The 144,179-nt window shown below is 45.6% G+C and overlaps 2 protein-coding genes, 1 long non-coding RNA gene and 1 pseudogene across 4 annotated transcripts; all 4 read left to right on the forward strand.

Annotated features, from left to right (window-relative positions):
• The first annotated feature begins 35,156 nt into the window (after nt 1-35,156).
• Nucleotides 35,157-41,160, forward strand: LOC135365926 (uncharacterized; annotated as a pseudogene).
• Nucleotides 41,161-59,455: 18,295 nt separating this feature from the next.
• Nucleotides 59,456-83,332, forward strand: LOC135365927 (N-acetylgalactosamine-6-sulfatase-like). Its single transcript, XM_064598589.1, has 14 exons — nt 59,456-59,639; nt 60,835-60,958; nt 62,330-62,404; nt 62,784-62,886; nt 65,485-65,628; nt 65,960-66,026; nt 68,333-68,460; nt 70,208-70,344; nt 71,157-71,260; nt 74,285-74,433; nt 77,319-77,421; nt 79,119-79,240; nt 80,864-80,981; nt 83,041-83,332. Exons 1-14 carry the CDS (start codon nt 59,532-59,534, stop codon nt 83,125-83,127), a joined length of 1,569 nt encoding a protein of 522 aa, XP_064454659.1. The 5' UTR covers nt 59,456-59,531; the 3' UTR covers nt 83,128-83,332.
• Nucleotides 83,333-89,000: 5,668 nt separating this feature from the next.
• LOC135365928 (uncharacterized) lies at nt 89,001-92,319 on the forward strand. The gene is made up of 3 exons (XR_010414019.1): nt 89,001-89,358; nt 90,483-90,620; nt 92,231-92,319. It is a non-coding gene; the product is annotated as an uncharacterized LOC135365928 (long non-coding RNA).
• A 3,799-nt stretch (nt 92,320-96,118) lies between these two features.
• Nucleotides 96,119-112,981, forward strand: LOC135365929 (acetylcholinesterase-like). 2 transcript variants are annotated; one of them, XM_064598591.1, is made up of 6 exons: nt 96,119-97,145; nt 99,294-100,067; nt 101,936-102,140; nt 106,892-107,074; nt 109,560-109,834; nt 112,693-112,981. In XM_064598591.1, exons 1-6 carry the CDS (start codon nt 96,874-96,876, stop codon nt 112,868-112,870), a joined length of 1,887 nt encoding a protein of 628 aa, XP_064454661.1. In that variant the 5' UTR covers nt 96,119-96,873; the 3' UTR covers nt 112,871-112,981. The 2 variants fall into 2 exon arrangements, with proteins under 2 accessions (XP_064454661.1, XP_064454662.1); XM_064598592.1 differs by lacking the exon at nt 106,892-107,074.
• Nucleotides 112,982-144,179: the final 31,198 nt, after the last annotated feature.

The raw sequence follows: 144,179 nt of genomic DNA on the forward strand, positions 1-144,179 counted from the left end.
CGCCATTTCTTGTGTTCTGTATTTGAAGAAATGACTGTATACAGTGTAGCGGTATTGTCATATGTACCTGACTTCCCGATTATCTTATCAGTTCGCATTTTAAGTGAACCTTTGTGTCATTGTTTTGTATTATTATCACGCACAAGGAGAAACTTTCTAAATATTCGCATGCACCGTTCCAAAAACTATCACAAGGGGTAGCACAAAACCTACAAACAAGCCCCTGCATCTGCGTTAAAATAAACGTCTAAATCGAGGTCAGCTGGAACATTATTGCCCACAATATCGGGGTAACCGTGATATTATCAGAGGTGGCATTTAATGAGAAGGAGGAAAACCTAACAGTTAGAGCGGACGGTTTTCTTTGATATTAACATGACGAGGTTAAGGGTGCAGTCCTTAGGATAATATTAGGTTAATATAAGTCCAAATATAATAAGTCCCAATTAGTGGACGCCATATCCGCTCACCTACGCCCCTGGTCGCAACATATATCGTCTCCATGTGCGTAAAACATACCTTGGTTTTCGTCTAAAATTCAGAACAACAGTTGTTGCGTAAACTGACACATATTTGGGCGCTGCGTCGCAACATTTCCGCGTGTCTCCAAAGCCAGAGATAAAGTTGTTGTTGTTTCTGTGATTGCAAGAGCCATTGCAAGAATGTCAGGAGCCTCGCTTGCTAGCGTTCTCCGCAATACTTCACAAGTGGACAATCTCTCCACATCATTTCCTTTTGGAAACATGATAGAGAGATAACGAAGATGTATATGGGGTGGGGTGGGAGGTCTGGGTGATGTAGACAAAGGCTCGCCAGACTCCGGATCTTGCGGGATGTCTGAAGACAAGTACGGTAAGTGATTTGGTTCATCTGTTAAATTTGACAGCATTCGTTTAACGCACTTTGGGGGCGTCGGTGTCCGCGTCGTGTCACGTTGCACCCCCTCCCCCTTTCCGTTTTTTGCTCCTTTACCGACGCACTAGTTCAGTAGGGAGACGTAGAAGGATTAGAAAACATTTTTAGTAGATTGGGATGCGCTTACGATAACTGTTGGGAAAATATGGCATGCCATACGGGTGACCTTTGAAGTGGCAGGCATCGCTCCTAATACCGCATTTTACAGCTTCCTTTAGGGTATAAATAAATAAATAATTTGGGGTTTACGTCACGAGACAACTGAGATCAAGAGCGACGCCACAGCGTTCGGTCTGTGGATTGCTTTTGCCCACCTGAGGCTTCTTTAACGTGCCATGAAGGCTGATCACACGGCACCCCGTATTTAATGTCCCTCGCGGAAGAAGGCGTGTGTAAGCAACTTGTACCCTGCCACCAAGTTGCTGGCGTCCTCGCCCGGGTTCGAACCCGCGATCTCGGGATCAGAGGGCGCACGCGCTACCGACTGAGCCAGCGAGGCCAGTCCTTGATGGTATAGTTTTTGAAAATAGTCCAAATGCCGGGGATTACGATTACGATTAGAATACACGGCCGCTTGCGGATCTTTATCCAGGATTTACGGACGGCACATTTGTGGTTATTGCTGGAAGTTTTAAGACTGCTTTTTTTTTTTCGATATTTTAAGTGACAGTCATCCCAGCATTCATTCTACTTGTGAAGAGGAATTTGAAGGAAGGATTGCTTTCGTTAATGTTGCCTTACATAGAGGAGCAGACGGTACCTTGAAAATAACAGCGTACATAACATCATGTGACACTCGCCAGGTTTTGTACTACAAGTCGGGACATCCTCTTGATCGGAAGCAGGCAGCATCCCTGTTATTCTGTTTCATAAAGATTACCTCGGATTCTACAGCAAAACAGTTCAGGGCTTTCAGTTCAAATGTTTTATTTTACAGCTTGTACAAAGGCAATGCCATAAATTGGAGCAAACAAAAGGAATACATTATACGGCAAGAATTAAAAGTATCGAGCGCGCCATAGGCGTGGAAACAGAAGAGACGTTGACAAACACAGGATGATATTGGAAACAAAAGCGGTATTGACAATGCCGCAGGGAAGCAAACTGAACTATGCGAACACGCGGTAAAAACTGGTCATACATTAGGTCTCCAGAAATTGTAGCTCGTGAGGGTCGTTGGGGGTTGAGGAAACTTAATCGAGACGAAGGGGGAGCTTCCGCCGTAACGTAGACATCCCTTTTAGCATTCCAAGTATCTTAATTGTAAATAAATTATCACCTCATTTTTCTTACTTCCCGTACCTTCGTGGTGTGCGTTTCATTATCCAATTCAACTATATATATATATATATACTCATGGAACGATGCGGCAGCACCAGAGGACACGTGTTTCGCCGTGTTTGCGGCTCGTCGGCCCTGGGTAGCTGCGCATCGTTCCGAATCGGCAAACCAGGGGTCACTCGCTCGCTGAGTGACCCCTGGTTTGCCAATTCGGAACGATGCGCAGCTACCCAGGGCCGACGAGCCGCAAACACGGCGAAACACGTGTCCTCTGGTGCTGCCGCATCGTTCCATGAGTATCTGTTTCTCTGCGTGCAGCCATAGAAGCCATATTAATCTGTAAGTTTGAATTTCAAACACGTCTAGTATCATTTATTTGTTTCTTTATTGGCTTTTTTTTCTGCATTATATATATATATATATATTATATTAAGTGAGCCAGAGACAGAAGCGGATTTCCGACACTTTTTCTTTGCATTTTATACACATATATATCTATACATGAATATGAATATATATACTTATATAACTGGTTTTTGGCAGGATCGACTTCTTTACAAATCCTCAAATAGAAAATATAACTTGTTTAGTGAAACAATAGCTCATATCAGTGCTCTTTTTAAAGATTACAGAGGAGAGGGTCAGCTGCAGCTTTTTTTCTGAGCAAGTATCAACCTTTTGCTCGTCTTCACTTCCTCAACATTCGATGGCTGCTTGGTCTGCCACGTGTGTCGCTTTCTAGTTGGAGCTAATTACTTAACTGCGTCAGTTATATTTATGTATTCAGTTAATTTCTTATATATTACTTATCATTATATCCATATTGGCGAAATACAAAGACGTCCACAAAAGGAGGTATCAAATTTAAAAGGTTAGGAACATGTGGTTTTAACCAGAAGCTTCCGTGCGGAGTCAGGACTTCATGAGGTCACCTGATGAAGCGCACATTCCGCACAAAAGCTTATAACTAAAACTAGATGCTCCTAACCGTTTGCATTAGACTTGTTATACTTAGAGTTAATTTCCGATCATGTTACTTTTTATTCTTAGCTTTTCAGTCATTACAAAAAGCTATAAACACATATAGCACGCTGGAGGACACTTGATAACGTGTCAAGGAAGTTTAACGACACAAACGTGCTTTTCAGATGTTAAACACACAGGGTAGCCTTCTCTTCGTGCAGGCGAGCGAAATCTGAAAATCAGGTGACTGCGGTATCAGCACACCTTATATTCATATATCGACAAAAATAGAAGTATTCATGTCCCAAGCAGCACAACGTCCTGAAAGTAGAGTGCAATGCGGGTGGACGGGTCGGTGGAAGGCCTCGAACAGACCTGTGAAACTAAGCAATATTGATGAGACACATACCGTCCAACCCCATTGCAGCCGACTTTCAGTACATTCCGCTACTTGGGGTGGGACACAGAAAAAAAACTGATAACGACCGCTCTAAACAAGGAAGAGAGATACGAGGATGGAGTGCGAAAGGGAGATGTAGGGTTTACAAGCACTTCACCGTTTCTCAGTAGAAGATCTGTAGTTGGCAGTGCACTTCCTCGTTCTGTGTTAGACCTTCGTGTTTCGTCCCCGTTCTGATGATCTCATCGATCTTAAGCAGGAGTTAGAACTTGCCGAGGTTCGAACCCCTTTCTTGCTGTCTTCATCTTTTTTCTTTATCTATCAAGTACATCACAAATGAGGTATGAACTGCCACCGAAGCAGCGTATAACGTTACGTGGGCGTTCGGGCGTTTTCGGTTTTAATCGAAAAACATCGAATACAGAGGAACAACATTCCAAGACCATGAGAGATAAATTGCTGCACATATCAAGCAGATTTTCTTTTATTATGCTTCTCTTCTTGGTATTTGCTATGCTTGGATGACCTGCGACCACGTTGAGTGTTCCAGGGTCAATCCTGTTATCCCGGATCGGGTGCCCTGGTCGGAATCTCATTCTTCTGTCATTATAGGTGCCTTAAAGCGCTTGTGAACTTTTTAGGGACGTGACTTCATGTAGAATCTCGGTCACCGGCCATTACTTGTTTAGTAGAGAGGTTACGACAGTACAGTTACGACTTTCCACGATACAGCGGTGTTGTCTTTCCGCGGCACCCAAGGTGGGAAGAAAAACAAAGAAGGCCTTGGACTACGTTTGTGAAAATCAAGATTTTGAACACTCAGGCAAGGAAGATGTTGTCGTATGCAAGTATTGTCTAGTGACAACTAATGTGAGCTGAGGAAGAGGTGCGGTGCGCATATCGGTGTACGTGAATCTGTAGAATCCTCCTAACGAACAAGCTGAACAAACGTAGATGGGTAGAAATCCAGCGAACCGGTAGAGATGTAGGAAGGGAGTTGCCTCAGGACAGAAGCCGCCGATATTTCGAACAGAGACGATTCTTCTTCTCTGTTGGAAATATCGGCGGCTTCTGTCCTGAGGCAACTCCCTTCCTAAAGCTGAACAAACGTTTGCCGGACATTTCTTGCAACACTTACAGAACTCGAGCACTTAGTGAAAGGTTGGAGCTGTTTCTTAGAAGCACTTACATTTGGACATGTTGTTAACATATTCTCGTAGTCAGCAGGTCATTCCTCCTACCAAGCAGCGTTAAACGCGCACAACACTGAAATTACGTTGTAACTGCTATTCCCAGATGACTGTCGGGTAAATCACGCACACGCAAAGAGAAACATAGAAAAATACCGATTTCGCGAAAGTCAATAAACATCGATCATCACACGCCGGATCCGATCAAAAATAGACAGCGACAACGCGGAACCCTAGGTATAAATCGTCCTCCACCGTTAAGCCCGTGGTTGTAAATCGCCAGGTTCCAGAAAGAATGGTGGAGCCTCGTCGAGTCGCCATATTGATTTTACGAGACATATTCTGACAGTAGGTGCGTGATACGCATAAAGCCCCAAACAGCAAAATCTGTTTTTCTGAACTGCTATCGACGGCGTCGAAAAAAAACACGACCAAAGCTAACCACATGAAGGTTCATGGACCGACGAATGGACAGCGTACCTGGCGAACGTTTCCTTGTCCTCTCAAGGAAAGAAACTGTCTTAACATGAGTGCTTTCGAGTGAGATAACGTATTATAACGAACAAGATACTGCAGCATACATACTCACGGAGCCATTTTGTTGTGAATACCGCCATTCATAAGGCACCCAAAATACACGGAGTGAACGCAGCATTCCAGTTGACATCCTCATCAATCTGTTGTACACTTCTCTTTGTGTTTTTTATGTTGGACGCTCACACAAGAAATACGCTTTTACCCCAAGAACACACACGGTACCCAGGATATCCCCACAGTGTCATCGTGTCCTCGATGTGTATCCCCAGAACGTCCTGAAGATGACATTCGCGGACTTTGTGTGCGGTTTCGCGGATGCGGGTACGTTATGTGCCAGTCCCTGTGGGTAGTTAGCGGGTTGAGAAATATTACTTTGTCCAGTTTACCTGCTAGGACGCCCCAAATATTGAGTGACACATTCGTTTTGCTGCTACGGCCGATCCAAGAGGCTGAAGGATATTTGTCAGAAATAAAGGGCAATCCCGCGTAAACCTTCTCTCCCTCGGAATTTTCTGTCTCCGAGAACGTTTATGAGACATTCCGTTCTGATCATGTCGTAAATGTGAACAATTACCTTTAATAAGAACAGTGCCTAAAGAAATCAACTGTCGTGCGCCTGAGGCTTTCATACGCATAATATAGGAATTTAGAGTTCAGTACAGAAAACAAAAGTATTCTGTACATCAGATTTATTTGTCATAACTCTTTTTAGCACATTTATTCTTCAACCGAGTTTACAATACTAAGTATTACGTCCATAATCGACCCCGAGACGGACGGACACAAACAAACAAACGACACGACACCTGCTCGACTGCTTGATTGTAATCTTACATTGATGTTATGTGGGCTTGCAGTCACTAATTCAGGCACATCGAAAACGTTCGGGTCACGTTCAGGCCTCTTTCGGGTCTGGGAAAACGTTCAAATTCGGGTCACCAATTTAACAAATTGCTACCCAAGGAGGCTTGACAGCATAGCCCAAAGAAGGATCGATCGCGTTTTAATCGCGCTGTCAGTCACGCGACAGCCAAAAGGATCATACAGATGGTGATCAGGTCACTACAGAAGTAAAAGCCCCAGTAGTCGAGCAACATGATCGATTTTGCAATGCAAGGACAACACCGTGCAGTACCCGCTACTGTTTTAATTGAAATGCTACTTGGTCTATACTAGCAGAAATGTGCCTTTTTCGTAAGAGAACTGTCCGATCTGTCATCTGAACAGATCGCCCTCAGCGGTGCAGGCTCCGCCGAGGATGTAGGCCCACTTGCATACGTGGCAAGGACGACGGCACTGTGCTCGCAGAGCTGAAATGTCGGCATTCTGCTTAAATAACATAATTTAAATACAAAAGAGCTCTTAACAGAAACGGGTAAGTTCTGTGACTCGTAACACTAAAACCTGGCATACAACCTTATGCATGTGGAACCAGAATCAAAGGGAACCAAAAGAAAAATGCCACCATCGGTGATCAGCCACACCACGCAAGTGGTAATCATGCAGTGTTTCATGAATCTAGACATATTCAGCAACAGCACACACATGCAGCATAGGCATTTTTTAGCATCATCACAAGCTGTACGTCTACGTATACACACATTATAGGCTGCACATGAATGTTTTTCCCCCTCTCTTATCACATTCATAGTTTTTCTCTCTTTGAATCACGATTAAAAGCATCAAAACCCCAGTGCCGGGGAGCTAAAAAGACAGACGCAGACACGTTGCACTGGGCCATGTGGCCCAACTGGGCAACAGCCCAATTTTTAACCCTTTATTCTCTCTTATCAGAAGTATATGCAAGCACAGGATGTATTCAATTTTACGTTGCCACACAGCTCATCCAACAGCTGTATTGGCACCGATGTTATTAGCGAATAAGGGCTGAAGTCTACCAACTATATTCACCGTGAAGTCGCTGCACAGGCTTTACAGGACGCCCAGAGGAAGTTGAATAGAGTAGTAGAGCACTAATGTTGTAATGTTATTGTGTTGTAGATTTATTTGGTAATGTAAAACAAAGTACAAACAGCTGTAGTAGGAACAAAATCGCATGACGACATGGTGCACCAAATGTAGGCTGCTTCATCTTAGAGCTGAACCACAGAGCATTTACTGGAGTTGTTCTTGAACGTTACCCCGGTGAACGATTTTAGAAAACTGCCAAACCATGCTGCAGTTCTGGTGAATTCAACTGGATGTAGTCAACATGAGTAATGATTACAAAATGGGGAACAAAAGGGGCCACCTCTGAAACGCAAGCTAGTTTATTCAGGCTTCCTCCTCAACATCATATTCGTGCATATGATAAAGATAACTGGGAAAAAGAAACTCTTATGAACAATATACAGAGCATGAATGCTATAGGTAGTAGAGGGTTGCAACACAGCATTAGTCGGCTCTGAATAGTGGGTCGCAGTGATGACGCGGTCTCACCTCAGCGGCTTCTGACTCCGTTGAGAAGGTTACATGTAAACATGAAAGCAGCTGTGTGAAGGAAATGTAACGGATGCGTACGAGGGTGCATTAAATATAAACGAGACTTTAATTTTATATATTTTTATTTGTAGTAAGAAATAAACCAAGTGTACATTATTTTTCTATATAATCTCTAGCATTTTGATCCCCTCTTCATCAAAGGAAGTGGGTTGTGTCAGTAGGCCGCTGCGAACGAACTCCTCACTGCGTCGTCGCCGTCGGATCGTTGGCCTCCCAGATTTTCTTTTTGTGGCCAAAACAGTGGAACTTACAAGGCGATAAGTTATATGGAGGGTGTTCGAGTGGAATCCAGCCCATTTCCCTTTAATTTTGCACATGTGACGGCTGCAGTGTGGGGTATGGGGCTGTCGTGGAAGAGAAGCAGTTTACGTGTTGGATGGTCACGCCTTTTGCTGGGATAAGCAAGTTTAACCTCACTCAAAAGCCTCACAGTAATATGCAGTGTTGATGGTGCGACGATCGCCAAGAAATCAATGGGCCAAATGCCGCGTAAAAAAAACAAAAAAAAAAGAAAAAGAGAAAAACCCTGTTGCAAACACATTGCCAGCTGACAGCCGTACCCCGGCTTTGACAGGGGCTTTTGTTTTCAACGTCGTCATGGCCTTCCACAAATTCCTTATACAAGGCAAACAAACGCGGCCCGTGACAGTGTTTGATTCCCGAACTGTGCCGTCCATCTGTGCACAATTTCGGTCGGCTTTACACCCTCACGAGCAAGAAACTATACGTTGCACAATCGATAGGTGTACTTCTTACACTCTCTCATCGCATGACAGTCTACTGTAGAAATGTAATGAGACCGGCCGGCTTCTCACATGACCACCGACTCACTTGTTCCTAGCTAGCCTACTCAGCTACCTAGCTCATGCACAAGCATCGGCGCGCACCAATTGACAGAACACGCGCGACAACAAAAGTCTGCTTTATGCTGCTGCTACTACGTATTACCCGTCTTTAATAAATATTCCGTAAAACTATGGTTTCTAAGAGGCTGATAAGCAAAGTCTATTGTTGCAAAGCAAGAGACTCATTGTTCTGCTTTTATCAACAGTGGATCACTTGAGTGACTAGGCTTGATAATTTGTATTTAGTCCTTTTTCCTCCTCTTCCTTTTTGTTTATGTTCTTTGTTTGTGTTTTGCGCCGTTTAGGTGGATGTTCGTTCTCTGTTACGGACAGGTAAGGGGGTGATGGCAGTGCACTTTTTTTCTAAAGAGCACTGAGCTCTGTATCCAGCACTGCAAGAAATTCAGCGCCCCATTCATAATCGCTAGCATGGAAAATATATGCTACAAATACGAGCACTCGAAGGCACCGCACCGTGTTTCCATTCTTGCCAGCCGATTGTTTTGTACCATCAACAGCGGTCCATCTTGTCATCGGGAAGCATATGGCGTTCGATGCCCCACGAATACTGATATGAATTAGGGCAATCAACCACGGAACATCGCGTCCGGGAAAAGCGCACAACCGCAGATACAGTTAACCACGACCATAACGATGATAGAAGGCAGGAAATCTCTGCATCAAGCCAACGGGAGTAGGATATGGTCAGCTCAAGAAGCCGGCATCTCACACAGTGACCTGGACGCCATTAATTAGCAATTAGAGTAATTTGGGACCCCCCAATAATTTGGTAATTCAGTGAGTCATTACACTAATTAGGGAGCATCGAAGACGTGTCCAGACCACTGTGTGAGTTGCCGGCTACTTGAGCTGATAAAAATAAAAAATAGGTAGACAATAAAATAACAAGATAGAAATAGAGTGGAGAGGAGAAGCTTAGTTGAAGATCAACAACACCATCTTGAAGAAAGCGGTCCGGAACGGCCGCTGACCATCGCCGGGCGACGGAGCACAGAGGCAGGTTGTAAAGCATCTCCAGCTATGGCACAACTTCTGGACATCCTGTGACGTCAGCTGTGACGTCATCATGGCATATCTGGGCAGGTTAGGACAGCTCTGGACATGCAAGAAGAAAAACACTCGGAATACGGAGGCTGGGAAAAAAACATAACATACAAAAAACATACAAACCCTCTTCTCACGAATTCAGCTGCACCATGCGACTTTCTTCCGCGTAAAATCAGTGAAAAAGGGAAAGGACAACAAAAAATTGTGCGCAATTGTGCTTGCATTGCAATGACTTCAAAAACCGAAGCATATGCTAATAAACTAAGAAAGAGACACCCATTTCTGGTCTCAGATAATTATTGCATAATGCTGCATACACAGCCGCATTTCCATTGCGTAAAGAAAGCACAGGGCAAGGGCATACAAATTCCTTTAAGCGAGCAGGGAAAAGGCTTAAGACCTCAGGAATGATCGCAGAGTCACCACACATCGCTACACGGCTAACACACGATAACAACAACACGGTACCAGCTGCGGGTAAAATTGTAACAAGAAAGACACTAATAAACAAGCCCCAACAAGCCATGATGACGTCACAAACCAAGAAAAAGCACACATGCGCGCGCACACACAGCAGCTCAGGAATGCACAAAGAGAGGTGCTCTATAAGAATTTCTCCTCCACGCTCAGTTATCAGCATAACTTAGTTATAACTGCAAACAGCTTACTCCGTCAACATATCGAGCACCCAACAAAATCAAACAAACAACCCCACTTCCACAGATAGAACACTATTCAGCTTTTCCAAGGAGGCTTTCTGCTGCGTAAAAGTCTAGAAAATAAGAAAAGGCCAGTGAAAAATTACACGCACTTTTGCTCGCATAGCTATAGGAGAAGAATAAAATAAAGAGGCACACGCTAATAAACTGCAACAAAGACACCCATTTCTGCTATCAGGTAATTATTGCATCATGCTAAATACACAATTACATTGTCCCTGCGTCAAGAAAGCACAGAAAAAGGGCACACGATTTACGTTAAGCGAGCAGGGAAAGTCACTTTTTCTCGGACAGCTTAATACCATAAAGTCTGAATTTTTGCAAAGAAAACAAAGCTTGAACAGCGCTACGAACGTGACAGACACATACTAACTAACAAACAAACGCTCCTATTCATTTCTACTGATAAAGGCGTGAATCACACTACAAGAACAAAGCACACTGCTTCAGGTAAGCGTATCAAATGCACCGCAACAGGACCGGCGTCAAAGTAAGTCAAACGTCGTCATGCCAGTACTGGACAGCTGTTTCGGCCTTCTTCGGCCTCATCAGCAATACGCAGGCAGGCAACCTTTGAGCGGATGGCGTCAGAAGGCCACGTGGCACGTGATGCCTCCCGTCATGGTGTCATAAGGCACCTCTGAAAGCCCAGTGCAAAGCCAGTCAAGTGTATAAGGGGAAAGAAAATTAGCAGGAGCTCTTTGGCTGCACGTATAGAATATGCTTGTAAGTCAAACGTCGTCATGCCAGTACTGGAGAGCTGTTTCGGCCTTCTTGGGCCTCATCAGCAGTAGCAGGCAGGCAACGTTTGAGCGGATGGCGTCAGAAGGTCACGTGGCACGTGATGCCTCCCGTCAGGCCCAAGAAGGCCGAAACAGCTGCCCAGTACTGGCATGAGTAGTGGATCAGCTCAAGAAGCCGGCAAGTCACACAGTCGCCTGGACGCCATTAATTAGCAATTAGAGAACCAACACCCCCCACCCCCCACAACAATTAGGATCATTCAGGGAGTCATTACACTAATTGGGGACCATCTAAGACGTGTCCAGACCACTGTGTGAGTTGCCGGCTACTTGAGCTGATAAAAAATAAAAAATAGGTAGAAAATAAAATGAAGAGATAGAAATAGAGTGGAGAGGGAGTTTAGTTGAAGATCAACGACGTCATCTTGAAGAAAGCGGCCCGGAACGGCCGCTGACCGTCGCTGGGGAACAGAGCACAGAGGCAGGTTGCACAGCATCGCAGCACCAGTTCCGGACATCCTGTGACGTGAGCTGTGACGTCATCATGACATGTCTGGGCAGGTTAGGACAGCTCTGGACATGCAAGGAGAAAAACACTCGTAATACAGAGGCTGGGAAAGCAAGAGTATGCAAACCATCAATAGCTAACAAGAAAATAGAATGGTTACACAACAAATGATCCCACCACAACAGGAGCGCAGAACGATGCGACTGCTCCATCCTAGAGGCAGGCAGGGAACTGACTCGTAATGGTTTTTTTCTCCTGTATAAAGCCCCGCAGCTGCATCTCCTAGCGGGTACTTACTCAACTAATCTCACAACAAAATTATTAAGAATCACGCCAGCGCTACTCCTGTTCCCAAGGCAGAAGATGATAGAAAATGCCGGGGATGCCCGGACAACAGCAACCAGCACCCGACGTGCACTGGCACGAAAATCGCAAACAAGGCGGGAAGAAAGTTGGCGAAAGCATTAGTTACACAACAAATCACCTCACCACAGCAGGAGCGCAGACCGATGCGACTGCTCTCCGTGACAGCCAGCCAGAAACTGAGCGAGCGCGGGGAGCGCATGTCTGCTTTCCGCGACAGCCGGAGAGAAACTGACTGGGGCGCCGCTCCGCGCTCCTAGCGCCCTCTGGGGCGACCACCTCCGAGAGGCTAAGAGTGAAGAGCATTCCTGCGCCCCCTGCTGGCCGTTCTCATTGGTCGTGAGGCTAAGAGAGAAGAGCATTCCTGCGCCCCCTGCTGGCCGTTCTCATTGATCGTGACGTCATCCTATTGTCTCAGGGCTACCCTGTTTTTTTCCACTAATGCTCCTTTGGTCAATCTACAATGAAGCCACAGTACGACGTCATCATGCACCTGCGTGGCTCAAGGACGCGTACGCTCTAGACAGGGGACCTATTATTTATTGAATCACTATCCCATGATTATTTCCTTTATTCTTCTATAACGACTGAATAGGAGAGCACCATGCATGAAAGCTGATCGTAGGAATTCCAAAGTCTTACTAAATGAGACTTGCAAAAGTATATCCTAACACGTAACTCCATCAACGGCTAATACGAGGACTAGGTACTCAACAAATCAACACAGAGTACGGGTAAACAGGAGCGCAGAACTCAGGGCAACACTATCGTCAAGACAACAATGTTCCTTGTCAAAAAAGAAAAAAAATACAAAACGTCAACACAGGAAAGCATGCATATCGGGGCATGTCAGAACACGTCAGGACAAATTGTACGACTGCTGGGCAACAGAGGAAAATAAACAAACACTTGAACAGAGTGAAAAAGACACTCACCATCATTTTTCCCGTTCACAGAATTCCCTCATTGTAAATCCGCTCGTCACAAAATCCACCTGCATCGTCGAACACCATTCACCAGTGATGAACCACACATCCGCACCCCATCAGAGGCAAACAGAACCCCACCAAAGCTACGCTCTTCCACTGACGGCCGCCATATCAGAGTAAAAGAGGAAAGCGAGTCAAAAACGACATCGCTCGCTCACGTTCATCATTGGTGGGGCCCGGAGGCTCTTCTCCCTGTAGTTGAATAAAGGTAGAGTGTCACATTCATACACGCAATCATCAGAGTTAGGCCTTATCAGATGTTGGCATCAGTGGGTTCCGTAACCAGCGATCCAAAGAAAGTTTAAAAGAAATAAAATATCGCACAGATGGATGCGCATGATATGAGCTTATGGGCATTTCTGCCGCGCCAGAGGCTTCTTTCTAGTATTGTTTGCGGGCTTTCGCCCTCCAGAGGCATGTCACACTCAAGGAAAAAAAAAATTGTACGACTGCTGGGCAACAGAGGAAAACAAACAAACAGTTGAACAGAGTGAAAAAGACACTCACCATCATTTTTCCCGTTCACAGAATTCCCTCGTAAATCCGCTCGTCACAAAATCCACCTGCATCGTCGAACACCATTCACCAGTGATGAACCACACATCCGCACCCCATCAGAGGCAGACAGAACCCCACCAAAGCTACGCTCTTCCACTGACGGCCAACGCCAGGAGCAGAATTTGCGTGTCCAGACCCGTCAGTGTCCAAGAGAGAAGTGAATCCTTGCGCCCCCTGCAGGCCGTTCTCATTGGTCGTGACGTCATCCTATTGTTTCAGGGCTACCCTGTTTTTTTTCCACTAATGCTCCTCTAGACAAGGTCAACCTGAAACAATGGTGTCGTGGTATGACGTCATCATGCAGGTGCGTGGCTCAAGGACGTGTACGCTCTAGATATGGGACCTGTTATTTATTGAATCACTATCTCAAGATTATTTCCTTTATTCTACTATAATGATTGCATAGGGAACTATTGCAGAAAAACACCACAGACAAGAGGAAATTGTAGCATTTCATTCCCAAAGTCTTACTGTACAGGAAAAAAAATGGTTCAGCAAGACATAAAGTCACACACCTGTCCCCCTCGCGGTTACTCTCTGAACTAAATGAATCACAAAATTATTAAGAATAGCTCTACTCCCATTCAAGGCAGCACTATCGTCAAGAATATTCCTTGTACAAAAAGAAAAAACTACATGTAGAGGGAAAGCATGTCAGAACAAGCCCAGGCATGTCAGCGCATGTTTGACAGACAAGGGGGGGGAAGCGAAAACAAACAAAGAAGGAAACCAGCATCAAACTATTTCTAAGCACACGCACTCCTCTTATTCAAAAACAGTGCTCATCATAAATCTGCCCAGGACAATGCACACTATTTTTCTATTGCCACACTTTTTTCCAGTAATGGTCAATGCATTGCTACAGACTGCGTGACGTCATCACATCCTGTCTGAAGAAGACACCGGCAAAGACTCCTATTATTTATTGAATCGCAAGATTATTTCCTTTGTCCTACTCTTAATGACATTGATTCTCTCATTAAAATTCAACAAAAAAGCACCCCGCATATTAACGATTTTCACCCCAAAGGCTCATCATGGTCATTAGAATTACAGTAAACTGCCACTGCTCTTTTAAAATAATAAGTGAGACCACTCAACATCACCTCCAGGCTTATGTAATACATGACCCTTTCTATGCTCATACATTTGTTGTCTGAGGCTACACCTGCGAGCAAAAAGGAGCGAAAGCCGGAGGCAAAGTTCCATTCGCGCATTGCGAGCAAAAAGGCGCGAAAGCACAAGACAGAACGCCTTTACGGGAACACGATGGCATTCCTATACTATATTAATGATTACTGCATTGCAGTTTAGAAAAACTACAACTAAACTATAATTTTAGGAGTCCATTAAAATTCTACTTTCTATGGAAACTATAATTGCCCTATTACTTGGATCGCAATTAATGAAGCGCTCCAATTTTTTCTCTCTTCCCATTTCAGCCTTGTCATGCAGAGAAGCAGACTCACATCCAAAATAATTAATTTACACTGAGGGTGCCGTGCTTCAGGAATTCCTATCCTGCGCTCAGATGCAAGCATTTCTTCACGGATACCTTTAACAGCTGACTTCCTCAACATATCGAACACCCAACAAAATCAAACAAACAACCCCACTTCCACTGGTAGAACACTATTTAGCTTTTACGCAGGAGGCTTTCTTCTACATAAAAAGTAGAGAAAATAAGAAAAGAGCAGCGAAAAATTGCGTGCACTTTTGTTTGACTTAAAAAACCTGAAGCATATGCCAATAAACCAAGAAAAAGACACTCATGTCTGGTATCTGATAATGCCACATACACAGACGCATTGCCCTTGCGTAAAGAAAGCACAGGACAGGGATACACAAATATCCTTAGGTGAAAGGCTTATGACCTCAGGTCACCACACATCGCCACGCGGCTAGCACAACATGACACCAACAACATACTAGCGGCGGGAAGAACTGCAACACTGCTAAACAAGTCCAGACATGCCACGATGACGTCACAAATCAGTGGAAAAAAAGCACACGCATGCACGCACAGAGGACAATGCATTAAACACACGGAGCGCTCACGAATAATCGTAGCGTTACCGCACATTGCTACGAAGCTCAACGTCTAACACAAGACGGCAGCAACAAGATATTAAAGGATAAAAATTGCAACACGACTGAACAAGTCCAGACATGCGACATCGCATACAAAACACTGCTCATCGGGGAAAAGGCCTAAGCCCGCGGCGGATCATCATAGAGCATACACAACTTCATTTTTCTATTTCCCGTAAACTAAACGCGGTCTGCTTGGAAAACGACGTACAAATTTTCTTAAGGAGCAGAGAAATATATCTACTCCGTGCTCAGATACCAGCATTTCTGCTCAAAAATCTGCGAAATTAAGCACTGCTTACTTCGTCAAGATATCGAACAAAATCAAACAAACAACCCCACTTCCACTGGTACAACACTATTCAGCTTTTACGCAGGAGGCTTTGTTCTACATAAAAAGTAGAGAAAATAAGAAAAGAAGAGCAAAAAATTACACGCACATTTGCTTGACTTAAAAAACCTGAAGCATATGCCAATAAACCAAGAAAAAGAGACTCATGTCTGGTATCTGATAGTGCCACATACACAGACGCATTGCCCTTGCGTAAAGAAAGCACAGGACAGGGATACACAAATATCCTTAAGTGAGCAGGGAAAAGGCTTAAGACCTCAGGTCACCACACATCGCCACGCGCCTAGCACAACATGACACCAACAAGATACTAGCAGCGGGTAAAATTGCAACACTGCTAAACAAGCCCCAACATGCCATGATGACGTCGCAAACCAGGAAAAAAAGCACGCGCGCGCACACAGCAGCTCAGGAATGCACAAGGAGAGGTGCTTTATTGGAATTTCTCCTCCACGCTCCTATACCAGCATTTCTGCACAAATACTTATAACTGCATACAGCTTACTCCATCATCATATCGAGTAAAGTGAATACTAGAGGTGTGCGAATAGTGAAATTCTCGAATACGAATAGTAAACGATTACCTGAGGAACGTTCCTCCGAATATCGAATCGAACATCGAATATCTCGGCCCGGCAAAAATGCCTACTGCCGCCTTGACACTGAATTGTCAGGTCCAATAACCTCGCATAAACACTACAAATATGGCACTGTTGCTTGTCAAACATAAGAATGATAAATAAATAGGGCCCTCAGTTTCCTGGGCATATTTCTACGGGAATCGAGGGTAAAAATCAGAATACAATTGAAGATCCACTAAACTGATCAAAAATAGACAAAGGAACTCGAGTCTGTATTATCTTTAAAGAAAATATAACGAAAGCGCACATGAAAAATATGAAATCGGCTAGGTAGCCTACCAGACGTTATGCCTTAAAGTTGGCTGCACGCAATGCGCGGAAGCATGCTGTGAAGCAAATTTGCGGTTTTGCTGGATGCAGATGAAGTCCGATTTCAATTGGAAATCGCGCTAAGGACGTGCCAAACGTGGAATTTTCGCAAAATTAATCCCAATACCTGGAATTCTGTTCATTTTAGTGGGAATGCTGGCGCTTGTGCTCCATTATTCGAAATTTTCGAATTTCTGGATTATCAAATTTTCGAATACGAATAGGGTTCGAATATCAACAATATTCCAACGATATCCGAAATTTCGAATATTCGTACACCTCTAGTGAATACTGACACTCATCAACATATAACAAAAAACAAACAAACAAATCCCGTTCTGATGAACTCTCCTCTGCCGAGCGGCTTTCTCCTGCTCTACCTGGATGCTGACTTTTTCCCCCCTCACCAACATTCTGAGTAAAAGCAGTGAAAGAAGAAAAGAACCGCGAAAAATTACACGCATTTGTGTCACAGGACAGGGATACACAAACTTCCTTAAGTGAGCAGGGAAAAGGCTTAAGTCGTACCGCTCAGGAATAATCGGAGAATCACCGCTTATCGCTAGGCGGATAGCGCTTGAACAGCGCTACGAACGTGACAGATACATACTAACAAACAAACAAACAACAGCAGGACCGGTGTCGGGCACTCATAAAATACCCTGCCCAAAACAAAGACTTCACCAGGTTCGCGAGGCAATTCCATTAAAAACGCTCGTCCTATCCTACGGATAGCAATGCAAACGCGACTGCCCTTATTTTTTTAAACCACTATTTCACGCAATAGTACATAAATGTATCACTCGTGTCACACGAAAAGGCAAACACTTACCTGTCAAGTGGGGTCCCAGCGCGTGCGCGCGCGCACACACACACAGGCACACACACACACGCTAACATTTTCACACTCACAAACACAAAGTCTATTTTCACAACCACATAAATCCATATTATTCCTCAGGTCAATAATTATCCTGCCATCGCCAAAAGACGGCACAGACATGTATGCTTACGCAAGACAATCGGTCCTCGTTCCGGATGTAATAGGATATCGCCACTCGGCCGGCGCGAACCAATAAAGAAAGAAAGGAATGCATGTTCGCTACGAAGAAAACGGTGCCGTGCTTCTACGCAGCGATCAGTATACAGACGCGTAAATGTGAACGTCATTCGCTACACACTGTAGCTCTAATCATTTTTAAACCAAACCAAACCGTGTTCATAGGTCTTCACTAAATAGGTGAGCCGATAATGACTCAAAATAAAATAAAATAAAATAATCATTCCATCATCGCTGGCTGCAAGCTTGGGTACCCAACAGAGCAGCGCGCTCCTATCAACACGCCTTGGGCTGACCTTACACACCCGAAGCCTTTTCTGAATACATTCTGTCGGCGCTGGAATAAAAGATTTATCGCGAGGGTACTACAATGTCAGCTCTGTTGCTGTTTAAGTGATAAAACAGTGCGCCTGCTCGGGGAAACGGATCGCGCGCGTCCAAACCGCGAGAACGGGTCCGCGTTGCGCTCGCGCCGCGGGGAATCGCGCGCGTCACGAGTCCAAACCGCGAGACCGGGCCCGCGCGCGCGCTTCGTGGTTCGGGCGCACTGTTTTATCACTTAAACAGCAACAGAGCTGACATTGTAGTACCCTCGCGATAAATCTTTTATTCCAGCGCCGACAGAATGTATTCAGAAAAGGCTTCGGGTGTGTAAGGTCAGCCCAAGGCGTGTTGATAGGAGCGCGCTGCTCTGTTGGGTACCCAAGCTTGCAGCCAGCGATGATGGAATGATTATTTTATTTTATTTTGATTTTGAGTCATTATCGGCTCACCTATTTAGTGAAGACCTATGAACACGGTTTGGTTTGGTTTAAAAATGATTAGAGCTACAGTGTGTAGCGAATGACGTTCACATTTACGCGTCTGTATACTGATCGCTGCGTAGAAGCACGGCACCGTTTTCTTCGTAGCGAACATGCATTCCTTTCTTTCTTTATTGGTTCGCGCCGGCCGAGTGGCGATATCCTATTACATCCGGAACGAGGACCGATTGTCTTGCGTAAGCATACATGTCTGTGCCGTCTTTTGGCGATGGCAGGATAATTATTGACCTGAGGAATAATATGGATTTATGTGGTTGTGAAAATAGACTTTGTGTTTGTGAGTGTGAAAATGTTAGCGTGTGTGTGTGTGCCTGTGTGTGTGTGCGCGCGCGCACGCGCTGGGACCCCACTTGACAGGTAAGTGTTTGCCTTTTCGTGTGACACGAGTGATACATTTATGTACTATTGCGTGAAATAGTGGTTTAAAAAAATAAGGGCAGTCGCGTTTGCATTGCTATCTGTAGGATAGGACGAGGGTTTTTAATGGAATTGCCTCGCGAACCTGGTGAAGTCTTTGTTTTGGGCAGGGTATTTTATGAGTGCCCGACACCGGTCCTGCTGTTGTTTGTTTGTTTGTTAGTATGTATCTGTCACGTTCGTAGCGCTGTTCAAGCGCTATCCGCCTAGCGATAAGCGGTGATTCTCCGATTATTCCTGAGCGGTACGACTTAAGCCTTTTACCTGCTCACTTAAGGAAGTTTGTGTATCCCTGTCCTGTGACACAAATGCGTGTAATTTTTCGCGGTTCTTTTCTTCTTTCACTGCTTTTACTCAGAATGTTGGTGAGGGGGGAAAAAGTCAGCATCCAGGTAGAGCAGGAGAAAGCCGCTCGGCAGAGGAGAGTTCATCAGAATGGGATTTGTTTGTTTGTTTTTTGTTATATGTTGATGAGTGTCAGTATTCACTAGAGGTGTACGAATATTCGAAATTTCGGATATCGTTGGAATATTGTTGATATTCGAACCCTATTCGTATTCGAAAATTTGATAATCGAGAAATTCGAAAATTTCGAATAATGGAGCACAAGCGCCAGCATTCCCACTAAAATGAACAGAATTCCAGGTATTGGGATTAATTTTGCGAAAATTCCACGTTTGGCACGTCCTTAGCGCGATTTCCAATTGAAATCGGACTTCATCTGCATCCAGCAAAACCGCAAATTTGCTTCACAGCATGCTTCCGCGCATTGCGTGCAGCCAACTTTAAGGCATAACGTCTGGCAGGCTACCTAGCCGATTTCCTATTTTTCATGTGCGCTTTCGTTATATTTTCATTAAAGATAATACAGACTCGAGTTCCTTTGTCTATTTTTGATCAGTTTAGTGGATCTTCAATTGTATTCTGATTTTTACCCTCGATTCCCGTAGAAATATGCCCAGGAAACTGAGGGCCCTATTTATTTATCATTCTTATCTTTGACAAGCAACAGTGCCATATTTGCAGTGTTTATGCGAGGTTATTGGACCTGACAATTCAGTGTCAAGGCGGCAGTAGGCATTTTTGCCGGGCCGAGATATTCGATATTCGATTCGATATTCGGAGGAACGTTCCTCAGGTAATCGTTTACTATTCGTATTCGAGAATTTCACTATTCGCACACCTCTAGTATTCACTTTACTCGATATGATGATGGAGTAAGCTGTATGCAGTTATAAGTATTTGTGCAGAAATGCTGGTATAGGAGCGTGGAGGAGAAATTCCAATAAAGCACCTCTCCTTGTGCATTCCTGAGCTGCTGTGTGCGCGCGCGTGCTTTTTTTCCTGGTTTGCGACGTCATCATGGCATGTTGGGGCTTGTTTAGCAGTGTTGCAATTTTACCCGCTGCTAGTATCTTGTTGGTGTCATGTTGTGCTAGGCGCGTGGCGATGTGTGGTGACCTGAGGTCTTAAGCCTTTTCCCTGCTCACTTAAGGATATTTGTGTATCCCTGTCCTGTGCTTTCTTTACGCAAGGGCAATGCGTCTGTGTATGTGGCACTATCAGATACCAGACATGAGTCTCTTTTTCTTGGTTTATTGGCATATGCTTCAGGTTTTTTAAGTCAAGCAAATGTGCGTGTAATTTTTCGCTCTTCTTTTCTTATTTTCTCTACTTTTTATGTAGAACAAAGCCTCCTGCGTAAAAGCTGAATAGTGTTGTACCAGTGGAAGTGGGGTTGTTTGTTTGATTTTGTTCGATATCTTGACGAAGTAAGCAGTGCTTAATTTCGCAGATTTTTGAGCAGAAATGCTGGTATCTGAGCACGGAGTAGATATATTTCTCTGCTCCTTAAGAAAATTTGTACGTCGTTTTCCAAGCAGACCGCGTTTAGTTTACGGGAAATAGAAAAATGAAGTTGTGTATGCTCTATGATGATCCGCCGCGGGCTTAGGCCTTTTCCCCGATGAGCAGTGTTTTGTATGCGATGTCGCATGTCTGGACTTGTTCAGTCGTGTTGCAATTTTTATCCTTTAATATCTTGTTGCTGCCGTCTTGTGTTAGACGTTGAGCTTCGTAGCAATGTGCGGTAACGCTACGATTATTCCTGAGCGCTCCGTGTGTTTAATGCGTTGTCCTCTGTGCGTGCATGCGTGTGCTTTTTTTCCCCTGATTTGTGACGTCATCGTGGCATGTCTGGACTTGTTTAGCAGTGTTGCAGTTCTTCCCGCCGCTAGTATGTTGTTGGTGTCATGTTGTGCTAGCCGCGTGGCGATGTGTGGTGACCTGAGGTCATAAGCCTTTCACCTAAGGATATTTGTGTATCCCTGTCCTGTGCTTTCTTTACGCAAGGGCAATGCGTCTGTGTATGTGGCATTATCAGATACCAGACATGAGTGTCTTTTTCTTGGTTTATTGGCATATGCTTCAGGTTTTTTAAGTCAAACAAAAGTGCACGCAATTTTTCGCTGCTCTTTTCTTATTTTCTCTACTTTTTATGTAGAAGAAAGCCTCCTGCGTAAAAGCTAAATAGTGTTCTACCAGTGGAAGTGGGGTTGTTGGTTTCATTTTGTTGGGTGTTCGATATGTTGAGGAAGTCAGCTGTTAAAGGTATCCGTGAAGAAATGCTTGCATCTGAGCGCAGGCAAGGAATTCCTGAAGCACGGCACCCTCAGTGTAAATTAATTATTTTGGATGTGAGTCTGCTTCTCTGCATGACAAGGCTGAAATGGGAAGAGAGAAAAAATTGGAGCGCTTCATTAATTGCGATCCAAGTAATAGGGCAATTATAGTTTCCATAGAAAGTAGAATTTTAATGGACTCCTAAAATTATAGTTTAGTTGTAGTTTTTCTAAACTGCAATGCAATAATCATTAATATAGTATAGGAATGCCATCGTGTTCCCGTAAAGACGTTCTGTCTTGTGCTTTCGCGCCTTTTTGCTCGCAATGCGCGAATGGAACTGCCTCCGGCTTTCGTGCATTTTTGCTCGCAGGTGTAGCCTCAGACAACAAATGTATGAGCATAGAAAGGGTCATGTATTACATAAGCCTGGAGGTGATGTTGAGTGGTCTCACTTATTATTTTAAAAGAGCAGTGGCAGTTTACTGTAATTCTAATGACCATGATGAGCCTTTGGGGTGAAAATCGTTAATATGCGGGGTGCTTTTTTGTTGAATTTTAATGAGAGAATCAATGTCATTAAGAGTAGGACAAAGGAAATAATCTTGCGATTCAATAAATAAAAGGAGTCTTTGCCGGTGTCTTCTTCAGACAGGATGTGATGACGTCACGCAGTCTGTAGCAATGCATTGACCATTACTGGAAAAAAGTGTGGCAATAGAAAAATAGTGTGCATTGTCCTGGGCAGATTTATGATGAGCACTGTTTTTGAATAAGAGGAGTGCGTGTGCTTAGAAATAGTCTGATGCTGGTTTCCTTCTTTGTTTGTTTTCGCTTTCCCCCCCCTTGTCTGTCAAACATGCGCTGACATGCCTGGGCTTGTTCTGACATGCTTTCCCTCTACATGTAGTTTTTTCTTTTTGTACAAGGAATATTCTTGACGATAGTGCTGCCTTGAATGGGAGTAGAGCTATTCTTAATAATTTTGTGATTCATTTAGTTCAGAGAGTAACCGCGAGGGGGACAGGTGTGTGACTTTATGTCTTGCTGAACCATTTTTTTTTTCCTGTACAGTAAGACTTTGGGAATGAAATGCTACAATTTCCTCTTGTCTGTGGTGTTTTTCTGCAATAGTTCCCTATGCAATCATTATAGTAGAATAAAGGAAATAATCTTGAGATAGTGATTCAATAAATAACAGGTCCCATATCTAGAGCGTACGCGTCCTTGAGCCACGCACCTGCATGATGACGTCATACCATGAGACCATTGTTTCAGGTTGACCTTGTCTAGAGGAGCATTAGTGAAAAAAAACAGGGTAGCCCTGAAACAATAGGATGACGTCACGACCAATGAGAACGGCCTGCAGGGGGCGCAAGGATTCACTTCTCTCTTGGACACTGACGGGTCTGGACACGCAAATTCTGCTCCTGGCGTTGGCCGTCAGTGGAAGAGCGTAGCTTTGGTGGGGTTCTGTCTGCCTCTGATGGGGTGCGGATGTGTGGTTCATCACTGGTGAATGGTGTTCGACGATGCAGGTGGATTTTGTGACGAGCGGATTTACAATGAGGGAATTCTGTGAACGGGAAAAATGATGGTGAGTGTCTTTTTCACTCTGTTCAAGTGTTTGTTTGTTTTCCTCTGTTGCCCAGCAGTCGTACAATTTGTCCTGACGTGTTCTGACATGCCCCGATATGCATGCTTTCCTGTGTGGACGTTTTGTGTTTTTTTTTCTTTTTTGACAAGGAACATTGTTGTCTTGACGATAGTGCTGCCCTGAGTTCTGCGCCCCTGTTTACCCGTACTCTGTGTTGATTTGTTGACTACCTAGTCCTCTTATTAGCCGTTGATGGAGTTACGTGTTAGGATATTTTATTCTTTTGCAAGTCTCATTTAGTAAGACTTTGGAATTCCTACGATCAGCTTTCATGCATGGTGCTCTTCTCCAATAGTTTCCTATTCAGTCGTTATAGAAGAATAAAGGAAATAACCATGGGATAGTGATTCATTAAATAATAGGTCCCCTGTCTAGACCGTACGCGTCCTTCAGCCACGCAGGTGCATGATGACGTCGTACTGTGGCTTCATTGTAGATTGACCAAAGGAGCATTAGTGGAAAAAAACAGGGTAGCCCTGAGACAATAGGATGACGTCACGACCAATGAGAACGGCCAGCAGGGGGCGCAGGAATGCTCTTCTCTCTTAGCCTCACGACCAATGAGAATGGCCAGCAGGGGGCGCAGGAATGCTCTTCACTCTTAGCCTCTCGGAGGTGGTTGCCCCAGAGGGCGCTAGGAGCGCGGAGCGGCCGCGGAGCGGCGCCCCAGTCAGTTTCTCTCCGGCTGTCGCGGAAAGCAGACATGCGCTCCCCGCGCTCGCTCAGTTTCTGGCTGGCTGTCACGGAGAGCAGTCGCATCGGTCTGCGCTCCTTCTGTGGTGAGGTGATTTGTTGTGTAACTAATGCTTTCGCCAACTTTCTTCCCGCTTTGTTTGCGATTTTCGTGCCAGTGCACGTCGGGTGCTGGTTGCTGTTGTCCGGGCATCCCTGGCATTTTCTATCATCTTCTGCCTTGGGAACAGGAGTAGCGCTGGCGTGATTCTTAATAATTTTGTTGTGAGATTAGTTGAGTAAGTACCCGCTAGGGGATGCAGCTGCCGGGCTTTATACAGGAGAAAAAAACCATTACGAGTCAGTTCTCTGCCTGCCTCTCGGATGGAGCAGTCGCATCGTTCTGCGCTCCTGTTGTGGTGGGATCATTTGTTGTGTAACCATTCTATTTTCTTGTTAGCTATTGATGGTTTGCATACTCTTGCTTTCCCAGCCTCTGTATTACGAGTGTTTTTCTCCTTGCATGTCCAGAGCTGTCCTAACCTGCCCAGACATGTCATGATGACGTCACAGCTGAAGTCACAGGACGTCCGGAACTGGTGCTGCGATGCTTTGCAACCTGCCTCTGCGCTCCGTTCCCCAGCGACGGTCAGCGGCCGTTCCGGGCCGCTTTCTTCAAGATGACGTCGTTGATCTTCAACTAAACTGCTTCTCTCCACTCTATATCTATCTTTTCATTTTATTTTCTACCTATTTTTTATTTTTTATCAGCTCAAGTAGCCGGCAACTCACACAGTGGTCTGGACACGTCTTAGATGGTCCCCAATTAGTGTAATGACTCCCTGAATGATCCTAATTATTGTGGGGGTTCCAAATTTCTCTAATTGCTAATTAATGGCGTCCAGGCGACTGTGTGACTTGCCGGCTTCTTGAGCTGATCCACTACTACTGGCATGACGACGTTTGACTTACAAAAATATGCTATACGTGCAGCAAAAGAGCTCCTGCTAATTTTTTCCCCCTTATACACTTGACTGGCTTTGCACTGGGCTTTCAGAGGTGTCTTACGACACCCTGACGGGAGGAATCACGCGCCACGTGACCTTCTGGCGCCATCCCCTCAAACATTGCCTGCCTGCGTACTGCTGATGAGGCCCAAGAAGGCCGAAACAGCTGTCCAGTACTGGCATGACGACTTGTGACTTACAAACATATGCTATACGTGCAGCCAAAGAGCTCCTGCTAATTTTTTTCCTCTCCAACCTACGGAGGGTCGCATAACAAACAATATATAGTGTCTGATTTTTCTGTGGAAGGGAATCCCAGTACCTTTCGGAGTGGGTTTCTGGGTCTTTATGCTCCGGGCAAGACTTTGTCTCTTTTTATTTCGCCTTCTAGATTTCTGTCATTTTAAATGGTCGAGCTCATTCCCGTTATGGAAAGTACTACACTTTATGCGGCAGTTTGTCAATATGAACTGAAAGTAATCAATCAGTGAAACATAAGTTGTCATGGTTGGGTGTGGTTTCTGACGAAAAGAAATGAGGTGAAATAAAACCATGATGGATTATGTCCCTGCTGTTGTCCTCTAGAGTGCGGCGGGAAGCGCGCAAGGCGCTAGAGCCCAGCTTGCAGAGCAAGGCGCTGTAGCGTCTGTTCTTCAGAGAGGAAGCTGCACGCGGACGAATGAAGCAGGAATAGAGTAGACCACTTGTGTAGCTCTATAGAACCAGTATGTGATTAAGCAACGGCCAAACGTTCCCTTTACACGTGAGCAGTAAAAGTAAGCAAGTCAGAAACGTGAGAAGCGGAGAAGGAGCGCACGCAGGAGGGTTCCTGTTTGATTGGTTTGAAAGTAAATGTAAATGAAGGTAAATGTAGTCCCGCTTACTGGTAGGGCAACTGTGTCATGACACATTACCTTTGTGTTGTGGATTACCGCTGTTGTGAGCTCGGGCAGAGCAGGGCCGGAAGACTTATTTTCGACATGATTCACTCCGATTGCACATCGATTCACGCTTCGAATTCAGTGTGCCGGCAAGGACCGCCGTCTATGTAAGATACTCTTCATTTTGTTGGGCCTCCTTTAAGTGTTCGGCTTCCTTGAAGTGCACGGTTTACGTGATCGCTTGTACTGTGCATGTGAAAAAAAAAACAAAGAAGAAGAGAAAGAGAGATTTTGGGAAGAGAATGTCAATCTCCCTGGCCAATCTCCCTTGCGGATCGCGGCCATCTTCCTGGGGAGAAGAAGAAGAAGAATGTATCAGGACTACACCGCTCCATCATAATGGACGCTACCTACAAGCGTTCATCCATTTCTCCTTTCTTTCGCTAAAGGGTGTACCTGACCATTAAAAACGTGAATGCAGACAGCAGCAGTAAGCTATATCAGCCCGGTAAAAAAAGTTCTATAGGGAAGCGTTGAACCGGTTCGCGATCGGGTTCGAGGCTGCGAACCGGTTATATTTTTGGCATGCCCGAACCGGAATTGGACCGGAACGATTTCCAAGCAATGCGAACCCGAACCGAACCCGTATTTTTGCGGTTCAACACCCTGCAAAGCGACCTCATTTCCTATTCAGGTAACGTGCCCCCTGCATTGTTCTAAATGAGCCTCGACTCCTATCATTACGACACTTGACCCGGGCTTCTCTCTTCTGTCGAAACGCCGTTGGGGCGCCTCTTTTCTTCCTTCCTCCGTGCCGATCAGCAACAAGGCAGCTGCGCAGCCGATAACAGATCTTCCCTGCTTTTGCGTCAGTGGTAACGGTGTTTTCGAAGTGGCGCTTTCGGCGGAGCACGGCTGGTTAAAATTTCCCGACTGAGGCGAAGCCTGCCTGATCGCGTAATGCTACCACCACACTACATCATCGAAAGCCACGAACGCCTGGAACTCATTCACTGCATTTACGGCTTTCGCGACCCTCTCGTTCGCACTGTGCCCCGAACGCCAGGAATGCCGGCACTGCAGGCACTACCGTCATCTGCTTCAAAAACTGATCTGTACTTCTGCTACGTTCACACTACGTGAGTGAACGCCGCGAACGACGCGGATGACGGAAATGCCGGTGAACTTGACACGTTCACACAGCAGTCCGTGAATACCGCGGACGCCGCGTAGGTGCCAAAAGCCGCAGTGCGAGAATTCACGTTGCTTCCACTTTTGACGGGAGTGCCGTGAAAGACGCGAGTCTGGACCAATCAGCGCGCTCTGAAGCGAGAATGCTGGGGCGGGAGAACAGCGGCTTAGACAAGAAACATGGCGGATGTGTAACGTGGTCTACGAAATTCTAATCGAGGCTCTAAGGTAGTGCTTAAAGGGACTATGAAATTTCCCGAACCCCCATACTTTTTTTCGATGGAAACTGTTCTTCCCGCAGAGAAACTCATATGCCACAAATTTTTCCGGACGAAATCGCTCCACTCTGCGAGGAACGCGCGCTGGAAATGTCTCTTCCGCGTTCCTCCTCTCCCGCGCTTATTTCCCTGCCGATGGTGTAACTGTACGGACCGCTCTTCGGTTCCCCGTTACGTCACCGGTGTTGCACAATGGGAAGTAATGCCGCGAGCTCGCGCTGTGGCTGCCGCCACTGCCGAAATCTGCCGATCGCGCGAAAGCTGCTGTCATGGAGATTTCCACTCCCGATGAACGCATACGCGGGATCCTACGGCGCATGCTCCTGGCGGGGTTCCTCGGCTCGGCAACACGTCACGATGACGTGTTGCTGAGCCGGCCGTGGTCGCGTCAAGTTACCCGTAGTGTCTCCGCTCGGCAGCTCGTCACGGCGCGGCGCCAGCTGTCCTCCCTTCGCCGCTCCGTTTAAATTCGCTCCCGAGAAATCCGCTCGCGCGACGAAAGTAAAATTTCGGTTCTAGACTCAGAAAAATGTCTTCTTTCGAACGAAACCAAGAAAAAAATCGTTTCATAGTCCCTTTAATGTCGTACGACAGCAAACGCAAGGGGAGCAGAAACGTAGATATCCAGACCGCATAATAGCGGCTGCTGAGAGAGGGCGAGGAAGTAAGTGTGTCGATTATGACATGTGTAGATGCATGCAGTCTGATGCTCGCAGCGGGCATCGCTTTTCAGGATGCTGTATAAAACGCAATAAATACGTGTTTTGCATACGTGAATTGTAATCTTGATTCATCACAACGACATTTTACGTACTACCGTGTGGACCTTGAGTGCAGTTCGAAGAATGAAACGGACCAGTTTTTGAAGTGGAGGAAGGTAATGCCAGTGGTGCCGGTATTCCCGGCTTTCGGAGCACAGTGGGGACGAGAGGGTCGCCAAAGCTCTAAAAGCGGTGAACGAGTTCCCCGCGTTCCCGGCTTTATGATGCAGTGCGAACGTAGCATTCGAACCGTACTTTTACAAAACCGTAAGTGTTTCCAAAATTGCTTAGGATTACCCTTGAGATCCATTTCAATGGCTTTAATGCCATTAGAATAGTCACGTGATTGTGCCTGCTTAAAGTGTGTCCTGTAGTGAGCAAATAATATGTAGTGTGTTATGGAGTTATGCGTTTTAAAATTGCCGGTGGTGGAATGTTTTCTTCTTTAGGTATAATAATATATATAATATTTAGGTAATAATAATAATAATAAGAATAATAATAATGTTTTAATGGTGCCCAAGAATGAGCGTGACGACCCTAAGGCAGAAGCGCGTCCAGTGGATGTCACCCGGATGCTTACGCTTGCCTGTGCATTCTCGGATACTAATGAGACGGTCACGGGTTCTTTCAGGTTGTGTGGCATGTGCCCAGACGAGTTTTCCGTATATGCGTGCAATTTATCTGTTTGACGCTTGGTATGCAAGTGGTCCAGTGAACTCAGGTGTTTAAAATTAGATTTGAACAGTTGTTTTTGCATTCTTTACAGAGGCCAAGTGCGGAATAAACGTGCAACTCACTGCAAAAAAAGAAAAAAAAAAGCTGCACTCTCTACTGAAAGGCCCTTCAACAACTGTGTCACGTCGTTACCTTAAAAGCGATAAAACCCTCAGCGGTGAGGACGGCAACCGTAGGACTGACACAAAGTGACCTACAGCACATTTGCTTACTTAACGTGTGAAGGACGTGAGCAGAAACCATCTTTCGACGTAAAAAAAAAGTTCCTGTTTGGGATTCAGCGCAGTGTGTTGTCGTCTCCTCTTTATGGTGGTCCTTCGTCTTTGGTCTCCGCACTGAGTGTTTTATCGATTTTAAGGCCTACTCACTCGTTCTAGTTATGTCCAGTGTTGGCGAGAGGTGGCACCACCTGCTGGAAATTGTTATCTTTCTCTCCTACTCGACGCTTGCGCTGGTAGAAGGTACCGTCATGGATACCACACCTCGGGGCCGATCTCAGCTGCCCTGACGAAAAGGCAAGTTCTCCTGTTTCACCTGCCGCGAGTCTGCATTGGAAAGTTGCTCATCTGATCGACCGCGTCTACTCTTAAAGTGCAGCTCCGCTGCTGTTCCGAAAGTATGAAGACGTTGTGATATTCAGAACCGTGGTCCCAACTTCATTCATAAACGCACATTGCTTTCCAAATTTCCATACTCCTTCGTGAGAAATTTGAGAAAAACTACCGGGCGGCGGTTCCACTTGTGACGTCATACTTGGAACTGCGCGGATTGGATAGTCACACCTAGCCAGGTCTGCCTGGCAACCAGTTTGTGTTTACACTCCGTCATGGCCGCTGTAACCTGCTGAAATAGCTGTCACGAGCTATCGGGGACCACCGCACCGTTTTATCATGTTTCTTATAAGGAATACTTCGTCTTCGAGCACGTTCTCGTTCTCAATAGGTTTGGTGGTGCTTTCTGCACGCGCAGCAGGTCCGCGCATAGTGCGCTGCCAAAGCTATTGAGAATGCGTAAGTGTACGTCACACGTTAGGTGTTAGGTCTTGTTGGTAGCATGAAACACAGGGCGGGCACAGAATGTCCGCTCACGACGGCCGTCGTTGCACAACGAGGCCATCCTGTAAGGCTTGTTAAAGAAGACCGGCAAAACTATCTTTGAGGCTATTAACGACAGCAATTATCACGGACCACACCCAAAACATTGACCTTCGCCCATAGATCTCCGCCATCGCATCGACGATTTGGCGTTAGCCAAGCCACGAGCGCGGCTAAGCCAGGACGAAGCCGGGATTGGTCAGGGTTTGCCGACCACAGGACCGCCGTGCCAGGGAAATTTAAAAAATTGTTTTCTTAAAAACTACAAACAAATGGGTGAAAATTTTTCACATGTATGCTCCCTGTGCGGAAACGAACGCACAGCCCAAGCATGGCTCCATTCTGTCGTAGTCGAAAATCGGCGGAGCTGAGCTTTAAGCAGCGTCTCAGAAAGGTTTTTGCTCGTGCTAGTTACCTACCGACTCTTCTTTTTTTACGTGCGGTCTATGAACGCATAAAGGTCAAAACGCATGCCGCGTCTTTTTCTTTTTTTTCGACGATTGTATGAGGCCCGTGAACTCTGGAAAACGAGTTTTCCCAGGCGTGCGGAGGGATTCCATCGGAGTCTATACGCTTCGCAAGTCCACGAGGTCAATGCGCATGAGGTCACAGTGACGTTTCCAGGGCGCTAGTGATTGGCCGGAGCAACCATGTCAAGAAGGTAAACAAAACATTCGAAGCACACAGTGCCCCCGAGAGGGCTAAAACAGCTCATATTTCTGTATTAGAGGTCCCACTTTTCGTTGGGGATGGTCTTGATGTGTCGACGAAAGACACGCGGGTGTATAACGCAATACGCTTGCTGAAGTTTGAACTACTCCGGGCCTCGTACAAGTCCACTCTTGCGAGCGTCCCGCAAACATTTTTCCCATTTTGTTCAGATTACGGTCTCGCGGAGCGGGCTATCTAAGGCGAACCGCGAGCGTCATCGTAGTAATTGTAAATTAGTTACGTGGCAGCTGCAATGATCTAACTACCTTGAACGACAGCATGACGACAACCGTGTCTCTGCTCTTTCGAACATTCTTTGATAAGGGCGAGCGAGTTCTACTCTGTCCCAGAAGCTCAGTCGGGAAAGTGTGTGACGTAACAAGAGCCCCTTCTTGCCTCCTCACGCCTTAGGCATATCCGATACAAGAGCACGGAGAACACTCAGGTTATCGAACCCTCCTCACCACAAGATTCAGGAACTTCTGAACTAACCTTCTTGCGGCATTGGTATCGCGCAATCAGGTGGGCGGTGCCTCCCCCTGGGTGCAGTGGAACGGTGAGTGTTGATCTTTTTTCACCTTCTCGCAAATCTCGTTACGAGGCATGATTCAGGTGCTATTTTATGATCTTCGTTGTTTTTCTTTTGTGTGTGTGCGTGTGTTTGTGCGTCTGGCGCCGAAAGTGGTGTTTAAATGTGCTCAGAAACTTCGCCAAAAATTATGCCAGTTATAAGCATCATTGTGAACCTGCATCCAAAGTTTTACAACAAACGATGTCATAGACGCCTAGCAAATCGGCACAGCAAACACCGAAATGCACTGGGGTGCGACAAGGTGGGAAAGGTTACCTGCCAATTACGCGGCCGCTATGCACTGGCTGAGTCTCCCGGTCCTCTGAAGTCATGCCAGAGCCGACGCCCAACTGTGCCCAAGGGCTTGCATGTCGCAAACAACCACGCGTACATATTTGTTTCCCCTAATTATCTGGCGTGCGGCACAATTTGTGCATGACTTAACTCCCTCTAATAAAATCGTTCATCTAATCAGATAGCAATTTACTTAGCATCAAGAACCAGTCTGAGGCCACGGGGGACACGTACAGTTGCTGACTCTTTCGTTGATTGGTGTGTGTCATTTTGATGCCGAACCACGGGTGGATCCCGGGGTCGGGACGAGGTGTCCAGCCTTGAAAAGCGTACCACACCGACTAGGGTCAATGGAAGCAGCATGTGAACGCTGTAATTGAGAGGAAGGGGCGGGGGGGGGGGGGTCAGGGCATCCGAACATCCTCTAGATCCGTGCGTGTGCCGAACGGTAGCAGCAGGATGTCACAAACAGCCACACGGCTGTCGTTGTTTTCCTGTCTCTTCATCAGCTGCCTGCATGCAGCCATTGTAACCGGGCGTTGTGTGACTGAAAATAACCGAGAATTTACCTTTAACGGCGCGTACATCGAGGGTGTTGTTTTTTTATTCAGTAAATTTTAATGCTTTAGCCTTAGGAGTGCCAAGATGGGAAAAGCTGTATATATGTATGTGTGTGTTCGTGTGTGAGATGATGGAGCCTCAGAGATGCAGCTGTATAAGTCGACGTGTAAAGCGGATATAAGAGGGTAAATGTTAATAGAGGTAAATGTCTTGAAATTGAAGTAGTGGAATGTAATCAACAGTAAGAGTAATTAAAGGTAATTAGAGATAATTAAAGCAAGAAAATCGTGCTTAAAGGTAACGAATGTTAGTTATACGTAAGAATAAACGAAATTAAACATTGCCTAAGGTAACCCCACGTTACCGGGGGTAAGTATATATAATTAAAGGTAATGAACGTCAGTTACAGGGGAATTGTAAGTAATTAAAATAAGTAAACATAATTAAGATAATTTAATGGAATTCAAGGTTTCCACATGTCACCTGCGGTTATCTTCTGTAATAAAAGGGAAACTACAGCGTAATTGGGAGTAATTGAGTCAAATTATAGGTTAATTAAATGGAGTTACATGAAGTAATAGAAAGTGTCAAACCGGAATTGTGGAAACGGAAATCAAGTATAGACAAGAAGTGGACAGCCGGAAGTTAGGTTTAAACCGAAAGTGGATTTCCGGAAGTCACGTATTGATCGACAAAGGCGCTCAATGCTAACGCATTTCTCTCGCATATACCGCTAAATCGCCACTAAATTTTTTTAATCAACGCCCTATGTGAGCTGCCGTTTTCTCGTAGTGCGATACACCCAGGGGGACATTCTCGCGTGAAACTTCTAGGTTAACGGAACGCGACAACAGGCAGCAGTGGCAGAGCATTCCAAAAGATAAAGAGGTTAGTGGTTACGTGCATGCGGTAATGTTTAGGGCAAGCGAAATTTTTGTGTTTTATATATATATATATATATATATATATATATATATATGCATTTGTAACACACAGTTGTGGCGTGCAAATTAGAAAGTAAGAGGTAGTGGCCATGCAGGACACAGCAGTGGAGATAAAGAGGATATAATAGTATCAGGGAACAGGTCTGTTTCTATTTTATTTGTGAAGTGTTTCAAGGGTGCCTTGTGATTTGTCATTACGGAACTGCTGAAGGACGTTGAACGTGTATCTGAGATATATCTGAGATTTCAGTCTATGCACCCAGAAAGCAAAATGTTAGCTGCGTCCGGAGATCCCTGCTTTCGTAATAGACACCCACAGATAATCGCAACGCAACGGCCATTCCGTATCGTTCTCAGTCGTTCGGCACAAAACCCTTTGGCTTCCATGCCGACGCGTTTTACGCGCCGCCGACTCCCGGCCTATGAAAAGAAAACGATATGTCGAATGCGCTCCACGAGGTCAAGCTCGGCAAGTGCGGCAACGCCTCTGGTACGTCTGATTTGAGCAGGAGTCTAACAATGGACCATGATTTGTTGCATCTTCGTGAATTGCTGAATCTAATTCAAATAGAGCCGACGAGTTAATGGAAGGCGAATGACTCGGGGGAGGAATTGCACAGGATGACTCTCTCTCTCTCTTCTTTCCCGCCTTTCTCCTGTCACGCCTTTGGCGAAACAACCAGACCTGCCGGCACAACTGGAAGTGGAAGTCTGTATCTCGCATCAAGGAGGAGGAGAGCTGAAGAAAGTTCGGAAAGCCGGCAAGCCAATGCACTGCGCCATCGATGAAAGAGACACGTGTGAAGCAGGACACTGACGGAAAGCAAACAGATATCTCAGGCTCTGGTTGAGCCCAGAGACAAAAAAAAAAGGAAAAAAAACATGAGAGATAAGGTGGTTGAAATGAAGTCACATAAAATGACATCCCCGACGGTCGAAAATGACAAGAGTATAACTTACGACGAGAAAGAAAGAGAAGGGAAAACGTGTGTAAAGCTTCGTAACATAGACGAGAGTGAATATCGTGATTACCACAACATCATTACGGCCAAATCCGATACGGTTGCTTACCTAGTACGTAAGACATCTAGCACAGACAGCTCTGACGAGTTGGAAAACTTGGTTAAAGCACTGTATGAAAAACTGTTCGGGATCGCGATGGTGGACACTATTCTCCATGTTGTTGCCACAACATCCAGCTTGGACGTCGTACTCGATTTTCGGAAGGAGAACTACGGAACAGTTCTGGGCCTAACTATTCCTCAAGAGGGAAGAGTCCACATAGCGGCCAAGAGGAAGGACAATGAACTACTAGGAGTAATCGCTCATGAGCTTTGCCATTTAGCATTGTACCTAGTGTACGAAAATCATGGAAGGCCGTACAGGCAAGGACAGGCGGAGCGCAGAGACCACTACCGGTACATTCTTAGTGAGATCATGCGTAAGAAACACAAACTGCATGAAGTAATAGAACATGCATTTCAGCATTGCGGTGATGAGGAAGAAGAGTTTGTGGTGCGTATTCCCCACATACTTGCAATGTATTTCGAAGAACCCGACACCCGTGATCTACAGAGGACACCAGGAGAAGCGCTTCTCCTGGAACAAGTTCCTGAACTGTTCCAGTTCTATAAGGACTTTGTTATTCCCGATATGAAGCAGTTCATCACCAAAAAGCATTCCGAGAAAGATAGAGAGCAAATAAATGAACTCGTATTGCCTCGTAAAGCTGAGAGTAGACAAAGCCTCCCAACAGCGTGTAAGACAGCCTGCATACTGGAACAGCCCATTAACGCTGTTAGGAGATCCCGTTCCTACCCTATCTTCAACTCCCTTCGTGCCCCACCGGCAGCAAAACGAACCACGCAGTCCCCTCCCGAAACACCGATGAAACCGTGTTTCATCCTTGGGACCTCGCGTGAGAACGGTCATTGACGAAATATTTATATGAGGACGGACATGCAGCATTGACAGAAAGACGGTACTAGATATTAGAGTCCATAAAACTTTTTTGCCTCGTTCAGTAATTGACATAAAGTTACTTTGCCATCGCTCAGGTCCCCTTTAAAGGGGCCATAAACAGGTATGCAAGGTGCGCATTTCTCTGAGTCATATTATTCAAACTTGCACAGTGAAAGCTCCTTGTAATTACTAGCGCTCAAATTCAAAAGGCACTTGACTACGGATGAAATATTCACTGCACTCTTTCGCTTGTTAGCTCCGCCCTGTGCTCTAACTTTACGTCATTTTGACGTAGCACTTTTCTCACCAATTACAATCAAGAAATCAACGTATGATTTTATTTTGCTTGCGGAAATTGATTAGATGATCGTGAGTCTTATTCCATTCAAAGTCTGACCAGTTACAGACTCAAACTGCAAAAGAAATGCGTTCAATTTGGATATCACACGCGCACTACGTTTTCCGCGCAACAGCACGCAGCACAGCGCGAGCCGACGCCACAGTTGCGGAATCTCACGTGCGCGTTGTGGAGTTGTGAGTTCTAGTTTGCTTTCGCTTCATGCTCATTCTGCTCTAAGTTCCTCTGTGGTGTCTTGTTTTGTTTGTTTCCGTGTAAATATATAAATTTCAAAGTTAATTGTAAGTAATACTTGTATATAGCTGTTTTTCTGTAGTTAGCATTTGCGAAATATGCCTCCAGTGTGCATAGTCGCAACGTGCCCCCACCGACGCGTAAAGAATCAACCGCCGAAGCTGAGATTTCACCGTGTGCCGAATGACGAACCTCGTAGGTCGTCATGGTTAGAACTTCCTGGACAGCAGAATGTGTCTGTGGAGAACCTGCCACAGACAATGTTTGTATGCGAGGACCACTTCGATGCGAAAGCGTACCGCATGGCCATAATGGGACCTGTCAGCAAAAAACTTCGCGTTGATGCTGTCCCATCACTACAACTGCCCAAGGATGCCGACGACGGTCCATCGAAACGCCGTGTTGTTTTGGTAAGTCCTGTTTATAGTGAGTACCGTTCATTCTAGAAATCAGGTGCTTCAGAAAATATCGCCTGCCTACAACTCAGTTTCGCACATCCCTGTCAAAACACGTGCTGTAATTCTACTGCACGGTAGCTGTATATTAGCTAGCTGTAGTTTTGGTGCACCCTGCTGGAAACAGCAGGGCAAACCAAGCAGCAGCAGCATATCACTTTTCTAACATGACCGCGTGAGGGTGCGTTGAAATTACTGTTTCGTGAGAACCATAGGTAATCTCGTTTCTTCCATTATCCAGGCCCCAAAACAAGTGCAACTCAGCCAACATTCACCACTGTTGCGGCATCCACCCGTGTGTTCTCTGCAAACAGTAAGACAGCTTCTTTCACTGAATTTCAGTAAATCACATAAATCACATAATAATAAATCACATTATTCTTTTTCAGCCTCCTCAAATGCCAGCAAGTCCAGTGCTGCAAGAGAACGCCATCCCATCATCACCACGCATGTTTGTGGTGGTCCCACGTAAATTGGTGAGCTTTGGCTTTGTCATTTGAATATGCTCACATATGCATCATAGACATTGGGAAATTTTTGTAAACACGTTAATTTCAGCTTTGAGTGAACTAGTACAGCCCTACAATTAAAGCCGCTAGTCGGTGTAAGGTTAACCAGAAAAAAGGGTACCAGCATCCTGTAATGCAATTATTGTGACACAGCTGAAAATAATGTGCTTCAAGATGTTGTGGCAGCACATGCCTCTGACAGAACACATTTGAAAGCTAAAGAAATTGAAATATATTGTTAAAGAAATAAAATGTCACCTCATGTGTTTTTACAGGAGTATCGTTCACCTACAAGAATGACAAAAACAAAACCAGTTGTGGTGCACCGATCAACATGTAAGTACAACTCAAGCATGTTACGTAGCAAACTCCAAAGTGGGAACTGTAGGGAACAGGTCTTCTTTGGAAAAGCTTCGGGGAGTTTGGGATTCAGACAGAAGCAATACACACAACAGAACAAGATTCATACGAGCGGAAAAACCTATATTGCAAAAACAAGAGGTCAGAGGAAACGTGGAGGGAGAATTGAATACTGTAAGCAGAAAGTCAGAGACGTTGACAACATGGCCATAACATCTCACAATTTATGACAACATTGCCACTGTCTCCTGGCTGTTGCCAAGAGTATGTTCATTGCTCCCTTCGCATTTTCCTTGATCCTTTGGTTTTGTATAATAAAGAACCTTTTGCTAATGTGAGCCTTGTTCTTGTTCTGTTGTGTGCACTTGAAATTGTTGTCATGTATTTTTCACGTTCCTGCATCTCAGATGTTTGTGATCACCAACTTGTCTGCTTCCATGTCATTCTTTCCAATATAATAAGCATGCAGCCATTTCACTAGATCTCCACCTGAAATTGCAGATACACAGACAGACGTAGCTGCGAAAGCACTGCAGGAACGGGGTTGTCAGACAGAGCCATGGGAACTGCCAGTTGAAAGAAACGCCACTGTCAACACGAGCTGCACAACAGCCCCGACTCCCGCAAACTCAAACACAGGAAGCCAGCCTGCTGAAACTGATGATGATGATGATGAAGATGACGACGACTACAGTCCGTCACAGGAAGAGAGTAGTAGTGGGTGAGTTTTAGTCTATAAGCCGTAGACACTAGTACGGAGTACAAGTTGGAGTGCAAGTAAAAAAGTGTGACATGATGTATATTTTGTATCTTCATGTACTCCCTTGTTTGTTCCTAGTGAGGAAGATGTTCCCCCGCCACTTACGCTTCAGAATGAAAGAAAGTTTTTGGTGTTTGAGACGTGCCTCCTGGAGTTATTCCAAAACTGCCGGAAATGCTTATCACGTTGCTCTGCCGAGGTAACAGCTACAGGCACAATGATAAGTGTGAAAACCCGGTGCCACGATGGACATGAGCTGACATGGGAGAGTCAACCTGTGGTCAATGGAAGGCCAGCCGGAAACCTTCTGCTGTCAGGTTCCATATTCTTCTCTGGAGCAAATGCAGCACCAACTCTGCGAATGCTGAAGCACATAAACGTGCAAACGTTCAGCCTCACAACATTTTACAGATACCAAAGCTGCTTTTTTGTTCCAGCCGTAGAGAAGGTTAGTAAGAAATCTTTATCACTTTTACGCCCATATGCACTGTAAATATGCTTTTTTACAGGTCTGGTCATTGGAGCAGAGGCAACTTCTAGACCAGCTGGATGACCAGGCAGTAGATGTATCGGCAGATGGGAGGTGTGACTCTCCTGGGTTCTGTGCAAAATATATGACATATAGTATCCATGTGGATCAACTGAACAAAATAATTCATTCCGTCCAAGTTCAACTGGCAGAGGTACGTGTATAAATTGTCTTTCCAACTTATTAGACTCCAGCAGGTTGGAAGTATAGATATAACCATCGAAATCTTTGTTTGGAATGTATGCTTTGGTGAAGCATGAACATGGGCATCATACTTTTTATTTTCACCACTTTCACATGCAGAACGAGAGGGTGACAGCAAGTGTCAACATGGAAAAAGAGGCGCTCATCAGGAGTATTCAGTTTCTAAAGGAGCGATGTGAATGCTTTGAATGTTCATTTGCATACATTGCGTGCAGTTTACGTTTTCCTTATGTGCTGATGTCGTATGAATGCAATAGTGTACAGGTCTCGTGGAAGCATGTGTGACGATATCAACTCTGCCAGTCAATGAGCAGGTTAATTCTCAGGAGCTTATACGAGCTCTCGCTCTATCTATACTTCCATTCTGTATGGCTTTGTTGTAGCACGCAATGAGATCAGAGCATCACAGCTGAGAGGCAGCAAACGAAAAGAAACCAATGTAATGCTTGCGAGTAAAACCCCACGGTACCAGTGTTCCAAGGAGCTCATTCTGTCACAAATACTGTGTCCGGTTGTCATTCACTGTGCACATAATCTGCAATTGCTCTCACATTTCACGTACGACAGAATGTTGAATTATGCTAAACTTTATTTTCCATTCCCAAGCCATTTCTTACTGGCTTACTGGCTGGTCGAGGCCTGCTAAAATGAATGCTTTTCGATATAAATGCTGCATATTTCGCTGCATGTTTCTGAGTTTTTGTTGCATAAATGCCTACATGTTTTATCAATTTTTAGTGCATTTAAATCTGTGGTGTAGTGATTACCTACAGTGTGAATTTTCTTGCTTATGCTTTGTTTGTTCGAGCAGGCATAAAGCTGAACTCCATAACAACAGACCGTCACCCTGCCATAAGAAAGTACCTTGAGAAGGAAGAACCAGCGATAAGGCACTTTTTCGACATTTGGCATATCTCAAAAAGTTAGTTGAATCACGTTGTGCGGTATGATGTCCTTCACAGTGCATTGTTTCAGGTGTGAAAAAAAAAGCTGACCGCGATCAGCAAAAGCGCCAACTGCCACAGCCTAGAGAGGTGGATCCAGGCAACGTCTAACCACCTGTACTGGTGTGCAAAAGCCAGTGGAGGAGATGCTCGGCTGACAACAGATGCATGGCTAAGCATCCAGAATCATGTTGTGGATATTCACAGTCACCATAATGGATCCTACCCACGCTGCCTTCATGGTCCAATCACAGATGGAGACTGGCTTGACCCCGGTAAGAAAAAAAAAAGCAGTATTGCTTTTTATGTTTTGGTTTCTTGTTATACTGCAATGGTAGATGTTTGATCATAATACAATATGTAATAATTGCTGCAGATTCTTTGGCTTACAAAAAATTCAAAGAAGTGACTGGGAACCCACGGCTTCTCAAAGATGTTGCCCAGATGTCTGCCAACACTCAAACTTATGCCCTTGAAAGCTTCCACAGCCTCCTGATCAGGTTCGCGCCAAAATCTCTGGCGTTTTCTCCCGAGGGCATGCTTTGCAGGTGAGTCATTTGGCATCTATTATTTCATAGGAGAAGAAAGTGACCAGCATCAAATTCTAACAGGACTAGACTGGCTGCTCTGCATTAGAATGAAAATGCCCAACGCAGCCAAGCGGAGACACTACGTGGGGACCTACGTTGGAAAATAAAGAACTCCAAAGCGAAGCAGGGACACCAAGTGGCTTGTCCTGTCAGGACTGCCCCTACATTTGGTACACACATTGTTTTACATTGACGTTCAGATTCTCTAATATGTCATTTGTCCTCTGCTTTTCCTTCAGCCTACATTGCAAAGCTGCTTGCTGAAGCAGAAGTGCAGTGCAAGTCGCATGCGTCATTTCAGGAGGCAAGCAAGCAAAAGCAGACACGGAGCTTCGCAGCGCCGATGAGCCACTCGAGGCAACAACTGCCTAAAGAAGTCATCGTGGCTGCCAGGGTGTCAAGACTAGGCACCTGATAGAGGAACGTGGTCATGATCACATTGCATATCTGCTGCTTTCAAGCTTGTTGTCTGTTTGAGGCTCAGATTTGTAGGTGAGTTATGCTTATGTAAAGTAATTGTGGTAATCACTTTTCTGTAATTAGGGCTATCTTGCTTTCTGTTGCAGCTGTAGTGCAGAGGATATGTCATTTTTGTCATATTTTTGTTTCAGTGTTGTTACAACAACGAAGAACAGCTGAGGGTGGCTATAAAAGCAGACACAACCAATACACAGGCCTCGGAGACAGACTTGGGGAAGGGGGGGCTTGCTTGGAGATGACTGCGCGTTGCACAATGGTAAAATAGAGGAAGTCGTGGAACAGGAGATGGAGGGAGATGCAGTTTCCTTTGCTCTCTGGTACTGACTGGCGACTGCAGAAAACACATGATCATTCCTCAGCTAGCCTTCATTGGGGAGCTTACTGTACCGGGTTACCATCAGGGTACATGGTATGTCAGATACTGCACAAAATAGACCTCTACTCAAGAAACGTCCTGACGTAGGTAGACAGATTGAAACCGAAACAAATTGGAGGAGGATGGCTGGGTTCTACGAATGGGCATTTGCTACTGAAAGAAAGTAGGACTGAAGCTTGCGTTCCTTTCTGGGACCATCATAACACCCTCAAGACCATGGCTTTCAGGTGCATCCATGTTCGCCCCTAGCTCTGAGCGTAGCTGTAGCGCTGTCGAACACTAGGATGTCATTTGTTTACAAGCAGGGAGGTCTGTTGTTTTCTGTATGTTTTATGGTTATACAAATACCATAGTTCAGCATTCGAAATGCACGAAAATGCGTATCAGGTGCTTTAGTACATATATTGATAAACAGTGCATGGTTTCGCATAAGTCTGCCATTCGATTATATTTGTTGGGAGCTACCATATACATCATCCTCAGAAGTGCCCTGAGACCATTGATCACGTACATATGGAATAAGCTGCAAACTGTTATGGAGAGGGTGCTTGCACAGTCACTGTCAACATGCTCCCATTACATGAGACCGCTTCCTCTTCTGCTGCATTTCCACAAACACTCTGTTTCAGATATAAAAAAATTGCTGTAAATAAAGCATTAGCAAGTTCTTGCCAGCTACACTTAGTGTGTGCAATGTTGCAATGTTCTGCTCAATGAGCAGACCCTACACTGTACACGGAAACTACCTTTTTCAATCGTGGAAATAAAGAAATGAATACGGTGGTATGCAAGACTCTTTATTCAGCTACATTTTCCTTTCTAGGAAAGCGAAAACCTCTATAAGCTCTCGAAGGAAACTGTTTCCTTATTTTATTTACCACGCATGATGGCACGGGTTTTCTATTGAATTTTCCCAAGTACTCCCACACACACAGAATAAACTGTCGGTAGGATGTGTATCGGTGCTGCCTGAAAAAAAAATGTTGTGGATGACATGATAATAGATAAAGTAGAATCCTGCAATGGGTGCTAACTACTTTGATAGATCTTTTATCTACAACTACCAATTACTTCTGCAGAGTATAATTATAGCTACAGAGTAACTACATTTTACATTAGACTCACAACTACTGCGAGCACTTTGAACTAGATTTGCAATTCCACTCTAATTATTTTGATGCACAAGTTTTATCTGACAGCATGACAAACAAACCTCAGCTTCACATGCAGTTGAACTACCAAAAAATAAGGTAGCTACACACGTCCAATTACTCCTTGTAAGGTAAATGCAGTAGCTGCACAATTATTCGTAATGTACTGTAATTAGTAGTTTAGCTATAAACGTGGTTGACCTACTGTTCATCACTGGAGGAATCCTATGTATGGCTGCATTATTATCTCCGAATGTCAAAACCAACTGATGAACGTACCACATGAGTGCAGGGTGTACTATGCAGTTTTATATGAGTATACTGGTCTTCGTGCTGTATAACGTCATAGTAAGAGTTCCTGCGCTTTGTACTATGTATACTTACTCGTTCCTGGCTTTCCCCGTCTTTACTCCGCGTTGCCGAAGATCTCGGTCCGCCAGACGGAGCACAACCTCATTTAGACACGCGGTAGCGAATTCCTCGTGTTCCGTTATGCATTTGAGTTCGTGTTCCTCGATCATTTCGCAGGTTGTCGGGTAATCGAAGCAGCACACGGATTCCGTGGACGTTGGCATGTTGATGCAGAGTCCGCATCGGCACCTATAAAATTAGGATTCAAGTTACCATACGTGTACGGTGCGGTCTCACATATAGTAGTCAAGTAGAGATAAGAAATGTGGTGCCATAAGATTGGGAGAAGATGCGCCAGTATGCACGCTGGAGGTGCCGGGAATATTGAAGCCGGCGCAGAGCCTAAACTCCCTTTTGTTCATGTTACTACCGACCAGTTGCAACACAAGGCAAGCTGTGTCTTTGCACGTAATACAACGAGCTGTATTAGCTATATGCCGCAGTTTGTGTTTCCGATCCGTGCAGCGTGGTCTTGCACGTCATCTGCGAATGGTTCCGACGACTGGGTTGCCGATGACTGGGTTGTCGACGTACTTTGGTGCGAACCACGGGGCGTCGCGTCATATGATAACAGCCCAATTGTTGACGTTCGCATCAGCATTAGGCGCTCAGTATTACTCAGTTCACTCGGAAATGCCATGGCGCTGGATCTCGGAACCACTGAGCGCAAAATGTAGCTCCATACAAACACACGGAGCACTCCGCCGCACAGCTGATATTGAAGCCTGTTTATTGGTTGGTAAATCGGAACGTCATATTCGGAGCTCGGCCCACCGATTGGACGGCAAAATGCGACGTAGCCCTTATGACGTATGCGTAGTGGAGAGAGGCGCGCTGGTTACTCATCTTTGAAAGCATTTATATGGGTCACTGATCTGGCACGAGCCGAACGAAATGTATATTTGGGTATTATGACCTGCGTTCTTTCATGGGGTACCATTTTTTTTTAAAATGTTATCGTCCTGTTTACGGCCCCTTTAAGAGTTGGGGCTTCCTGTGTTCATTCAATCACTTCTGTCCTCTTGAACCAAGGCTCCCTCCGTGAACAGATTGCTGCAGCTTAGTGCGGTTCAGCGCTTGGTTATTTTTGATAAGGTCGCTGAACGTATATATATTCAGATGGACAATGTTAGCTTGTGCAGTGAGCTGTCGGTGCTTTCGGTGCGTGGATTTTGGTTACAGGATTGCAGTTTGTTGTTGGTCTTCAGAACGCAGTGCCTCGTGCTGTTCCACTGCTGTACCTTAAAGTATAATTCTTTAAATACGCGTCGCACCGTAGGTGTTTTTTGCCGAACCACACTCGGCGAGCGTCAGAGCAAACGTACGTTGGCATATAGGACAAAAATAAGAAAAAGAAAAAAAAAAGGTCTTGAATGGGGTCTCACGAGCTCGCGCCGCTCGCACGGTGTCCTCGCTGTCCCCACTTCTGTCGTCCCCATCCTGCGCCATCTGTTGAACACTGAGAGGGCCTTGTTGAGTCACTGAGTGGGCCCAGTCAACCAACATAAATATTGGTGATTGTTTATTCATTCAGTAAACCCGTTTTCGTGTATGAAGGGAAGTGCATCAGGATGGGTGTCTGCTTCTGTCTCTCTGTCTGTTGTGCAATTGCCCCTGTTCTCTCTGAAATTCACCTGAGGCCAGTTAGTTCTCTAGATATAACTTTTCTGTCTTTCTTTGTTTTTTTATTCACTATTGCTATTGTAAGAAGATTCGTTGGTGATCTGGTTTTGTCGCGATGTGGTGAGCGCGCCTTGCTTGGCTGCGATAATGTCATTTTGTCTTCTGCTCCTGAACGTTCATTTGCGGTGGAGCTCATTCGAAAGTAGCTTCTCAACGTGAGGTTTCTCTCTTTCTCTAGTTTCTTAACGTGAGGCTCTAGCTGAATCCTACGTTTTACAGGAGCTGCTTCAAATTCGGTTCCAATACTTTTTTGCCCTTCAGTTGCTATTTTAAAACAGTAAAGTTTGGTGCAGCTACTGGCGTTCAATGTAAACGGTGTGTGCTTCAACCTTTACTTAGCTTTCGTTGGATGGTTGGAGCTTGGTACTCTCAGCGCCTGTTCTCTCTTTCTCTCTCTCTCTCTCTCTCTATATATATATATATACCTAAAAGTGAAATAATAAGACTTGGACTACAGATTACATGAACGTTAACAAAAACTAATTTATTGGGCAATTTAACACATAGATTAAAAAAAGAATAGTCGACGTTTCGACAGTGGCACTGTCTTCGTCAGGGCAAAAAGTCCTGACGACTTTTTTGGAAAACACTTTTCGAAAGACTTTTTGTCCTGACGAAGACAGTGCCACTGTCGAAACGTCGACCATTCTTGTTTTTAATCTGTGTGTTAAATTGCCCAATAAATTAGTTTTTGTTAACGTTCCTGTAATCTGTAGTCCAAGTCTTATTATTTCACTTTTATTCAACTTTGTAGCCGTCTGATATATTAACCTATTTGTCCTATATATACCTAAATATATATATATATATATACAAATACAAAAATGAGCAAATGCTCCATGGCTGCACGTGAGGCATATGTTTACAGTTCAAGCGTGCCACAATCCCAGCTGTGGACGGCCGTTTCGAGCTTCTTGGCTCTCATCGGCACAGCGTAGGGATGTGACACGCTCTTGGGTCGGCACAAACATTGTGTCTCTGCAAGACATCAATGTTCCAGGGTGTTAGCAACACCTCTGGAGGCCGCAGTGCAAAGCCAGTAAGTACAGATACAAATACAAAAATGAGCAAATGCTCCATGGCTGCACGTGAGGCATATGTTTACAGTTCAAGCGTGCCACAATCCCAGCTGTGGACGGCCGTTTCGAGCTTCTTGGCTCTCATCGGCACAGCGTAGGGATGTGACACGCTCTTGGGTCGGCACAAACATTGTGTCTCTGCAAGACATCAATGTTCCAGGGTGTTAGCAACACCTCTGGAGGCCGCAGTGCAAAGCCAGTAAGTACAGATACAAATACAAAAATGAGCAAATGCTCCATGGCTGCACGTGAGGCATATGTTTACAGTTCAAGCGTGCCACAATCCCAGCTGTGGACGGCCGTTTCGAGCTTCTTGGCTCTCATCGGCACAGCGTAGGGATGTGACACGCTCTTGGGTCGGCACAAACATTGTGTCTCTGCAAGACATCAATGTTCCAGGGTGTTAGCAACACCTCTGGAGGCCGCAGTGCAAAGCCAGTAAGTACAGATACAAATACAAAAATGAGCAAATGCTCCATGGCTGCACGTGAGGCATATGTTTACAGTTCAAGCGTGCCACAATCCCAGCTGTGGACGGCCGTTTCGAGCTTCTTGGCTCTCATCGGCACAGCGTAGGGATGTGACACGCTCTTGGGTCGGCACAAACATTGTGTCTCTGCAAGACATCAATGTTCCAGGGTGTTAGCAACACCTCTGGAGGCCGCAGTGCAAAGCCAGTAAGTACAGATACAAATACAAAAATGAGCAAATGCTCCATGGCTGCACGTGAGGCATATGTTTACAGTTCAAGCGTGCCACAATCCCAGCTGTGGACGGCCGTTTCGAGCTTCTTGGCTCTCATCGGCACAGCGTAGGGATGTGACACGCTCTTGGGTCGGCACAAACATTGTGTCTCTGCAAGACATCAATGTTCCAGGGTGTTAGCAACACCTCTGGAGGCCGCAGTGCAAAGCCAGTAAGTACAGATACAAATACAAAAATGAGCAAATGCTCCATGGCTGCACGTGAGGCATATGTTTACAGTTCAAGCGTGCCACAATCCCAGCTGTGGACGGCCGTTTCGAGCTTCTTGGCTCTCATCGGCACAGCGTAGGGATGTGACACGCTCTTGGGTCGGCACAAACATTGTGTCTCTGCAAGACATCAATGTTCCAGGGTGTTAGCAACACCTCTGGAGGCCGCAGTGCAAAGCCAGTAAGTACAGATACAAATACAAAAATGAGCAAATGCTCCATGGCTGCACGTGAGGCATATGTTTACAGTTCAAGCGTGCCACAATCCCAGCTGTGGACGGCCGTTTCGAGCTTCTTGGCTCTCATCGGCACAGCGTAGGGATGTGACACGCTCTTGGGTCGGCACAAACATTGTGTCTCTGCAAGACATCAATGTTCCAGGGTGTTAGCAACACCTCTGGAGGCCGCAGTGCAAAGCCAGTAAGTACAGATACAAATACAAAAATGAGCAAATGCTCCATGGCTGCACGTGAGGCATATGTTTACAGTTCAAGCGTGCCACAATCCCAGCTGTGGACGGCCGTTTCGAGCTTCTTGGCTCTCATCGGCACAGCGTAGGGATGTGACACGCTCTTGGGTCGGCACAAACATTGTGTCTCTGCAAGACATCAATGTTCCAGGGTGTTAGCAACACCTCTGGAGGCCGCAGTGCAAAGCCAGTAAGTACAGATACAAATACAAAAATGAGCAAATGCTCCATGGCTGCACGTGAGGCATATGTTTACAGTTCAAGCGTGCCACAATCCCAGCTGTGGACGGCCGTTTCGAGCTTCTTGGCTCTCATCGGCACAGCGTAGGGATGTGACACGCTCTTGGGTCGGCACAAACATTGTGTCTCTGCAAGACATCAATGTTCCAGGGTGTTAGCAACACCTCTGGAGGCCGCAGTGCAAAGCCAGTAAGTACAGATACAAATACAAAAATGAGCAAATGCTCCATGGCTGCACGTGAGGCATATGTTTACAGTTCAAGCGTGCCACAATCCCAGCTGTGGACGGCCGTTTCGAGCTTCTTGGCTCTCATCGGCACAGCGTAGGGATGTGACACGCTCTTGGGTCGGCACAAACATTGTGTCTCTGCAAGACATCAATGTTCCAGGGTGTTAGCAACACCTCTGGAGGCCGCAGTGCAAAGCCAGTAAGTACAGATACAAATACAAAAATGAGCAAATGCTCCATGGCTGCACGTGAGGCATATGTTTACAGTTCAAGCGTGCCACAATCCCAGCTGTGGACGGCCGTTTCGAGCTTCTTGGCTCTCATCGGCACAGCGTAGGGATGTGACACGCTCTTGGGTCGGCACAAACATTGTGTCTCTGCAAGACATCAATGTTCCAGGGTGTTAGCAACACCTCTGGAGGCCGCAGTGCAAAGCCAGTAAGTACAGATACAAATACAAAAATGAGCAAATGCTCCATGGCTGCACGTGAGGCATATGTTTACAGTTCAAGCGTGCCACAATCCCAGCTGTGGACGGCCGTTTCGAGCTTCTTGGCTCTCATCGGCACAGCGTAGGGATGTGACACGCTCTTGGGTCGGCACAAACATTGTGTCTCTGCAAGACATCAATGTTCCAGGGTGTTAGCAACACCTCTGGAGGCCGCAGTGCAAAGCCAGTAAGTACAGATACAAATACAAAAATGAGCAAATGCTCCATGGCTGCACGTGAGGCATATGTTTACAGTTCAAGCGTGCCACAATCCCAGCTGTGGACGGCCGTTTCGAGCTTCTTGGCTCTCATCGGCACAGCGTAGGGATGTGACACGCTCTTGGGTCGGCACAAACATTGTGTCTCTGCAAGACATCAATGTTCCAGGGTGTTAGCAACACCTCTGGAGGCCGCAGTGCAAAGCCAGTAAGTACAGATACAAATACAAAAATGAGCAAATGCTCCATGGCTGCACGTGAGGCATATGTTTACAGTTCAAGCGTGCCACAATCCCAGCTGTGGACGGCCGTTTCGAGCTTCTTGGCTCTCATCGGCACAGCGTAGGGATGTGACACGCTCTTGGGTCGGCACAAACATTGTGTCTCTGCAAGACATCAATGTTCCAGGGTGTTAGCAACACCTCTGGAGGCCGCAGTGCAAAGCCAGTAAGTACAGATACAAATACAAAAATGAGCAAATGCTCCATGGCTGCACGTGAGGCATATGTTTACAGTTCAAGCGTGCCCCAATCCCAGCTGTGGACGGCCGTTTCGAGCTTCTTGGCTCTCATCGGCACAGCGTAGGGATGTGACACGCTCTTGGGTCGGCACAAACATTGTGTCTCTGCAAGACATCAATGTTCCAGGGTGTTAGCAACACCTCTGGAGGCCGCAGTGCAAAGCCAGTAAGTACAGATACAAATACAAAAATGAGCAAATGCTCCATGGCTGCACGTGAGGCATATGTTTACAGTTCAAGCGTGCCACAATCCCAGCTGTGGACGGCCGTTTCGAGCTTCTTGGCTCTCATCGGCACAGCGTAGGGATGTGACACGCTCTTGGGTCGGCACAAACATTGTGTCTCTGCAAGACATCAATGTTCCAGGGTGTTAGCAACACCTCTGGAGGCCGCAGTGCAAAGCCAGTAAGTACAGATACAAATACAAAAATGAGCAAATGCTCCATGGCTGCACGTGAGGCATATGTTTCCAGAGGTGTTGCTAACACCCTGGAACATTGATGTCTTGCAGAGACACAATGTTTGTGCCGACCCAAGAGCGTGTCACATCCCTACGCTGTGCCGATGAGAGCCAAGAAGCTCGAAACGGCCGTCCACAGCTGGGATTGTGGCACGCTTGAACTGTAAACATATGCCTCACGTGCAGCCATGGAGCATTTGCTCATTTTTGTATTTGTATCTGTACTTACTGGCTTTGCACTGCGGCCTCCAGAGGTGTTGCTAACACCCTGGAACATTGATGTCTTGCAGAGACACAATGTTTGTGCCGACCCAAGAGCGTGTCACATCCCTACGCTGTGCCGATGAGAGCCAAGAAGCTCGAAACGGCCGTCCACAGCTGGGATTGTGGCACGCTTGAACTGTAAACATATGCCTCACGTGCAGCCATGGAGCATTTGCTCATTTTTGTATTTGTATCTGTACTTACTGGCTTTGCACTGCGGCCTCCAGAGGTGTTGCTAACACCCTGGAACATTGATGTCTTGCAGAGACACAATGTTTGTGCCGACCCAAGAGCGTGTCACATCCCTACGCTGTGCCGATGAGAGCCAAGAAGCTCGAAACGGCCGTCCACAGCTGGGATTGTGGCACGCTTGAACTGTAAACATATGCCTCACGTGCAGCCATGGAGCATTTGCTCATTTTTGTATTTGTATCTGTACTTACTGGCTTTGCACTGCGGCCTCCAGAGGTGTTGCTAACACCCTGGAACATTGATGTCTTGCAGAGACACAATGTTTGTGCCGACCCAAGAGCGTGTCACATCCCTACGCTGTGCCGATGAGAGCCAAGAAGCTCGAAACGGCCGTCCACAGCTGGGATTGTGGCACGCTTGAACTGTAAACATATGCCTCACGTGCAGCCATGGAGCATTTGCTCATTTTTGTATTTGTATCTGTACTTACTGGCTTTGCACTGCGGCCTCCAGAGGTGTTGCTAACACCCTGGAACATTGATGTCTTGCAGAGACACAATGTTTGTGCCGACCCAAGAGCGTGTCACATCCCTACGCTGTGCCGATGAGAGCCAAGAAGCTCGAAACGGCCGTCCACAGCTGGGATTGTGGCACGCTTGAACTGTAAACATATGCCTCACGTGCAGCCATGGAGCATTTGCTCATTTTTGTATTTGTATCTGTACTTACTGGCTTTGCACTGCGGCCTCCAGAGGTGTTGCTAACACCCTGGAACATTGATGTCTTGCAGAGACACAATGTTTGTGCCGACCCAAGAGCGTGTCACATCCCTACGCTGTGCCGATGAGAGCCAAGAAGCTCGAAACGGCCGTCCACAGCTGGGATTGTGGCACGCTTGAACTGTAAACATATGCCTCACGTGCAGCCATGGAGCATTTGCTCATTTTTGTATTTGTATCTGTACTTACTGGCTTTGCACTGCGGCCTCCAGAGGTGTTGCTAACACCCTGGAACATTGATGTCTTGCAGAGACACAATGTTTGTGCCGACCCAAGAGCGTGTCACATCCCTACGCTGTGCCGATGAGAGCCAAGAAGCTCGAAACGGCCGTCCACAGCTGGGATTGTGGCACGCTTGAACTGTAAACATATGCCTCACGTGCAGCCATGGAGCATTTGCTCATTTTTGTATTTGTATCTGTACTTACTGGCTTTGCACTGCGGCCTCCAGAGGTGTTGCTAACACCCTGGAACATTGATGTCTTGCAGAGACACAATGTTTGTGCCGACCCAAGAGCGTGTCACATCCCTACGCTGTGCCGATGAGAGCCAAGAAGCTCGAAACGGCCGTCCACAGCTGGGATTGTGGCACGCTTGAACTGTAAACATATGCCTCACGTGCAGCCATGGAGCATTTGCTCATTTTTGTATTTGTATCTGTACTTACTGGCTTTGCACTGCGGCCTCCAGAGGTGTTGCTAACACCCTGGAACATTGATGTCTTGCAGAGACACAATGTTTGTGCCGACCCAAGAGCGTGTCACATCCCTACGCTGTGCCGATGAGAGCCAAGAAGCTCGAAACGGCCGTCCACAGCTGGGATTGTGGCACGCTTGAACTGTAAACATATGCCTCACGTGCAGCCATGGAGCATTTGCTCATTTTTGTATTTGTATCTGTACTTACTGGCTTTGCACTGCGGCCTCCAGAGGTGTTGCTAACACCCTGGAACATTGATGTCTTGCAGAGACACAATGTTTGTGCCGACCCAAGAGCGTGTCACATCCCTACGCTGTGCCGATGAGAGCCAAGAAGCTCGAAACGGCCGTCCACAGCTGGGATTGTGGCACGCTTGAACTGTAAACATATGCCTCACGTGCAGCCATGGAGCATTTGCTCATTTTTGTATTTGTATCTGTACTTACTGGCTTTGCACTGCGGCCTCCAGAGGTGTTGCTAACACCCTGGAACATTGATGTCTTGCAGAGACACAATGTTTGTGCCGACCCAAGAGCGTGTCACATCCCTACGCTGTGCCGATGAGAGCCAAGAAGCTCGAAACGGCCGTCCACAGCTGGGATTGTGGCACGCTTGAACTGTAAACATATGCCTCACGTGCAGCCATGGAGCATTTGCTCATTTTTGTATTTGTATCTGTACTTACTGGCTTTGCACTGCGGCCTCCAGAGGTGTTGCTAACACCCTGGAACATTGATGTCTTGCAGAGACACAATGTTTGTGCCGACCCAAGAGCGTGTCACATCCCTACGCTGTGCCGATGAGAGCCAAGAAGCTCGAAACGGCCGTCCACAGCTGGGATTGTGGCACGCTTGAACTGTAAACATATGCCTCACGTGCAGCCATGGAGCATTTGCTCATTTTTGTATTTGTATCTGTACTTACTGGCTTTGCACTGCGGCCTCCAGAGGTGTTGCTAACACCCTGGAACATTGATGTCTTGCAGAGACACAATGTTTGTGCCGACCCAAGAGCGTGTCACATCCCTACGCTGTGCCGATGAGAGCCAAGAAGCTCGAAACGGCCGTCCACAGCTGGGATTGTGGCACGCTTGAACTGTAAACATATGCCTCACGTGCAGCCATGGAGCATTTGCTCATTTTTGTATTTGTATCTGTACTTACTGGCTTTGCACTGCGGCCTCCAGAGGTGTTGCTAACACCCTGGAACATTGATGTCTTGCAGAGACACAATGTTTGTGCCGACCCAAGAGCGTGTCACATCCCTACGCTGTGCCGATGAGAGCCAAGAAGCTCGAAACGGCCGTCCACAGCTGGGATTGTGGCACGCTTGAACTGTAAACATATGCCTCACGTGCAGCCATGGAGCATTTGCTCATTTTTGTATTTGTATCTGTACTTACTGGCTTTGCACTGCGGCCTCCAGAGGTGTTGCTAACACCCTGGAACATTGATGTCTTGCAGAGACACAATGTTTGTGCCGACCCAAGAGCGTGTCACATCCCTACGCTGTGCCGATGAGAGCCAAGAAGCTCGAAACGGCCGTCCACAGCTGGGATTGTGGCACGCTTGAACTGTAAACATATATATATATATATATATATATATAGATAGATACTAATGGAACGATGCGGCAGCACCAGAGGACACGTGTTTCGCCGTGTTTGCGGCTCGTCGGCCCTGGGTAGCTGCGCATCGTTCCGAATTGGCAAACCAGGGGTCACTCAGCGAGCGATATACACCTGGGAGGGTGACTGAGCACTCCTCAATGCCACAGTGCAAGCCAGTGAATTGTAATGCAGGAAAAAAAGCCATTAAAGAAACAAATAAATGATACTAGACGTGTTTGAAATTCAAACTTACAGATTAATATGGCTTCTATGGCTGCACGCAGAGAAACAGATACTAATGGAACGATGCGGCAGCACCAGTGGACACGTGTTTCGCCGTGTTTGCGGCTCGTCGGCCCTGGGTAGCTGCGCATCGTTCCGAATTGGCAAACCCCAGGGGTCACTCAGCGAGCGATATACACCTGGGAGGGTGACTGAGCACTCCTCAATGCCACAGTGCAAGCCAGTGAATTGTAATGCAGGAAAAAAAGCCATTAAAGAAACAAATAAATGATACTAGACGTGTTTGAAATTCAAACTTACAGATTAATATGGCTTCTATGGCTGCACGCAGAGAAACAGATACTAATGGAACGATGCGGCAGCACCAGAGGACACGTGTTTCGCCGTGTTTGCGGCTCGTCGGCCCTGGGTATAGCTGCGCATCGTTCCGAATTGGCAAACCAGGGGTCACTCAGCGAGCGATATACACCTGGGAGGGTGACTGAGCACTCCTCAATGCCACAGTGCAACCCAGTGAATTGTAATGCAGGAAAAAAAGCCATTAAAGAAACAAATAAATGATACTAGACGTGTTTGAAATTCAAACTTACAGATTAATATGGCTTCTATGGCTGCACGCAGAGAAACAGATACTAATGGAACGATGCGGCAGCACCAGAGGACACGTGTTTCGCCGTGTTTGCGGCTCGTCGGCCCTGGGTAGCTGCGCATCGTTCCGAATTGGCAAACCAGGGGTCACTCAGCGAGCGATATACACCTGGGAGGGTGACTGAGCACTCCTCAATGCCACAGTGCAAGCCAGTGAATTGTAATGCAGGAAAAAAAGCCATTAAAGAAACAAATAAATGATACTAGACGTGTATATATATATATATATAGAGAGAGAGAGAGAGAGAAAGAGAGAGAGAAGAAAAAAATGCCACACTTGAAGGAAATTCATGTTATACAAACGGTTCCTGGAACATCATGTTAAACTCATTTTATCCAGTAATTAAGCGACCTAAGAGCTCTGTTAGCGTGACATTATACAATAACAACAAATACACTGATGATGATAAATGGGGAAATTCGCCACCTGCGTTTGTGGCCCACAACCGACAGCCTTAATGCCGACATTATAGATTATAAAGATTAAAGTTGAAAAGCGTAATATACATGTGCCCTATGACTTGCTAAGTGTGCGCTTGGTGTGCCCCCCCCCCGCCCCCCGTCCTATTACTTCTGTCATACTACCCTCACTCGTTCTGAGACCATTGTCCTACACTTTGCAGTTGACTCGTTCACCGTATGTGCATCTGTTTGTATTTTCATCGCTTGTAGGCTTCCTGGCGTGGCCCCGACTCTGTCGCTACTCATATCCCCATCTTTTCCTGTTACCTCATCACCGCCATCATCAGGTTATATCAAAAAGGTTACAAATAAATAATAGGACAAATAGACAAAATAGTTACTAATGAAACCTACTGATACTGAATACAGTTAAGGATGTAATGTCATGATTGTTGAGTATATGGTCCCATGTTGGAGTGTAAATTAGGAAACCCTAACCGGAGTTTGAGACTTCAAAAATGAAAATGCACTACTTGATATTGCCTTTTGCTATGGCGTACACTAGAATTCAAGTGTTTCCTGCTGCAATACGTGATCTGTTCCTGGTGCCTAACACCCCTGACTGGAAATGGGACTGCCAAGTACTTGGTTGACATTCAGATCACAAGATAGTTCTTGAGATGCACCATATAAAATTTATGCATGACAGACCTAAAATCCAGATATTCCACGATTTTCCTTGGGCAGACCCTTGTACAATTTTAACTGGATCTGTAGCACTAGTATCTCGAGAAATGTTAATATGGCCTGAAAATTTTTCAAGGTCACCGTACGCATGTCCACAATAAATTTCGTCTCCCAGAAGCCTTACAGGAGGGGGGGTGGTGGTAATATGGTTATTTAGAAAAAAAAAAAGAAGAGCCGGCTTGGTATTCCAAAAAACAGGGAAAATGAAAAAGACAAGGTTTACACTCAAAGACCATGGCTGACACGCGAAGCGTAGCATCTTCAACGTCGCATAAACAAAACTAGACGGCGATGGAAACTAACCCTGGTTCCAGGTTTGACGAAGGCTGTAAAGGAGGAAATTAAGTGAGACTAAAAAGAAATATTATAGCCACGTCTTTGTTGCGTACTCCCAACAAATTTGGCATATGACTACTCAAAGCATCGAGCAAAAGAGGAACAAAATGACGCACAGCAGAAAACAGATTATATAGAAGATGTGGCAAACTCCTAATAGATCTATTACCGTTGTCGCACAACTTAAACCACCTAATTATTATTAGTATGACATTACTTTAAATCAGCACTTGTATCTATATTTCTTATCATGCCACTGTGGGAGGTAAATATGAAGAAGTCTTCTGCGGGTAGATTGGCAATGGCACAGGAAAAAAGTGGATCTGCTAGCCCAAAAAGTATCGGGACTGAGTACTCCAGGACACGATATTGTGGTCTTCTGGGCAAGACAATATTCCGAACGATTTTCTTAGAAGGTACGCCGAGTAAGCCGCGCAATCCCTCAAAATTATTTTCCACGTATCGCTGGACGAAGGGACTGTCCCGAACGAATGGAAATGCGCTCGTATAAAGCCGATAGGTAAGGCAGGAGTCCCGACTTTGGTTTCGAGGTTTCTCTACTTTCCAGCTTTTGTGAATTGCTAAAGCACACATTTTCCAAACAAGTAACATCGTGATCAAGTAACAGCATTTCTTGCAGCATATCTTTCGTTGGGGCTACTCCGCTGTCATGGCCCTGTTTAATTTCATCCACGACTTTGCATTTGCTTTAATATACTACAAATTCACATACTGGTTTTGCATCTCTGCAAGGTATTTGACCGTGTACGTACCCTATAGAAAGCTGACACCTAATACCAAGATCATGGATTGGCTTCGGTACGGATTTCCTGTCTGATCGAACCCCATACATCTGGGGTATACGACAGGAGTCCGTCTTGAGACTTTTACTGTTTCTTGTCTATATACACGATATGTTAAGTAACATTAATTGTAAAGCATGTTTATTCGCTGATGACTGCATAACATATCGCGCGATATATTGCGCAAAATATAGGGATGTCTGAACGTGCGTCCTCAATATGCCGATCGTTCTCTCTCTCTCTCCTTCTCTTTCTTTTTTTCTGTGTGCTTTGCTTATGGCTCACCTTGCTCGCCTCATATTACGCACCTTTGCAAAGCAGTTTAGAACACATCGACGAGTGGTGTTACAAATTGCAAATCAAGTTGAACACCGACAAAACTGTGTCTATGATGTTATATGCAGTACAAAAGCTTTGCCAACATCATAGTATACTTGCAAGGCAGCTATAGTACAAATGTCTTGGGGTCGCCGTCCCGTCCGATTTTAGATGGAATTTTCACGTGCGCTTAATAGGCATCACAGTGAAAGCCTCTTCTGTCTCAGAAGAGCACTTCATTATGCTACTGCTTAGGTCAGACTACCGGTATATAGAACACTCGATTTACCGATCGTCACGTTCGCGAAGGTAACTTGGGACCTCTTTGCTGCGTCTGTTTTGCGGGTTTATCTCGAATTCTTGCGTATTATGTGTATATATTATATAATTAATGTACGTCCCCTACACCTTCCCGGGTCCTTTCCGGGACCAGCAGTATTCTGAAATAAATGAATAAATCCTTATATTTTCGTGTGGTCCCCTTTGTCTTCCGGATTCCTTCCCTCTACTGACTGCTCGTATGCAGACTGTAATCAGCAATTCTATCGCTTCCGTTGGTTTGGTTAGCAGCAGTTAACGTGTGTCTCACGCTTATAGCCCACCACAGACTTAAACATTTCTATCACAATCCCCCGTCACCGGACCTCGCAACCTGGAAGGTAAAGGTCGCTCAGATGAAGGGAACGACGAGCACATATCACGAATATCACTACCCAAAGGCAGAACCGGCCGCTCGAACACGTCTTTATCGTTATTAAAGTACACGTGTCTCAGACCCGATGTCTGATAGGGACGCGCCAACGAATGCCAGCACTGATATCTAGGTGTGCCATTCCTTTGCTCCTGCAGGTGACACTCAAGGGCCATTTGAAATGCAGAGCAAAGAAAAGGCACGCTCATGGGTTAACGGCAGGTGTGTAATCACGTGACGAGTAGCGCTGAAATAAGCCGCGAGAGGCGATTAGATCGCATAGCGCCGAGATACGCTTGGCGCCATCTCTCGGCAGGAACATTGGCGGGTACATATGACAACCGCCGAACGGTACACCAGCCCTTCTAGCCCACCGTAGTAAACATATACGAAATCATCTACCACCTGAGTACGTTTCCGTATCCCGCTCCACCATGGTTTCGTCATGGCACGACTGGCCATGATAGCGTGAGTGATAATACGAAGGGAACCCAGAGACTGGGGAAAGAAACACACACGATCTCATCACACACTGAGATCGTGTGTGTTTCGTGTTTTCTTTCCCCTGTCTCTGGGTTCCCTTCGTATTATCATGTACCAGCTCGCCTGCGCCCTTGCACTACTTCCGATAGCGTGAGTGTTAGCGAATCTGTGCACCAATGATGACATGTTTCTGCAACGGACCCATGATGGCCAGTCACAGAAGAAATAGAAACGGCTAATTACTACGTGTACGTTTAGGTGAGTGATGAACATTAAGTGAAACTTCCTGTTTATTAGTGGTTACCACGTAGCCCTCGTTAAAACCTGTGATAACTCTATGTATTTCGAACCGATATGTGTCATTAAACCTGATATCATTTATTTTTCTCTGTTCTCGTTTCGTGTTGCTGCCCTTGGTGATTAGTATGGTTCAGTCATGAAAAGAGGAAGTGAATACAATGCAAACGAAATACGCGAATGCAAACACGCCATGGTTAATTATGCACTCCTTGTTGTTCATGCTGATGACGTCATATCTGACGTCATTTATTTACAAAAGTAGTAGTCCGTGCAACGCATGCATGCGCTGACAGCCTCTAGTATGTCGTCATCTGAAGACTCAGGACCTTATAGGAGTTTCGCTACCTGTCCATATATATATATATATATATATATATATATATATATATTGATGGAAGCGGTGCTGCTCCGACGACATTGTCATCGATCCCTCACAAGCCTTCATTGGGATCGCAATATTCCATGAACCAAATTTCCGACCCGCTCCTAGAGTACAAAGGAGCGAAACATTTCGTGACGGTGACGGAGATACGCGGGAACAGCTCACACTGCTTGCAGCAACTTGAGAGCACCTAAATTTACAGAAGAGCCATCCCTTCCTGTCAAACATTGTGTTTTTTACTTGACCTGCCACAATTCCGTTATCATTACAGTAACGTGCGACATTTTAACCCGCCGAAGCGTCCGATCCGAATGTCGCGCATGCGCATTAGTAGTAGGACGCGTGATTTGCCGCTCGCTCTCAGTTGGCTCGACCGGTTGGCATTGGCATCGCGAACCAAGATGGCGGCTGCTTCCAGAACATAAAAAGTTGGGTTTCAGGTTTCAGGTTTTATTTACTCTTTCTGAGTTTCAATGAATTACAAATGGGACTGTGAGGGCGTGCCCTGTGTAACAGTCCCAGCAGTAGACACACAGACGTACGTGAATATATAACAAGCCTTGTGGGAAAGAAAGAAGGAAAAAAAGACATTGACAAACAATTGACAAAAATGCATTGACAAGGAAAGTGAAACATTATGGTGCAACCTTGCTATGGGTTGTCGAGTTCTAGTGAACATTACAATGGGATTGTCATGTATGTTGATTGTTCTTGAGAAAATCTTGACGAAAAGGGCCCAATATTGGACGGGGAGATGGCTCGCAAAGATGCTATAGTGTGTGTGCACAAACCAAGGGACTTCTCTACTCAGAATAGAGTGATTGCCGAGGCATTCAGTTGCCGCGCCGTTGTTGGGAATGCACGTGCATCACACGGTCAGAAAACTACGTCAGACAAAAATCACGGTGATTTTCCAGGCTCCACGAGAACGTTAAACAAATTGTTTTCTCCGCAACGGATCGCCGCGTTGCCCGGTCCGGCGCCCAAGATGGTATACCAGAAAGGTGGGTATTCAATGTCTGCATGTATTGGCCTAAAAATGTGATATTTTCTTATATTTCCTTATAGTGCGCTGCCGTTTATAGTGTGGATCGTAGGCGGTCTTGTGAAGGATGTTATAAGCGGATTCCACATTCAACCGATACTCATTCCGAACTAGGCCAACTACTTGTCATCAGATTACGGTTCTGTTGTCCTTCCTTTCCGTAGTTTGGTATGTTACATGAAATGCCGTACAAGTGCTCAGAATTCATGCTTGCTCCTTACCCTTCCATGTAGTTCATTTGATCGTTAGTCGAAGTTTGCTACTTATTCTACGTAGCTTGTTCAACTGCAGGTGTCAGTTCTCAAAAATGTTTCTCTCAGTCTCAGTTCTGTTGGCGATGTCTGGCATAAAGGAAAGTGTGACGAGTCGTTCAGTACTTCACGCGTCGGTTGGCTTGCCGGACACCTTTTCATTACACGCATGGAACCTCCATCAGAACATGCCACCTGTTCAAAACCGATGAAGAATTATAGGTCTAGCTCAAACGCCGGTGCTTTCTTGGTCATCAATCTCAAGCTGTCGCCACACATGTGTCGCGCTTGATAAGTCAATTGCCTCGCTTCAGATTAGATACCATTCGAGAGAAGTGACCGAACCTCAGTCACTGCTCCGTTTGCAAAACTGTGACAGAGTTGTGTTACCGGAGGGATGACAGTGTGGCGAGTGTTGTGCTTCCTTGTGTTGATCACACGCGAAACGAGATGTGACGAACAGACCCAGCGAACGCCAAACTTCGTCGTTATGCTGATGGATGATGTGAGTCATTCTTGCTTTTGCGGTGTCCTTGGATTATCTTGCAGTTAACAAAATAGGGCTCCGGTTCGCGGTCTACATATCATTTTGTTGTTCAATTTCACCAGTTCAAGCTGTAACATGTGGTATGAAACTCAGTTATGCTGTCAGACATCGCAAGATCAGAATGTAGAGAGCACGCTTAATAATAAGGCAGCTTCATAGGCCTGAACTTCTCAGAGTGGCATTTGGGAAAGGTGCAGTGAGAGAGTGTTTGGGCTAGATCTGTCTTTTTAGAGGGCATATCGTGGCAACCTTCGGTGCGCTCCGAGTCTGTGGTAGTGGTAGGACAAGGTAAAAGAGCTGCCGGGTAGGTATACACTCTTCAAAATTAACTTAACCGCATAGCACGCACCTAGCCAACCATAATCTCGAACGATATCGATATCTGCCTTGATTTGTTGAAAACGGGAGGCGTATACGCTGTTTTTGTGACACTTATACGGTTCATAATTGTCACAGAAAAGGCGTACGCCTCCCGTTTTCAACCAATCGGGGCAGATAACGATATCATTTGCAATGATGGTTGGCTAGGAGCGTGCTATGCGGTCAAGTTAATTTTTAGGAGTGTAGAGGTTCGCTTCGAAACGTCCCTTTTTCCCACTTTCTTCCATCGGTACTCTGCATCCCTTCTACTGTTTCCTCTGTGTTCGTAGTACCGATCCACTGGTTTAACGAAGGCCCTCGAGTATCGCCCCCTGTCCGAGTATCGTACTTCCTGTAAGAGCTTTTACAGTCCGTGCTTGCGTGTACCGTACAGTACCACAATAGACTTACTGACACTCTGACGTGCAACAACACCGCGTAAGTCTCGCGAGCGCGAATGTGATATAATAAGAAAGCAGTTAAAGTCTACAAATCGTGCCTACCGACCAAAAGGCGTGACTTGTACGTGGCCAGTGGAAATGCGCTGCAGTACCTGTAACGACAACGCAGTCAGAATGCCATTGCAATAAAAACACTATTTCAGCGTATATTCTAGCAGTAAAATGTCAGCACAGGTGTACTCTATCTTGGTAATATATTTATTCCGCTTAAAATTCTAGATAAACCACGATGTTGCCTTCATTAAATGACATGGGATGTCGTGTTGTTAACAGTATTTGAAGACAAGTAACGCTTACCACGCAACATGAATGAGTGTCGTTATGTCTGCCAGATGGGATGGGGCGATCCTGGCATCTACGGGCATCCCTCGAAAGAAACGCCTCACTTGGACCTCATGGCTTCGGAAGGAATGCTCTTCACAGATTTTTACACGGCCAATCCTCTCTGCTCTCCCTGTATGTATAGCTCGATCACTGTATATTTTCGCAGTTAAAGTGCGGATAACAGGACAGAACGGGCGATCTCCACGTTATGTTGCAGGGAGAAGGCACCTCTCCCAGCGAAACCTTTCTGTAGTGCTTCCACGTTCACGCTGCAGAACACCAATGAACCATACTTTGAGCTGTAGGTGTATTGCATATGAGTCGTGATTCTGACTAACTACTTCATGCAGACTCCAGTGTTGCGTGATTATCTATAGGAGAGTAATTGCAAGAGTGTTTATTTACGGGAAAACACTCTATGAACTTAGTGTCAACTAACTAGGCTTTTGGATAATGCGTTAAATTACCGAACAGCGTGCTAGACGAAACGGATGCAGCGATATACTACATTTGTCCCTGAAGCCTGTGAAGGGCAGACGAAACCACGCTTTTCTGGTTACCGGCCAATTAGACTACGGGCGCTGCTGTTTACATCGCACTAGCATGACTTCCACACAAAATAATGAATGACCTCGCATGGACGTGTAGAATAGTACCCTCATACTCTTCAGGCTCCTTCCTACGGTACTGATAAACAGTGTTACAAACACATAATCAGATAGGTAAAAATTCTCGAAGAAAATCACGCCGAGGACCTGGCAACGAAAAATGACATCACACGCTTAGGGCACCTAACGCCTAAGAAGTGCTATGGTAGTGAACGCAGGAACGAGTCAACAAACAAACACCTCTCGATTACCGGTGAAGTGCGCTGCTTGTTAGTATGACACATGCTGGACATCCCGACGACGTAACGGAACATCACGCAGGTGGACGGGACACTCCACTCACCCTGTTAGCACCCTGTAATAAATGTGCGCCAGATATCATGCATCTCGTTGTGCGTATGCGAGGGCGCTAGTGAAAATTATACGAGGGAACGTCAATAACGGTGAGTGCAAGTCATGCAAGCACAGGTTTGTCCAGGGGCGCTGTTAATCGGTACAAGAAGAACATTTTTGAGTCCCGTCTGGCTTCTGGTTGACTTTTCTTGTTCTTTGCCGTGGAGTACTAAAGCGTTGTGGACTCCTGTTATGTGGACTAGCAGCAGTTTTTTCTCGTCGCTATCATGTTTGGAAAGTGGAACGCCTGTAAGTGGCACGTGACTTCTACTGGGTTGCTTGCCAGTACGTCCTGCATTCACATCACATGAATAAAGAATCGAAATTCGCGGGAGAAAAGGTGTATCAAAGAGGCTAGATGGTTCATCCGTTTGTGGGAACGAGAGCACCTATATAGCGATACGTTCTTTCTTATCTTGGGAAGGGCAATTAGTGATTGCACTGGAAATAGCATTAACGTAGGAGGACAAAGGATGGTGAAGAAACCTCCATCTACTTGCAGCGCGTGCTGCCTTGCTTACCGGACGGCTGCCAATCAGGAACGGGTTCTACACCACAAACGATCACGCCAGGAATGGTTCGTTATTTCTCACTTTAGAGCTTGTCCGTCCCTCTTTGTTGTGTTATTGCCACGTTGATATATTGTGGGGCCCCGAACTGACAGAAGATAGTAGAATGTCGAGGTGAATCGAAGTGACTCTGTAGCAATGGTTAGTCGCTGTAGAAGCCCAATGTCCTTGGTCTACCAACGCCCTTTCACCCCTGGACGGCGCGTACAGTCACGAAAGTTCTTGAAGACAGTTAAAAACTGGTCGCTTTTTTGTAAGAAGGTGGAATACTCTCTGTCCCAGGCCATTCTTCGTTAGTGCAATCGCTGCGACGCGAACTCAAAAGTGTGTCCAAAGTCCTTCACTGCCACTGTAGGAGCTCGATGAAGATTTGTGCGTTCTATGCAGCCTATACACCACAAGAAATCGTAGGTGGCATTCCGGACGAAGAGCTACTTATTTCGGAGCTACTGGAGCACGCTGGTTACCGCAACAAGATCGTCGGAAAATGGTAAGAAATAATAAACGTTTATGGATGAAGTAGTCCGTGTCGTCTTGCACAAGTGCGCAGCATTTTTAGCCTTGGTGCAGCGCAGTGTATCTCTACACTCTAACTATGTTACTATAATTTTTGGTAAATCTTCACTTAAGGAGTTGTGTTCGGTTTGTTTGGGTATTCATACTTTTGTATCTTGGAGTGAGGTCGAGGTACCCTTTCCTTAAATTCTTCTGCACGTATGACACAACTTGCGTGCTTCCATGAAACGACAGTCGTGGGCGAGGGTGCCGCGAGCATTGCGCGGCTGACCTTCTTGTTGTGACGAGGTGACCGCTATGAAGTCAACCTTGGCTCATCTTCGGAGGCTCAGGTGGCGTTCATCATAAAGGCTAGCATAAATATTTCTAATAGCAGACGGTACTGTGTAGCTCAAATGTGACACTTGACGTGTCTCTACGAAACACGCGCGGAGCGGGGCAACCCTATCCAACTTCGAATTACAAACATCGCCGGCTCTCGTACTGAGGCGATTCCCTTAAAGGCCCAAACACATGGGTCGTTTTCACGACGCGCGCAGCACGGCGTGCGTGTGACCTCGGGAAAAAAACGGTGTTACAACGCGCGCGCGGAGCCTACGCCGGCATCTGTCGAGTATTCGCGCGCATTCGGGCGCGTGTATCCGAAGGGTGGCCAGTGCAAGGCCGCCGTGCGGCAGGCGAAGTTGCGTATAAGTAACTCGAACAAAATTTTTGAGGCCGTCAACGCCACAGTAAATTCCCTTCTATGTTTCAACGATATCTGGAACGAATGCAGGCAGAAACCGTAGAAAGCAACAACATCAGCACATTCCAACACACACTTGTGGTGGATGAATACGGCTGCATTAGCCTTGCGTCACTCGCTCTGAACGGGTCCCATGCATTTCGGGTGGCCGTCTCGGGGCCGTTTTTTCGCCGAGTGTCGAAGGCAACGGCGTGCGCGCGACGTTTAGACGCTGGGAAAACGTCCCATGCGTTTCTTCCTTAACAGTGCCTGGTTAGCTTCTTCGTCCAATAAGTGTTTAGATGCTAAATGAACACATTTTTGGAGATCAGCGCTGCTTCCTGAGCCTCCGTCGCCATGTACGTCAGCGGACGTCGCTCCCTAAGAAAAGCAGTATAAGGGGCATCGCTCGGAGGAGAAAATCGCTGTCTAGAGGCCCGCACTGCCGCGGCAACCCTACCCGCGGCCGTCCTCTAACTGGTGGTGTAGGGAATGACCTTTTCGCCGTTTTCCGGTGAGGTAATTGGGTATCAATGTATCATGTAATGTAATGTAATCATGTATGCCATCGGATTGGAGGGAAACAGTGCCACTATTTCGCGCCAGATTTTCGATACCGTGGTCAGTTGTCAACCACGAAAAAAATGACACCATATATTTCGAAATCGACTGGAACGGATGCCAACATCCCCTTAAGGGCTTCAGGACGAGAGGCGCCAATATTGCGAACACACACTGTTCTACTCGTCCCCAGTCTCTCCCCTTAAAATTTCCTCGGCGGTTCGCTGGATCTTCTTCCTTTCTACGTTGGCTGCTTTTTTCGTCTTTAAAGGGACACTCCGGGACAGTTAGAACAGCTATACAGTAACAACTCTATTTGGAGACGATGAACGGGGAGTTTCACCGCCAGGCGCTATACTCTACACAGTTGTTGTTGGTGATGTGGGGAATGAAATAATGATCCCATTCACAATAAGGATCACAGTCCTATGGTGTCGAAAAACGGCAACTAGAAATTATTTTAGTGACCGTGTATACAATTTCGGTACATTCTTTAGAAAGTAGAAAATAAATAATTCCCGCGATCGGGGACTGGTTATTTGCTAAAACAGCTCGGAAGCTTATATCGAAACCGAAACCGAAACCCCTAACGGCTCCCCTCTCCAGCTTCCTGAACCCTGCGTAATATCACAGGTAGTCTCGTGCGGGCCGTCGGCCGTTTACTTGGAGTCAGGCACAGCTTTGTAACTTCTTTCTGCGACATGAACGACTGCTTACTCGAAATATGCTTACTTGATTTCGTTGTAAAGCAAACTCTCCAGTGCTAGAACATAACGTCCAGAAATGCACACGTGAATTATACTCGCGAGGTGAGGTTGCTGCACTACTCTGCCATGGAGCAGCGCCAAATCGCACAAATCAATATATTCGTTTTCTAATTATCTGTGCCACCTGGGGATAAGACATTATGTTCACTGAAACATCATACGGTATGGATTGATATCGCACTGTTACTTCAACATGTTCTTTGTAGAAATTCTATTGCGACTCAGTGATCAAACATAAACCCAGAGAAACACATAAAGGTGCAGCTTATTTCACCATATGGACGATTTGTATAAATTGGACGAATCAAGGCTTACAAAACGGCATGTACCACCCATCAAGATATGGACTCATTAGACGGAGTTCAAGAACGAAGGAACACAGATCACGTAGCAAGTAACTTGAATTAAGCTGCTAAGGTCTTCAAACTCACATTGTTGTAACATGTTCCATTTAGAAAATTACGAATGTTTACCTGTGTTCTAAAACATGGGTGTACGTGATACCACGTTTCTGTTTCAGGCATCTCGGTCACAGGCCCCAGTACCTACCTTTACGACATGGGTTCCACGAATGGTACGGTTCTCCAAACTGCCACTTTGGACCATATGACGACGTCAGTCGTCCAAACATCGCTTTCTTTCGGAACAACTCCATGATCGGAAGGTAATCGGGATTCACTGTTTCTGTAGAATGATCAGCATTGTCGGCACATTGAGGAGCCTCATCTCTGCCTCGAAAAAGCGTGTGCAATATCATGATCTGTAATAATTGTAATATGTGTGCATTCACATTTCTGATTATTTACTGCATAGTTTTTTTTTATCAATTCACTTAAGATTATGCGGCATGAATGATTAATAATTGGACATCTTCTAAGCATTGAAATGTAAGTCGGTTAGGCACCTCAAAATGCAAAAAGCAGGGAATTTGCCAACTTCACCTTCAACTTCACCCAAGTGTGGGTGCGGTCATTGTTGTGAATGTATTTCTGTAGGTACTACGAAGATTTCAAAATCGACCGTCACACAGGAGAGTCCAATTTGACAAGAAACTACCTCGAGGTAAGTGCCAAGAAACGCTGCATATGTCGTACCTCGAGAACAGTGACACATATCCACTGTTGTCTGTCCGAACTCCATTATCACTGTGATATCAAATAAGATTCCACCCGCTCGACCCTTGATTGATTCTACACAAAGATTACTCCTATTTTTACATAAACATTCCATTCATATTGCCTCAAACGCCACGGTTCGCGATTGTTATGTAGCTGCAAAAACAGCGAAGATGTAGCTTGTTCTACATAGGTTCCTTTGTACGGCAAAATTGAGCACCATGTAAACAAACTGGAACATCGAGCCTGATGCTGAACTGAACACACAGTTCGTTGTCAATATATCAATGTCAATGGCGGGCTACAAACGTCATGCGGCGGCACGTGAAAACCGTTGGGTGGAGACAGTATCTCGAAGCGACGACACCAATGACAATCATACGGGAGCTCAATAAAGCAAGCTATGTCAGCACAGGTCCCCGTGAACTCAGCCCGGAACGCATAGTGCCCCTTGTGATCGTCCTGATGTTTCCCCCCGTAAGAGTGTCCCCGAGCAGTTACATTCATCGCCACTACCACCACCGTATGAAACAACGAAAAGTTGAGCATCGAGACTCTATACCGTGATCATGCAGACACCATCTGCTCTTTGAATGTGGTACTTGAAGAATGTTATGTCAGTTACACAGGAGACCTCAGCTTGGACACTAGGAAGGACGACAGACCCACACGGGGCCTTATTTCGGTAGTCTACGAAAAGGGCAAGAAGCATAGTCCGCCCAGCTGCCTTCATTAGTCGACAGTCCTCTCACATCATTCATGTCAGTTATAGCGGCGCTCTCATGTGGCACACTGTAGACACCCTTTGTTCCTACTGATACGAAGATTACGGGGGACGGTGACACACATTTTGTAGCTAATGTCACTGTATTGGGGAAAGTGCCACCATTCTTCGTCCCTTGCCATTGCGACGTGGGCACAACAATGGGGGCCGTGGCATGCCAACCCATCCTGCGGCCGCCATTGTTGGTCCGAGGTCGATGCGAGAAAAGGCAGGTGTTATCTTCCCCGATCCTGTGACTCTACTTGCAGCAATACGAGAGGGGGGGGGGGTACGTTTGGAGCACGCCGTCACAGTGCAGCACATGTGTTGTGTGCCGCACAGGCACAGCCATTTTTAAGAGTGCGTGTCTGCGCTAGCTCTTCTAGGCATGGTTAATTATGTGTTCGCATTTTCTGTGAATTTAAAGTATGCCTGCAAAGTCATGTTTCAAATTATTGTGTTACAGTCACACGGTTTTCATTTCCCCAGGGAGAAGAATATTCCGGCGATATTTCCGCCTTTTTTTCTTTTTCCTTCCTTTTCTTTTTCGTTTTCCCCTTCCCTCCTTTTTCTTTTTTTTTCGGAATAGCAAGCCGGCTCTTTGCCTGGCTAGCCTTTCCTTTCATTTTCTCTTAGTAAACATATTCCCCCTCCCCGCCATATTTATCAGCGTCAGCTAAGTTTGCTCTCCTTGCTGCGATTTCAATCGCAACGAGCACATTACGTATGAGAATAATAAATGCTGCACCGTAAGTGCACACGATGAGACGAGCTTGTACTGTGCTATGCATGCAACATGAGTTCATACCACAGGGGGGACACAAACCCACCATTGTTGTAACTACCCTCAAGCGGGTGCTTTTGGCAAAACTGCCATCTTGTCCTGGCTCCACGTCATAGAAAACGTCATTTTGAGGTCATGTGACTTTGTTTACATGTCATTTTTGCCGGTTACCGACATATCTCTGTCGTCATAAAGCCAAGAGATTAACATATTTTGCCAGTGTAAACTATGCGATGCTTCTTCGGCAACATCGTAGCTCATTTCTCGTTAGTTTAAGTACACCGCATCGGCTCAGTGAGTCTTAACGCGCGGTCGTCATCACATGTTTGGAAGTCGTCAACAGTACCAGGCCTAACGTGATGTGCAAAACTGCGCGTTTTACTGCAAGATTATCGGATAAAAATGATTACCGTGATCGAAAGACATCCAAAACTTCGCGCAGAAACAACAACCGCATTGTTTACAAACGGTTTGCCCGCCGATAACGGGCGCCGCCATCTTTAATGCAACCAATGCCGTTTCATGCTGTTTAATGCCGCAATCTTTAGTGCAACCAATGTCCAGGATGCATTGCGTTCGCCCAGCACGCTTTCGTCTACGGAGCAATACATGGAGTGCCGCCCCTGTGGTTCACACTACTGGTGCATTAATCGTATTCTGTATTGACAGTTCACGTGCGCAAACAATATAACACCTTTGAATGCAGGAAGCTGTGTCGTTCATCAAGACTCAATCAGACAGAAATTCTCCCTTCTTCCTCTACTGGGCCCCGGATGCAACACATGGTCCGGTGTACGCTTCGAAAGAGTTCCGTGGCAGAAGTCAACGCGGTGTGTAAGTGTAGTTCTGCTCGAAATCTAAAACTTTCGACTTTATTGGTGCGAGGTACGGTTGCCCAAGTGAACCGCATAGTACGAGTATATTCACACGCTCATCATTTACTGGAACTGAAATCAGCGGGAAAATACTACCTGGGTGCGGCTGTGTTTTTTGGCTGCCTCTATAGGTGAACTGAATAGGTATATGTCATCTTATCTTACTGCGTTTGCATCTTCGTTATGTCGTGTCACGTCCGTACTTCCGACGAGAATAAGAACTCTGACAGAAGTACCTCAGTGCCTACGCTTACTGCGAGAGCATCAGACGTATAGGCAAAAAAGGAAATACGCAAAAGGAAACGCTCTTTAGGCTGATGAGGGTGGCGCGACTGGTGTTGTTCGTGGGGGGGGGGGGGGGGTTTAGAAGTTCGAATTATTGTCGCTGACCATGGAGGAAGGAGCACGCAACACAAGGAGCGGCCCCTCCGACAGTTTTCTATCGGGACGAGCGTAGCTGGCCTCGCATTGCATTCTGGGATGCTCCTGTCTACCACGTGACCGCTCACGTGACCCTCCAGACAGCATGGCTCCAGCAAAGCAGACGACGCGAGCTGTAGTTGTGTCGCAGTTCAGATGGCAGTATTACGTTGAACGCGTGCTTGCACTTCATTTCTGTGTGTTCGAATATTTACCGTCCTATTAGAAGACAAGTCACAGTGTGCAGAACGCAAGAGGAATACGCGGTACCGGAAACATCACGTGTGGCAACGGTTACGTCCAACGTGTACTTTTCTTGACTAAGTGGTAAAGAATGCCGTCCCATTAATCAGATTTGTACAACAACAGAAGATATGAAATGAATCTGAGGCAGAGTTTGAGGTCCGAAATGAACAATTCAAGATGATTCGAAGACACACGGGCGACTAAAGCAAGTTACCGTGTACTTACGAACAAAACGCGTTCCCGTGACGGGGGGGCGTACGCCTTTTTGGTGTCAATTATCACTTATACAGATTGATACATAAAGGCGTAAGCCCCCTCACTCTTCGAATAATCAGAAGCGATAACCCTATCATTCGTGAAAATGGTTGGCGCAAAGCGTGCTATGCGGTGAAGTTCAGTTTTTAGAGCGTAGGAAAAAGAAAAAAGTTGCCACGAAATGACCACCCGAATTCGTCATTAGTTACAGGGTCATCGGCTACTACATGCCAGTGGCAACAGTTTCCTGTCACTAATGCAAGGTAAACTGCACGAGCACAGAACCCAATTGTGACGCCACAACCGTTGGTGAAGCGAATATTTCTTATATCCGCTATTTTTATACGAATATATTTTATTTTTCTCCTCTGGGGTCACGCGTGCCGCATGACAACCCCTGGCGGACCGCCACTTCGGCACCTCAAGTACGAACTATAAGGACCAAACGCCACGTCTCCATGCATGAAACAAGGTGTGGGTGGGTCCCTCTAGCCTTAGCTCAGGGGGTGGCCGCTCCTGAACTCTCTTTGCGTGTGCAATATGCGTTTTTTTTTTCATCCTGTGGGGGGAGGGGATATGTTTAATGCAAAATAAAAAACAAAAGTGAAAATGAAAGGTGGGTTCAAGGTTTACACCCAGTTACATTTTGATTTAGGAATAGCAAGCCGACCTTCGGTCAGGCTGACCTTTCCGAAATAAACATATTCCCCCCCTACCCAGGAAGCAAGCTAAAGTGTGCTTGCAGCACGTTCAACTCATTCATTCACGCGCATACGTTCACACAGTTATGGCGACGCTGTACAAGAACTGGATGCAGCTGTGGGGACCATACTGGACACCCTCTATGCTACTGGGCAGGCTAATAACACCCTTGTGTTCTTCACCTCAGACAACGGAGCTGCCTTAATGAGTAAGACAGAAGGTACGTGCTTCTCGTATTATGACGTTCATTATATCTAATGAAATCGTATCGTACAAAACGAAACCCAATCAAGCCAGGCGTCTCGTTACGACTAGATGGAACATGTGATCTAGAAAGAAACATGGTTCCTACATATAAAATAAATCCTCTGAAATATGTCTTGTGCTGTACATTTCGAAGTCCATCAGAATCGCCCGTCGTTACCGTCATCACTCATTCAGCACGCAACGAGGAACTGGTACGGTACGGCCTGCTCGCGATGATTTACCTGCTAATCAGGTGTGCAGAAACCATTCTTGTACGCAGGTCCATACTATATACCGTAGAAAGGACAATACTTTCTTATACAGTTACAGTGAAAATATTTCCACTGAATTACCAGAGCATTTTACAGAATTGAATTTTATAGTCTCTGCTATCCTTGGTATAACGACGCCATCAGTGTCATATGATTATTGCTCGTCAACGCATGAAGGCGATCGACTCCCGACCAAACGTGCAGATTACATTCTCTCATATCTCAAAACAGTCTTCCGTGACCATCACCCAGTGGTACATCAGTGGTACACCCTTGTGATATCTGTCGGCTTGTGTAACTTACTTATCTTACGTCATCGCAGTTCTCTCGATCGTCGGATAAAGAAGCACATTCTTGAGAATTTTACTCATGACGCTTACACTTAACTTACAGTCCAGCGAAAGTTCAACCGACTCACAAAATCGACCGACGGATCCAGATCATCGCATTAAAACATCAAAGCTACCTATTTTAGTTGAGTTAGCCTATAGTTGTTTCGCCTTTACGTTTACAGCTGGCAGCAACGGTCCTTTTCTGTGCGGCAAGGAAACGACGTTTGAAGGTGGTCTTCGTGAACCTGCTATTGCTTGGTGGCCTGGGAACATTCCTCCAGGAAAGGTGACGCATAATTAGATAGGCAAACAAGCCGAGGCGAGCCCTACCTCGAGACGGACACACGCAGAGCCTACAAACTACTACGTAACCTAAGGCACAAAGTCGACGAATACAACTGAAGGTTCTATGTGCTGTGTCTGTCTCGAGCTGAAGTTCGTCTCAGCTCGTTTGCCTATCTGTTCTCAGTCCGCCATGCTACGTGTATGAATGTATGAGTGAGTGGGAAAAACGTGTATGTTCCTTGTCTTGCTTGTGCGCTCTTTAGTCGGGATACTACCAGATTAACTTTGATATGGCTACGCTACTATGAACCCCGCGTTATCAACCCGATCGCGCATAGGTACTCCACTCAGCAGCGTCAAGTACTCTCTGAGGAGCTCTTTTGCCCTGCCGAAGGCAGATGGTGTCCCAGATGGCAGATGGGGACGCAAACACATCCGACAACGCCCGGAGTAGGCACTTGACCGTTGATCGTTGTGAGGAAAATTTTCTCTGTGAATATTTTCTCTATGGAATTCGCGATTGGATGGTGATAAATAAACACAAACAAGCAAGCTGCTAGTGCACGAGCACGAGCTAGTTGGATAAGGTCACACAATTCATGATGTGAGGCCTCCCCTTATCCCCCCTTATCACTTGTTTAGTGATGACACTTGACAGAACCGCCTTCAGATATCGATATATTTTCGTTCACCTCTGAACTGTTTCAAAGCTCCGATTTGTCTCTGTCACCTTCGTGACCTAGAAATTCCACTTTCATCTGCCTGAAGCCGACCGACGTTGTTCTGACGCAAGCTGGCCTTTTATGTTGGACACGGCTGACCCCCACTAGTGTCTCTAACCCCCTTTTTGCCGTCGTGGAAGGCAATGCATCCTGTCTCTCGTAGGCGCACAGCATATGAAGTCCCGTTCACGTGTAACAGTCTCTACGTCATCCGCGCGAGCAGGTGTATGCAATCAAAGGGCTCCTGAAACTTGCAACCTCCGTCTCGAGTAATCTTGATGCACCAGTGAGTGCACACATCAAGGAATGCAGATGCCAGTGTCAGGCGCGGCTACACAAGAGACTTTGCGGCGCCTTCTAACATGAAAAAAAAAAAAAACATAAACAAGTGGGTGCAGCTAGGGACAGTGAAACCCAGTCTTATTCGAGATAAAGGGCCATTTTGCGGTGGCTCGCCATCGGTCGGGTTGAGTTAATTAGGCATAAGGTGAACTTTCTATAGGCCACGGGAGATACCGATACAAGTAGCTCGCATCAGCTAAACCGTGTATAAACCAAAATAAGTTTGTTGTTAGAAGACAATGTGTCGAGCGCAGTCTCCTGTTGGTCTCACGCCATTAATAGCTGAGAAGCAAGCTGTGTAACCCGTTGCACGAATTGCCAAAGGTGGCGGCCATCGCGACAATCTATTAATGACGTTGAACTTCCTTGCGTAGACAACGAAGATCCTTTCTTGTTCTACACCACTTCACTCAAGCGTCACAATGTAATTTTGCACGGCGACTTCCTGAGTGCAGGAAGATGTAGGGCCTGTTCCTATTCCTCCAGGCGACGTTAATCAAGACTGCTATTTAAGTGAAAGAAATAATAAAAAATGAAACCCTTGAAGGCAGTGGACGGACAACGCCGGAGCTTTATGCTCAGTGCTCAGTCCCAGCCAAACCACAGTCAGCGTCGACCCTTCCTCTCCTGTGTGTGTGTGTGTGGGGGGGGGGGGGGAGGTCGAGGTATCTTGCCGTTGGTGGCCGCACTCAAGTGGACATCGTAACGACTATAGAAAAAAAAAAGAAAACCAGTACCAGTCCTGTGGTCTCCTCCCAGAACCCTTGTTCCGGCCAATGTTCCCTGCTTTTCTTGAAGCTTGTCCTGGTTGCCGCTGACGATGTGCCGTGCAATGGTAGCCACTTAAGCCTCTTCACTTCATGTATTGACACAGCTGTAGACACTTCGTCTTCCCTCGTAGCACTCCTTTACAATTTGAGCTGATGGAAGAAGCCTCTTTCTGCCCCTTTCCTCCTCTCCTTTTTTCTTCTTTAATAAACACATTCCCCCCCTTTTTCTGCCACTGTTAGACGCCGCATCGTGACCCCAGATGACACCACTGCACAGCAGTGTAAATAAGTGGCGTACGCGTCACCCGGCGCGGGAGCTCTTCGCGTCACCCTCTCCACCCCTACCCCCACTAACGGATCTCGATGATGCATGATAGATTACACATCACTAAAAAAAAAGAAATCTACGTGCTGACGGAGGGCAGAGAACGGGTGCAGGCGACAGTAGTGGTGCGCCGTGTCACCCCATCCGTCGAGTCACGCGGGGCGGGCCCCTGCCCCCCCCCCCCCCCTTCCTCCTAGTGATCCTCGCAGTGCAGAGTCTGAACGTACAATTAAGACAACACAATATTTAACCTAAATAACCAACGATCAACGATCTGAAAGATGGTAGTTGACGAAAACTCAGTGGGAGCTGGTGGCGGGACTCTGTTTCACACCTCTATGATTGCCGACCGGGACTACAAGCCTAAACCTCCAAACGGATGTTGGCGCAGTTCTTGAACGGTACATACATGCTGTCGTCCCCCTTAATCCGTCCATATATCTGCAACGCTTCGCCATTGCCGCGGTGCTATAGCATGACACACGCAAAACAAAACTAACCTAAGATTCGCTTCTTTAACTTTAGCCGAGTTGACGTCACAAGGTGTCTTCTGCTACTGTGCTACCTTATTTGGAAAAGAGGAGGAAGCTCCTGTTGAGCAGTTGGTGGGAAGATGCCTAGATACTGAGCTGCACATCCTTCATGTTGTCCGCTGCGGCGATTATGCATCGTTATGGGGATACGTAAAGGGGACTATGCATCCTTCATTGCCGCTAATTCTACTGAGTACAGCGATGCTGGTCCAACAAAATGCATTTAATGCATTAAATGCAGCAATTATTGCGATAAAAAAGCATGCACGTGCTGAGCTACAATTAAGTATGCGTCTATCATGATCTGCCTAACGTGTTGGCGATTCTACGCAGATATCTCATACGCCGTGGACTGTGATGGACTTGTTCCCTACCATAGCAGAACTTGCAGGGATTAAGCTCCCCCCAGGACTCGTCCTCGACGGAACTAGTTTGGTCAACCATCTGCTGACGCGTCACGCAAGTCCACCTCCACTCAATCAGTGAGTTTATTGCTTACACTCGAACTAGAGCTGTTTACCTAAAGACACCTCAGCGAGATATGTAGCGTTAGAAATCGGTCCAACACACAAGGCTACCAGGTAAATTCTAGTGCACGTAAGACGTCGCGCAGGATTTAATCCCATTGTTTTGAGCACGCGTTATTGCACCCATTATGCCTTATAGCCCGATCAGAACATCGCGCCGGATCGCGACTGGCCGATATTTTCTAAGAGGGCAGTTGACGAAACGTCAGCGAGTGCCCGGGGCTATCACGAAATCGCACAGTCAAAAACCGGATAGGTTCAAAATCCTACACGTTCGAAATCCTAAATCAAAAGTTTAGTTCTGGCACAGCCTAGTAAACGCGCGGAGACCTAACATTAGTCTCACTGCAGCCAGTATACATGGTGTTTGTTTTTGTTGGTTACGGTTGTTTTATAAAAAAGCGCTGAGAGCAGCGCTGGTGCCATTTTGGCAGGCGGCTTATCAGGCGAGGTGGACGAGTACTCAGCTGAAATTAATTAATTCAGTTATTAATTGTACGTTTTCTGGGAAATGCGAGATAGCAGAATTGGAGCCAGTCAGTGTTCAAACCCATCGTCCTTATCAAACACTCTAAGAACCGAATATACGTTGAGATGTAAATTGCTAAATTTCGCTCTGCAAATGAGCTCAAACCAGAACTACGCACCTCTCGGGAGCAGAAACAACATTGTTGACACGAACAAGGACGATGGATTTGAATAGGGATGTGCCAACCGAATCCTTGAATCCACGAATCCTTAAATCCTCGAATCCTAGGCAAGGATTCAAGATCCGAATCCCGAGTGCCCAAAATGGCGAATCGAATCTTTCTAATCCACCAACCACGTTTGTTTGTTTCCTTTTCAAATTGGCGGTCAGAATTTCCAGAGTCTATACCGAAAGCCTCATTAACCGATAGGTGCTTTCTTGCGTTGGTCTGGACTAATAGAGTTCAGGCAGGAACTGTTAGATTACAAGTAACCTGGTTTTTGCTCGAGACTCGAGGATTTATACATTTCTTGTTCGATGAACAACACGTTAAATAAATTTCCTTTAACAAGAACTATATGGGTATATTTTCTCCTGAAACTGAAGCATTATTTCATTTGTTTTTCACTAAACAAAGGCATCATATTTCTGCTTCAAAACACTTTAAACTAGAAGTGTTTTTTTTTTCTTGTTGGCTTTTTAAATTCTTTTTTTTAAAGAAAGGATTCGAAAGATTCGAGATTCGTAAGATTCGTGGATTCGGTGGATTCGAATTTTGGGTTCGGCCCATCTCTAGATTTGAATAATGACTGAATTTTCTGAATTTTGCTACCTCGCACGGTCCAGACAATATCTAATTAATAAGTTAATTAATGAGATAATAATACTAATAATAACTGATAATAAATAATAACATATAATATGTTAGTATCATAGTTTAGTTACAACAACAACATATATATTCTGATGATGAAGTGGGCATAGTTCAGCTAGATGCATACTTAAGTGCATAAATACTGGTATGAGTGACTGTCGGCCATATAGCAAGGACGGCCCACATGCCAAAAGGCATAGGCCATACTGTTTTTTTTTTATGTGTAAAATCAGTTGGATAAAGTTGTTGGTATTATCACGGTCCCTTGATAGCTTCCTGGTCACGCAGCTTCTCCGTAACTCTATGGGGAAGCTTTGCCCAGGGACCTGAGCGCCCGCGTGGCGGCGCTGCCATCGGAACGCGGGAGAGAGACGCCTGCGTCTCCCATTGCAGTACACGTTTTTCGGCTGTTGTCGCGTTATAACCGTGTGCTAGCAGCATGCCAGAGACATGCTGTGTTACCAAATGTCGCTCTGGGTATTCGGGGGGTGGCAAGGGGGTGTACATGCTCGCTTTTCCTGCGAATTCTGACAAGCGTGAGAAGTGGAAACGTGCCATCCATCGCATTGATGGTGGGCAGTTCAGTTTTGACTCTCCACACACACGCGTCTGCGAGGAGCACTTTGACCACAGCGATGTCGTATAGCACGACGAGCTCGTCATCAACGGCGATAAAGTGCTGCACAAGCGTGGAAAGTCAAAGCTTCGAGAAGATGCAGTGCCGCGCATATTCGACGGCTGCCGTCGTATCTGAGCACGCCGAAACTGCGAAGCCGTTCCGCCAGACAACGATGCCCGGGAAACAACCCCGTAAAAAGAAGGCGTCTGCCGTAGACACGAACAACGAACTCAGTGCTGTTATGGATAGAACCTGAAAGAAAATTGCTATGGAACTGGGGCTTTTGAGCTGATTTGGCTCCCCTCGTGAAAGGACTGGTATGATTGCGATCGGCCGATCGCGTCAATTAGTACGCCGTCATGGGCGCAGCAACTGTCCGCAATTAACTGTAAAATGTACTGTACCCGCTAAGTAAAGTACAGATCACCTTATCACCGTGCCCTATGCACATAAACTGCGCTAGGATCCCCGGTTGAAGGTTTGAAGATAGGAGACTCGCGACAATACATCCGTGCCACTCGAAGTGGTCGGCAGCAGCTTTACGCATAAAATAATGCCGAACAGAAAACGATTATTCGATTATAGTTGCTGCAACGTAGCAGAAAACCATTGCAACAAATAATTTTCTCGTAGGATGTCTGGAAAAGCGCAAAAACAACACTGAATCTGCCGTTCCCATGACTGGCCCGAGCGAGAGATTCTACCGCGTTCCGATCGCGGCGCCACCACGCGGCTCCCGTTGTCCCTAGGCCAACTTTTTAACGGAGCTGCATGACCAGAAAGCTATCAAGGGACCGTGGTATTATTATTATTGTTATTCCACGAAATCTAGCCCTATATGGATGAGTTCCATGTGTTTCACGCCCATTCCTCGATAGGGCCATTTTCTATTATCGAGGAAACGAGCTCATGGCTCTGAGATACGGGCTCTACAAAGCTCACTTCTGGTGCTGGACGAACTCCTGGGAAGAGTATCAAAATGTAGGTAATCTTTTAAATGCATTTTAGACATCTTCTTTTTTTTAATTCTTCCAGAGAAATGAATTTGTTATCGCGCTTCTAAATCGAAACAAATCGCCACGGTCATTTTATCGAGTAGATGATCGTTGAAGAATCGCGCACTGGAGTTTTGTACAGTCATGAAGGAAACGAGAGGAAGCGCCCTCGCGTACGCACGCTCCTGAGCGAAGCGGAAAAGGTGGAGGAGAAGGATTTGGGCAATATTCATCGGCCCGGAATGGTGGCGATGTCGATGGATGCAATGTAATAACATCACAGTTTACGCGGAGCACGTTGACTCGAGCGATAACTAGACGCCACGTGTATTTTTCATGTTCTCATATCATCGGTAAAATTTGATGAAGCCAGTAAGGTTCGTCCGCTATGTCTGTTTGCTGCCGCCTAACGTGCCAGCCGATGGCAAGGATTTAAATTCATTCAAATACGAACTCTACATCACAGCTCCATAGACATAACGTTTGTAGGCTTAAAGGACTATCGCATCCGGAAACGTGTGTATGAGACCGATACAGCCACCGATTTGGTACTAGTCTACTTCACAATTTACTCCATAAGCAGTATTGAATAGACGAGTTTTAAAGATTCGCACTTCGTTTGCAGATAAGAAAGCACTGCGATAGTAACATCGTAATGACGTAGGCCAGGCACACCAATAGACCACCAGACGCGGCCATGTCTCCTTCGTGCTACCCTCCTGATGATATTACCTTCCTGGCTGTACGAACACGTCCTGGACTAACCCAGAAAAATCATTCCCACATTCCACAAGCCGATCACACATCTTCGCGACTCGCACACAGCAGCCCGCCGGAAGCCAAAGGTCTCTCCCTGATTGGACTCGTTGCGATTCCCGCTGGACTTGCCCGATTTTCAGAGAGGGAATTCCGAAGTTTCCTCTGGCATTGCATTGCATCAAACTGCACAGAAACTAATACATGCCGGTTTCACTGCTTCCGGTTTGGTGCCAAAACGACATCCGGTCTCGCAGCAAAACGCTCTGCGACAACCACTGTGCCGATTGATACAGTTGTCGCTTCTGATTTGAGGAGAGAGACGGTGGTACACTCCTTTTTGTGGCAATTAAATTTGCGACAAAAAGGCATACATCCTCCGTTTTCAACAAACCAGGAAAGCGAAAGATATAATTCTGCATGGCGGCTGGTTCTGAACGTCCTTAGTCGCGGAAGGACAGGAAGTCTTCGTGGCACCGCAAGTTTTGCCGGGGGCTTGTTTTTGTTTACCCGATAACCTCCGGTATACGCTAATTTACGTCGGATTATCAGCGTTATTGTCGTTGATGCGCGTGGAGTGAAACGGTGCTGTAGTTTCTAGCAACGGGCAAGGATGGCGTGTTATTCCTCATGGTAGGGGACCGAGAGACACTGAACAAGAAGGACGGACAACAAATTCTCTGAGAAATTCTCTCAGAATTTGTTGTCCGTCCTTCTTGTTCCGTGTCTCTCGGTCCCCTACCATGAGTCTATACCAGCTTGCCTACGCCCTTTTCCTTCTTTCTCTAGTGTTATTCCTGTTGGGCTGCAGAGCTTTCGAGGAGCGTATTCTGAAATTGCGTGATACGAACGATAACGCATTGTGAACGTTTCGTTATTGCCGTTTGTTAGAACTTCATCTCTAGGTAGCGCTTTCCTGTCATGCAGGGGGTCGACTTCTGTCCCGACATTGAAGTCAACAACATAACGAGCCACATTCAGCGCAACTACACTTCGCTTCCTGTGCTATACCATTTGGGAAAAGATCCCGGCGAGAAATTTCCCATCCCGTAAGTCCGTAGCCAGGCTTTCAGCATACCTAGCCTCGTCGGCATTCGCACAAGTCATGACGGTTCTTTTGTGGGCTGCACTTATTTCAATACGTCCAGTTTTTAAAGGGACACTCAAGTGCAGAAACCTTTCTTCGCAGAATTAGAGATACCGTTGCCTTGAGTGACACCAACACAAAAGAAGCATGACGTATCGGTTGCGTCTTTCGCGATTTATGAGCGAAAGAAACCGCAATTTTCGCTTTTCCCGTTTTTTACCGCTTGCCCTTTCCTTTTCAAGAAGCGCGACACTCCGGATCGGCCTCCGATTGGTCTCCTTAAAGGATCTCCTGCAATTATTGGACAAACCGTTTGAGGAGACCAATGAGAGCCCGCTCGGCATTGTCTACCTTCTTAAGAAGGAGAGGAAGCGAATTAATGTTTCGACTAATGTGACGGTAAATTGCGATTTCTTCCGCTGACAAGTAACGAACGGCGTAACCGATTAACCTTGTTCCTTTGGTGTTGGCGTCTGGTAAATGGCGCATTTCATTGCGCGAGCAGGAATCGTTGCTCTTTAGTGTCACTTTAAAAGTGTTACCACTGGTGTAGTTTTACTTGGTGCCATATGTATAAGGTACATGTACACACATGCTTTTCTTTGCTTAACTTAGCAGTATGAAAGATCTGTCTCACGCTGGAAGCTGCACGTAAACGGTAACCGTCCTAAAAAAAATCACACACGTCACGTATGTCTCAGACGTCTTCCGGGAGTTAACTGACCTGACCTGACCTGACCTGGGCGTTATCTGACCGGGAGACCTGAAAGTTGTGTTACTTTGTATATCCCAGGGAGATCTGCAGGATGTACAAAGAATTGACCCAGCGAGTGATATTTTGCGCATATGATGTTTACTGGAATGACATAAGCAAAGAGAGAAACATTTTGGTTTTACAACTTTATTCGCAGAGTAATCACATGATAGAAGATAACTCGAATTAAAACCACAATATTTTTGAGGCCGCCATGAGTGTTACTGGGTATACTCTTTACTATACTGGGTATACTGGGACGTTGTTGGCATATCCGAATGCCAATTTTAACACTTCCCCAGGATATTTTTGGGACATATTTGGTGTAGCGGGATGCTTTAAATTACCCCAGTACTTCAAACTCGCCGCCTTCTTATACTCAATACACCTGTCAAAATTTACGGAGTTTACCGCCCAAAATAAAAATAAATCACCAACATATGATCTGATTAGTGGGACCTGGGAACCCAAATCGGCAGTGTATGGGCTCAAATCAAACTGTGTGCTTTTTCATCAACTGATATTCTTTGCATTTCCTTGATATACAATTCGTTACTATTGAGACCTAGCCATTTTTAAGATCTTTTTACGCGTGAAAAAATCATCGGTATTTTTGAAACACAATGCTTATACATAGAGCTAGGGTGTCACAGCCTAACTAGTTTTGCTGAGGCATTCGTATCGCATTTTACCATGGCCAAGCCTACGGAAAACTATGGCAGCCCAACCAGCGAAAACGGTACATTGAACTCACAGAGAGTGGCTTTCATAGCACATGCCACTCCATATACTACTGTTGTCATTCGTTCTTCGTTATTTTTTTGTTTGCAGGTCTAATTCTGCAGAATACCGCCAGAACATTGGCATCCTCTTGGAGCAGTACCACAAACATCTCTCGCATCTTGTCCCTGCAAAGCCGCAGCTCAACTGGTGTGACAAGTCCGTTATGGTATGAAGGCATTTCCTTTGACTTGCCGGCCTCGCTGGCTGAGTCGATAGCGTGTCCGCCTGCTGACCCGAAGATCGCGGGTTCAGACCCGAACGGTGGCAACCTTGTGGAAGGATACAAGTTGCTGAGGCGCGCCGTCTTCCGCGAGGGACGTTAAATGTGTGCCGAGATTTTGGCACACGCTAGAGAACCCTCAAAGTGGACAAAATTAATCAACAGACCCGACCAGTGTGGCGTCGCTCATGATTACAGGCATCTCGCGACGTCAAGCCCCGAATTCTGATTATTAATATCAACCTCAAGAAAAGAATTCGCCAGAAGCTTCTGTCTTCGAGCGCGAACTGTCCTCATCCCTCGCACTTTGAACTCTTATTATGTACTATACTCTCCGTGCGGTGTAGTGAAGGAACTGGTGGACCCATGGCCATCGCTTGCTCGCGCTAACTCGCGCGATAGAACTGTTCTGTTTGTTCTGTTGTACCCTTTGGGTAGTGGCGTAGAAAGACGTGACAGTAAGCCTCTTACGGATTGAGTACATTGCGTGCAAGGCATCGCGCTCCGAAAGCAGTTCATCATTCGAACCGTCGCTCGCTTCAGTATAGTCATAGTTTACATCACTACTGTGACTGTGACGGCTCTTATCGTTGCTTTCGGTTCTGACGTACGACTGCGCTCCAGTGTGAATGTCTCGCGAACTCGCCAACACATCGCGTCTTACACTTCGACGTAACCTGCTCGCGGACACCTTCTGAAGCTAAAGTGATTTCTCACTGCTTCTGTAGGGGGGATGCGCGTCCCTCGTTTTCATCCGCTGCTACAGGGAAGTCGGTTACAGGGTTTCCCACGATATCCGAGCGTCCAAATCCCAGATCCCAAAACCCGCAATACCAAAGTCACAAATTGCGAAATCAAGGCGTACATCTGCGACGCGTGTTTTTAATGTTCGTCTAAGTCCTTATAGCACACCACAGCGAGCAGCATACAATGATTGTTATTCTAATTGGTTAAAAGAGAACACGGTATCTCACACGTTTGTGTGATGTACTGATGAAATTTCAGAATGTGTATTGCATTCAGTCCTCCGTTTCGTAACTGGCACTGCTACAGCCCCATACATCTGCTACAGCATGTAACTCTGCAGGCGTCGCAATGTCCGCCTTGCATGGACTTACAGGGTGCGTGCCCTCCGTATCCTCCAGAGGATATCCACTGGATGTTTTTATTTGACCATGAACATTCCCTTGATATTCCCTGGGAGATAATATTCCCTCGGGATAACTTTCTCCCTCTGATATCGACAATTGCGATTCAGTACCTGTAGCAGAGCTTAAGAGAACCAGCCAAGCTTCAAGACACACTCACACATACACACACACACAAAAAAAAAAAATGCCAATCGCGACTGGCTTGAAAGCGCCTGGAAGAAGATTAAAGGAAATTCAACAGTCTTTTGCTACCTGCGGCTTCGACAAAGAAATGCTGTCGCTACTGGGGGCACCGAAATGAGGTCACCCAAGTCTATGGCTATACTTGCGCGAGCGATCTGGCTTGGTGAGCAAGCACGTGTATGTTCCCGAAGACAGGCATACTGATCGGAACAACTACTGTCAGAGCGACGAGATTCCGACAGAGACATTGACATTGTGCCACATAGGACGCTGGGGGGAAGTCCTAAACGATTTCCGTTTTCATCGGGAATATGTATACCAGATACTTCGACAAGTATCACGTGGATTTACGATTTATAATCGAAATTTGGGAACACTTTGGTTAAACGTGCAATACAAAACATAGCCAAAAGGAAGATCACAACGTTTTTACGGTGGAAGTGAGCCTGCGAAATTCTTAAACGAATTCATTAGAAACGCGTTGTGTTGTGATATGACGCGTTTTTTATTTTATGTTACACTGCATACTCGAACACGGATGCTTTGATAATCAGATACGTTTGGTGCGGCGTGAGTTTCACCGATACCCGCTATATATAACGGAAAACGTTTACAAATTACGTTAACTAGGCTACGAGAATATCATGCATATACTCCCTTCTTTTTTACAGCACTGGTCTCCGCCAGGATGCGAAGCTATCAACAGATGCCTGCCTGTACCACCAAGTCAACCACATCTGTGCAAGTGGCCGCATTGAAGAATGAGTACTTAGTAGAACGCAGTTACTGTGTGTACTATGCCAGAGAAAACCTGCACTAACCAAAAGGAGAAAAAAATATTAACAGGCTTACGTTAGACTACAGGGTACGGTGTTAAACCGACTGGTGTCAGTAAGGTAGTAGTGCAACCATAAATATTTTACGCTGAATAAGTTCATATTTTACGTGCACTTTCACACACCTTCATAAGAAATGCAAAATAATTACCAGTACATTTACGGAGCTCCATTTGTCGCGATAACAGACCATAAACCACTCACGCCATGGTCACAGGTAGCAGTCGACCTCCAAGGACCCCTGCAGTCAGGGAAGTATCTGCTTGTCGTCATACATGAGCACTTGCGTTTGCCAGTCGTGGAGACAATACGATCCACATCTTCCGAACAGGTAGTACCAAAACTATATACGACAGATCTTAGCCCTTTTTGGCACACCAGATGTCGTCGAGTCCGATAACGGGCCACAGTTTAACAGCAAGGACATGTCATCAATTGCCACTGAACTAAACTTCACTCACCGAGAAGTGACACCCTACTGACTGCAATGCAACGGAACTGTGGAAAGATTTATGAAGCCACTAGTAAAGCTCACTCAGACAGCACATATTGAAGGAAGGCATCTAGAGACAGAGCTTCATGCATACCTTACCAACTACAGACAAACTCCTCACCTCACCACAGGCTGCACGCCTCACAGTCTGATGTTTGGAAGAGACCTCAGAGGTCTGCTACCAACACTTCCGTCGCAAGAACGTGAAGCAACCACAGATGCTCAGAAAAAGAGCACACTAAAAGCATATGCAGACCAACGCAGACATGCCTGCAACCAAGATTCTTCCGTGGGGGAGGGAGTCCTCAAAAGGAGAGAAAGCCGACGCAAATATCAGTCCAGGTTCGACCCTGAACGCCTGACTGTGATTTCCACAAAAGGGAACATGATCGTAGCCTCCAACAATGAAGGCAAACGGCGTTGCCGAAACAAAGCCTACTTAAAAAAAAAAACTACCAAGCACCGCATAAGCAGAAAGGCCTGAATCGGTCATCCAGCCAACAACGTCACAGCCTGGTGCCGCACCGGAAAGTCGTGCACAGCGACTTGCAAAGAAACCCAAGAGGCTGATTGAAGAATGTTCACTGCGTCTTTCTGCTTCAAGTGGGGTAGGGACATAGTGTCCCAGTAGATTCGGTTTCGACTACAGAAAGAACGATCGTCATCGACACCAGCTTGGAATGGGTGTTGACTCGCAAGCGCGAACATGCATACCCTGTAATCACGTTTTGAAATAAACCACGACTGTTAACTACTACACAGTCCTTGTTCGTGTACTGGATCGATGATTTTGAGTGTAGATGGCCGTGCTGAACCGTACACAACACATCCATAATTCAGCTTCGAAAGTACCGTGGAGACATAGACCTTCTTGGGTGTATCACGATCTGCTCCCCAGGGCCGGTGAGAAAGTGCCTTTACAAGATCTGAAGAGACTGAATGATCTTTACCGTGAGGTGTTTGAGATGCAGAAGGAAAGACGCTTTCCGGTCAAATATAAGTTCAAGAAATTTATGTTCAGGCTTTACATTAATGTTGTGGTAGCACCATTTTGAGTGTATGATCGAGAAACACTCCCCGTGCCCTTGAAACGCAACTGCTTATAGAAATAGGACTTCCTTTGTTAAGGAGGCATGTAAATCCAGAAAATAGTGTCTTTCCAATACTTTTCCTCGCCTGTGGACTCTCGACCTGTTCCATAAACAGTTATGGGCATTAAAATCTCCCTGTAAGAGGAAAGACGGCGGGAGTTCGTCAATTAAATTTTGAAGCGTGTTCTGATCTACCACAGCTGATGGTGGTAAGTCTAAGGAACATACAATTATGACACCATGAAGACATATTTGAACGGCAACTGCCTCGAGTGCAGTTTTCAGTTCAAGGTTCTTTGCAGGGAGGGTTTTTGGTGTGAGAATAACAACACCTCCAGATGTACGTGTTGCATCAACTCGATCGTTTCGGAACACGTTCCAAAGTCGGAGTGTGTGTTGTGGATTCAGATAATTCTCTTGAGCGCGTCATACGTGTCCGAAAGATCATTGACTTTGTCAAGATTAGCGAGAAGCCCTCGACAATTCCACTGAAGGATCGCCATAATATAGAAAATGAGATAGATGTGCACAAGGGGGAGGTGTCTTCGTCATGGAGATGAGTGTTTCATTATTTCTTCCTTGTGGAGGAATTATGGGGTGTCTCGGAACCTGTTTCCAGGCAGCCGCTAGTTCCTTCGGCCATACATCAGGGAGTGAGCTACTCCCCGAAATATTACACTTTGCCTTCCTGTGCTCGAGAAAGAGACGTACATGTTCTTCACTTTGTATTGTTTTTTCTTGTCTGTGCTCCGCATTAGATCATCCTTGGTTTCTGTTTAACGACAGATGAGAAGGATTTCTGGAACAGAAAAGGAGACACCTTTTTCCTGGCTTCTGCATAACTTAGTTTATGTGTAACTTTGATATGCATAAGGTCTTTCTCAATCTTACACTTTGGTCAAGACCTAGCGTAAGAAGGGTGGCTACCGGCACAGTTGGCACAATTATATCACGCCCTGTGCACACTTCGGGGTTGTGGCCCTGCCTGCTGCAGCTAACATAGCATGCATACCCTCTACAAGCACCGGAAGGATGGCCAAAGCAGTTATACCTGAAGCATTTAAAGTGGGTTAGGGATGTCTGGCCGCACCTCTGACGTCGGATAACCTACCTTCAGCCCTTCTGGTAGAGTCGGGCAATCGAATGTGAGGATTGCGTTGCATGTCGTTACGTACTCATTGCTTTTACTCATTTTTATTTTCCTTGCATCAATCGCCTTTTGGATTTTTATATTTTCAAGAACCTCTTGTGAAGGAACATCAATGAGCTCAGCTAACGGAATGACACCAGGGCAGGTATTAAGGGTCCTGTTCAAGGTTGGTGACATTTTGATTCCAAGCATCTGGTGTGTGTTCAGTATGTGCTCATAGTCAGCTTCTGAGGTGCATTTTAGCAGTAGGTCACCTGATCTAAGGCGCTTAATTTCGGTCACGTTCTCTAACAGAGCTGCCACGGCCTTCTTCATGAATTCATCATCTTACGTTTTTCGGCAAATCAGCAGCATAACCACCTTCTAGCAGGCAAGTCGCACCTAGACCACTGTTCCACCGGAGACTCGCAAGGAGACCGCAGCATGCCCAGTTTACGGCCTCCACCTGCTTCATGATGGTCCTCCCTGGACTTTCCCTGGCGACATCCAGCAGTCACGCTCTTGTACCGGTCGCGGTACTGTCGCCCACTCAGCAACCATCACGCAACTCAACACACTTACTCGGCAACACTCAGTAACACGCAACGCTCAGCAACGATTACGCACCACAACTCAACGCACTCGGCACAATCACCAACCACTCAAACGTCCTAGCTGACAAGCACTCAGCATTCACGTCTCATCACTGGGACCCGCCCGGATCGCAGCGCTCTTGTTCCCGCCATCCCACTGTTGCTGCATCAACTGCCACGGTCACAAGCCGTGTGTTCAGTCGTCCAACACCCACGAGTCGTCCTCATTCTCCTCTTTTGGTATCGACGCGGACCTCAACCGCATCCACCGCTCCGCGTCTGAGGGGGGAGGGGATGATGTAGCGACCCGTCGACGACGACGACTCGCCTCTGTTGCCGCGCGCTACTGCGCCTGGCAGCCAGTTGTACCAGCACCGTCCTAGCGTGAGGCCACGTCCATGTGCCCGCTGGGACATTCCATCATCGCCGGTCAGGACTCATATAGAAGAACACCACCACCACCTCTACACGGATAACACCTTGGAGCTGAGGGCTGGGATCCTTGGTGGCGCCATTTACCAAACGCCAGCCGAAGCCGGTGGCCCCTGAACACACAGTGGCAGTTCCGGTGTTGTTCGGTGCGTCTGAAAAGTGGAAGGTAGACAGACATGTAGCGCACAGCGCACCATCCCACCTCTCCGAAACAGTGAGCTCATCTGCTTCCATCAGCGACCAGGGTGCCGCACAGAAGAAAAAGTCGTGTGTTCCGTAAACTTTTCTCCAAACCTGTACTTCGGCCAACTCACGCTGGCACGCAAACCACCCTCCCAGGCGACAATACCAGTGCCGAAGCAAAGGAAATGTACAAGCATTATGTTACACCGGTGGGGTTTTTCTGTGTGTCAGTGCCCCAGTGCAAGAAACAAGAAGTTACCAGACGCTTCTTATCACTCCGCGAAGGTTTCAAAACCGGCACATGAAACAATGCAACAGTCTCCGGGAACAGAGAAAAGAAAATACGCCCTAATATGCCCCCACCATTTGATGGAACAGTGCGGCTGTTCATAAAGTTACTATTAATCCTCATAGATGGAGCCACAGCAATTCGTTGAGAGAATTTTTGCATGGCGTAGCTTTAGACCGCAAAGAAGTTATAAGGGCCGGGTCTCATAGCTTTATGCGAGCAGCAGCAGCAAAGCAGCACCGATGCGGAAGCAGCAACACGGTAACATGGCAGCAGAGTATCTTTTTGCTGCCGCTGCTCTGCTGCTGCAGGCGTCCCATAGCTTCGTTTTGAATTAGCGGCAGCATGGGCTTAGGAAACACAAAACGTGTTGGCAACTGTGGCATTGTTTAAATTTCGCACATTCTGAAGGCGTACGCAGCAGCTAAGCCTTTTAGTACACACACCTAGGAACGCAGTCCTAGGTGAAAGGCGTTTGCGTGAGAGAAATGTTGTGGATTTGTAGCTCATAAGTGGACTTCGAGATAAGTGTGGAGGTGGTCTAAGCCTCGTATTACCTGATTGGCTCTTCGTTGATGTGTAGTCAGTTTCGTGACATTCAAAGTAGATTCGTCTCAATGCTGTGCAGAACAGTCCACTCCCCAAGAACACACGCGTTCCTCAGGATGTCCTCAAAGTTTCATCACGTCCTCGTCCGTGATGGGATGAACGGAGGAGTTCCACAGGCTGTCATCATAGGAGCTTCCAGTGATCCATCCATTTGCGTACATGCTGCGATCGTCAAACGGATGACAAGCACACAAGTAAATTGTTTTAGTACTGCGTTATGCATTTTAATATCTGCTAGCAATAGGGTCATCCCAGCTCAAACGTCCAGATCATGACTCTCGACCATCTCCGATTTCCATGAAAAAAATATATGTTGTCGTCGTCCACGCGAACATAATCCGTGCGAAGTATTTCGCCCGGTGTACCAGCGGCATGGCCGAGTGGGCTAAGGCGTCCGCTCGTTGGTGGTAATCAAGGTAGTGCTGAAGACTGGGAGGTGGTGGGTTCGAATCCTACCGCCGGCTGTGCTGTCTGAGGTTTTCCCTGGGTTTTCCTAAGACTTTCCAGAAGGATGTCGGCACAGGACGCATACTAATCCCCCACTCCTTCTTGCTGTCCTCTCTCCATCTGTCCACATCTGTTTGCCACAGTTGCTTCGCGGCGCTAACACCCAATAAAAAAATTCGCACGGGGTCCGCATAGCACCGTCGCCAGGGGGCTTCGAACTCCCGCGTAGGCCTAAAACCATGGTGCGTCTAAGCGAGCACTGAGCAAAAACGGTTTTATCCGTCCAAAAAATTGAAACGGTACCTTGTTTCGAAAGGGTCACACTAGTTCTGTTCATGCCTAGCCGCTAATTCGCGAGCCGAGCTATCACAAAGAACGTGCAAAATCCGCCATGTTGAGCAATTTTTCCTGAATCACCGTACATAGAAATCACTATTTTATATTTTTTTCCTCGTTGGGCAAGGACAATGGCGTCTCCGAGGCGAAGGAGCGGAGCGATGAATGCATAGGTGCGTAACATTGCGCTTACCACATCTTACTGATGCTGAATTTACCGATGCCGGAAAAATTTTCAACTTTTTTCGAAATGAAGCTTAACGCAGTCATTCTTACTGGTACTAAGGATATAACCAAAGGGAGGAGCGCTATGCGAACAAACTATAATTTGTCCGCGTTGCGTCACAAATAGCCATTTGTCGTCGACAATCCTAAACATTAGTTCCCCATTTTTACATAGACTCCAAGAGAAGCTATGCCTGTTCTACAACAATAGCGAGAGGAACAATCGTGTCAAAACTGGCGCCCTACCAGGAGACAGACTGTCTCTGGATAAAGTTTGTCAGCGTACGTTCGCACATATAAGGGGCTACAATTTTACGTTCAATAACGTAAGTATAGCACGTCTACTTAATGTAATTTACATTCATTTTGATAATATCACAAAGTCGGACGCTCAATCTTTCGACACGGCCAGGATTTCAGGTTGCTGGTACGTACATGACACGGCATTGTGCCTGATAGGGCATGCTTAACACATGTTCATAATTTTACACCTACACTGCTTGCTTGCATTACTTTGTGAACCGCTGATTCGATTTGTGCAACGTGAATAGACGATTTTAAAAAGATTCACGCGACGCAAAGCAGCATGGGATCTTTGAGGGACACTGCTTTATCATCTGCTTCGGTTATGGTTTATCCCGGCTGACGCTGCTAACGCGCACACTGGGAATGTCGTTGTTTTTCGTCTACCTCCGCCTCTGGCCCCTCATCATGCTTTAAGGCGCTCTAAGTTGCCATGAGGCCTTGCGTGCCACGGTGGCGCTTGCTTTTCTAAAAAGGTATATTCTGTGTCAACGGAAACTGGCACATTGCAGAAAGTAGCTGCCGATAGACTTCTGGCCCAGGAAGCGAGATAATGGTGAGTTTTACTGTACCGTACCCCATTGCCTTTGCGTACGTAAGGGACCGCGGCGTTGTTCTGCGCACTGTACGATGCTATCTTTATAGTTTGCGCGTGCGCAGAACCACGAACGCTATCCCGTACGTACCTAAAGGCGACAGCCTACGATACACTAGAACTCTCAAATAGTGTGTTTTAGTATATCGTACGCTGTCACCTTTGCGTACGTAAGAGATAGCGTAGTGGTTGAGCGCAATGCGCAAACCTCTGTGTGTATGTATTGAGTGTGCGGATAACCACCAGCGCTATTCCTTACGTACGCACAGGAGATAGCGTATGATAAATTCAAACTCAATAATGATTCGCGTTAGTTATACGATCACAATGTAACCACTCTGCTTCTCCTGCACTTAGTGAATACACAGTGTTACACACTAAAAGTTCAGGGCGCTACGAGAGCCGTATCGATATAACTGTGACGTTACTGTGGACGTAATATTGATGATGGCGCTGTTTTGCCTAAAAATGACGCCTACTTCGGGTCTTGTGCAGTCCCAACCTATGTAATATCACACTGACAGCTCCCTGTACCTGAGCTATTCATTTAAGGAAACGGGCCTTTCCGGACATGGATGTAAAATCCCTTGTATAAGCAACAAGGCCACTGTGGGGTATAACACATACTGGAGGAATGGACACGCAAACGGACTGGACGGCTCCCGATGTGACTCTGCGAACAAACTTAAGGTATCGTTATCAATAATAGTATCCACTCTATACATCTATAGTACAAAAAGACTCGATGGCGCAGTCACTCGCAATACACAGTTCATTCGCAACGTGCTCAAGGTGTACTTTTCTTTACCCTTTTTACTCTACACTCGGCTATCAGACATCGCACATATCTCAGCAAACAACGCCTATACCTGCTAACCCTAATACATATTTTTGTTACTCTTACGGACTCAGGTCAGGCTACTAGAATTGCTGATGGCTTACGGAATACAAAATGCATGAGCCAACGCTACCGAACTCCGACTGATGAAAATGATTGATATTATACATCTCTCACTTAATTAATGCAGCTTTTGCTACAGAGGATTCCCCAGACTATCTAGAAACGTTAAAAATGATATCTGTATTTAAAAAAATTGACAAGCAGTCTCCAGCTATATATACGCCCATTGCTATATATGTATGTGTGTGTGTGTGTGTGTGTGTGTGTGTGTGTGTGTTTGTAAGTGCTAGAACGTCGCCATGCCAGTACTGGACAGGTGTTTCGGCCTTATTGGGCCATCGTCAGCAGCACGCAGGCACGCAACGTTTGAGCGGATGGCGTCAGAAGGTCACGTAGCACGTGATTCCTCCCGTCAGGGTGTGCTAACACACCAGTGAAAGTCCTCTGCAAAGCCAGTGAAGTAGATACTGGAAAAAATAGCCGGAGCTCTTTGGCTGCACGTATAGCATATATTTGTAAGTGCTCAAACGTCGCCATGCCAGTCCCAGACAGCTAGACGTTGTCTCCGTCCCTCAGTCGTTGTGTCCAGCCTGCCGGTGATCAGGATCACTGGGAATCAGGGCGAAGATGAACGAAAATGCGTCGTGCGGACGAATAATTGCTTCATAGATATAATACGCATCTTAAATGACTCCAATCTTGAAAGCGTCGAACGAGTTTCTTCAAAAACCGAGCAGTCTCATCCTCGCTCCCTGACTTTTCAAAACAAACAGCGGTTGCAAGAAACGCATTCTTCCCAAACGTGCGATCCCTCACGGTCACGGGTTCTAGTTATTGCACTTTGATAGAATGATAGTGCTGATCCATTACGGCACTGCTGCATAAGGGAATTTATTGACTGGTATTCGGAATCACGCGAAATATTTTTGCAGTGCATGGAGATCGTGAGAAGGCGTTCGTACTCGTGCGCCGGAAACACGCAGTACCACATGAGGTACAACTGCTAGACCGCGCTTAGAAGCTACCAAGCCGGTACGGGCGGGTCTCGCAGCCCTTGTACCGCTTGAATTTCGCTGTGGTCGCGAACTGTACCTGCTGGCTGAGGACTGTACCTCACGTGTACCGCTTGGTCTAGGTGCGGGTCATCTTTCATGCGGTACATATCGGGTGCCGGATTTAGAGTGTACCGTGGGGACGCGGTATGGTGTCTACATATACATGATGACGTCGATTTCAGGATCAGATTTGACCCTCCTGGGGACGTCACCCCCGTCCACGCATGATGCTCTCAGGGTGCACTTGGGATGACAGTGTGTTCTTGGATAGTTGTTGTACACTTATTAGTTCCCACGCGACCTTGTGAATAACAATACCTACGTCTTGTCACGGTTCATTGCAGGTGTGCATTCGAGGAGAGTGTAAACTGCACCGACGCTGCAAGGGCTGCTGGAATCGTTCGGCACAGCCAAAAGCGCCTCCGACAACAACAACAACAACAACAGCAACCACTGCCGCTACTTGGAGGCATTGGAACCCCTGGTATCGGCGAAGGCCATATTAAACTTCATCTATTACTCTCCTGTGGAGTTCATTGAGGAAATGACGCAAAAGCTCTGTCTGAATCATCCGCGGGGGGGGGGGGGGGCACTCAAAAAGAGAGAAGACGGGGGGGGGGATCTTCTGAATCTTCTGCGGAACGAATCTAGATATGGCAGCGCGCGGAGTGGGTTAATGTGTTCTTTGGCACATTACATGGTGGCATGCTATTCTATGAATGGCTCTCAAAAGAAGACTTCATCTGAATGATGGCAGTTGGCGCCAGCCGTTGTAGGCATCAGCATGAAATGCACCAGCAGTTGTATCCGAACCCACACCTTCTGATTGCCGGTCAGGGATGCTACCAACTACGCCGTGCTAGCTACGCTCTCTTCAAGGTATAAAGCCACGCTAGGAAACACGGGTACACGACATCGCTACCAGTTACTCTCACATTCACACAGACGGACACACTCGTGGCGCTTCCGCATCTTTCTTAAGAAACGTTGGCGTGGATGAATTACGACGAAAACTTTACCGCATAACATGACCATAGCTAACCACCATTTCCAATGATATCATTCCCTCTACTGATTTACTGAAAATGGGAGGAGGATCCTATCTTGGACGCATTGGAAAGACAGATAACAGAAACGATACGCGGTGACAGAGGGTGTCCGTTATCAGCGGCAACGGCTAGTGTGACACGGAGAGGGGTCAGCTGGAGGGGTGGGGCAAGGCTCCCTCTCACGACGCTTCATGAAATGAGGGTGGCCGGCGCTTTGTGCGTCTCAGGACGATGATTTTCGAATATTTCTTTTCAGCTGTTATCCAGTGCGACAGGGAACGTGTCTTTGAATTGGTTGGGATATTTCCTACATGCGCTGTGTATGTCTCAAGAAAAAAAGGAAAAAGTAAAACCCAGCGCTCTCTTTTGGTGATATTTCGGGTTCAAACCTCAAAATTAAAGTGGGCGCTAAAATACAAAAAAAAAACTTGCTCTCAAATGAAAGTCCGTGTTTTAATTCGTATAACACAAGCAAAATTAGTTCACGCACAACTACCGTTTAGAAGAAAAAAGCAATGAAAACCGAGCCGTCTTTGGCGGCAACGAATGCAATCCCCAGGAGGGAAAGATTGGCGGCATCCAATGAGACAGCAGGAGAAGCGCGCACTAGCCTATCGTGGCCGTGTGGATTTGGAACGGGTCCGATACTAGTGCTCCGTATATAAGCGCCATGATGCGCATAGCTTCATTTTTCAATACCTATTCACTGAATTGTAGCCCACAACAGTTCTCGCGAATGTTCCACTGACAACATTTATCTTCACGTCCTTCGGACAGCGACGCCAGTCCGCTTCGCAACACGCCTTATGTTTTCCACCGGGACTGCTCCATGGCCTGGCACGTGCGTGCACGCGCAGCATGTACTAAAAACACCGATGCACGACCTCAAACGACGTTCACTGCTTAGCGCCGAAGCAAGAAAGAGCCCGGTATAATTTGGATAGTAGCTCCGTAATGGAATCAGAGTTTTGAATGATGACAACAAGTACGAAATTAACATAGCGTAGAACGTAATTTGAAGTTAACTTGTCTTTTTTATTTTAGTGCCGCTTTAAACTTCCTGCGAAGAAGAGCGAATTACAACCGACGGTAGCCCAGGCAAAAGGTGCCAGAAGATAAGTACTGGTGACCGCACCTTTTTGAGATAATTATACTTTTTTAGAGGAATTAATAACACGTCAGGTGAAGCACCCTGTATAAAGAATGTGTGAAGGATTTAGAAAAAAAAAAGCTCTGTGTAGTGGAAAAAGCCCCCTTTTTCTAGATATTATTACACGTTAGCCTGCCAAGTGGCTGATAGAAAATGCCTTCGAGGTAGCGGCGCACAAATTCGCTACGTGAAATACGTCAGCGTTGTTTGTGTTTGCGACCTCACGCCACAACACATTTTCGAGCGCCATGCTCGCTCCATGCTTCTCAATCGCTTTCTGCCTTGAGCCCCACATTCTTCCTTCTTTCTTCCATCACCCGATCGTCATACGATTCTACACGTTTTCTTCACAAATGCTACGGCACTTCGAAGTTCAGCGGAAGTCTTTGTCACATTGTTACATTTTTGAACTGTATTGCGTTTGTTAGTTCACTGTTTTTGTACATTAATGTCGTATAAGTCGTTTACTATGAATCGTTTGAACGCTCGAACACGTGTGTAACATGTACGACTCCTCAGTTATACGCGAATAATTTGGAGCTCTGAAGCAATCAGAAAAGCGTCGCTACAAGTCGAAGTTGTTTATGACCGGTATACAACATGACGCGCTGCACGTCGACAACTGGACAGACCAACCACAAAACATGCCGCCGATCCAATCGCATTATAGTTTATGTAATATTTCAGCCGACCCAGTTCAGTGCTCATACTGTGTAAGCGCCAAAGTCGTCGCCAAGCGAGTTTGCGCCCAGGGCAGGGCAAATCTGAAGCGCATCACCTATTGCCGTCAGAATCTCTGTAACCAAAGACGATGAAACACTCGTTTGCACTGCCGAGATCATAAATTAAAATTCCCTTTGTTCCCACTTTATACTGTCCAATCAACCCGCCAGGGCCCTCCGTTCGGCGCGCTGTCTGGCGACGTCGCCCGGGTCGCCCGCTACGACTCTGGTAAGCGTACAAGTCACTGGAAGCGTACAATAGGTGATTTAAGAAAATCCCAGTGCTCCCTGCGCACGCGTTGCCTTCGGGAGATAACTGGAATGGGGAAGAGATAACTGTTCTTCACGTTTCGTTTTCGCTGACCTCGTGGACTATTGACCGATAGAGAAGGAACCAAAATAAATTGGAGGCCTTCTCCTCTGTTACCAGCAAGTTGCCATGGGCATGTTTCACGACATTTGGGGGCACTCCGAACCGTATTCTGCAACGCCATTTGTGGTCGTGTAGCCGGAGGCTTTTCCGTACATAGGCATGTATCGCCTACACTGCAGCTCTGAAAAATCGTGGCACAAGGATTTCCACAAAAGAGATGACATTCCCGGTACGGCGGCAAGGCACGGAACACGCCGGACACGACCGTCTAGTAAAGGCGCTCAACGCTAGAGGAGGGAAGTTGGCGCTGTGGTCGCCGGACGAAACTTTAGTGCAACAGGCCCATAGTTCAAAGCGGCGCTAAGCTCTCTGGGATTTTCTCAAGTCGTCTATTACTTCACCTTAGGTGAGCTGTTTGATCGCGGCGTTTCAGAAATCAGCGCTAATTTGCTACCGTGCGCCGATTCCTGTTAGCATCGTTTATTTGTACACAGGTATCGTAAAGGGAATCTCGCAAAGGCGATGTCACGGAATCTTTCCGTTTAACTGCATTGATCAAACGATTCATTCGTTCTGCTTTGTGCGGAAACTGATGAGAAGTGAAATATAGGGATGGGAAGCAAGCGTGCTGGTGTGTACAATCAGATGGCAACATCGCATGCAATGTTGCCATCTCATGAAGAGTGATTTCGCCACGCTTTTTGTATCGGGTTGTGTGCTCGAAGGATACACTTTTTGCGGCATGCCCAATTTGCATGAAAATAGCGATCACTCCAGTCGAAAACGGCGGCTCTTTTGCCCACACCTAGCGGACGCTCCCTGCTGACTGCAGCGCCGCCACCAGTGTGACGCCAGGCGCGCAAACTGGTCTATTCGCTACGTGCGTGTGGTCAGCGTCGCTACGGCGTCGCTACGCTAGGTCAGTGTGCGCCAGTGTGACGTCAGGCGCGCAAACTGGTCTATTCGCTACGGAAGTCTGTCTCTGCGCAGGGGAGAGGGTAAAGTTTGGAGCAATCACGTGATCAAGTGTCTGTCCAATCCCAAGGCAGCAATAATGGAGTACTCGTTGACGCGCATGAGTACACAGAAGATACCACGTGCGCCTCATCTTGAGATGCTACCCCTTATTTGGGAGAGGCCCCAATGAGGTCGCGCCACGGACAATAGGGGAGTGTGGGAACTAGGGAGCTGCTCCAACAGGTGACCTACCTGAATAGCGGACGCTCAAGTAGGATTAAGAGTTTCAAATCTGCCCTAATTTCGTCACGGTTGATTTCCCGGAACGACCTCCTCCCTCCACACCAGCTGCGGACGAAGTCGCGTTCTACGTCAAAAGTCATCAAACAGGATACACGAGTGAGTACAGCGGAAGCTTTGACGATACGCCATTTTGATCGTTATATTGGAACATCGACCACCTGATTGTATGGAACAGCGAGAAGTGTTTGTGGTTTGGGGAGTTCCAGTTACGTGATTCCCAATCAAGGAAAGCAAAGTAAAGGGAGTACCGTGGAGGTCGACGCCTGGAGACGCGACACATTTTGAAAACAGATCGTGTATTGTCCGTGTGCTTCGTGTCTCGGGTTCTTTTATTTTTTTCCTGACATTCAATTACACGTGAACCGCTATATTTAGTAAAGCAGCCTTTCGCTTCCTCTAATAAGCAATCATCATTGTCATCGTAATCATTGACATGGAAGAAGACAACGCGTTCGCACAACACCTCATCGCACGAAGTCTTTTTCTAGAACCATGGTTTGTGCCAGTGCAACCCTGCTTATGTGAAATACACTGGCGAAAGCCACGGACGGAACCATTATATACAGGAGTGACTTTCAACAGCAACGGTATGCTTCAATCACTCCGTCACGTTGTGAGCCCGGGTTCTGAAAGCCCATTTATGTCGTACATGGTGCACACTTTCTGGAGTCGGCGAAGTGCTGTTTCACCTGCGCATGATTTGAAGTGAGTGTCTAGCTGTCTAGTTATTTTAAGTGTACCGTATGAATCTATAAAACTGCATGTTGCTCGCGAGCCTCATGATCTCGACATTTCTGACACATAATAGTTATGTAAAACATTTTGTAGACGCATAGGTATCCAGTTTCAGGTATTGTTGCGTCAAGCAGGTGCTGAGTACGTTTTCAACTGGCAACGCTGAAAAGACTCAATGCGCGGTGTCTACGGTTAAAATCAGGCAAAAAAGGCTGGAACCGCTTTCCCGATATCGCATGATCCTCTAGAACTTCGTGATGCAACATAACAGAGGGGCCTAACAGTTTCGGGATGGATGTAGTTCCGTAACGCGATCACTCGTTTTTAAAAATTAGTGAAAGCGTTTGGAACGTAAATGCCGCATAGAAGTGAACTAGAACCGGTTCCAGCGCTTCCTCACATATTCACATCAGCATGAAACCAAGAGGTGAACGTATTGTGCCAGTCTTCTTCTCTTCTCAGGTGCTGCTTACGCGACATGATAGTTTATTCCTCGAAAGTATGACTGCATGGCACCGGCTGACTTTCTCCTAGCGCAAATATCTTTATCATTAAGTGTACAACAGTATGACGTCTCATTTACTGGTCCCCCATCTTGTACTGCAAGGGTGTCGAATAAAATTAATTACCAAGGTCGAAAAAAGTGGCGAGTTGCAAATTTGCGAGAGTTGCGTCGTTCGAAACCGGTTTGATCCGGTGATCATGAACGCAGCCATTTTTATTGTCACGTGCACGCTGACGTTCCGAGTGACGTATGACATGTCATCGAGCAACGTGACAACGCGCTCGCACGTCCTCATGTGCGGCGTTCATTGAAGTCCAGGATTTTATAATGTTCGTGAAATGACGCAAGCACCGTTTCTACTGCTATGCAGTGTTTACAGTGCCATATGATTACAGTGGTGTAGAGCCAAATCGGTAAAGACATAAAAGCAGCTCAACTCAATTAGTTTGAGGTGCTGAAAACTGGGGCGATGTTTAAATTTGCTAATAAGCTTTCAAAGAGGTAGTGGTGCAAATATTGCCCCTTTTGATAGGAGGGATGTGTTACAGGAACAGGACGTCCATCCCCGAAGAAGAAAAAAACTAAAAAAACACTCCGCTCCACAACTGAATGCAATGAGCATGGGGAGCGATTTCGCCAGGGTATTGCGGCTACATAGCAAAAAGCTATCGGGATAGATGGCTCCCGCGCTGTCTAGACATGGACAGTGACGAGAGATAATTAAAAGCTTGAAAACAAAAGACAAGTTAAGAGCCGAGCAACTAGTTATTTTCAGTAATGCGTAGACAATGTATAGTAAGTTTAGCTGCTGCTATGCTCCCCTACAAATAAATTTTGAAAGATGTACGTAACAGAGCGCGCAGATTTATGTTTGCAGAAATATTGCTGTAAAAGGTACGAAGTTGCATAACGCAATAATAACACTGCGAAAAGTAACGATTAAACTTATGTGCATCGTCTACACAATTTACGTAGTAGCAATGCAAGGACTAACCTCTTCAATATCATGGAGACCGGAGACAATTGCCTGATTTCACTGTTATATTCGAATTCAGCACATTTCATTTTATGCACCACAGAAGTATGTTCGAGACCTGTACGCAGCAGTAATACGATGGCTCTTCAGTACCTTAGAAATAAGACCGAACTGGCTGGTTTCGTAATCAAATTTGCATTCATCATATCGAAATCATTGACAAATGGTACATTTGATTTCTGTACCACCCAAGACCCACGCCATAACGGCTATTCCATAGGCTTTGTTACTTCACACTTTCTAGAAGTACTTGCTTCCGCCCCATTGCTCTCTACGGACGTACTAACAACATCGGCAGTGTCGAAGTAGCGTATCCACTCAACGCCTGTGTAACGTTTCGTGGTAGTGTATAGTGAACTGCTGTGCCAAAATAAATTCTCGCCATAGTATCATAACGTTTTTCGCTCTAACGATGGTCTGACCTAGTCGTCATCAGACGAGCGACAGCGATAACTTCGAAGCTTCTTTATAGTAGGCACGATTCTAGCCCTGCTCTTTTCGGCCTCAACGTAGGCTTTGCTATGCACGACAAATGGATTGTACGTTCTTATGCGACTTCCTCATTGTTAATTTGCAGACACCATCTGTCAGCAAGGCAGCTTGCCTGTATGCTCACTACTCTTCTATTCGTCGCCATTATGGTCCTGGTGATATCCACCATACTCAACAGTACCGAAGTCGAAAGTTCCGAAACCAGCAAAGTTTACGTCTTTTTGAAGGGACGCGGGAGGGTAGAAGGCTCTAGCGTTCCTGTCTTAAAACTGCAAGCTAGGGCGTTTCTGGGAATCCGATACGCGGCGCCACCTGTATCTAGCAACCGATTCCGTCCACCAACACCTCTCGTCAGGTCTATTGACTCCCAAATTGAGGATTTCCAGATGTTGCTGCCCTGTCCACAGAAGCAGAGGGAAACGTCTGAGGACTGCCTCGGCCTGAACATCTGGACCCCGTATAGCCACTGTAAGGAGACTGGGGAACAGTGCAAGAACCTCACCGTACTCTTCTTTCTTCACGGTGGACTGTTTCAATTCGGAGCTAACAGCGACTACGACGGTCGTTACCTCTCAGTCTATGGTCATTTGATTGTCGTGGTACCGAACTACAGGCTGGGGACCTTTGGCTTCCTACAGTACGACACCGTCGAGGCCCCAGGGAATGTAGGGCTGATGGATCAACATGTGGCGCTGATGTGGACACAACAGAACATCGAAAGCTTTGGCGGTAACCCTTCTGAAATCGTGCTTATTGGTCACGAGGCAGGTGCCAAATCTGTTACACATCTGGTGCGGAAGTACAGTGGGCCCATGAACTTGAAGAGGATGATCTTACTGAGCGGAAGTGAATACACAAGGTACTCATTTAAGATACTCCTTCATAGAGTAACGCCACGCTCAAAGTAACGCAGAGCACCTGTGTAGAATATTGAGGGAAATTTAAAAAAAGCGAGAAAAGGTACGATTCCAGACCAATTGCCACAGAGGCTCTTTATCACATGCTCATCAAATGTATCACAAGACCCACACAATGCGACCTCTGCAATATTTTAAATAATAGCGTTTATCTAAGTACTTCGTAGTTTTAGAACAGTTTTTACTCAGTCGCTTATTATCTCACAGCCAAGATATACTCTGACTGAAGAGAGCAAGGACTTGGGCTTGTTGCTAAGACATGAACAGATCAATTACGGTGCAGTAACCCAGATGAGTCCAGGACGGCGACGAGAGTGACGACAAACAACGAACCACTGCAAACTATGGAACGGCACGACAAAACAACAGTGGTTCGTTGTTTGTCGTTATTCTCGTCGTCGTCGTGGACTCGTCTGGCTCTCTGCATTGCAGTTGTTCTCTTCAAGGTATGGTCTACTAAACGTACGTGCTCTTCCTAACTTGATCGTACGAGTGTTTAACTTGTTTCACGTGGTTCGGTATTGTTTTGCGCGTCGTAGCCATTGCCTCTCGCGCTCCACTGAACCTGACCTCCTCCTTACGATGTCGTGTCGCTCTGAATACTAAGGAGTTACAAAGCGATACGGTATTTGAAATTGAGCAAATGGAATAATGGGACTGTAAAAGCAACTTTGTCACTAAAAAATGTTGCGTAGAAAATGTCTGCACTGTCCTTCAAGCAGTGTTGTACCCGTTACCGAAATATGGTATCGCGATACCGATACTCGTTACTTGAGTAAAAAGTATCGAAATACCGATAACGATACTTCTTTTTTAAAGTAACGAATACCGCTACCGTTACTAAAAAAAAGTAACGCGATACTTTGCCCGATACTTTTGTTTGAAACACGAAGATGATGCAACATAGAAATACTGTATCGCTTACGTAAACAGTTTTGCAGTAAAAAGACAGCAGACTTTTATCAATAGCTCGTTCTGGAACTCGACTTCTGCCATCCTTTCAGGCCGTGGTCTCTCCGGCAGTTGGCAGAGACCAGTATGACAATTACGTTAGTGTCAGGCCCGCACACCCTGGAGTCCGATTACCAAGGAATCCTATCCGAATTTAACAATACCACAGTATATGTGAGCGTGACCCAGTGCGACACGGCAGCTAAGCAGTGGAATCCAGAGCGTACTGTCAATGACTTGACCTCTGTTCGTTGACCTCAACTCTTTTGTTGTGGTTATTTTCTCTAGTTTCTAAGAAAAGCAGTGAACATGTGTTTGGTATAGTAATTCTATAATTCCGGTTACGGAGCACTTGGACATGTCCACAGGCTTCTTGTCGACGGCTAGGCGAACCATTGACAATGAACAAGAGTGAGAAATGTCGTCGGTGAAGAAAGGGTGGGGCACTAAAAAGTATCGGTATCGGTAACGATATGGAGATCGCGTTATCATAAATTTGTAACGGAAATACTCTTCCGATACCAATTTTAAAAAGTATCGCGATACGCACTCCGATACCGAAAAAGTATCGATTACAGTAACGGCGTTACTTGTAACGGCGATATGTACAACACTGCCTTCAAGTGATAATGGGTCCTAAATTGTAGAGCTTTCTGGTGCGTAGACAGGACTGCGATAGCGATGTGGCTTTGACTCCTCCGTACATTTTTCATGAGTCCGGTGTCGCTTATTCCCCGGTGCCTTGAGGTGAACTTGGAGCTAAAAATCAGAACAAATTCGAAAAATCAGAATCCCATTGCTGGTGGTGATGTGAGGGATGAACTAATGAACTAACATATCATTCATATTGTTCCCAAAGGTATGGAGCTGGCGGTGGTAAGGCGATCGAAGTATTGGTCCAGGCTGTCTGTCAGAGACATGTGGGAAAAGCAAATGCCTCTGCTCTGGCGTGCCTGAGAAGCTTGCCCTTCCCGAGTTTCCTGGACGACGCGCTGCCGAATTTTTTCCCCAGGTTCGATCTCACACCTCCGGATACTTCGGTCGCCTCTCAGAATGCCTCCGAGGTAAGGGTACTACCAGTACCATATGCCTTCTTTACTGGCCATCGGCTATCTATGCGAAGTGTACCCATGGGATATCATACAGGGTGTTCAAAATTAAGCTTTCACGAGCGCAACGCAAACACAGCGATGACAGGAAACCGGATGATAACTTTACGCTACTTGTGTAAGAAACAGGTGCTGCTAATTATGTAGCACCTGTTTCTTACTCAAGGAACAGAAAAATAGCACCAGTTTTCTTTTGTTCGCCAATTTATAAAGTGGTAGTGAAAGCTTAATTTTGAACACCCTGTGTAATGTGGAACACTAAGAAATAGTCAACACTACGGACCACTCAGATTTGACCACTTAAAAGAAAAAGGCTCAAGAAGAAAACAAGTTTATATTTCACGTATTTTCGGGTATGTATTTCCAACTGCGTGATGTCGCACAAAAAATAAGTAAACACAAGAAGGAAGCAAACTAAAAAAAGCAACAGCACGTTCTGATTAGCTGGTTCAAAGTACTTCCGGAGGTTAAGCCGAAGGTACCTCAGGTATTGTAATTGCAACTAGATAAATGTAAATCAATATGTATCTCCAAACGTACGTTGAACGTCCTGAAACGTCAGCATAAGGGTCAAAGTTCAGAGCCGCAGGGTACATGAAAAAGGAGTAAACGACGAGGTGAAAAATACAGGCAATACGCGCACACGAAACCATTTATACTAGGTAACGGCAGTTACCTACAGTTACAGTTGTATACAAGGAAAGTGTATTACGACGAGTGCGGCGATTAGATAGCCATAATAAGTTAAACTTCGCAAATATACGTTCATAGTTGTAGTAACGAAAATGAATAAAAAATAACGAAGACGGTTAAGAGCATCAACTCTTACTATATACAAATTATGAACAAGACTTTCGTATCGTACAGTATAGGCTGCACCCTTCTTTAGGTTCACCCTGGAGAAGTGCAGCCTACTGTACGAAAGTCTTGTTTTTAATTTGTATATAGTAAACAGTAGATGCTCGTAATCGTATTCGTTTTTTGATTCTGCATCACCGGAAACTTGCACATTGGTTTTCTTCACGTTCTACGATAAAGAAAATGACATAAAAAGCACCATGAACAATACATATGAAGTGCTTTTGTACAGACTCAAGTTCCGAAGCGATTGTCGAGTTACAACTATTACAAACAACTGCACATATGGTTCAGCACTCCTGCACATTTAAGCGTTGATATTCGGGTGATTCATTAATACCCCGAATAATCCAATCAGCGCCATCAAAAGGAAGTCATATTCCTGTTACACCGAATCAATCGCACAGGATGGGATAGAAGTGGTCCACACGTACTTCCATGGTGCCACACCCCACTTTTTCTGAGATGAAATCAATTGCAATATTGCATATGCCGAAGGGCACTCCTTAGGAGGGCATTAGCAAGCTCCTAAGACAATCCCTTAATTAATTGTCAATACTTTTTACTGTAACTGTAACTTTTTAATTATAAAAGCTTCGAAGTTGTCCCAATGAGAACATCAGTTCCTTTTGGTCACCTGATATCGTAGCCGTTTTCATAACAAAAATCCGTTCGGTAGATCGTCCGCAAAAAATTCGTGAAGGAACACAGTTTTTTCTTCTTTATTTTGTTAATTGCGCATCTTCGGAGACGCGTATTTCGTCCATCTCCAATGTGAGAGGAGGAAAGACACTATCGAGAGAGCACACTATCGCCTCTTGCGTCCTGGAAAAAGATTAAAAGAAAACAGAAAATACAACACAAGATAAGGGCATCTCCGATAGAGTCACTTTGAGTCGATTGACATTTGTTTTGTTTCCGCAAGTTCAAGCTCATCATCGACCCATGAGGTGGCACTGTGCTCCTCTACCCTCTCACACTGGGGATGAAGGAAATACGCGTCCCCGTAGATGCGCAATGAAAAAAATAAAGAACTGGTGTTCCTTCAAGCATTTTTTGCGGACGATCTACCAAACGGATTTTTGTTCTGAAAATGGCTACTATATCAGGCGACCGAAAGGAACAGATGTTCTCACTTCGTAGCTTTTATAATTAAAAAGTTAATTGTTCAAAGTTAAGCATATGCTATATTGTAATTGATTTCATGTCGGACAAAGTTATTATATATATATATATATATTTAAAAAATATGTTCACACTTTGGTTGGACACCCTGTATACCTGAAAGTCGGGCACATCAGGCACGCTGGACAGATTGTATTCGCTTTGTGCGCGCCAGATACTAGGCAGGTAGACGAACATGTTAACACGTGTGTAGCACGACTAAAACCAGTCTTCTACGGAATTTTCCAACATGAAAAAGTCAAGCTAGTCCCTGTATGGCTTAGGATTTGGGTTTCCGAGCCATTAAATTATTTTGCTACTTCTCTACTTTTTTCTGTTCTACTTTTCATAAAAGTATCTTACAGTACAACAATACCGCGGAATGAAGGATGGCGTTACCTTGAAAGGAACATAAATGGAAGGGGGGTTGATCCCTTGTGTCCTTTGTGATTTATGATCGATAGAAGCACAAATAACAAAAACGCGCTGTCCTTCTCCTCCTCAAGAAGGTCGAAAATGCGACGCGCGCTTTCATTGGTCTCCGCGATTCGTCCAACGATAGGTTATAAACGATTTGCCCAATCATCCGGAACATCATCTGAGGTGATTAATCCGATGCATCTCCTCCATGGATTGTCTCCTTAGAGGAGCACGGGAGCCGCTTGTAACTTCTTTTCTACTGCCATCATATAAGAACTGTACCTTCAGCAACCGTTACCAAAATATCACCTTTGAGGAGGGCGAATCTACTGAGAAATCTATTTTGCAAGAGAGCGCCAGCGGCGACGACCTCGCTCAGCGGCTCTTCGCGTCTCGTGACGTAAGTCGGCGGATCAGTTTCCATTGGTCACCTTGATTCACCTGGTAGCGAGAGCGACAAGTCGAGACGCGAGACGGGCGGCGCGAATTGCGACTGAAAAATAAAAGAAAGCAAACAGAAGGCGTCGCCTCGTTATTGGCGAGCAGACCTCTGCAAAACTCACTCAGGCTCACTCACGCTCAATTCGGCCAATGAACTGACTGTGAGTAAGCGAGCAGAGAGGTGAGCGGGCAGTGAGCGTGAGTAAGCGACACGACGAGCATTTGGGCTAGTTCGTGCGTCTCGTTTACTTCATCGTGAGCAAGTAAGCAGAGAGGTGAGCCGGCAGTGAGTGAGCGTGAGGGAATCAGCGGAGGGCCGAGCTGGCGGCCAGTGAGTGAGCCGAAGGCTGAGCTGGCGGTGAGTGAGCGTGAGTGAGCGAGCCAAGAGCTGAGCGGACGGTGAGTGAGCGTGAGTGAGTGAGCTAAGAACTGGGTGGGCGATGGGGGAAACTTGAATGAGCGAGAGTCAAAACTGCCGAGGAGCTCCGGGCTATCTGTCTGTATGAAGGTGCGAACGCTACAGGCGGGAAGACGTGTTGCCCCTGTTAACGGCTGTTACGGAAGGCGTCTTAATGCGCCCATTGTTTCTGAATGGCTGCCTTCCCGTGGCTTCACCGACGAACAAGGACTGTAGCTTGCTCCGCTCAATGCATGGTAAATTGCGCATACACTCCGTGAAAACTCACTGCGTTCTCAGCGCTCGTTCATGGGCTGCGCAACGACTGATTCTTCGTGGAAAGCAATAACATAAGCGTGAGTAACAAAAGACCACAAACGAAGAGTTGAGCTGGAAGTAAGTGAGCGAGTCTAGAGGTGCGCGGGCGGTGAGTGAGCGTGAGTGAGTGAGCAGAGAGGTGAGCGGACAGTGACTGTACGATCCTAGAGATGAGCGGGCGGTGAGTGAGCGTGAGTGAGCGAACCGAGAACTGATCGGTCGGTGAGTGAGCGAGCCGAAAGTTGAGCGGCCGGAGAGTGAGCGTGAGTGAGTGAGCAGAGAGGTGAGCGACAGTGAGTGAGCGATCCTCGAGATGAGCGGGCGATGAGTGAGCGTGAGTGAGTGAGTGAGCGAGCCGGGTACTTGGTGGGCGGTGACTGAACTTGAGTGAGCGGGAGTCAAAACTGCCGATGTCTGTTGGCGAGGCATATGACGTTGCAGACAGACAGTCGAGAGGAGCAGGTTTTCTGATGCGCGAAATTGCAAGCTCCCTTGCGCTCTAGGATTACTAGCTACACCCATACTTTTTGTGCCAAAAATGTGCGCCAGAGCTAGACCTGGGCGCCGATGGCACCTCGACGCTGGTTTTTGGGTCGACGGCGGCACGCGCATGCATATGCTAACCTATGTCATGCGTCGATACCATTGCGGCGGTCGAACGGTGTCTAACATGGTACGTACCATGTTGACAAAGCGTAACAAAGCGTGCAGAACCACCACCAAGCGTAACAAAGCGCGTGGTTTGCTATTCGGTAAAAAGCACAACTGTCGGCCATCTTTTTTTTCTTTTCCTTTTTTCAGGTTTACGTGTTTTGACATGCTGTCGCAAGAACAGAACCCTCCAACTTGATTGAGTTACTGAATTACCTTAGTATGCAAAACCCTCCAACTGGATCAATCAGGATTAAGCTCATCGGTGCGACGGGTTGTCGGCGGCGCCGGCAAGTCGGCGGCGCACAGGTCTACCAAGGGCTTGTAATCCTAATTTCTAGTTCTCCCCGCATATTTGTTCTCGAGTGCTTTAAATCGTGTCATTTGAAATCTGTAAATTTGCAGTGCATCGAATGTCTGCGAAATGAAGCTACTTGTATTTTCGTAACAACTGCAGGTGTCTGGCATGGATGTACTCCTGGGATACGTGGAAGACGAGGGCTCCGGCATGATCGTGGACCTGTTCAATACATACCTGAAAACGCTACGACCTGGGAATGCGGAACCATTCGTCTTCATGTTGAGGCGGTTAGGGTTTACTCTCAAGGATGCGGAGGAGATCGCCAACGCGTATTACAGAGTACGTGTAAACCTACGTCATTCATTAGCTGTAAGATGCATAATTTGCGCCGCGGGGATTTCTAGTCTGAAACAAAACTGGAGCGGCAAATTAACTGTATGCGTACAAACACGCACGTCATGTCTGAAGTCGGCAGCTGTTCACATCACAACTGTGAAATTTTGTGTTCGCATGCGACTCTGCAAGCGATCAGTTTTCATAATTGAGCGCGTCATCTGCAGTGTCGTGAACTAGTCAGCCTGTGGAATCTGAGCACAATGGGAAAGGGGCAAATCCATCAAGATGGGTCGCCATGCCGCCGAAATTTCCCGCTAATGGCGAACAGGTTAAACGGCGAAGCGAGACTTTTGTGACAAAATATTTCCCAAATGGCTTCTGCAAGTACGTATTCTGTTGAACTATCTTGGAAATCACCTTCAAATTACCATTCAGTATAGACATTTACATGAATAAACATTTTTCGCTGTCATTGTTGAGCCTAGTACAAACCGCGATCCCGAGAAAATCGTGAGAAAATGCCACGGAAGACTAGCATTGCGCGTTCTATGACTGTATGACTGTATGCATATCTTTTCTCATTTATTACACTACCGAGCCGTGTTTTGAAATGAAAAGATCACACCGTCAACCGTCCCGGTGTCACTGTAGAAAAATAAAATAAAATAAGACGGTCTGTTCGGCCAATCACTTCTACTAGCGAGCGGTTCTGCTGCTCAGTGCATTTCTCTCTCCATCCATACGGCGGCGATAGAAGTAGTCGCAAAATTCATTGTGTTGGTATGCGCTAGGGGTATCTGTTTCAATCCCACCTAATCCAGTTTCTCTAAAATGGCGGTACCCCGTAAATAGGGGACATATATTACTTTGGATACACCGGAATTAATTACTTGGAAATTACTGGCTCGTGATTGGCCGGAGAGCTCAAAAAGCGGGTGGAGCTTCACGTAATGGGTAAGTTCCATTGATGGACAGTCTTTCTTTTTAATAGACGGCTTTGACTTCGAACAAACTGAGTAAAAGTACGCCATCATTCTGAGCGCTTGGGTGTGAGCGCACTTGTGGTGAACGTTTGTGTTTACAGCGTAGATGAGCACCGTTCGGTGATTAGGGAAAATAGGAAATGAAAGAGCTATAAAGAAGAAAAGAAGAAAAAGATGGCCAAATTGGCCTGAGGCCAAAGTAGGAGGACACGAACACATGCTGCACCATACACACTTTGGTCAGTCGGCCAAAAGTCGTTTGTAATCTTTGTTAATTTGATTACTTCGACTTTGCACTTCATCGAATATCAGATCGGTCGCGGTCTAGACTAGGCTTGCTGATCATTAGTGTGTACTAAAGAAATATATCCTGCATTATTTCAAGACATTACCTGAATAACGCACAAAAACGGTGAGGCGCCGTTCAAACGCAGTTAAAATACGACTTCATCGCATACCTTTTGGCATCGCATGCTCCATGGCATGGTATTGGCATCGCATCGCAACCACATTGCCAATGATATACAAATAAATAAATGAATGAAAATGAAATGAATATCGTTTTCTCTCCCGATTTGTTGAAAATGGCAGCCGTATGCCGTTTTTCTCGATCTCGCAACATTCTGGATGACTGTTGGCTCCTGCCGGTGTGATGCGTGTGAAGTGGATTTTTAGCGGTGGAGATCCAGTGCGACTATTGGCAAACCTTGACAGCACCGATTACATTGACTAATTCCCTTGGCTTCCGACAGCGCTAACCGCGGTTACACGTAATCGCGGTTTCCCGCAGTCACACGGAGGGCCAAACTGAGGTTACGCCACTAACCGCCGTTATAAACCGAGCTCGGTTTCGCGATGTAACCGAGGATATGAACGGTTGCCTTAACCGCGCCTATAGCGCTGCCGTGTGACATTTCCCGCAAGTAATCGTGTGCAAACTGTATATTTAATTATTGTTAGGCTTTTCGCTTACCATTATGCCCTTTTCTTTTTCTGATATACAACGCAGTCAGAATATACCTAGCGCTTGTGTCGCAATTACGTGGTCACTGCTCGCATGTCACAAACTGCCGTGTGAGAACAACAAACTGGTTCTGGTAGGTTGATTCGAAAAGCGGGCGTTATTGTGGGGACGACGAGGACGACCAGGATGAGCACGACGAGGACTCTGCGGCTCCTAAGTTCCAAGATTATAAATTAGACAGAGGGAAAGCGCTCGCACACCCACCAAATGTTAGGCTGATTCGAAAAGCGAGCTTTATTATGAAGACGATGACGATGAGGACGACGAGGATGATATCCGTCTCACTATTACCGGGGTTTGGTCAGGTAACGGTTGTTAAGCGTAACCGCGGTTAGGACTACACGTGTGGCAAGGGTGTAACTTGCCTTGCTTCGAAGTAATCCTTCCTTTTTCTGCCTTATCTGTCTTTCCGTGTCGCTGACTTTAAATGAATATCGGCTTGTGAAATGGCATGGTCACTTATTACTGGATTTTCATGCAGGGTACGGCCGGAAATCAGAGATTATGGAAGGAACACATGTGCGCGGACATCTTAGTCGTATGTCCTGTGCAGTACTACGCAGAGGCCCTGGCCCGAGGAGGAAACAACGTCGTGACTTATTACATGACACGTGACCACAGCGGTGTCGGTCCAGCACAGCACGGATATGTGAGAAACCTTCTCTTCGGCAGTCCCGTATTCCATGCGGGTTCCCTGGCGGCGCACTCCTTAAGCCGCAACACAATCACCTACTTCACCAATTACGCCAAAGGAATGTAAGTCGAAGGTTGCTTATGCTCTTCCCTACAATGGATGTTTGCGTGCTATAACTTTACGACCGACTTATACGCATACTAACATGGTTATGTCTGCCGATAACATCGAAGAATGGCTGCCGAAAAGGTGAGCCACCACGCAGGGGACAAGGGGGAGGGAGCGGGTGAGAATGGTCGCGGAAGGGGGAGCCGTGGTCTCAACTCAAGCTAATGACACATTGCGAACGCATTGCATTGGCCTGTGAGTGTAAAGTGATGACGTAGAAGAACAGAACACTTTTGTTGAATTCGAATGGCAGATCCGGAGCGCTTCCGGAGCAAGTTCTGCTGCTCCGCTGGGAGCAAGTCTGTTCTGTTGGCACATTAGGAACAGCGAATAAGTCTTTGAATGGGAACTTTGGAGCGGCATACAAGCCAAGGTCACTCCAAAGAGCAATCCAGAGTGCTCCGCTAAAACAGGCAGATTCAACCGGAATTCTCCGTGACGTATCACTTGTCACTCGCGCTTCTCATTTCCTGTCTCTTCTTCGCTAACATGGCCGCTTCGCAATGCGTCTCCGCTATGGTGGGCTAGAGTGACCACCATATCCTCGCCGTGACTGGTAGTCCGCGTCGTACGTTGACGATTTCGCTTCTTGAAGAAAACGACGAGTCAGACATTACCAGGGCAACGTTGAGTGTTGCCAAACATGGGATGGTCGTGGAACATGAGTACCACCTTCTTCCACCATCTTTGGCCGTTACATGTTGAATATGTCGTGTCAAAGAGGGAGTGTGGTGATGTACGCCGGAGTCCTCCTATAGTTTGAATGCTGCGAATCCACGATTGGAGCCGTCCTTCAGACCATTCAGCTTGCTAAGTTAGGTTCGGAGCTTCATGAAGTCCATGCTTCTCGGCAGAACATAGTGACTGCCTGAGAGCGGCACGAAATCCTACGTTTCCGCCGGTACCGTTACGGGTGTACTGTACGCGTGTTAGTAGCGTGTACGTGTACGTATTGTGATGTGTCGCCTGGACCGCCTCTTATGAGAAAGCAGCGCACTTTCATAAATGGCAAGGAACTGTTTGTCCATAGACATGTGAGGGGACGCAGAACATGGCAATGCTGTGGCTGTTGTACAACAGGGAAGCGCTGCAAGTCTAGCGCTCTGTAACTATTGCGTCGGATGTCATGTATCGTACATTCGAAATAAAATACCGATTTTCTTCTACCTGTATGACATTGGCCTTTACACCGTAGTGGAACTCCGCCCCATGTGATCCCTCGACGCCGGATAAGCACCGCTACAGTAGCCCATGCCCAACAAAGTTGTGTATAGTTATTTTGTGTGTGTAGTCGGCTGTCCTCCCCATTACGTGCAGAGTGCGATACTTCTGTACCTGCATGTGCATGATATGTGCGTCTTTACACAGAACATTTGAGGTAATAATGCTAAGATGGAAAGAACCCATATTGAAGCCCCTGCAACGCAAGCAGACGAAGTAGTTTTGTCTGCCACCCGTCAGGAATGCGGCGGACTCCTCCACGTCACACACTCCACGGAAGAGTCGTTGGACTGTGTGGATTGTCGGTTATGATATGAAGCGTTTTTAACCTGCACTTTAATGGCCGTCACCATGTTTGAAAAAAAAAAAGCGTGCTTGAACGTTATTGTCATCGTTCCCACGTCATACGATCGCTCAACTTCACCGCATAGCCCTCTCTTAACCAACCACCATCTAAAATCATTGCGCACGTAAGCTTTGTCTGCCTAATATGGCGACATGGAGCACGTGCGGCAGGCTAGGACTGCGGTTAGTTTCGACCACCTGGGGATCTTTTACCATGCGCTGGAACTCTCCGACACACGGTGCTGGAAGCAATTAATTTTTACGTCCCCCACATTGCTACTGTCCTCGGCCGTGATCGAACGAACCAGTATCTCATGTTTTGGCATTGTTTCAAATTGTTGGCAAATGGCATTGTTTTGTTTCCTGGTTCGTTGAAAACGGAAGGCGTGTGCTTTTGGAGACTTGTGCAGTTATGGTATTTGTCACAAGAGGGTGTCCGTCCCATGCTTTCCACAAAACAGGAGCGGTAAAGTTACCATTCTGTGCAATGGGTGGAGTTCACTGTGCTGTGTAGCGAAGCTCTGTTTTAAGAGTGGACGAATAAAATGAACGGATGAGATAAGGACGATACAAGCTGAAGCACAAAGCTTAACTCTGCTTTATAGGTTTGAATTATATCTCAGCTTTCTCAAGACAACCCACAATCTAAAGACGGAAAATCGCAGCATAGCACACGGATGTGATTCCGTTATTTTTCATCATTTGTTGTAAACAGCAGCCGTATGCCTTTTTCTTTGGACATCAGATGTGATCACTCGGTGTAATGGCGAGCACAGGAGCGCGTTAAATAGCGGCTCTGGAGCGCATGGGGTGCGCTCCTCTTTTGTTATACAGGACATCTCTTTCTGTGGAGTGGACTCTAGACACCAGTTGGAGTGCTTCTCGCGCTGTCCGGTTTGATTCACCTGAACCCTGAAGTGGTCTTGTTGGCTGCAGACAGCCATAACGGAAGACGCCGCTAAGGGAAGGGACATTCAGTGACACCCAGAAACCTAGAGGCGTTTTACACACACAACGCTCTCTTGGCTCAAAAACCCATTTAGCAGAGGCTCCGGGCCAGACAGACAGAGTGAATGGGGAGCCCTGCTCATAGCCGCTATTTAACGCGCCCCGGAGGCGCCTGAGCCGGCAGAGGGATTTTGCGTTTTTTTTTCTTTTTGCACAACTCGTAATGCCAGGGGCAAAGAATTACGTTTGCGCATCTATTATGTTTGGGAATGAATATATGTTTTCTACTTACTTGCAGTGTCAAAGGGATTCATCCAAAGACTATCAGCGAAGCCGGGTATGCCCTTCTCTTCAGACCGTTCCAGCTGGCCTTCAAAGGGACAAGTGGATTCAGCCTCAGGAAGAAGCAGTGCGACTTTTTGAGGCCTTTCTTTCAGAGGCATCAATACAAAGGATTACTTGATGACAATACATAGCACGTCTTCTTACGTAGCAAGACTTCCGAAGACAACGAAGTCGCGCCACACAAGTATTATCTGTATTCATGCGCCGTCAAAAGAATAGTACGAATGAAACTTTGTGCTCTATCGTGATGTTTTACTAAATCTCATAAGCACCTTGGTATATAACCTTCTCGTTGTTCTCAACAATTATTTCAGGATATCATTTGTCCGCGCAAAGGAGGTTACATTGACATGGCACACTACGGGGGAAAGGGTTACAACACGTCGGGTCACCTCATTTTTGAGAAGATAGCTCTGATTCCCGCCCCCACCGCGCGTTTTTTTTTTTTTCGTGGGTAAGGCTTGTAGCCCTTTCCCCCTCCTGTGGCGTGTCAATGGATCCTCCTCTCTTCGCCAGCTTGCGCTCAAACTACGAGCCTTGGCTCCGCCTGAAAAAAGAGGCAGAGCCAAGGGCTCATTTCCGAGAATTTAGTTCGGCAGTTGCCGTTGCATAACGAGTGGGGTTCCCGCAAGGAAAACGCCTTGGGAAATCTAGTCCGATTCAACAAATCAACATTGCGTCAATTGGAATGAAACACCAATTTTGCTACTTTCTGTAAGCTGAATACCAGCGCCCGTAACAAGCTCCCGTAGCTGAGCGTGGGCAAGCTTGAGGCAAGCGTGGTTCACACTACTGCGTTTCGTGGCGAGCGTATGCAGGCGAGCGTTGACTACAGTGGCAGCAGACGCAAGTTGGAACTTAACGCAGCAGAGCGCAAGACGCTCTGCAGAGTTCAACTTCTCGACGCACGCGCATATCCTCAAGCGGCAAACCATTCCACGCGTCCCGCACACTGAGGCACGTTGAGGCACTTCTCTGTGTGAGACGAATTTCAATATGGGCGCTGTGAACATGGATCGCATTGAGGGTGCAAGGAAAACTATGCAGCATTTATAACATTTCCTTCGAAGTGGCAGCAATTTCCGTCACGCCAGGCTCAAATGAGGACAAACCTTTCTGCCATAATGCTTTGTGAACAAAGGCCAGAAAATACGCGTATTAATTGACTGCTACAAGTGGTGCCCGCATGTATGTGAAGAGTCTAGCGTCGTACGCATGCGTACACACACATCTGCACGATATAAAACACAGTATAGGGGAACTGAGCTGTACCCAGCACTGACGACATCGAAGGATCCGCTTCCACAGCAGCGAAGCATTGCCTGTGACAACATATGGCTATAGCGTAAGATTTTTCTGGTACCGCCGGACACTACACGTCCACAATCTGTGACGGAAAACAATCGCTGGAGCCCGTGCTCCTGCTGCGCAAAAGAAACTGGCTATCATGTGCGGAAATTAAACGGTTCCTGACAGGACGTCGCATGTAATACGTTCATCCTGGCGACGGAGACTGAAGAGCCAAGTGACGTCGGCGGACCGACCATTGCCATGACATTCCATGTAGTATGGGATCGCGGTGGTAGAATGTCACGTCAACGTGGATACTAAAAAGGGATGGTGTGAAATAAAAATTAAATGAGCGTTCAGTGTATTCTCCTGGTAGTGCATGCAACCGGATCACCGACTACCACTAAGAGGACAACGTAGAGCTCAAAGACTATGAACGCTTTGGATAAGGAATTAGAACAGAATGGAAATATCTGGTGTTCGGTACGGGAGGAAGACCAACGGTCTAAATTAAGCAACCCAAGTACACATTTTCGCGTATAGGCAACGAAGCAGAAACGAAAAGAAAAGCTCTCGTGGCCTAGTCGCGAAGATGATCGCCTTCTACGCCGATACGGGACGGTAATGGGGCTTGTAATCCCCGCAGTCTGAGGGTTTTTCTTGGGTTTTCCTCAGACATTGGGAGGCAAATGTCGGAACAATTCCTTCTGATGTCGGAGCCAGTAGTGAGTTTTAGTATACCGTTGATAAGGTTATTGTTTCTATCGGAACCAATCGCACTCGTGCGTGACTCAGAATCTTATCCATTGATTGGTTCCGTTTGATACGGTGAGACGGTGAGACGCCGGGCCGCATTTCCATAATGCCGTATCCGAAACCGAACGCGATTCTGCGCTCGACGCGTTAACGCGGTACCACACGCGAGCGTGTTGCTTTTTCTGGAAACGGGTTCGTCGACCCGGGTGACCCTTTCTTCGAGTCCGGTCGAGTAAATTTTCGTTCGAAAAATATTCGTAACTTTTAATATCCACGACATAAAGAATTCGCATTATGTTATAGTGTATACAGAAAATATCAATCCATTCGATTAAATTCCCTGACATCATGAAAGAGTACTCGTCAAAGTGAGCGACCTAAAGCTTGCGTATTGTGAAATTACACATTCTACAACACTGATCATAAATCGCAACACTTGTTCAAATTGTGATTAAACTCTTACCGCTGTGTGGTAGTCAACACTGCTCCTTAATGTGGATCGATAAATTTTAGCAATTAATCCACAATCAAATATCTTCTATAGTATGTGTGAGTATATGCACAACTTTTTAATCTATATCTTTAGAAAAATGCAAGAAATAGCGTGCAGTTTTGATTTTGAAAATTTAAAGAAGAAAATTATCTTTAGTGTGGAATTTACGTGTTACAACGTTATGAGCTAAAGACTTATAAAATTAAAGTAAGGCCTTTCCATTTGTAGTGCCCAGATGCCATGACACTAAAATAATGTGATAGGTTTTCTGTATGGTTACGGGAAATCTCGAGTGTATTTTGTAAATTGGATCTACGTTTATGTGTGACCTGCGCTGATCTGGTTATTATAATTAATATAACATATCTTCCATTGTGTTTATGCATAACGCTCATCTTCATTGTACATTGGTTAAACACTTCTGATGGCTGTTGTGTGATCCGCTTCTCCCAAAATCTGATTGCCACTTGGAAATTATTTCATATACGTTTGTGTGCCGTGTGTTACGAAGACTACGTGATTAGAAACGTAGCCTGTACGTCGTGCTCGTAAAATCTTTCGTTTGCATTGTGGCATCTGATAATAGATTTGCTTTTCGCGAAGGCTTCGTATTATCTCGCAGGCAGTGAACCCCAATGCGATTGTAAAAGTTGTCGCGAACGACCCGCCGCAATCAGTTATCTTGCCTTATTTCCCGTTTTGTCATATCTTGGCCCCCACTGCAAGCCTTGGACGGTATCCAATCAGTATCCATTGTATCCAATCTAAACTAAACTCAAACTCAACTTATAAAAACTACAAACTTCACACTAAGCTAATAAAAAACTTTTAAACAAACCTTTTCAGCCAGCGTGCAGGTGCCCTTAGCGCGTGGCTTCAAAATAGGGAACTACGGTTTCACCAAAAACATCAGGATCAGAAAAAGAAAAAAAAGAACAGGAGGCTGCTATGAAATGACCACCCATAACACATGCACCATAGCACTCAATATCCTGTCTAATCCTTAGTGTCCAATCTAAACTAAAGTCAAACTAAACTAATAAAAACTACAAACTTCAAACTAAACTACTCAAACAACTTTTAAACAAAACTAGAACAAGAAACTTTTTCGGCCAGCCTGCAGGAGGCCTTGGCACATTGCTTCAAAATAGGGAATTACGGTCTCACCAAAGACCTCAGGATCACACAAAAAAGAAAAAAAAAAGAAAACATGAGGCTGCTACGAAATGACCACCCATAACACATGCACCACAGCACTCAGTATCCTGTCTAGTCCTCAGTGTCCAATCTGAAGTAAACTTGAACTAAACTCAAATTAAACTAATAAAAACTGCAAACTTCAAACTAAACTAATCGAACAACTTTTAAACAAACCTAGAACAACAAACTTTTTCTGCCAGCCTGCAGGTGCCCTTGGCGCGTAGCTTCAAAATAGGGAATTACGGTCTCACCCAAGACCTCAGTATCAGACAAATAAAGGAAAAAAAAAAACATGAGGCTGCTACGAAATGGCTACCCATTACACGTGCACCACATCATTCATTATCCTGTCTGGTCCTCAGTATCCAATCTAAACTAAATTTTAAACTAAACTCAAACTAAACTAATAAAAACTGCAAACTTCAAACTAAACTTATCAAACAACATTTAAACAAACGTAGAACAACAAACTTTTTCTGCCAGCCTGCAGGTGCCCGTGGCGCGTAGTTTCGAAATAGGGAACTACGCTTTCAGCAAAGACCTCAGGGTCAGACAACAAAAGAAAAGAAAAAAAAACACATGAGGCTGCTACGAAATGACCATCCATAACACGTGCACCATAGCACTCAGTATCCTGCCTAGTCCTCAGTATCCAATCCAATCTAAACTTCAAACTAAACTCAAACTAAACTAATAAAACAACTTTGAAACAAACTTAGAACAACAAACTTTTTCTGCCAGCCTGCAGGTGCTCTTGGCACGTAGCTTCAAAATAGGGAACTACGGTGTCATCAAAGACCTCAGGATCTGGCAAAAAACAAAAGAGAAACAAAAAACAAACACATGAGGCTGCAACGAAATGACCCGCCATAAAACGTGCACCATAGCACTCAATATCCTGTCTAATCCTTAGTATCCAATCTGAACTAAACTCAAACTAAACTAATAAAAACTACAAACTTCAAACTAGACTAATAAAACACCTTTTAAACAAACCTAGAATAACAAACCTTTTCTGCCAGCGTGCAGGTGCCTTTGGGGCGTAGCTTCAAAATAGGGAACTACGGTTTCACCAAAGACCTCAGGATCAGAAAAAAAACATAAAAAGAAAGAAAAAAAACAGGAGGCTGCTACGAAATAACCACCCATAACACATGCACCACAGCACTCAATATCCTGTCTAATCCTCAGTATCCAATCTAAACTAAACTTTAAACTAAACTCAAACTAAACTAATAAAAACTGCAAACTTCAAACTAAGCTAATAAAACAACTTTGAAACAAACTTAGAACAACAAACTTTTTCTGCGAGCCTGCAGGTGCCCGTGGCGCGTAGTTTCAAAATAGGGAACTACGCTTTCACCAAAGACCTTTGGATCTTGCAAGAAAAAAAAAAGAGGCTGCTACGAAATGACCACCCATAACACATGCACCACAGCACTCAGTATCCTGTCTAGTCCTCAGTGTCCAATCTGAAGTAAACTTGAACTAAACTCAAACTAAACTAATAAAAACTGCAAACTTCAAACTAAACTTATCAAACAACTTTGAAACAAACTTAGAACAACAAACTTTTTCTGCCAGCCTGCAGGTGCCCGTGGCGCGTAGTTTCAAAATAGGGAACTACGCTTTCACCAAAGACCTTTGGATCTAGCAAGAAAAAAAAAAGAGGCTGCTACGAAATGACCACCCATAACACATGCACCACAGCACTCAGTAACTCAGTATCCTGTCTAGTCCTCAGTGTCCAATCTGAAGTAAACTTGAATTAAACTCAAACTAAACTAATAAAAACCACAAACTTCAAACTAAACTAATAAAACAACTTTGAAACAAACTTAGAACAACAAACTTTTTCTGCCAGCCTGCAGGTGCCCGTGGCGCGTAGTTTCAAAATAGGGAACTACGCTTTCACCAAAGACCTTTGGATCTAGCAAGAAAAAAAAAAGAGGCTGCTACGAAATGACCACCCATAACACATGCACCACAGCACTCAGTATCCTGTCTAGTCCTCAGTGTCCAATCTAAACTAAACTTAAACTGAACTAATAAAACAACTTTTAAAGAAACTTTGAACAACAAACTTTTTCTGCCAGCCTGCACCCTCGGCACGTAACTTAAAAATAGGAACTACGGTTTCACCAAAGACAATAAGATGAATGATATTGATTAGAATTTAACGGCTTAGTTACCTCTTCTGCTCGTCTCGAACGCAGTGCTACATCACCCGGGCGCCTTCACCAGATGAAGGCAAACGTCCGGGCGTTTTACAACATCCCCGGATTTTTGACGGCCTGTGTTGATCTGATCCACAGCCTTTTAGGGCAAGAATGCCCTCTTCTACTAGAAGAATGCCTGGACTTCAGCCAGTTCCTAGTGACGAGATACCACCGACACATCCGAGAGGCAGACATGATATTCCTTTTTGTGACTATCGTGACTGCCATCGAGGAGTCCGCCGACCTGACAACGCCCATGCCGATGGACATTCTGGAGCTCCTGTTGCGCTCATTACACTGTCTTTAGACCTGCAGTCTTCCATATCCTAACCTGACTTTGACATCACGCCTGCCCCTGGACCCTCATGACTTCGGATTTATTGGCTCCCAATAATTGCTGGCTCTCAACCTCACCTCCCCGTGGTGGGAGCTGGTAACGGGCTCGACAGCCACAGCGAGCTCGGCCAACGAGGCTCTGAGCGCCAATGACAGCAGCGTAAAACGCAAAAAAGAGAAGTTTGAAGACCAAACGCAAAGGACAATGACAAGGACAAGGAGCAAAGGAAATAAAAGCAAATAAAATTGAAAATCAAGGAATCCGGAGTCATCACGCAACCACCGACGTGTTCTGGCCAAGGCAATCAAAGCTGTGGCTTGGTCAGTTCAAGTCAGGGTTCAAAACAGAAATGTCCCACCCGTTATGCATGCGCAAAGGAGACACAGATTCGAAACAGGTGCAATTCTTCGCAATTTCCTTTGTGACAGTCGTAGTCGTGTCGTGCCCGTTTTCCGAAGGACTCCTAGCTCTTTTCGTCTCATTTTTTTACGAGGATATCATTTGCGATGAGACCTCCATGCACTCGCTTCAACTGTTGTTGTCGTCCAAAATGTGCTTCGTGTAAGCGGAGTTGAGCCTTACCGGTCTTCTTATATTTCACAATGATGTTGCATTCTGTAACTTCCACGCAGGCAACTTATTCTGCCCGATCACCCAATTTGCCTGCGCATTACTTTTTAACTTTTGCGCAGGCGTAACCAGTGGGGCATTTCTGTTTTGAACCCCGACTTGAACTGACCAAAGCACAGCTTTGATTGCCTTGGCCAGAACACGTCGGTGGTTGCGTGATGACTCCGGATTCCTTGATTTTCAATTTTATTTGCTTTTATTTCCTTTGCTCCTTGTCCTTGTCATTGTCCTTTGCGTTTGGTCTTCAAACTTCTCTTTTTTGCGTTTTACGCTGTTGTCATTGGCGCTCAGAGCCTCGTTGGCCGAGCTCGCTGTGGCTGTCGAGCCCGTTACCAGCTCCCACCACGGGGAGGTGAGGTTGAGCGCCAGCAATTATTGGGAGCCAATAAATCCGTAGTCATGAGGGTCCAGGGGCAGGCGTGATGTCAAAGTCAGGTTAGGATATGGAAGACTGCAGGTCTAAAGACAGTGTAATGAGCGCAACAGGAGCTCCAGAACGTCCTTCGGCATGGGCGTTGTCAGGTCGGCGGACTCCTCGATGGCAGTCACGATAGTCACAAAAAGGAATATCATGTCTGCCTCTCGGATGTGTCGGTGGTATCTCGTCACTAGGAACCGGCTGAAGTCCAGGCATTCTTCTAGTAGAAGAGGGCATTCTTGCCCTAAAAGGCTGTGGATCAGATCAACACAGGTCGTCAGAAACCCGGGGATGTTGTAAAACGCCCGGACGTTTGCCTTCATCTGGTGAAGGCGTCCGGGTGATGTAGCACTGCGTTCGAGACGAGCAGAAGAGGTAACTAAGCCGTTAAATTCTAATCAATATCATTCATCTTATTGTCTTTGGTGAAACCGTAGTTCCCATTTTTAAGTTACGTGCCGAGGGTGCAGGCTGGCAGAAAAAGTTTATTGTTCAAAGTTTCTTTAAAAGGTGTTTTATTAGTTTAGTTTGAGTTTAGTTTGAAGTTTAGATTTAATTGGATGCTGAGGACTAGACAGGATACGGAGTGCTATGGTGCACGTGTTATGGGTGGTCATTTCGTAGCAGACTCATGTGTTATTTTTTCTTTTCTTTTTTTGTCTGATCTTGAGGTCTTTGGTGAAACTGTAGTTCCCTATTTTGAAGCTACGCGCCACGGGCACCTGCAGGCTGGCAGAAAAAGTTTTTTTGTTCTAGGTTTGTTCCAAATAAGGAACTACGGTTTCACCAAAGGCCTCAGGATGAGACAAAAAAAAAAGAAGAAAAAAACATGAGGCTGCTAGAAATGACCACCCATAACACATGCACCACAGCACTGAGTATCGTGTCTAGTCCTCACTATCAAATCTAAACTAAACTTTAAACTAAACTCAAACTAAACTAATAAAAACTACAAACGTCAAACTAAACTAATAAAGCTACTTTTAAACACGTTGAACAACAAACGTTTTCTGCCAGACTGCAGGTGCCCTTGGCACGCAGCTTCAAAATAGGTACCTACGGTTTCACCAAAGGCCTCAGGATCAGAAAAAAAGAAAAAAGAAAACATGAGGCTGCTACGGAATGACCACCCATAAAACATGCACCACAGCACTCAGTGTCCTGTCTAGTCCTCACTATCCAATCTAAACTAAACTTTAAACTAAACCCAAACTAAACTAATAAAAACTACAAACGTCAAACTAAACTAATAAAGCAACTTTTAAACACCTTGAACAACAAACTTTTTCTGCAAGCCTGTAGGTGCCATTTGCACGTAGCTTCAAAATAGGGAACTACGGTTTCACCAAAGACCTCTGGATCAGACAAAACAAAAAGAAAAAAAAAAACATGAGGCTGCTACGAAATGACCACCCATAAAACATGGCACCACAGCACTCAGTATCCTGTCTAGTCCTCAGTATCCAATCTAATTTAAATTTTAAACTAAACTCAAACTAAACTAATAAAAACTGCAAACTTCAAACTAAACTAATCAACAAATTTTAAACAAACCTAGAACAACAAACTTTTTCTGCCAGACTGCAGGTGCCCTTGGCACGTAGCTTCAACACAGGGAACTACCGTTTCACCAAAGACCTCGTGATCTGGCTAAAAATGGAAAAAGAACAACAAGAGGCTGTTACGGAACGACCACCCATAACACATGCACCACAGCATTCAGTATCCTGTCTAGTCCTCAGTATCCAATCTAAACTAAACTTTAAACTAAACTAGTAAAACAACTTTTAAACAAACTTAGAACAACAAACTTGTTCTGCCAGCCTGCAGGAGCACTTGGCACGTAGCTTCAAAATAGGGAACTACGGTTTCACCGAAGACCTCGGAACCTGGCAAAAAATGGAAAAAGAACAACAAGAGGCTGCTGCGAAACGACCACCCATAACACATGCACCACAGCATTTAGTATCCTGTCTAGTCCTCAGTATCCAATCTAAACTAAAGTTTAAACTAAACTAATAAAACTACTTTTAAACTAACTTAGAACAACAAACTTATTCTGCCAGCATGCAGGAGCCCTTGGCACGTAGCTTCAAAATAGGGAACTACGGTTTCACCAAAGACCTCGAGACCTGGCAAAAAAAACAAAAATAAAAATAACATGAGGCTGCAACGAAATGGCCTCCCATAAAACATGCACCACAGCACTCAGTATCCTTTCTAGTCCTCAGTATCCAATCTAAACTAAACTTTAAACTAAACTAAACTAAGCTAATAAAAACTACAAACTTCGAACTAAACTAATAAAACAACTTTTAAAGAAACCTAGGACAACAAACTTTTTCTGCCAGCCTGCAGGTGCCCGTGGCGCGCAGCTTCAAAATAGGGAACTACGGTTTCACCAAAGACCTCAGGATCAGACAAAAAAAAGAGAATAAAAAAAACACATGAGGCTGCTACGAAATGACCATCCATAACACGTGCACCATAGCACTCAGTATCCTGTCTAGTCCTCAGCATCCAATTCCAATCTAAACTTCAAACTAAACTCAAACTAAACTAATAAAACAACTTTTAAAGAAACTTTGAACAACAAACTTTTTCTGCCAGCCTGCACCCTCGGCACGTAACTTAAAAATAGGAACTACGGTTTCACCAAAGACAATAAGATGAATGATATTGATTAGAATTTAACGGCTTATAGTTACCTCTTCTGCTCGTCTCGAACGCAGTGCTACATCACCCGGGCGCCTTCACCAGATGAAGGCAAACGTCCGGGCATTCTACAACATCCCCGGGTTTCTGATGACCTGTGTCGACCTCATCCACGGCGTTTTAGGGCAAGAATGCCCTCTTCTGCTGGAATAATGGCTGGACTTCGTCCGGTTCTTGACGAACTACCACCGACACATCCGAGAGGCAGACGGGATATCCCTTTTTGTGACTATCGTGCCTGCCGTCGAGGAGTCCGCCGACCCGACCACGCCCATGCCGAAGGACGTGATGGAGCTCCTATTGCGCTCGTTACACTGCCTTTAGACCTGCAGTCTTCCACGTCCTAACCTGACTTTGACCTCATGCCAGCCCCTGGACCCTCATGACTTCGGATTTATTGGCTCCCAATAATTGCTGGCGCTCAACCTCACCTCCCCGTAGTGGGAGCTGGTAACGGGCTCGACAGCCACAGCGAGCTCGGCCAACGAGGCTCTGAGCGCCAATGACAGCAGCGTAAAACGCAAAAAAGAGAAGTTTGAAGACCAAACGCAAAGGACAATGACAAGGACAAGGAGCAAAGGAAATAAAACCAAATAAAATTGAAAATCAAGGAATCAGGAGTCATCGCCCAACCACCGACATGTTCTGGCCAAGGCAATCAAAGCTGTGCCTTGGTCAGTTCAAGTCGGGGTTCAAAACAGAAATGTCCCACCCGTTATGCATGCGCAAAGGAGACACAGATCCGAAACAGGTGCAATTCTTCGCAATTTCCTTTGTGACAGTCGTAGTCGTGTCGTGCGTTTTCCGAAGGACTCCTAGCTCTTTTCGTCTCATTTTTTTACGAGGATATCATTTGCGATGAGACCTCCATGCACTCGCTTCAACTGTTGTTGTCGTCCAAAATGTGCTTCGTGTAAGCAGAGTTGAGCCTTACCGGTCTTCTTATCTTTCACAATGATGTTGCATTCTGTAACTTCCCCGCAGGCAACTTATTCTGCCCGATCACCCAATTTGCCTGCGCATTACTTTTTAACTTTTGCGCAGGCGTAACCAGTGGGGCATTTCTGTTTTGAACCCCGACTTGAAGTGACCAAGGCACAGCTTTGATTGCCTTGGCCAGAACATGTCGGTGGTTGGGCGATGACTCCGGATTCCTTGATTTTCAATTTTATTTGCTTTTATTTCCTTTGCTCCTTGTCCTTGTCCTTTGCGTTTGGTCTTCAAACTTCTCTTTTTTGCGTTTTACGCTGTTGTCATTGGCGCTCAGAGCCTCGTTGGCCGAGCTCGCTGTGGCTGTCGAGCCCGTTACCAGCTCCCACCACGGGGAGGTGAGGTTGAGCGCCAGCAATTATTGGGAGCCAATAAATCCGAAGTCATGAGGGTCCAGGGGCAGGCGTGATGTCAAAGTCAGGTTAGGATATGGAAGACTGCAGGTCTAAAGACAGTGTAATGAGCGCAACAGGAGCTCCAGAACGTCCTTCGGCATGGGCGTTGTCAGGTCGGCGGACTCCTCGATGGCAGTCACGATAGTCACAAAAAGGAATATCATGTCTGCCTCTCGGATGTGTCGGTGGTATCTCGTCACTAGGAACCGGCTGAAGTCCAGGCATTCTTCTAGTAGAAGAGGGCATTCTTGCCCTAAAAGGCTGTGGATCAGATCCACACAGGCCTCAAAAATCCGGAGATGTTGTAGAATGCCCGGACGTTTGCCTTTATCTGGTGAAGGCGCCCGGGTGATGTAGCACTGCGTTCGAGACGAGCAGAAGAGGTAACTAAGCCGTTAAATTCTAATCAATATCATTCATCCTATTGTCTTTGGTGAAACCGTAGTTCCTATTTTTAAGTTACGTGCCGAGGGTGGAGGCTGGCAGAAAAAGTTTGTTGTTCAAAGTTTCTTGAAAAGTTGTTTTATTAGTTTAGTTTGAGTTTAGTTTGAAGTTTAGATTGGATTGGATACTGAGGACTAGACAGGATACTGAGTGCTATGGTGCACGTGTTATGGATGGTCATTTCGTAGCAGCCTCATGTGTTTTTTTTATTCTCTTTTTTTGTCTGATCCTGAGGTCTTTGGTGAAACCGTAGTTCCCTATTTTGAAGCTACGCGCCACCGGCACCTGCAGGCTGGCAGAAAAAGTTTGTTGTACTAGGTTTGTTTAAAAGTTGTTTTATTAGTTTAGTTCGAAGTTTGTAGTTTTTATTAGCTTAGTTTAGTTTAGTTTAAAGTTGAGTTTAGATTGGATACTGAGGACTAGAAAGGATACTGAGTGCTGTGGTGCATGTTTTATGGGAGGCCATTTCGTTGCAGCCTCATGTTATTTTTATTTTTGTTTTTTTGCCAGGTCCCGAGGTCTTTGGTGAAACCGTAGTTCCCTATTTTGAAGCTACGTGCCAAGAGCTCCTGCAGGCTGGCAGAATAAGTTTGTTGTTCTAAGTTAGTTTAAAAGTTGTTTTATTAGTTTAGTTTAAACTTTAGTTTAGATTGGATACTGAGGACTAGACACGATACTAAATGCTGTGGTGCATGTGTTATGGGTGGTCGTTTCGTAGCAGCCTCTTGTTGTTCTTTTTCCATTTTTAGCCAGATCACGAGGTCTTTGGTGAAACGGTAGTTCCCTGTGTTGAAGCTACGTGCCAAGGACAGCTGCAGTCTGTCAGAAAAAGTTTGTTGTTCTAGGTTTGTTTAAAATTTGTTTATAAGTTTAGTTTCAAGTTTGCAGTTTTTATTAGTTTAGTTTGAGTTTAGTTTAAAATTTTAATTAGATTGGGTACTGAGGACTAGACAGGATACTGAGTAATGTGGTGCATGTGTTATGGGTGATCCTTACTAGCAGCCTGATGTTTTTTCAATCTTTTTTTTTTTGTCTCATCCTGAGGCCTTTGGTGAAACCGTTGTTCCCTATTTGGAAGCTACGTGCCAACGGGACATGCAGGCTTGCAGAAAAAGATTGTTGTTCTACGTTTGTTTAAAAGTTGTTTTATTAGTTTAGTTTCAGGTTTCTAGTTTTTATTAGTTTAGGTTGAGTTTAGTTTAAATTTCAGTTGATACTGACGACTAGACAGGATACTGAGTGCTGTAGTACATGTGTTATGGGTGGTCATTTCGTAGCAGCCTCATGTTTTTTTTTCTTTTTGTTTTGTCTGATCCAGAGGTCTTTGGTGAAACCGTAGTTCCCTATTTTGAAGCTACGTGCAAATGGCACCTACAGGCTTGCAGAAAAAGTTTGTTGTTCAAGGTGTTTAAAAGTTGCTTTATTAGTTTAGTTTGACGTTTGTAGTTTTTATTAGTTTAGTTTGGGTTTAGTTTAAAGTTTAGTTTAGATTGGATAGTGAGGACTAGACAGGACTGAGTGCTGTGGTGCATGTGTTATGGGTGGTCATTTCTAGCAGCCTCATGTTTTTTTTTTTTTTGTCTGTCTGATCCTGAGGCCTTTGGTGAAACCGTAGGTCCCTATTTTGAAGCTGCGTGCCAAGGGCACCTGCAGGCTGGCAGAAAAATTTGTTGTTCAAGGTGTTTAAAAGTTGTTTTATTAGTTTAGTTTGACGTTTGTAGTTTTTATCAGTTTAGTTTGGGTTTAGTTTAAAGTTTAGTTTAGATTGGATAGTGAGGACTAGACAGGGCACTGAGTGCTGTGGTGCATGTTTTATGGGTGGTCATTTCGTAGCAGCCTCATGTTTTCTTTTTTTTTTTTCTGATCCTGAGGCCTTTGGTGAAACCGTAGTTCCCTATTTCGAAGCTACGTGCCAAGGGCACCTGCAGTCTGGCAGAAAAAGTTTGTTGTTCAACGTGTTTAAAAGTAGCTTTATTAGTTTAGTTTGACGTTTGTAGTTTTTATTAGTTTAGTTTGGGTTTAGTTTAAAGTTTAGTTTAGATTGGATAGTGAGGACTAGACAGGATACTCAGTGCTGTGGTGCATGTGTTATGGGTGGTCATTTCTAGCAGCCTCATGTTTTTTTCTTCTTTTTTTGTCTCATCCTGAGGCCTTTGGTGAAACCGTAGTTCCTTATTTGGAACAAACCTAGAACAAAAAAACTTTTTCTGCCAGCCTGCAGCTGCCCGTGGCGCGTAGCTTCAAAATAGGGAAGTACAGTTTCACCAAAGACCTCAAGGTCAGACAAAAGGAAAAGAAAAAATAACACATGAGGCTGCTACGAAATGACCACCCATAACACGTGCACCATAGCACTCCGTATCCTGTCTAGTCCTCAGCATCCAATTAAATCTAAACTTCAAACTAAACTCAAACAAAACTAATAAAACACCTTTTAAAGAAACTTTGAACAACAAACTTTTTCTGTCAGCCTGCACCGTCGGCACGTAACTTAAAAATAGGAACTACGGTTCCACCAAAGACAACAAAATGAATGATGTTGATTAGAATTTAACGACTTAGTAACCTCTTCTGCTCGTCTCGGTATCTACGTCCGACACCATGAGTATCTTCGTGCGACGCATCCTCGCTAGGACCTATGATGCCCGGCAGAACCTACTTGCTCGATTCAGGAGGCCAGCTCCTGAGTGGGTCTCTAGCCTCATGGCAGCCCACTACCATGAGGCGGTGCTACATCACCCGGGTGCCTTCGACCAGCTGAAGACAAACGTCCGGGCGTTCTACAACATCCCCGGATTTTTGACGGCCTGTGTTGATCTGATCCACAGCCTTTTAGGGCAAGAATGCCCTCTTCTACTAGAAGAATGCCTGGACTTCAGCCGGTTCCTAGTGACGAGATACCACCGACACATCCGAGAGGCAGACATGATATTCCTTTTTGTGACTATCGTGACTGCCATCGAGGAGTCCGCCGACCTGACAACGCCCATGCCGAAGGACGTTCTGGAGCTCCTGTTGCGCTCATTACACTGTCTTTAGACCTGCAGTCTTCCATATCCTAACCTGACTTTGACATCACGCCTGCCCCTGGACCCTCATGACTTCGGATTTATTGGCTCCCAATAATTGCTGGCGCTCAACCTCACCTCCCCGTGGTGGGAGCTGGTAACGGGCTCGACAGCCACAGCGAGCTCGGCCAACGAGGCTCTGAGCGCCAATGACACCAGCGTAAAACGCAAAACAGAGAAGATTGAAGACCAAACGCAAAGGACAATCACAAGGACAAGGAGCAAAGGAAATAAAAGCAAATAAAATTGAAAATCAAGGAATCCGGAGTCATCACGCAACCACCGACGTGTTCTGGCCAAGGCAATCAAAGCTGTGCCTTGGTCAGTTGAAGTCGGGGTTCAAAACAGAAATGTCCCACCGGTTACGCCTGCGCAAAAGTTAAAAAGTAATGCGCAGGCAAATTGGGTGATCGGGCAGAATAAGTTGCCTGCGTGGCAGTCACACAATGCAACATCATTGTGAAAGATAAGAACGAATGGAAACACTTGTCTGTGTCGTCCCTAAAGATAAGAAGACTGGTAAGGCTCAACTCTGCTTACACGAAGCACATTTTGGACGACAACAACAGTTGAAGCGAGTGCATGGAGGTCTCATCGCAAATGATATCCTCGTAAAATAAAATGAGACTAAAAAAGCTAGGAGTCCTTCGGAAAACGCACGACACGACTACGACTGTGAGAAAGGAAATTGCGAAGAATTGCACCTGTTTCGGATCTGTGTCTCTTTTGCGCAGGCATAACGGGTGGAACATTTCTGTTGTGAACGCCGACTTGAACTGACCAAGGCACAGCTTTGATTGCCTTGGCCAGAACACGTCGGTCGTTGCGCGATGTTTCCTGATTCCTTGATTTTCAATTTTATTTGCTTTTATTTCCTTTGCTCCTTGTCCTTGTCATTGTCCTTTGCGTTTGGTCTTCAAACTTCTCTTTTTTGCGTTTTACGCTGCTGTCATTGGCGCTCAGAGCCTCGTTGGCCGAGCTCGCTGTGGCTGTCGAGCCCATTACCAGCTCCCACTACGGGAAGGTGAGGCTGAGCGCCAGCAATTATTGGGAGCCAATAAATCCGAAGTCATGAGGGTCCAGGGGCTGGCATGAGGTCAAAGTCAGGTTAGCACGTGGAATACTGCAGGTCTAAAGGCAGTGTAACGAGCGCAATAGGAGCTCCATCACGTCCTTCGGCATCGGCGTGGTCGGGTCGGCGGACTCCTCGACGGCAGACACGATAGTCACAAAAAGGAATATTGCGTCTGCCTCTCGGATGTGTCGGTGGTAGTTCGTCAAGAACCGCACGAAGTCCAGGCATTCTTCCAGCAGAAGAGGGCATTCTTGCCCTAAAACGCCGTGGATCAGATCAACACAGGCCGTCAAAAATCCGGGGATGTTGTAAAACGCCCGGACGTTTGCCTTCATCTGGTGAAGGCGCCCGGGTGATGTAGCACTGCGTTCGAGACGAGCAGAAGAGGTAACTAAGCCGTTAAATTCTAATCAATATCATTCATCTTATTGTCTTTGGTGAAACCGTAGTTCCTATTTTTAAGTTACGTGCCGAGGGTGCAGGCTGGCAGAAAAAGTTTGTTGTTCAAAGTTTCTTTAAAAGTTGTTTTATTAGTTTAGTTTGAGTTTAGTTTGAAGTTTAGATTGGATTGGATGCTGAGGACTAGACAGGGTACTGAGTGCTATGGTGCACGTGTGATGGATGGTCATTTCGTAGCAGCCTCATGTGTTTTTTTATTTTCTTTTTTTGTCTGATCCTGAGGTCTTCCGTGAAACCGTAGTTCCCATTTTGAAGCTACGCGCCACGGGCACCTGTAGTCTGGCAGAAAAAGTTTGTTGTTGTAGGTTTGTTTGAAAGTTGTTTTATTAGTTTAGTTTCAAGTTTGTAGTTTTTATTAGTTTAGGTTTAGTTTAGTTTAAAGTTTAGTTGATACTGAGGACTAGACAGGATACTGAGTGCTGTGGTACATGTGTTATGGGTGGTCATTTCGTAGCAGCCTCATGTTTTTTTCTTTTTTTTTTCTCTGTCTGATCCCGAGGTCTTTGGTGAAACCGTAGTTCCCTATTTTGAAGCTACGTGCCAATGGCACCTGCAGGCTTGCAGAAAAAGTGTCTTGTTCAAGGTGTTTAAAAGTTGCTTTATTCGTTTAGTTTGACGTTTGTAGTTTTTATTAGTTTAGTTTGGGTTTAGTTTAAAGTTTAGTTTAGATTGGATACTGAGGACTAGAAAGGATACTGAGTGCTGTGGTGCATGTTTTATGGGACGTCATTTCGTTGCAGCCTCATGTTATTTTTATTTTTGTTTTTTTGCCAGGTCGCGAGGTCTTTGATGTCGAAGTCAAAATAGGGATGAAACCGTAGTTCCCTATTTTGAAGCTACGTGCCATGGGCACCTGCAGGCTGGCAGACAAAGTTTGTTGTCCTAGGTTTGTTTAAAAGTTGTTTTATTAGTTTAGTTTGGGTTTATTTTAAAGTTTAGTTTAGATTGGATATTGAGGACTAGACAAGATACCGAGTGCTGTGGTGCATGTGTTATGGGTGGTCATTTCGTAGCAGCCTCATGTTTTTTTTTCCTTTCTTTCTGATCCTGAGGTCTTTGGTGAAACCGTAATTCCCTATTTTGAAGCTACGCTCCAAGGGCACCTGCAGGCTTGCAGAAAAAGTTTGCTGTTCTACGTTTGTTTAAATGTTGTTTTATTAGTTTAGTTTCAACTTTGTAGTTTTTATTTGTTTAGTTTGAGTTTAGTTTGAAGTTTATTTCAGTTAGGATAGTGAGGACTAGACAGGATTCTGAGTGCTATAGTGCATGTGATATTGGTGGTCATTTCGTAGCAGCCTCATGTTTTTTTTTTTCTTTTTCTGTCTGATCCCGATCTCTTTGGTGAAACCGTTGTTCCCTATTTTGAAGCTACGTGCCAAGGGCACCTGTAGTCTGGCAGAAAAAGTTTGTTGTTCTCGGTTTGTTTAAAAGTTGTTTTATTAGTTTAGTTTGAAGTTTGTAGTTTTTATTAGTTTAGTTTGAGTTTAGTTTAAAATTTGAATTATATTGAATACTGAGGACTACACAGGGTACTGAGTGCTGTGGTGCATGTGTTATGGGTGGTCATTTCGTAGCAGCCAGATGTTTTTTTTTTCTTTTTCTTTTTTTGTCTGATCCCGAGGTCTTTGATGAAACCATAGTTCCCTATTTTGAAGCTACGTGCCAAGGGCACCTGTAGTCTGGCAGAAAAAGTTTGTTGTTCCACGTTTGTTTAAATGTTGTTTTATTAGCTTAGTTTCAACGTTGTAGTTTTTATTAGTTTAGTTTGAGTTTAGTTTGGAGTTTAGTTTAGATAGGATAGTGAGGACTAGACAGGATTCTGAGTGCTGTGGTGCATGTGTTATGGGTGGTCATTTCGTAGCAGCCTGATGTTTTTTTTTCTTTTTCGTTTTTTGTCTGATCCCGAGGTCTTTGGTGAAACCGTAGTTCCCTATTTTGAAGCTACGTGCCAAGGGCACCTGCAGGCTGGCAGAAAAAGTTTGTTGTTCAAGGTGTTGAAAAGTTGTTTTATTAGTTTAGTTTGACGTTTGTAGTTTTTATTACTTTAGTTTATTTATTTATTTATTTATATTTTTGAGGGTACCCATCAACGACCGTGGGGTCTAACGGATGGTGCACCAAGACACAGGGAACACAATACAAAGCATAAAACAACAAACAGCAAATAATGAAATGTTAAGGGTTAAACAGTTCTCGCGTTGCTGTTAGGAAGAGAAGATTTAAATGACGGGAATGAGAAAAAAAAGAAGTCAATATCATAATTCTGGCAGAGAGTATTCATGGTGCGCTGCAAGCGATATATAGGTGCACAGTAATGGGCCATATTTTCATGAAAAACATATTAATGGCCATATTTAATGGCTTTTTTCCCTGCATTATGATTCACTGGCTTGCACTGTGGCATCGAGGAGTGCTCAGTCACCCTCCCAGATGTATGTCGCTCGCTGAGTGACCCCTGGTTTGCCAATTCGGAACGATGCGCAGCTACCCAGGGCCGACGAGCCGCAAACACGGCGAAACACGTGTCCTCTGGTGCTGCCGCATCGTTCCATGAGTATCTGTTTTTCTGCGTGCAGCCATAGAAGCCATGTTAATCTGTAAGTTTGAATTACAAACACATCTAGTGTCATTTATTTGTTCCTTTAATGGCGTTTTTCCCTGCATTATCATGCACTTGCTTGCACTGTGGCATTGAGGAGTGCCCAGTCACCCTCCCAGGTGTATATCGCTCGCTGAGTGACCCCTGGTTTGCCAATTCGGAACGATGCGCAGCTACCCAGGGCCGACGAGCCGCAAACACGGCGAAACACGTGTCCTCTGGTGCTGCCGCATCGTTCCAATATATATATAAAATATCCAGGAGATTACGTTCCCTACATTAGGGCACACACTCAACTTCAACATCTTTTAGAGAAATCTGGAGCTACTAGATTGCATGAATATCAAATCGGCCCATGGCATAACACAACATGAAAAAATTAGTAAGAGTTGTAGGTTAATATGAAAAACTTTCCTCCCAGTGTACTTAACTGAATGAACATGATCCCCAACAACAAGATAACCATGGTCTTGAAACAAAGCTGTACACACATTAAACACCCTCTTTTATGATCACCTGCACCTACTATATTGAAACATGCCATCTAAAACATGGTTACATCAATTTTAAGGAGTTGCTTTCATTACGTGATGTTGTGAATACCTGAAGCCCTTATGTCTTCAATTTAATGCATGTTCCTTTGCCTTTAGCAGTGTCAAACTCGCCATCCGCAGCCAGTGAAGCTGTTCTGGTGTACGTGGGACTACATCAAGGCCGCTGTTACAGACTTTTTCCCTTTTAATCAAGGTATGCTTTTATAGCAGGAAGGTATTTCCATAACTGTCAAAGAACAAAGAAAATAAAATAAAATTTGGAATTAATTCCGTTCAGTAGTCATAAGTATTCTTTGCAACAGAACACATAAATATATGAGCATAGAGAGACTTCAATGCATACGTAAAATGGGAAGTATGACAGAGAGGGGGGCAAGTGTCCAGCTAGTGACTAGACCTGGAGAGTGTGGTTCAGGAAGCCTGGTAGTGTGGGCAATGGAGAAGAATGTGCTCGAGGCCTTCAACAGCACCGCAGTGACAGCATTGGGGAGAGTCAATTTGTCTCAGGCGGTAACACCACTGCGCTGTAAAAGCAACACACAGGCACATTCGATGAACTCATGCGATGAACTAACATCTTGACGAGAGGTATGTTGAGGCGTGCGGAAAGCGAGCGCTGGATCAACTCTGCTCAGCATGGCTGGGGGAAGAATGTCAGCGGTCCGTCGGCGGGAAGCCAGGGAGGTCATGAGGCATCAAAGTACAGAACGACAATCTCCCCTCAGCAGCGCAATACGCATCCGTCTCCGAGACGAGAGAGAGCTGCTTCTGCCACACTGTCGGCCAGTTCCCATTGGGGGGGGGGGGGGGGGGGGTTCATCCCCGCAGTGGGCTGGAACCCATTGGAAAACCAGCCTGGGACCTGCTTCATAACCAAGGTTGTAAGCCATTAAGACATTCATTACCAACCGTGTGGGTGAGCCTCGGATGCCCGAATTTTCAATAGCTTGCAGCGCAGATGTAGAGTCAGTGAACACGACCCATTCCCGTGGGGTAAAATCAACGATGTGCAGCAGAAAGAAAAGTACGGCATAGAGTTCAGCAGCTGTGGATGAGCTCATTCTAGTAAGAATGAGTAGTGGAAACAAGAAGTATGACGAATAAATGGCACCCTTCATTGTATTAATTTGCTTCCTTTCTTTCCTATGATCTTTAACATTAAGAGATCCTCAATCATCGATGAAAGTCACTGAAAAGGTTAGCCAGCTATAGGACTCGAAGCAATTGAGCTAAGCTAACACGCCTTCTCAGCGACTTCCTGGGTGCGTCATCCGAAGGGAAAAACCAGTCACTCTCTCTCACTCAGCCTCCTTTCACTCTTACATTTTTGCTCACTCATACACACATTCATACGACGGGGTCGACACAGGCGGCAACTGTTGAACATGAGACAACTGATGTTCTGAGGCTGGAACAACATAGAAGTATGTATGTTTTTGTCCCTTTTATGTTGTTCCAGCATCAGAACATCAGTTGTCTCATCCTCAATCATGTTTGTGATCACTATTTATGCTAGGGACCCCTGGCAAGGGGTATTAGGTAATGAAGAGGACTGAAACAGGTGCGGTACCAGCTACTTCATTGAATGCAGCACTCCCCATGCACCTATTCTGTCGTGTGATGACTGTCGCTTATAAATATGTTTGTGAAATATGGATGGCCATAACACTTAGACCCCTGGCAGAACGACGGTTGAGCCTTGAAAGGTCCTTGAAACACCCTTGAATTGTTTATCCAAAATTGTTTGGGAACTGCATTCTCTTCTGAGTAATATTTATCTCACTTGCGGAAAAACATGTGGAAAGTAGGTCTGTACTTTTATGCACTGTGCACAGCCCTTGTATGTTACAAAAACTCAGTCTGCAAAATAGAAAGCCTCATTATTCAGCTCATAAAACTCCTCCACTAAATGGTTTCTTCAGAGGCGTAGAAAGTACAACGTGACAAGCAGATGGGCGATTCCAAATCACTGACTCAGGTGAAATCCTCCACCCTCTACACTGTACATGCATAAGTTTTTTTTTTAACAAACTGTGTCATGGTATATGGAATTTGAGACGTTTTGTGAGGTGTTTGGAGATTAATGATGAAAGGCTGATGAGGCTTTGTATGTATTTGTCCTTTCTATGTGTTCCAGGCTCAGAACACCAATTGCCATCATGTTTGGAGAGTCCCGTTGTAATTTTTCTCAACTCTATTTTGTAATCAAACTTTTCTACGCTAGTTACTATGCCATAACCTTCACACTAGTGGTCTGTAGTTACTGTCAACAACAGGTCTGTAGCACCTTGTGCCATATCTATCTATCTATCCACCTGCAACAGATTTGGATAGCTGTTATGGCGGTACAACTTGATCAAGCCTTTCTTCACATCTTCACCACGCTTGGTCTTAATGGGTGTAGCCATGAGTCGTCTTGATAAGCAATCTATCACAACGAGTATGAAAGAAAATACTTTATTTTGTTTCTTCTACTGCAGGAATGAAATCAGGTCTGCTTGATGACCAAGGTAAAAAAATAAAGTGGAATCCCAAGTGGGATATAGTGGAACCAATTGAACAACAAAGTGGGACACAGTGGCAAGATAATGGTTCCATTTCAAACCACTTTGCTGACAAAGTGGTTTGAAATGGAACCATTATCTTGCCAAAGTGGAAGTCAGAGTGGGTTAGTCAGAGCTGTTGTGGGCTAAACTGGAACAACTCGGTCAGCAAACTGGTTCAGAATACAACCATTTTCTGGCTAGATTGTGTTTACTCCAAAGTCAAAGTGGGTTTGGCCAGAGCCTCGTGGGCTAAAATGGAACCACTTTGAAAGTCAGAGTGGGTTAGACAGGATCCGCTTAGGGTATCACATGAGGAACGCTATAACACGAAAGGAAAGGCAATCCAATCCAATCCATATCTTCGTGTCATTTGAGCGATTTCGAAGTTGTGTCGGTTGGATAGTGCTTAACAATGGAGCTACTGAAACTGCCCAGCATTATATTTCTAGTTCAGCGTGCTTCAGGCGCATATAGAAGGTGAACCACAGTGCCTCGCCTCCCGCCATTGCCGCTGATATCACCCGATTGCAAGTTGCAACAGAACACGCGTTCCTCGGATGGTTCGACTAGAGAACAAAGAAGAATGTGATTTTTGCGTCGTGAGCTGCTTCTCGAATTTGTTGATTTTGCTTCTTGGAAGGGTAAGCCAGTGGACCAACCTACAGTTCGAACATGACTGATATGTGACTGAACTTTTCCTTGAACATTTCAGATTTGGCTTTCTTCATGCTGCACTTCAATATTGGATCTCGAAGTGTCCCGAGATTCATATCGTACCTGGTCACCTTAAGAAACGCAGTCTGCAGCTAGTCATAGTGTCTGTCTATTGTGCGATACCTTGTGACATTGAAACATGTGGATACGTGTAAAACACTTTCCGACAGTGTGCGCGAGATGTTTTTCAATATTGTGTCAACCTGGATGCCGTTTTTCAAGGTATGTATTTTCGTAACAAAATAATGTGTTACTCAATACCTCATTGTGTGTGTGTGTCTTATGCACGTCGCGAATGTGTGGGACTGTTTCAGTTTGGACTCTGCTGGCAGCACGATTCCCTTATCCATGTCAGGTTGGAAGCTTGAAATGAGAACTCACAATGTTTGACGTTTGTCTGATCTCGTTCGTACATGGCGAAAGCGCATAGTATCACATGTGTACCTCATGCACGAAACGGTACGTGCGCAGTACTTCATATTTTACCACATTCGCTAAGCTCTTGAATCACGATTTTTTAAATGTACATGATGTTCGCGTGGTACGTAACTGTTACTGGGCATAGAGTGCCAGCTGGAAACTGAAGTGGACTCAAAAGCAAGTAGTTCTGCAAGTGGAACCATTTGCAAATAGGTCCCAAAGTGAACCCAAAGGTCTGAAAGTGAAGTAACTGGTTTCTGAAGTGGAACCACTACCAAGTGGTTTCCAAAGTGGAACGGCTGCCAAGTGGATTTTAAAGTGGACAATTTCCAAGTGGTTTCTCAAAGGGGTATTTGTTTCATAAACAACTTGCAAGTGGTTCCACTTGCAGATATTTTCCACCTGGGGAAGATCGTCGATGTGTAGTGAGATGGTCTTTTTTTCTCTTAAATCTACCTTTTCCTTCTTTGTAAAGTGTGTAGACGTTATCTCGCTGTAGTTCTTGAATTGCCTGATTCTTTCTCTGCCAGCTTGGAGGTGCCCTTGGCACCTAGCCTCACAATAGGGACTACGGTTTCACCAAAGACCTCCGGATCTGGCAAAAAAGAAAAAAAAAACAAGAGGCTGCTACGAAATGACCACCCATAACACATGCACCACAGCACTCAGTATCCTGTCTAGTGCTCAGTATCCAATCTAAACTAAACTTCAGACTAAACTAATGAAAACTACAAACTTCAAACTAAACTAATAAAACTTTTCAACAAACTTAGAACAACAAACTTTTTCTGTCAGCCTGCAGGTGCCCTTGGCACGTAACTTCAAAATAGGAACACGGTTTTACCAAAGAGCTCCGGACCTGGCAAAAAAAAGAAAAAACAACAACAACAAGAGCCTGTTACGAAATGACCACCCATAACACATGCACCACAGCACTCAGTATCATGTCTAGTCCTCAGTATCCAATCTAAACTAAACTTCAAACTAAACTCAAACTAAACTAATAAAAACTACAAACTTCAAACTAAACTAATAAAACAACTTTTAAACAAACTTAGAACAACAAACTTTTTCTGCCAGCCTGCAGGTGCCCCTTTGCAGGTAGCTTCAAAATAGGGGCCACGGTTTCATCAAGGACCTCCGGACCTGGCAAAAAAAAAGAAAAAAAGAAAACAACAACAAGAGGCTGCTCCGAAATGACCACCCATAACACATGCACCACAGCACTCATTATCCTGTTTAGTCCTCAGTATCCAATCTAAACTAAACTTCAAACTAAACTAATAAAAACTACAAACTTCAAACTAAACTAATAAAACAACTTTAAAACAAACTTAGAACAACAAACTCTTTCTGCCAGCCTGCAGGTGCCCATGGCACGTAGCTTCAAAATGGGGAGTACAGTTTCACAAAAGACCTCCGGATCTGGCAAAAAAAAAGAAAAAAAGAAGAAAACAACAACAAGAGGCTGCTACAAAATCACCACCCATAACACATGTACCACAGCACTCAGTATCCTGTCTAGTCCTCAGTATCCAATCTAAACTAAACTTCAAACTAAATCAAACATAACTAATAAAAACTACAAACTTTAAATTAAACTAATAAAACAACTTTTAAACAAACTTAGAACAACAAACTTTTTCTGCCAGCCTGCAGGTGCCCTTGGCACGTAACTTCAAAATAGGAACACGGTTTCACCAAAGACATCCGGATCTGGCAAAAAAAAAGAAAAGAAAAACTACAACAACAGGCTGCTACGAAATGGCCACCCATAACACATGCACCACATCACTCAGTATACTGTCCAGTCCTCAGTATCCAATATAAACTAAACTTCAAACTAAACTAATAAAAACTACAAACTTCAAAACTAAACTAATAAAAACTACAAAATTCAAAACTAAACTAATAAAACAACTTTAAAGCAAACTTAGAACAACGAACTTTTTCTGCCAGCCTGCAGGCGCCCCTTTGCAGGTAGCTTCAAAATAGGGGCCACGGTTTCATCAAGGAATTCCGGACCTGGCAAAAAAAAGAAAAAACAAGAAAAAAAGAAGAAAACAACAACAAGAGGCTGCTCCGAAATGACCACCCATAACACATGCACCACAGCACTCATTATCCTGTTTAGTCCTCAGTATCCAATCTAAACTAAACTTCAAACTAAACTCAAACTAAACTAATAAAAACTACAAACTTCACACTAAACTAATAAAACAACTTTAAAACAAACTTAGAACAACAAACTTTTTCTGCCAGCCTGCAGGTGCCCATTTCACTTAGCTTCAAAATGGGGAGTACGGTTTCACCATAGACCTCCGGATCCGACAAAAAAGAAAGAAAACAAGAGGCTGCTACGAAATGACCACCATAACACATGCACCACAGCACTCAGTATCCTGTCTAGTGCTCAGTATCCAATCTAAACTAAACTTCAAACTAAACTAATGAAAACTACAAACTTCAAACTAAACTAATGAAAACTACAAACTTCAAACTAAACTAATAAAACTTTTCAACAAACTTAGAACAACAAACTTTTTCTGTCAGCCTGCAGGTGCCCTTGGCACGTAACTTCAAAATAGGAACACGGTTTTACCAAAGAGCTCCGGACCTGGCAAAAAAAAGAAAAAACAACAACAACAAGAGCCTGCTACGAAATGACCACCCATAACACATGCACCACAGCACTCAGTATCATGTCTAGTCCTCAGTATCCAATCTAAATTAAACTTTGTGGTATCGGCGAGGCATCGTCATGATGGCTCGAGGGGCGTGCAATAAAAGGTTTGGGAATGGAACGATGGAGTCAGGCTGCGTAACTGGGCTCTGCCCTGTACATTCGGTGTAAGACACCACACCATATTTTGGCGACGAGCGGGAACTACTTACAAGACGGGAACTACTTACGACTTGCTACAATGTCTGGTCTTCCGCCGCCACCATTCTTTCTTCAAAATCCTGGTAAGCCTCCGCAAACCTGGCTGTCATGGCGGAAATCGTTCCAGAATTACCTGTCTGGAGCTACGCGTTTCTCCAAGCTCGATTTAGCTTCAGCATATCATCAAGTTCCTTTACATCCAGACAGCAGGGATCTAACAGCATTTATAACCCACGATGGCCTCTACCGTTTCAAACGTGTATGCTTTGGAATTGCATCCGCTCCGTTAGCGTTCCAGCTTATGATGTCACTCCTACTGCAAGGCTGTCAAGGAGTATTATTCTATATTGACGACATCATCGTGTACGGGCGAACTGAGCAGGAGCATATGGACAACCTTCGAGCAGTTCTACAACGACTTTCGTAAGAAGGCTTGCGGCTCAACCACAAGTGCATTTTTGACGTCCCCGAACTGACTTTCTTAGGACATACTGTGAGTGCTCGAGGGCTCTCACCTTTGCCATCGGCTACGGAAGCCATCGAGAAAGCCCCTCCGCCAACCGACATAAAATCTCTTCGGTCATTTCTTGGCCTTGTCGGTTATTATGGCAAATTTATTCCGCATTATGCACAGGTCCTGGAGCCACTGAGGAAGCTCTTGAGAAGTGGAGAATCATTTTCCTGGACACAAGAAGCAGAAGAGTCTTTCATTCGTATCAAATCAATGCTAGCTTCATGTCCCATTCTCCACATGTTCGACCCCCGTCTACCAGTCGTAGTAAGCACCGATGCTTCTTCTTGTGGTTTGGGTGCCGTTTTACAGCAGCTGCAGGATAATCACCTGCGCACTGTTGCTTTTGCATCCCGAACGCTGTCTGCCCAAGAAAGGAAGTATTCTGTAGGCGAACGGCAAGCATTGGCGTGCTTGTGGGCGTGCGAACACTGGCACGTATACCTATGGGGACGACCGTTTACACTACGCACCGACCACCAGGCTTTGGTCACACTCCTGGGTTCACAGGGAAGTGGACACCGGTCCCTTCGCATCTCACGGTGGACTGCTCGGCTCTTCTACTACAATTTCACCATCAAATACAAGAAAGGCGACCAAAATTGCGTCGCGGATGCCCTATCCAGGCTACCGTTGCCTGCTCAAGATAGCTTCGACGAGGAAGTTGTCTGCGTAGTTTCGTCTGCAGTATCAAAAAACGAAATGCAGGAAGCTTCACGAGTCGATCCTTCGATTACTGCTGTTGTCAAATTCATTGAAGACAACTCGTGGCCTTGCGCCAATTTACCGACATCACTGCTTCCGTTTTACCGTTGTCGAGATGAGCTTTCTTCCGTGGACGGACTACTACTACGAGGAGATCGCATTGTCGTTCCTCAGGCTGTGACTGACCGGCTCCTAGCATCTGCTCATGACACCCATTGTGGTATTGTCCGCACGAAGCAGAGGTTGCGAGAGTACTACTGGTGGCCAGGCATGGATTCTCACGTGGAAAAGATGGTACGATCATGCTCTGTCTGCCAGGCTTGCGATAAGTCCGCGAAGACCGCCCAGCAACCTCTTCATCCAGTACCATTCCCTAAAGCACCGTGGTCGAAGCTGGGATTGGACATCGTTGGACCATTTGAGCAGAACCCACAGCCGTATCGCTATGCACTTACTCTGGTGGATTATCACAGCAAATGGCCGGAAGTTTCTTTTTCATCCACCGTTACAGCGAGGACAGTAACTACGTTCTTGCAACATCTCTTTAGCCGTGAGGGATATCCGGAAGAAGTTGTCACAGACAACGGGCCACAATTCCTCGCAGTCGAATTTGAAGACTTTCTTCGCAGTTGTGGAATACGTCATACTCTGGTATCGATCTACTACCCGCAAGCCAATGGCCAAGTTGAGCGTTTTAACCGCGTCCTCAAGGACATCGTGCAAATCGCCGCTAATGAAAACAAGCCGCTTAGGACCACCGTGCTGGATTATCTGACCGTATACAGGTCGACACCCCATGCAACTACTGGAGTTTCACCGTCGGTGCTTCTACACGGCCGCAACCTAAGAACGAAACTGCAGCCGACTGGCATTCCTATCATCACGCCGAAACTCGACATGCCCGCAATTCGGCGTCGTGTAGCAGCCCGACAAACCAAACAGAAAACAAACGAGGACAACATGAGATGTGCCGTCAAGAAACGATTTCATCCAGGGGATTATGTGCGCGTTCGCCTGCCTGGTAGGCAAACCAAAGGCAATTCAAAGTATTCAGCTCCTCTTAGGATTGTAGCGCCCCGTGGTCCACTCTCGTACCTCCTCGAAGACGGGAGAGTGTGGCACTCATCAAAGTTTACACGGGCTCAGCCACGAGAACCACCTGCGGGCGACAAAGTGGACACTTCGTCACGGCATGGCTGGTGGACTGTTTCAATTCCCGAAACGGAATCTGCGCCGGTAGAGCAACCCCAGGATGCCCTTGAAGCACCACCACCACCACCACCGCCATTACGACGTAGCACGAGAAGTCGTGCACCACCTGTGAGATACCCGAACAGCATTCCAGGAACATAAAGTGGACATGTCATTTCGCTGGACATATACATTGTGGAATGCTAGAGCATTTGCCGTCTTGTGTGCTAATTTGCAATTGACTTTGTTTTGGAAGTTTGTATGTCATGGGATTGTCTTTTTCAACAAAGGGGGATATGTTGTATCGGCGAGGCATCGTCATGATGGCTCGAGGGGCGTGCAATAAAAGGATTGGGAATGGAACGATGGAGTCAGGCTGCGTAACTGGGCTCTGCCCTGTACATTCGGTGTAAGACACCACAAACTTCAAACTAAACTCAAACTAAACTAATAAAAACTACAAACTTCAAACTAAACTAATAAAACAACTTTTAAACAAACTTAGAACAACAAACTTTTTCTGCCCGCCTGCAGGTGCCCTTGGCACGTAACTTCAAAATAGGAACACGGTTTAACCAAAGACATCCGGATCTGGCAAAAAAAAAAGAAAAGGAAAACTAACACAACAGGCTGCTACGAAATGACCACCCATAACACATGCACCACATCACTCAGTATCCTGTCTAGTGCTCAGTATCCAATCTAAACTAAACTTCAAACTAAACTAATAAAAACTACAAACTTCAAACTAAACTAATAAAACAACTTTTAAACAAACTTAGAAGAACCAACTTTTTCTGCCAGCCTGCAGGTGCTCTTGGCACGTAGCTTCAAAATAGGGACTACGGTTTCACCAAAGAAATCCGGACCTGGCAAAAAAAAGAAAGGAAAAACTACAACAGGCTGCTACGAAATGACCACCCATATCACATGCACCACATCGCTCAGTATCCTGTCCAGTCCTCAGTATATAATCTAAACGAAACTAATAAAAACTACAAACTTCAAACTAAACTAATAAAACAACTTTTAAACAAACTTAGAACAACAAACTCTTTCTGCCAGCCTGCAGGTGCCCATTTCACTTAGCTTCAAAATGGGGAGTATGGTTTCACCAAAGACCTCCGGATCTGGGAAAAGAACAAGAAAAAACAAAAATAAAAAACAAGAGGCTGCTACGAAATGACCACCCATAACACATGCACCACAGTACTCAGTTTCCTGTCCGGTCCTCAGTATCCAATCTAAACTAAACTTTAAACTAAACTCAAACGCAACTAATCAAAACTACAAACTTCAAACTAAACTAATAAAACAACATTTAAACAAACTTAGAAAACAAACTTTTTCTGCCAGCCTGCAGGTGCCCAATGCACGTAGCTTCAAAATGGGGAGTACGGTTTCACCAAAGACCTCCGGATCTGGGAAAAGAACAAGAAAAAACAAAAATAAAAAACAAGAGGCTGCTATAAAATGACCACCCATAACACATGCAAAACAGCACTCAGTATCCTGTCTAGTCCTCAGTATCCAACCTAATCGAAACTTCAAACTAAACTTATACTAAACTAATAAAAACTACAAACTTCAAACTAAACTAATAAAACAACTTTTAAACAAACTTAGAACAACAAACTTTTTCTGCCCGCCTGCAGGTGCCCTTGGCACGTAACTTCAAAATAGGAACACGGTTTAACCAAAGACATCCGGATCTGGCAAAAAAAAGAAAAGGAAAACTAACACAACAGGCTGCTACGAAATGACCACCCATAACACATGCACCACATCACTCAGTATCCTGTCCAGTCCTCAGTATACAAGATAAACTAAACTTCAAACTAAACTAATAAAAACTACAAACTTCAAACTAAACTAATAAAAACTACAAACTTCAAACTAAACTAATAAAATAACTTTTAAACCAACTTAGAACAACAAACTTCTTCTGCCAGCCTGCAGTGTGCCCATGGCACGTAGCTTCAAAATGGGGAGTACGGTTTCATCAAAGACCTCCACATCTGGCAAAAAAAACAACAAAAAAAACAAGAGGCTGCTACGCAATGAACACACATAACAAATGCACCACAGCGCTCAGTATCCTGTCTAGTGCTCAGTATCCAATCTAAACTAAACTTCAAACTAAACTAATAAAAACTACAAACTTCAAACTAAACTAATAAAACAACTTTTAAACAAACTTAGAAGAACCAACTTTTTCTGCCAGCCTGCAAGTGCTCTTGGCACGTAGCTTCAAAATAGGGACTACGGTTTCACCAAAGAAATCCGGACCTGGCAAAAAAAAGAAAGGAAAAACTACAACAGGCTGCTACGAAATGACCACCCATATCACATGCACCACATCGCTCAGTATCCTGTCCAGTCCTCAGTATATAATCTAAACGAAACTAATAAAAACTACAAACTTCAAACTAAACTAATAAAACAACTTTTAAACAAACTTAGAACAACAAACTGTTTCTGCCAGCCTGCAGGTGCCCATTTCACTTAGCTTCAAAATGGGGAGTATGGTTTCACCAAAGACCTCCGGATCTGGCAAAAAAGAAAGAAAACAAGAGGCTGCTACGAAATGACCACCCATAACACATGCACCACAGCACTCAGTATCCTGTCTAGTCCTCAGTATCCAATCTAAACTAAACTTCAAACTAAACTCAAACTAAACTAATAAAACTACAAACTTCAAACTAAGCTCAAACTAAACTAATAAAAACTACAAACTTCAAACTAAACTAATAAAACAACTTTTAAACAAACTTAGAAGAACAAACTTTTTCTGCCAGGCTGCAGGTGCCCTTGGCACGTAGCT

Source organism: Ornithodoros turicata, chromosome 8 (assembly GCF_037126465.1).
Source record: "Ornithodoros turicata isolate Travis chromosome 8, ASM3712646v1, whole genome shotgun sequence".
Taxonomy (NCBI): domain Eukaryota; kingdom Metazoa; phylum Arthropoda; class Arachnida; order Ixodida; family Argasidae; genus Ornithodoros; species Ornithodoros turicata.

Bases quoted from the DNA above. Each gene is read 5' to 3' on its own strand.
- LOC135365927 (XM_064598589.1), top strand. From the start codon at position 59,532: ATGACAGTGTGGCGAGTGTTGTGCTTCCTTGTGTTGATCACACGCGAA. The intron at 62,887-65,484 runs GTAAGAAATAAT...TTTCTGTTTCAG, and splicing joins AACAAGATCGTCGGAAAATG to GCATCTCGGTCACAGGCCCC. The intron at 68,461-70,207 runs GTAAGTGTAGTT...ACGTTCACACAG, and splicing joins GGCAGAAGTCAACGCGGTGT to TTATGGCGACGCTGTACAAG.
- LOC135365929 (XM_064598591.1), top strand. From the start codon at position 96,874: ATGGAAGAAGACAACGCGTTCGCACAACACCTCATCGCACGAAGTCTT. The intron at 97,146-99,293 runs GTGAGTGTCTAG...GTTAATTTGCAG, and splicing joins TCACCTGCGCATGATTTGAA to ACACCATCTGTCAGCAAGGC. The intron at 109,835-112,692 runs GTAAGTCGAAGG...ACTTACTTGCAG, and splicing joins ACCAATTACGCCAAAGGAAT to TGTCAAAGGGATTCATCCAA.